The 121,896-nt window shown below is 39.5% G+C and overlaps 2 protein-coding genes, 1 non-coding gene and 1 pseudogene across 5 annotated transcripts; 2 read left to right on the top strand and 2 right to left on the bottom strand.

Annotated features, from left to right (window-relative positions):
- Positions 1-7,857: 7,857 nt before the first annotated feature.
- On the top strand, positions 7,858-57,468 carry LOC118821389 (ubiquitin carboxyl-terminal hydrolase 22-like). 3 transcript variants are annotated; one of them, XM_036589973.1, is made up of 13 exons: positions 7,858-8,264; positions 30,627-30,759; positions 36,109-36,222; positions 36,322-36,423; positions 38,683-38,849; positions 43,567-43,714; positions 43,972-44,077; positions 46,341-46,499; positions 48,183-48,309; positions 52,777-52,868; positions 53,668-53,730; positions 54,216-54,365; positions 56,842-57,468. In XM_036589973.1, exons 1-13 carry the CDS (start codon positions 8,145-8,147, stop codon positions 56,882-56,884), a joined length of 1,524 nt encoding a protein of 507 aa, XP_036445866.1. In that variant the 5' UTR covers positions 7,858-8,144; the 3' UTR covers positions 56,885-57,468. The 3 variants fall into 3 exon arrangements, with proteins under 3 accessions (XP_036445866.1, XP_036445868.1, XP_036445867.1); XM_036589974.1 differs by lacking the exon at positions 7,858-8,264 and adding an exon at positions 30,173-30,447; XM_036589975.1 differs by lacking the exons at positions 52,777-52,868; positions 53,668-53,730; positions 54,216-54,365; positions 56,842-57,468 and having other exon boundaries at positions 48,183-48,342.
- Positions 57,469-63,883: 6,415 nt separating this feature from the next.
- Positions 63,884-70,765, bottom strand: LOC118821523 (somatostatin receptor type 2-like). The gene is made up of 2 exons (XM_036590179.1): positions 70,594-70,765; positions 63,884-68,186 (listed from the first exon to the last, which is right to left on the bottom strand). The coding sequence occupies exon 2, from the start codon at positions 68,137-68,139 to the stop codon at positions 67,024-67,026; it is 1,116 nt and encodes a 371-aa protein (XP_036446072.1). The 5' UTR covers positions 68,140-68,186; positions 70,594-70,765; the 3' UTR covers positions 63,884-67,023.
- On the bottom strand, positions 70,697-75,220 carry LOC118821787 (annotated as a pseudogene).
- Positions 75,221-86,597: 11,377 nt separating this feature from the next.
- On the top strand, positions 86,598-86,716 carry LOC118821860. The gene has a single exon (XR_005008366.1). It is a non-coding gene; the product is annotated as a 5S ribosomal RNA (ribosomal RNA).
- Positions 86,717-121,896: the final 35,180 nt, after the last annotated feature.

Genomic DNA, 121,896 nt, shown 5'->3' with positions numbered 1-121,896 from the left:
GTAAGTGTAAGTATGGATGCCTTTGTAATATGTATATTGCAGAACGTATTTTAGGACATTTCTGCTTAGTTGGTAGTAATATATTAAGTACACTACAGAGTAAACATACCGAATGTGACATATACACCCACTGGCCAATTTATTACTTTGAATCTGCACTAATTGTCCATTTCATCAGGTCTACTTACCACATAGGTTGCATTTCAAAAGCTAGGGTGTGATCCAAGTGGGCTGACATTGAAGGCTGACAATTTTCCAGAGTGTCTTTCATGGTCTACTCTCACCCATAATCCTTTGCTCAGACATCTAAACCAAAGAAGGTTCATGACAGATGAAACAAACTACAGTAAAATATACAGCACAATTTTCAGTACACTATTTCTTTAGTTGTGTATCTGTTTAAGACTAAGGGTTTTAAAAGCGTTCAGTGAGGATAGCATTTGCAGGATAGTATTTCATTACAAACACGTTCATGTTTTGCTTGCCATGCTACGTCAGTCACATCAGTGTTTTTGATAGACTATTCTGTTTGTATTATGTAATACAAATCAGAGTCTGCCATTCATGCTTTATTGATGTCTTTATTATGTCAGCATCTACTGCTTCTCGAACATGCAGTCTGTAATCAGTTATCTCTCTTTCTCGCTCAGAACCAGCTCCAGGATCAGTGTGGCTTTAAACCGGTGCAGTCTACAGAAACTGCCCTTATAGCAGTGACTGAGAAGATCTTCTAAACTGTCATAGGTCACACTTGACCTTTCTGCAGCCTTAAATATGGTCAACTACAAGAATCTCCTCTCTGTCCTCACTAATTTTGAAATTACTACATCTGAATGAAAGTGGTTCGAGTCCTATTTTGAAGGGAGAGGATCAAAATCCTCTCCATGTAGGCTCTTTGCCGGAGTCCAACAAGGCTTGGTGCTGGGTCCTCTTCTCTTTTCACTTTACACTTGCTATATTGGTGATGTAATGGCTCCTTTCACCATTGTTTTGCTAATGACACCCAACTAATCCTTTTCTTCCCACCTTCTGACACTCAGCCACATCTCGGTGTGTCTGGATGACATTTCCTAATGGATGGTGGTTCACCACCTGAAGCTGAATACAGTTTGTCCCTGGGACTACAGGTTCTTACCATGATCTTGCCATATTATTTGAGAACTCCTTGGTCATTCCATCTGAAGATGCAAGAAGCCTTGGTGTGATTTAAGATCAGTTATCATCATCAGTTATCATTATCTCATTTTGCAAACATGACTCAGCCATGCAGGTTTTTCATCTACAGCATCTGGACAATTTGACTCTTTCTATTCAGGGTGCTTGTTCAGCCTCTTATCATTTTGCAACTCACTCCTGGCTGGTCTTCCTTTGCGGTTCATCAGGCCCTTGCTCGTGATCTAGAATGTAGCAGCATGGCTGCCTGCTGCTGTAGCTGCCTGCATCAGATTTAAAACCCTGATGCTTGCCTACAAAGCCAAGAATGAACCAGCCTCTCCCTACCTGATGACAATTGTCAAAGCTCAACACAGTCTACATGTCTACAGAGCAGGACACCACAGGATTACCAATACTGGACAGTTTAAGACTGAAAAATGTAGCCTGGTCTGATGAATCTCAAATTCTACTAAGGAACAAAGAGGGTATGGTCAGAATTTGGTGCCAAGAGCTTGAATCCATGGACTCATGTGAACCTGCCTTGTGTCAACAGTCCAGGCTGGTGGAGGTGGTGTAATGTGTGGGGAATGTGTGTTATCTTGGCTCACTTTGGGCCTGTTAATATCAATCAACCATCGCTTGAATGCCACACCCTTCTTGAGTTTTATTGCTGACCACATGCATCCCTTAGTGGCCATATTTTACTCATCAACAAATGGCTACTTCCAGCATGGTAATGCACCAGGTCACAGAGCAAAAATCATCTTCAACTGATTTCATGAGCATGACAACAAGTTCAGTGTTTTTCAGAGGCCTTTCCAGTCTCCGAATTTGAATCCAGTAGAACACCCTTGGGATGCAGTAGAGCTTTATAGCATGAAAGTCCACCTGAAAAATCTGATGCAATTTATTGTCACAATAGAAATGTTTCCAATATTTTGGGGAATCCATGCCATAAAGAACTGAGGCTGATTTGAGAGCAAATGGAGGCCCTACACAGTATTACTATAGTGTTCTTAATAAAGGGCTTAGTGAAAGTCACAAGGAGTATGGCTGTTTCAAAAAAGGATGCTTTTTAATTGATTTTTTAAAGTGTTCAGTTCTAGATTAATTATATTACCTCAAAAGTAAAATGGCAGTAAGATCCTAGCAAATGTGAACTGAAGTAGAGTTCTATGCAAATGTCAGAGACCACCCTTCATTTATTTAATTTAAGCTCAAACAGCCCATACAAGTTATTCAATTTTAGAGAGATATTTCTGAAGAAATTAGATGTAAAAGAATCCACCTGCATATGGAAAGAGAAAGTAAAAAACAGGAATTTCCAAAACTGGAGTTTTGAAAAAAAAGGGCCAAAAAAAAAAACAAAACAAAACAAAAAAAAAAACTGTCAACATTAGACAAACAGTACTTCAAGCTTTCATCTTTTAGGGAAAGAAGAAAATCAAGCTCCACATTTGCTTCAGGTATGAAAAACCTACAGGTGTTTTTGTCCATCCTTATCTGCTGAAAATAATGGAAGCTGTTATTAAGGTAAAGAGTGGACACACTAATACTAGGAAAAAAAGATATATTTAGTTGTTAATGCTTTGTACATATGCAAATATATGTTTTCTGATTTTAAAATTCAAGAAACATGATTCATTATACAACAGAAAGGTTCTGTAAAACTACCACTGTATGCGAAAGTTTGGACGCCCCTGGTCAAATGACGTTTTGTTGATTTTCTAAGAGAAAATAGGTTAACACATCCTCTACACAGAACACACTTCTGCACATTTAAATGCACAGTTACTGTTTACTTACTGGAAATGTGAAAATGTGTCCTGTGCAAAAGTTATGGCACCTTTCATATTTTATTTTTTATTTATTGTCTTATTTTAGTTTGTTCTCTATAGAGGATGTGCTATTTTGGATATTATTTTCACCTGACCAGGGGTGCCCAAACCCTCGCAAATAACAGTAGTTCTATAGAACCTTTAAGTTGTATAACGAACCATGTTTCTTGAATTTAAAAGAAACTATTTTGCCTTATTAACTTTCAACTAAAACAGCTTTTCCTTCTTTATTTGTATGAATACATTTATCTGCTAACCGATTCCATCAGAGGGTAAAAAAGAAAGTAGAGAGATAAAACTGGTGGATTAATTGGAGCACTGACCCCTTGAATTTTCATCAGCCTTGTACCACTCTGAGCATTTAGAATCTTACACTTCACTGAAAAAAGAAACAAATGTCTCCCTCTAGTGTTCACCTGGCAGTAACTGTTTTTTGAAAAAGGTAGCCTTAATATGTCATGTTTCTCTGCACATTTTGTCAGGTCCCTTTCACCCTGTTCCTTGATGATCAGGACCCCCACAGAGCAAATATTATTTGGGTGGTGGATCCAAATAATATGAACTATATGAACCATAGTCTGTAACTGTAGAACTGCAAAGTGCACATATGTGATAAGTGGAGCTGATAAAATGGACAATGAGTGTAGAAACAAGAAGGTGGGTTTAATGCTATGGCTGATCAGTGTATAATGTAATATGCTGTCATATTAGTCACATCACCTGTGTTTGTGTGTCTTTTTGTTTGGACATCTATTTATACCACAAGGGGGAAAATAAATAAAATAAAACAAAATAAAGTAAATAAGACAAAAAATGTCTCTTTAGGTTAACACGGCACCAATGAGAGGGGAATTGTTTTTATATTTTTAAAAGATGTCAAAGTCATTCAGAGTGGTTTGATGTAAACTGGTTCACTGTAGAGAAACTTAGCAATTTTCTTTACCGTGGTGGTGACAGAAATCAGGGTTTGAATTGTCAAATTTTATTTTTGAAACTATTTTATTTCTCTGCAAAGTAACTAGTGAACTATATGTGTCCTCTGAGTTTTTCTATGTTATATTGATGATGGTAAAAATGTTTTTTGGAGGTACTACTTTGCCTTACAACTCCATGCATGTACCTCTCCACCATAAATGTGTTTCCGAGGGGGATTTTACAGAAGTGATATGGACTTGATAGCTTTTCTGCCTATATTTTTAACCATCTTCATCTTTAGCCTCCTCTTTCACCCAAAAAAGGCAGAGTAAACTGCATGTTCACCACTGAGGAACATGCAGTATTTACAAACTCCCTAGTGTTAAATTCAGAGGCAGAATCAGTACAGTTGCTTTCTATAGCCATGGACAATGTAGAAAAAACTGTTATGGAACCTGTTGCATAGTCAAATCTATTTTAACATCCATGTCACTCTCAACTTTGTTCAGCAACAGTCTAGATTTGTCCAAGGAACCAGAGATTGGCTGCCTCTCTTTTGGTTAAGCAGCTAATTTCCAAAGTGCATCTTATCAGAAGAAACCATCACTGATGTACCAAGCCAAGAAGCCACAGTGTTGTTCCAAACAGGTGCTGCACTTGACAAGAACAGCACTCTTAAAAATAAAGGTACTTAAAGGGTTCTTTGGAGCAATGCCACAGAACAAAATCTTTCAAATCCAGACCATAAATCCAATTTTTGGTTCTGCCTTTTGTAATTATTAGTAGTTAAAGAAACTGTTGTAAGCGATTGCTATCTATGTCATACATTTCCATAATTACAAAATCTAGGATCAGAAAACTAGACTCAAGGTCTGGATTTGAAGGCCTTTGCCACAGAAGAATCACTTTTGGTTCCCCATGGAACCTTTAAATGTACAATCTCTTATCACTGAGAATAATTTAGGTGTTTTTCCCTGTAAAAATACAGAAACCTAGTTATTCAAAACATACGTATAACAGAAACCAATTGGATTTTACTAAGTATAGGAAAATGTGTGTCTAAATTATTGTCTGTGGTCAAGGATTGATTACTGACTGGGCCTTTTGGGCCAGTGCCCGGGGTCTCTAACTGCCAAAAGGCCTTGGAGGTCATGAGACCCATGGTGTCTCAAATGCCTAGGACAGTCCACTGCAGATGTAAACATTAGATGGATGAATAGCTTTTGAATATGTCAAAATGACTAAATCAATACAATAAATGTTTTTGTTTTTTTAACGCTTATCGACTCATGGGATCTTGTTATTGCCATTTAAATGGGTGCTACTTTTTAGCCCCCCATGTGTGTAAGACTACTTTTATTTATGTGTTATTAAAATTTTGGCTTGAAAGAAAAAGACAAAACAAGAAGAAGAAGGATAAGACAAATTGGATACAAAGGGCATCTAATACAGCACTAGCAGTTTATCTAACTTTAAATACTTATGTCTGAATATTTGGCTGTGCCAGGCCACCTAAACCTAGAGGTGGACAAAATGATGTTATTTTATCGTTATTGTTATAAAATTGTTATTGTGATGACCAGTATGCTTTTCTAAGCATATTGTGGATATCATCAGTACTTAAAGAACCTATATTGTACATTATTCTGATGTTGTATTTTTCCATTGAGATCTATTTTGGCGTGTGTTTATGAACCAAAAACAGTCTCAATTCAAACTGTCATCATAAAAATGAACTTAATTTCCAGATATAGACTGGGCCGTGAACGGTACATTTTGAAACTTTAACAATGTTTACACACTATGTCAAATTCTTATATTTCATAAAAGTCCATAACAATAACTAATTGGATTTAGTGCAGTACAGCATGTGAATAAGAATCATTGTGGCCAAGGTGAGTTTTTGATAGCAGTTTTTTTTTTAATATGACTTTTTTTATATATTAAAATATTGTGATACTTATTATGTATCATGTCTTAATACTTAAAATGTATTGTCACACAATATTTTTGTAATATCATTCATCCCCACCTAAACCTCTGTAAGACACATCATAGGAAAAATAAAGGGGAAAAAGGAAAATATAGAGATGTGTCCAGATGTGATTCAAACACCCAGGTATGTGAAATCTACCATGGTGGAGATTGTAGTAATATCTAGGCCCAAAGTTATTGGGGAACATGGCACACACAGGGCTAGATTTGATCCAGCTTGGTCTATTGATGTCAAGACAAGCAGGAATAGAATAAGAGCCATATGAGAGAAAGAGAACGTGATGATCATGAGATGATACGAGATGATGAGGTGTTCAGAGCTATAATTACTGGTGTGGTTCAGGCTATCACAGAATGATGGATCCAAAGGTTTCGAACTCAGGATATATAATAACGTAAGGGGGGCCCCATTACGAAGGACATTTTGGGCAGATAAAAATATTTTGTGCCAGTGGCTCTCAATCCAATCCTGCTGCACTGCACTCAATGTTTTCCTTGTCTGATACAACTGTTTCAGTCCTGAAAGGGCTTGATAATGAGCTGATGAAATAATGCAGGTCTGTTCGAGGAGAAAACATTATATCATACAGTAAGAATCCCAGAGGCCCGGGACTGAGAAACACTAGTTATAGTTAATTAAATAGTATAATAAATAGTATGGTATAATTAAAACTGGGCCAAAGGCAAAGCTTTGCAAAACCAATCAAAGGAGATCCAATTCAAGTGCTTTCATCCAGTGAGAAAACTGCCCTCCTCTGTGGGATGCAAATTATTTATTAAAAGAAGGAACTAGATTATTAACTGAACTTTAGATAAGGCTTGGTGGCTCACTTGCACTGATGTGGATTCTCTAATGTGTCTTTTGGGAAAAGAAAAAACAAAACAAAGTAAGACAAAACAAAAAAAAAAAATAATAAAAAATAGCACTGAACTACTGAAACTAGTAGAGGCTCGAATGTAGGGCTGGGTAATATGACAATATTGACTGTAATTGTGATTAATTACATCACAATGTTTCACAATATGCTTTTCTGAGCATACCGTGGATATCATCAGTAATTAAAAAAAAAACACTTCCTGAATTCATGTTTGATTGCGAAGAGAGCATAATTAGTGCAGTTTTTGTTGGATTGAATGTAGCTCATGTAAAATATTTAAAATAAAGCATTGTATTCATAGTTTTTGATAGCATTTGCTAAACATGGCACTACTTTTTAGTAGTTTTACTACTAAGTTTAACTGACCTAGTTTAGTTTTTTTCCAATGTATCAGATGCCAAATATATATATATATATATATATATATATATATATATATATTGTAACACATTGTATATTGTGATATGTACTTAAAGTATCGTGATATTACATTTGTGTTGCATATCGCCCACCTCTGCTTAAATGCTCATGAAGAATGAGTGTTTCTATAGTATGTTGTCTTACATGGGCTATGTAAATAAGGTGAAATTTAGACTGCCAGATTGGCTATTTTATAATGCAAAATTAACAATTAATTAATATTTAAATAATCCAATAATAATACAAAACAGCTTACAAAGTGCATGTTAATTCCACACTGTGGAATTATTACTATAATAATAATAATAATAATAATAATAATAATAAACCATTTATGGAAATATAAAAATGTCTGAGCCTGTTCCTGTTTCCTTTTTTTATGAATCTGTGATTTTGAGAGAGTAAAAAATCTCATCTGATTGGCGACATTTGACCGGTAAGGCTGCCCACTCGCTAGAAAAAGGCATTTCTCTCGACCAATCATGTTTCTACTGTAACTCGCATGGGCGTGGCATCAAAGGGAAATAGTATAGTCGCCAGTCAATCGCCTACGAAACCCATCTGTGTCAGCCAATCAGAAGGCGCGGTGGGCGGGCGCAGCAGAGCTCATGGTGTGCTCTTCAAATCCGTATTGCCGACCATAAAAAAAAATCTGTTGAGTGTAAGTGGAAGTACTGGAACTAGCAAATGTTAAGGCTAACGCGCGACAGGGACAGCCAGAAACGGGAGCGTGTATATACTAGCTAATGGAATAAAAGTACAGAAAACGAGGAGCACTTTGAGTAAGCAGATGCCCGGTTTTCGTCCTGGACCTCTGAGTAGTTGTTGCGTTTTCATTCCGAAACCACTCTGGACAGCTAGCGTGCTAGTTTTTGGCTAGTAATTCTTGTCGGACACGTTTCCTCACTTGAAACCACAAAAAACCCTGCATGTCGTTTCTGTCATGTGTCCGGCCGGGTGCTCCCATGTGAACGGTTTTAAAGTGGACAATTGGAAGCAAAACCTACGAGTCATATATCAATGCTTTGTGTGGAGCGGGACTGCTGAAACCAGGAGACGTAAGGTAAAAAAAAAGAAGAAGAAGAAACAAAGCACAGAATATGACATGGCTACGCTAGCTGAGTTAAAGTGAAATTGAATAATGTTAATTGAGCATAACCTTAACTGTGGTGCATAACTACGACGCCCCGCACAGAGTTGGAAGCACATCAGCCACACAAACCAGGTTACATGCAGTCAACTGTTAGCTAAGTTCTGTCTCGTCGCAGGCTCGGCTAGCTGTAGAGCTGTAGAGCCCCCCAAAACAGCCTCTGCATCCTTGGGAAACAGCGGCTCAGTGAACTGCAAGGGTGTGTGTATCTGGAGGGAGGGATGCTTGCATTGCATATCGCATAGCCAGCTGCTAGCATGCTAGCCTTCTCTGTGGTCCAGTCAGTGCGTGGAGAAAGCGATGCGATACGACATGTGCTGATGGTGTGCTGGTTAAAACACGTTGGGGATATCGCAGCAGTTCGCTTAAGGTGGTCCCATTTCACACAACTAGCGTCAGTTCTCTGTCAGGAGTTATTAATGGTCGAAGTTTTGTCCAGCTAACTGGGCGTGTTGAGGTAGACTGGAACAACACCCACTGCGTGGATGGATAGGAGACTTCATGTTGCTGGCTATAGCTAGCATGCAGCTCAGAGATCACTGTTGCTTTCCACGACGAGTTAACTAGTTCGCGTATTTGTAGAGGAGGATTGCAGGTTTAAACGTCTTTTGACTCCTCATGTTGCTCGCATGTGCATCTACTTGGCGCATTCATGTCCTCTCAGGTCCTTCCAGCATAGCGTCCATCAGGACACATCATATCAGTCCCTGTCACTCCCGTATCATTGCTTTGCTCTACAGGAGATGGAAATGCTTTGCTGTTAAATCGTGTACACTCTTTCTCTCTCCTTCTTCCATTGAGTATGAATGAGGACAGAGGCTGCACACGCTTTACTTTGTTCCACCATCTGGGCTCAGGCCACCCCACACCCCACCTCAGCAGTATGACACAATCGTGGTTAGCTGGCTCTCGCCCCTACCACTTCTTTAGAGGTCCCAAATGCTGCTTTGACATCTGTCAGGCAGTTTGAGTCCTTGTTCCAGTGTTTTAGACAACACTTGCCTTTGCTCTGCACCAGCACCCTGTTTCAGACTCCCCTCGGCCACTCTGGGTCAGCCAGCCATCACTTGTATTTCTCTGCATGTTCCTTTTTTGGAGAGTAGCTGCTGGGATGGTGATGCAGGACAACTAAAATGTAGTGCGCAGAGTATGTTTATGTCTCTATGATGACAACAGCCTGACTCTTGGAGAACACACATGCTGGCTTTGTCTGAGTTTGTTAAACCCGAGATTCAGCAAATGTTTGACACCGTGGAACACAAAAATAGGCCAATTTACAACCGACTGCACAGGTAATGTGAAATGACGAAGCCTACTTTCTCATTATCGTGCTGATAACAGTGGCAGACGTTGACTCATGAAAGAGAGAGCGTTTCGTCTGAACTTGCAAGGCCTCACAGTCCTGTGCCCTGTAATATGGCACTGCGGATTCTCAGCTCGGATATAATTGACAGCTAACACGCTTCACAAACACTCAGGAGTAGTTCTAAACCTAAGATGCTAATCATTTTGTGTATGCTTGCTTTTTAGTCCTTTCTCTGCACCAGAATAGGGGCCTGTTAACCACCTTAATCAGAAGAAGCCAGTGTGGTCTCATTGATGGCAATCGGGCCATGTGTGCTTTGGCACCAGCTAGCTAAATCCGAGGACACAGTGAGCTCCTCTCTGTCTGCTCGTATTGTGCTGCCCATTACAGGAATTGAGGTCCACATTCACATGGCCCTTCTGTTCCTGGGCCCTTGTTCTGCAAGTTCTGCCACGCTCGACCAAACGCGCATCATCGACTCCCACGTTGCCGCTGTGCAAACTAGCCAAAGTACTGAGGGCTGGGATGACGCGTCAGTCTTGGATGCGAGCTTTGTGTGCAGGCTTCTTTCTCTCCAAGGTCAGTGCTGTAAGGCTTCTCTGAAGTGAATGGGACTTGCTTTTGGCATTTGCAGCATACATGGCTGCTTGGCTTATTTGCTGTGCCTGTTGTTGTTAAGGTGAATTGAATGGCTCTTGATTATTTAATAACCCCCAGGCGGAGACCTCGCCAGAGATAATTTCCCATTTTCGGCATGTCATGTAAGGATGGGGTGAGTCACTGTTTAATGCTGCTGTCCACCACTCAGCTCCGAATGAGCTAGGTAGGCCACTTGGTGAAAGCTCACAAACTAGATATGTCTGCCCCCGAATAAACGGGGAATTTCCTTCACAATACCAGTGCACACGGTTTCAATAAACCTCCTAAGTGCGTGTATATGTATGTGTGTGTTTTAAGATACCAAGGAGGACAGGGTGTCCTGACATGACCCTTGTGTTTAGGAACACAAGACATTTGCAAACCATCGCCCTTGAATGGTGTGTGGTGTAATGACTTCAGTACAGTCCAGAGGAGGATGAGTTCAAAAAATGTTAAGCGTGTAGCTAGGTAGGGCTGAGTGATTTGGGAACACTATATAATTTAGATTTTTCTGACCACCATTGCAGTTTAAATTGTGATTAATGTTTTTGCCAAGAAGACCAGCAGTTCACTTTATCTGGCTTGAGGCTTTAACACTGAATGTAGTTTGCCAGGCTGCTAGTCATTTGTGTTTGTCTTGTCATGTACACAGTACATTGTTTCTGAGTGATGTAACTCAATTACAGGCAGTTCACAACCTCAAAGTGTTAATAGGTTAAATTAAGATTTAAAATTTGGAAACACATTGTTATAGGTTATAGTTAAAATTTCAGCTCTTGTGATTTGAAAATTGCACTTGAAGTTGAAATTTTGATCTAAAAATGATTAATTGTCCAGCACTATAGCTAGAGATGCAAATTTTGGTAAATGCTTTTGACTGTTGACCTTACTAAGTCGTGGCCACACGTTATTTTTATTTATTGGGGATGTCACCAGCAGGGCTCAGTATAGTTTTGGTTCTGGCATGTATTTGGCTGAGCCACATTCTGAGCTGTTGTAAAATACTTATATGGACACTTATGAGTGCACACATCAACCAAATGCTGTAAAAATGAAAATTCTTCCTTTTATGAACTGGGGGAAGTAGTACTGATAGGTGGGGACAAGCATGATCGTGTATATGGAGTAAAAGGCTTGAAACTGTATTAAACATACCCTATGCAAGAACCCTGTTATTTTTAAACCAAGGGGCTGACATCTATAGTATGTTCATGATTATATGACCACAAACTAAAAATGTTGAAAGGAACAGTGATTGGCTACTGAAAGTAGTTACTACTCCGTATTAGCCCCCGCATTAAACAATGAACATAAATGCTATGACTGAAGCTAGCTTTGCCTCTGTGTATCTCAGTAGCTTTTGAAAGTTGTTGCCATTCACCACATGGAAATCAAAAAAAATATATGAATAAATTAATGTTGTATAAATGATCATGTTCAGCTGAACTAGCTGAACACTAAATTTTATGGATTGTCCATTAATTTGGCTTTCATTTTATTTTTTTTTTACAATCAGGAGTGGTGATATGATAAGCATAGGAGATTCACCTGTTTCTCATGGCTCTAATTACACTTTTTAGATATGATTGGTCTTTTATTGACAGTCTGTGAATATCTTTCATATTGTTAAGTACACATCATGGTGCATGAAAATCCATATAAAACACACAGCACCCTGAGGACACCAGCTTTTTTAAAGCAGCCGTTTCCTGAGTAGGTAGGAAATTTAATTAGTCTGTTTAATGACACACATATTAGGGATGTATGATGATATCATATTGAGTCATATTGCTATCAGCAGATAATTGCAAAAAAATGCAATTGTTTTTGTTGTGCAGAGCTACTCTGCTGAAATGTCTGCCTTTATAACCCTATAATAGATGCACAGTTTCTAAATTTGGTAAATATGTATCGGCATCAGTAGACATACGTTCTCGTGTCTCCAAATAGTGGTATAAGATATGGTGGTAAGGGCCTTGCAAAAGACTGTACTTAATGCACAGATGGCAGTGATACGTCTGCTTTTTGTGCAGTAGCAATAACAGAATTTGGGCACCAGTAGTTCTGAGTGGCATTTGTTTTCCTTATCCTGCCTCATTTGGTATGGTTTCCAGTGATTGTAGATGATGGCTCTAATGGTGTATGGCTGTTATTCTGGTCTTCAGCTCTATTGCAGGTGTCTGTGCTGTGCCTCAGGGCTGCGATCCGGGATGCAGTTTGTTAAACAGCTGTTGGACACCTGTTGGAGACGATGGTTGATTTGCTGCAGATTTTGACTGGTTTTCTCAAATGGGAAATGGATTAAAGGGGCAGGATGAGCAGCAGCAGTCACTGTGACTGCATTGCCGCTCTCCGTGCAGGTGCATGCTTTGGCTGGCATACTAAAAAGGGGCACATATCCAGGAGGAGCAGAGGTTAACATTTCCTCTCGGAAATCATGAGTCTACCAGCAGATAGCCATGATTTGCAGGTGACAGGACTTGTTGCACCACAAAGCAGGAATCAGCCTTGCCTGTTGGCAAGGGGATTACATGTTCAAAGGTATGCTTTTTTAGCTGTCAAATCTCAGCTTAGGATTTGATTTGCTTTTTGTTTTTTTGTGTTAAAATGTCTTGGTTCTACAGAGATCTTATGACATACTCAGTCCTACCAGTACCTGCGCATTTTGCGAAGGAGAGCCGCATTGACTTCACTGTTCACTGCTACAACTCATCATTGAAAAAATACACCAAACGCACAGTATTTTATTTCTATTATAAAAATTATAGAAAAATGAGCCAGTCAGGATATCAATCTGGAATGATTGACAATTGCGTAGTCGATTTTAACTGTGATCTGGCAACCCTGGGTCCCCCTCCCCCCTCCTTCCATTAGCAGTCCTGTGGCCGATGCACTGCACTTTTTTTACCCTTACATCAAGTACTGCAGTTACTGCATTAGGGCTGCAACTAACAACTATTTTCGTAATTGATTAGTGGGCCCCTGTGACTACACTGATTAGCTGGGAACCAAAACCCGACAAATGTTAGTCTAACAAAGATGTTTCATTCAACAAATTAAAAATACAACGATTATTCTTTTTTTATGAAAATTATGTAAAACACCTACCCTATATTCTTATTCATATTTTCTGAAAACCCTAACCCTTGGTTTAAGGGCGCAGCAACAGGGAAACCTTTATTTTTGAAAAGTGCAGAAACAACCGTACAAGGCTAAGATGCACAAATACAACGCAACTGGCAACTAAAGCCTGCATTAGTTTGTTTGTGAGACAAATTCCCACGTGATTGAAAGACTGAGAGTTCTATCATCATAGTCATAATTGACATAGATAGGAGCCAGCAGCTCAAAAACAACCCTCTAAAAGCGCTAAAAGTTTAAATAAAGAATAATGACGCACGGTCAGTTAGGTTAATAGGTTAATATATATATATTGCGTAATTTATTATAATGGTACTAATCATAATTTAATGGAAAAAAAAAACATGCAGCGTCTCATTTGGCTGTTTGTGACAGTCATTTATATGCTAAGAGCATGTGTATTGACTAAAATGTGCATGTGTGTTGATGGAAACCTTCCTCTTGTGGCCTTGGAAAGTTTAGAAACTGTAGGAACAGGAGTAAATGTGTTCCAGGCTCTTTGTGATTGCACCCAGAGGTGGGTGTTCTCAGATTAACATTATCGTTGTGCCACTGAATAGACTCTCTGTGTCTGCTCAGTGAGGGCTATATTTTCTACCTTAGTGCACTGCTAAAAATCAATAGATAGAAGGGCCTTTTTATTCTGAATATTCTCTAAATATGGCCTCTACCTCCCAACCAAGAAATAATAATAATAATCATGTTAATAATACGTTTTGTGTTGATTTGTACTTGGTTTGACTCTGAAATGACCTTTCTTCGGTTTTTGCTTTCGTGTCTGTTATGTGGACTCAAAGCACTGCTCTTGTTTATTTGATCGTGCACTTGTGTGTTTATATGTGTCACCTTTGACGCCTGGAAGGTATCTTTGACCCCAGAGTCTAATAGCTTTGTTTACTGCTTTTGATTCTACTTTTGTTTCACCCATATTAGAGAAGAGAGGCCTATCAGAAGTGTGTGGCAGACAGCAAATATCATTGGGTATGCCACATGTTATTGTCCAAATCAAATGTAGTCTTGAGTAGGGATGTGCATTCTGACTAAACTGGTCAACTGTGGTGACCGAAAAAAAAAAAGCCAAATAATGGTACTTTGGCCAAACTTATTGTAGAACTGAGGCTAGGACTGGTGTTAAAAAGCAAATAAAATCAGTAGCTTAAAAATTTTGCGGCAAATAGATGAATACATTTGAAAACAATTTATTATGAAAAAATTGTTTTCTTCAGATGTGAGCTAAAATTACAACTTACTGTACAACGCTGGATGCTTATGAGGACTCATGATCTCCTCCTCAGGGGATGATATGGCAACATGTTAATTTGTCAGAGAAATATTTTCTGGATCTAGCTAATATCAACCAGACTAGTCTGTCATTTCCTTTACAGCGCATCTTTGGCAACATGCTTACACATAGGCACTAGGGCTGGGCGATAAAACGATAATGATAATTATCGCGATGTATCGCTCTATCGAGGAAAAGTTATGACATGTTCGATAAATGTTCGATATAATACACCATTCTCACACTCCCACGTTCTAGCGAAAGCCTTGGTGGCGTTTTCTCCTGCAAGGAAAGCGACACTACTCTGCTGTCCCCAGGAGAGGGCGCACTTCTGAGTTTTTCGACATGATTTAGAGAGGGAGGGGCGACAAGTAAAATGAGTCTTTAGCAACGGCTGAAACGCGGAGTTATACGTTCCCTGTTGGAGTGGAGCGACCGGCGATCTGCTCTCCTGTGACCGAGTGTGAGTGACGAGATAAGTGGCGTAACTGTATTGCCCTACGGTGAACTCACCTCTTTCCGTGCATCCTAACAACTTTAGCGGTGTTAAATCACGTCTGCAGCGCCGTGTTACAGCACCAGACCTTCATATTTTAGTATGAGTGCATTCTTGAGCAACGAAAGTGAAAGAAAGAAGTGGGTTAATGCGAGTTACAGCCCCGATTTAAACAAAAGTAAACTGAGGAAGCTGTGAGGCATTGGAGAGCGGGAGAGCGCTATCTTTCCAGGCTAGCTGTTTTTAGCAGCTGGCTAGCTTGAAGCAGCGCTCCGTCACTCGCACAATTGATGATACTGTAGATCAAACAAGACACAAAAGCACCACTTTCAGTTTAAACGTACCTAACAGGAGGACTCCGTTTGTCTGGTGTTAGATATACAGCAGTTCACCTCTCAAACTACTATGATAGTGTAGAGAAATCCAGTCGTCGCTAGCTGGTGTTTGAATACTGTGATGTCATTTGTAACGTAGCCGAGCGCTCGTCACCAGCTAAAAATAATCTGTTTTCTTTCTTAAATTATGACTATTACAAAAATAGCCATTCTTTTCCAGCTGTTAAAAACAGCTCACCACTTTCTTCACTCTCCCATGACAGATTTGTGAAATGTTTCACTGTTTGGCGAGTGTTTGCCATGTTCCGACCATAAAGGATAGTTTAAATCAGCAATTAACCACCCAGGAGCAAAAATCAGCCTTCAAACTTGAAAGAAATAGTGATTTGACATTTATCTCGATATGTTTCGATATCGAACGATATGAATTTTGTTTATTGTGATAACATTTTTGGCCATATCACCCAGCTCTATTAGGCACTTAAATTTCTAAGTAGCAAAGTGTAATATACATACTTGCATACAAATATAATAAAGCAAGGGTGAGATTGTATACCCTGTTAAAACATAAAAGTGCAGTTTTATGAAAATGGAGACACCACTGTATCATATCAAACCAAATTGTGAATTTTGTGAATTGTTGCACTCCTATAGGTCACAGTAGACTTGAGGTTATAACAACATCTGCCTGCTGGGATGAGCTTTTATCCCTTGGACCTTTGACCTCTCTAACCTTCACTTCTGTTGCCGTTAAACCTTCTGTCCTTTTCTTTCAGAGGTATGTGTTTGCCCTGTGCAACTGTTTGTACCAACTGAGCAGTGCCTGAGAGTTGGTCCCTTTAAAGCAGATGGAGGGAAAACATAGTCTTAGAACTCTGGACACTGTTAGCAAGACTTAAGACGGTATGCTAATTATTTAACCTAGTTCGGCTAGGATAATCATCTCTGAGCTGTCTGTCCCATTTGAAGGCCAGACACACTCTTCCTTCATTTAACACATGTTGATGATTTGTCACTGCAGCAGCAGGAAATGGTGTGCTGCATCATGCTGGATTAAGCTTATAGTCATAGTGGAGGTGAATGTGCAACAATTTGAGCCAGATTTAGGGGTTTGTTAGGGGTCTCCTAATGCCCTGATGTTGTTGGTATTGATAGTGATGATTGCAAGTATGAATATAATATATTTTGTTATACCATCCAGGAATAGTCAATGTTTGTAACTGAATGACTATTATTAAACTGCACGTTACTGTTTCAAGAGATGTCACAGAGTAGATGGTGGCATTTTTGGGAAGGGGGCCACTATTGACATACCTGTTTGTTTGCTGTTGTCAGAGAATAAGATGAAGTCATATTTTAACAGCAATGAATGCCTTTAAACCATTAAGAGGGGACACAGTTTCCCCACTTATCAGTTAATTGTGCTTGAATGGATCACAGTGCTTGAATGGATCACATCCAACAATTACGCACCCCCACCCCCAGGCATTAGCTACCTTTCCAGCTTTGTTTTCAGATAAATGCTTAAAGCTAGCTGTGATTAGGAGGAAGAAACGGTATAAACATAACCTGGCTAAACTACAAAACCATTTACAAAATTTCCTTTTCTGTTCATCCTTGTGATTTCACTGTTTCTTATGTGCTCTATAGAGCTCAGCATCCAGCATCTTCCAGTTACATCAGGCAAGAGCGCAACTACAGACTGTTTGCAGCAGATGCATGGTCCTCTGTATCTTCCCTGTTCATAATTTATATTCCTGAATGGTTGGGGAAAAAAGATGTGACTGGAATATTCATGAAGGTCATGGTTATTTATGTAGTGCACTTCCTCGTTTTTATTTATTATGGCTTAGTTTTACACAATATTTGATGAGTGCCAGTGAAGATGAAACAGACTTGCTGTTGGAAGCTTGTGTAAAGCCACAGCTCTGCTGATCAGAGGAGTGTGGAGGGTGTAGTGGTGGGGGATGGGAGCATTTTGGAGCTGCGCTCGAGAAGGTTCTGAGATGATCTAATAGGGTAAATGTCATCAAAATCTTTGCCAAAAATCACTCATTAGATGCTTTTATTTTTGCTGAATTCAGGGGATGAATGCATAGTCGTATCATTTGTCAAAATGTTTGTCTGAGCTTCACTGCCTTGGTGACCTTGTTTTATTTAGACTAATTTGATCAAGCAATGCTGAAGTGGTTAACAAATTGAAAACTGGACCATTTTAGCATGATATCAAGTATTTATGATGATGATTACCCAATTAACTGTTAAATGAAAAATACATAAATCTTTCGACCAATACTTCCGGTTCAAAAGTTAATTTCCAATAAAAAATTGAAATCTGAATGGGTTTTTCATTCAACTTGAGGGCAGTTTTTGAATTCTGTGCGTGAGGGTGCAAAAGAGTAACTTGTTCCAGTAGCCCTGCCTAATGACTGCACAGCTCTGGGGTTCCTGAAGTCGACTCTTGGAGAGCTGGAGCTGACTCCTTGAATTTTAATTAGCAGCAACTAGGATATTTAGCCACATGACACAGTGCTAAGGAAAGCTACAATATACATATTCATATGCAACTATGCATATGAACTTCAAGCTAGCCCAGGTCAGGCTGTATATCTTCGTTAGCTTGGGATAATAATATGTGGTAAATGGATGTAAGTAGACCATATTATGGCTGTATCTGTTACGTTAGGCTGCATTTTTTCACTCAGTAAACCCAAAAGTCTTGAATATATAAAACTCAGTGCTGTTTGCTGTTTTAATGGGTCGTGTCCATGATTTAAACTTGGTTAACAGTTGATCACCGACAAATAACAATTGGGTATCGGTCAAAAAAATAAGTATCCCTAATATCAAGCTAACCTGCAGAACTTGCTTTCATTCCTGTAGCTAGGTTAGCATTGTTTCCCTCAACTGTGTCTTTAATGCCTTTTTATTTTCTTAGCTTCACTCCACAGTATGTAATAACATGCCATCACCACAAGCCTTTTGTCTGTCTCTCTGAGTCTTTCACTTTGAGTCTGTCTTTTGTTTATATATTTTATGCCTTCTAACTCGATCAGAATGAGTTAGCCTTGGAGCTGACAGCATCCAGGACCGAGTGGCTGTGGTCCATCTCCTCCACCTCTCTTGGCCCAGGCCCAAGTTGGAGACTTGGCCCGCCCAGGCACGCCTTGACTCCCGGGGTTGAACGCGTCTGTCAGCGCGGCGGTGGCCGGGCGCTCCAGACCAGACAAAGACCACGGGGCCCTGAGCTTGGCCTGCTGCTCCTGCCTCTCCATCGCCTGCAGGGAGACGAGCTGGCCTTTGTCTGACAGCCAGACATGCCCGATGTGATCACAGGGCCTGGCTGGAGTGCACACACAGCTGTCGTAGCTATCTGGGCTAACGTGCATCTGTCGTCGCCTAGCATTGAACGTCTGGACATTTCCTGTGGAGACTGGGAGCAAGGAAATGGCACATCCTGCAGATGCCAATTGTGACGATGGCTGCTGGGCACATATGATGTTAGCCTATGTTTCTCTGGTTCAGAAACAAAGAATTTTGGGCTGACTGTTTGAGGCAGCCATGAACTCAAATTATAGTCTCAACCCTGAGGTAAGACCTTGCTTTAGGGGGTGAACTACATTAAATATGTATGGTTGAGGTTGACGGGACAAGCTTTTGCTTTTTTGGGTCACATGTTTTATGTTTTCTTGCTGGCTGCTGATAAGTCCTTATGTAGTTTTTCATTTGTTTTTGCATTGAACTAGGCCTTACTTGCTGTAATTCAACATTGTGTTTGTGTACATTGCCAAGCTAGAGCTGTCACAATGTGTAGAGCATGTCTTATGCACACTAGTCAGACATGAGTCCTAGCTCTGCATTAGTAGATTTTTGACCCAACAAAATAGTGATTTTGTGATGTATTTATTTTTTGCGCAAAACTATATTGTTTCTTGCACATCTTAATGTAAGTATTAAGGACACTTGAAAAAGGCTTGAAAAGGCTTGATAAGTGTACATCAAGGCCACTCCACATATGGCTGATGATTAGTCATCCCCTCTGTTTTTCCCCTTTGGCTTTTGTTGGTCTTCTTCCCTTGCACAGTTGCTCTTTGACTCAGGGTGAGTCCTACACAGTGATTGATGGTGACTGATTGATGGTGACTGACACATTTAAAAAGAGGTCTTTCAGGACTGCAGAGCAGCTTGTTACAGTATGACTTGGACTCATATCCTAGATGTTTCTCAGATTCAGTATTAGACCACAATACTGTGTGTATTTTAGGGTGTGTTCTTGCATGGTAGTTTTGGTTTGATTAAAATTAACTCTGGTCGGTTAGCGCAGTTCCTTAGAACTCTTGGTGCGGTTCCTTGGAACAAGTAAGAATGGTGCAGTTTGAGTCCTTGTGTACAACAGATAAGCGGGGCAAGATCCCCTGAGGAGGAGAGTCTAGATCCTTTTCAAAACAAACTCAAAGTGTTGTTTGTTTCAGAGATGGACCGAGCAGTGTTTTTGGGGCTGGTACCAATCGCCGATCGCGTTTCAGCACGATCAGCTGTTAACCAATATTTATTGAGGGTGGGCTTGACTATTGAGGCCTATTCACACAAGTAAAATTTTTTTGGACAAAAAATGGATGCGATTTTAGCTCAGTGTGACCTTCACACCAAGTCTGAAGCATTTTTCTGTCTAAACTTTTTTGGCTTTTAAGCTCTGCAGCTAAACAGCGCATACACTGAAACATCTCATTCTACAAAAAAGACAACACTGGAGTCCCACCACCTCTTACAAGAGCTACCTGGAACTGCATAATGAGTGATTCTGCCGGTGTTACTGTAGGTCAGTGGGGATTTCAAGGCTCTGCTGCTGCTAGTTGCTCCTTTCATTGAAAAGGAGCAAATGAACTCCAGTTAAATACAGTTACTGATTGCGTACTCACCGTTATTCACAGCCTTTCAGCTCTCGTCTGCCATATATTGTCTTTAACCTGCTCTTTTTTTTAGTTTGCTTGTTGTATAAGCTTTTGTGCTCTGCTACAAGAGTTCTGCTGCCATCCTGACGCAAACACAGACTGAAGAGTCATCTCCTTTCTGCAGATTTTCTTTAGGACCTGCAGCCATCAAATTTTTGACACTGTTTTGACGTGTGTTTTGTCATCTATTCATGAGCTGAAAATTTGTAATGAGAGTACAGAGATTTGGGTTTAAAACATGACTAAAGCATGTTCAAAGGCTTTATAAATTACATGATGTACACCTGACTGAACACCTCAATTATATGTAAGCGCCAAAAGTTTCACTGTTTTATCTAAGCAGCAACCCACTCAAGGTTGTGTGTTAGTGATTTTACTCCACTTTGTGTCTTAAGAAAATTGTGGAAATGGACACCCTTTAAAAACTTCATAAAACCCAAGAGCTCAGTTAAGCCAGAGTACAGCAGGATTCAGAAGGTGGTGTGTATCATCTCAGTTATTGTTGCCAAGTGTACATGATAGAATCTGCCCAATCTCCTATGACTTTTTGTCAAAATGACTTTTGTTTACATCTTTTGGTTGAAGTCAGCTATATCATTGTTAACACTAAGCAAACCAGAACTAAAATGCAGCAAAGTCTCATTTTCCACTGAAAACCGAACTACAATTAGCCCTTTTCCCGTCTTCTTTGCTTCTGCACCAGACCTTTGGTTTGTGATATTACATATTTTCATTTGGTCTAAGTGGTATCACCCTGCAACACCTAAAAGGGCACGAAATAATACACATTATTTGGTTTGTTGATTGCTCAGAACTATGACTGGGTTAGAAACATTGTTATGATCACATTAGAGCCAATAAAACAACCATTTTTAACTTTAACTAACCTATCGCTGCATAGAAGCCAGATCTATCCCTTATATATCTATTCTTAATATAATATTTTATCCCACCCCTACTTTGTATTAAAATAGAGATGCTTAGTGACTATGTATAGTTCATTTGTTGAGTGCAGACCCAAGTACAAGCGTTCACGCCTGTCAAATGGACCGAACTAAGGAAAAAAGATTGGTCTGCACTAAACAAGGCCGCTGTGACAGCATCCATAAAGCCGTCTGTAGTGTTTTTCTGCTCTAATTGATTTTCAGCCCTTTTCTGAGTTAGGTAAGTTGTACTGGATCATGATTTTAGGTTTGAGGAGTCTGAGAGGTCAGCCTTGAGCCAGACTTGGTTCCGATTGGTGCTTCAGTCTTCTTCTGAAAAAGTGTCTGATACACTCGCTAGCAGGCTTGTGTGGGAAGCAATGTTAATGTGACCACTGAGATGTTGGAAGCAGTAATGTGTGTACGTCTATTTCCATTGGTTTGAGAGACACTCCTGAGATTGCCTAAGAGACACACCTCACCACATTCTATTTTTGGTCCATGGTATAATGTAGATGTCCACCATGCACCATGAATTTCCCTAGTGTGCTTCAGTCTTTTGGTCCAGTGTTACTTTGTGACTTGTCAGGTTTGGCCTGGTTTTTGTTAGAAGAACCGTAGCCTTGAGTTTCCTGCCTGTGGTCATGGTCAACTGTTTTTTTCCCTCTCGAGTTTTATTGGATAAAACCAATGGTGCCTTTTCCCAGTCTTGCTCTGGTTTGTGTGCGAGTGTGTGGAGCTGAGTGCCTGTGCCAGAGCTGTGTGTATTCTGTTCCTCTGTGATGTGGAAAGGTCTGTAAAGCCCAGAGAGCCCCGTTGGCCGATACAGCTTTGCTGCAGCATTAGCCCAGCCACGCGGTCATAACTACTTTTTTTCAGCATGTAATTGATTACTTGCCTCGTCTCTCTACATTTTATTATGCATTTGTTGTCATTTGTTCTTTGACAAGCGTGAGCTAGATCTGTTAGATTATATGCAATATACCGTCGTCCATTTGACGAAAGTTTCGTGGCAGCGAAAAAAAAGAGTGCATGCTCAGCATGCATAGAAGTTCTACGTGTATTGCCTGAGAAACTGTTATTAACCTACAGCCTGAACAGCCTCTCAGATTTGCAGCAACATTCTCCAGTAACCTGTTTCAGCACAGCAAATACAATGAATATGTTCTTGTCAGAAACGTGTTAAGTTCACTGTATGCAACCAGGACAGCCAACTTTTGATTGGTTCGCATCTGAAATTGATGTAGAACGTTGATTTTTGTGGACTATGGGACTGTCTGCAAATTACGTTGCAAGTGGTGATGGTTGGGGGTTCAAGTACAGCACACAGCACACATACATAAATAAATGCCTCTATTTATAATAAAATAGAAAAATATATAGAAATAAAAATTTCTTGTGCACTGACCTTTTGACCTTGGCTTGGTAAGCAACACATTTTTTTACAGATAAATCAAAATGCCTGGAAAACTGTAAAAATTTTGATCATGTTTGCATAATTATTGTTTGAAATAATCAATTCTACAACAGGGGTAACTGCATTTTTAGTATTTATAATTTTATGTTAAATCTCTACGATGCTTAAAACAATTGGTTTCTGAATTTGTCACCCTTTTCACTGCTCACGAGTTTTTGTTTAAACTTTGATGGAACTTCAGCGTCAGTCAGTTAAGCGAGTGTTCATGTTTGTCAGGGAAAGATGTTCAGTGTGTGGAAGGCTGCAGTGCGGCTTTATCCTTTTAGCAAGAATGACCACAGTTAAGAAAAAAAAAATTGTAAAAAAATATTGTAAAGCAAGAGTGTTCTGAGGTCAGACAGTGTAGCAGGTGTTATGACATGGACTACACATTAAAAAATTATGAGGCACATGCTTTCCTTTTGTGCATCTCAAAGCCATGGACGATGCAGTTCCTGGCCTTTAAAACATTCACTTTCATGGCCGTCGTGGTAGATGCAGTCTGTCTCAGTTTCTCTATACTCAGTCGCCTCAAACCTATCTTGGTCTCTGTTTTTCTACTGTCTCTCTCTATATTTTCCCTACTTGTTTTTTTGCCGTGTACTCAACTGCGTAGGACTTTCATCCCGACACAAGCAGGGCATGTTTGTGCAGCTTGCAATGCGTGTAAATGGAGGGGTGGGAGGAGCGCAGAGTGCATGGACCTGTCAACGCTGTTCTGTGTGTCCTTAATCTTCTCACGAACACGTGTGAGCTTTAATTTAACAGCATTCATCTAAACTATGCTTGATGGGTGGTTTTAAGCACTGTGGTGGGGATTGACTTGCCTCCGACTCTGGCATGCAGAACCCACACAACGTGATGCTTAGTCACGCCCATGCCTACTCGTCAAATGGTGTATGTGTTAGGTTGCCCACAGTGTGACTGGCTGTAGTAAATTGGCAAGACAATAGAGTAACTACTGTTTATTTGTGGTTGATGTCCCCTATGTGTGTATGTTTACACTGTATGCACACACAAACACACGGATTCAGCGTATGAGCCACATGGAGTCCTCCAGGCTTGTATATCTATCGGATGATGCTGGCGGTGACTAACGCTTCAGCCACCATCACTGCATGTCTGTGTTCGAGTGAGCGCTAGGCCTGCATGCTCACTCAAGCGCTAGTGTGACTCACCGCTCGTGAACGCTTCTCTGCCCTCTCTCCTTCACTGCTAGCACGCTCGCGGCCACATGCCTGTCGCCGTGGATACGCTCCCTCACGGCCTCTCTGTGTGGTTGCTGGGCCACTGTGGACACGCTGGACACACCGATGCAGAAAATCCCCACACTGAAACTACTCTCATAGAAACATCTCTCTTTTCCTCCTTCGCTATGCAATGGTGTCCTTTTATAAATGTGTTGGCACAGTTCATACAAACCGAGCCTTGTAGAAGCTCAGCTCCACTAGTTCTCCCACTTAGAGCTTTATGCTATAGCACAGCTCATAAGGAATTGTTAAGGCTCACATCTTGCTGTCTTCACACCAAACCCTGTCCTATGTTAACAACATCGTAGCTCAGCGTTTCCCTTAGAAATTTTATCTTTAGGCAGGGTGGTAGACCCTTCAAGGCTACCAGAGTTGTCCTGTGTATGTGGCATCATCAAAAACATGCAGTAATGATTTAATATCGTTGTGCATTGTAATATATTAAAAAAATGTAAAAGAATAATGTTAATAGTTCATTAATCCAACACTGAATTCTGTTCAGACTGCCAAGTCTGTAACATAGCCCAAATCGGTCTGCTCTTGCTTTTTAGGGCTTGAATAATGCTATAGGAAGTTGACTGCTTATGTCAGCAAACATTCTGAAGAGGAGGCGCTGGTTTTACTCATCAATAAAATGGAAAAGATGAAACACCATGCTTGAGTTTCACATCTTTTTACTCCTTACTCACTATATTTAAATAAAACCACATAAACTAACATTTCAGTTTGCAGAAAACTTTTTTTCTTTAAAGAGATTAAAGCCTACAGTGAAAAGCTAGAGCGCTAGAGGCACAAACCAGCTCCTCTCAGTCATACACTGCTATATCATGCTACTGTATTAATGATTGGATCTGCGTTGCACTTGGAACATGAATTTAGTGCGTGTGCACATTTGAAAATAGATTGAGAATTTTACTTTGGTCAAAAAACGAGTGCATACCCAAATAATTACTACTTACACAATTTTGTGCCATGACTCATGGTAGCTGTGATAAGCTTCAACTGTTAGCTGTGAACAAACATATTTAACTGCTTGCACACATGTATGTTACCTATATGCATGTTCATATACCATGCATGTGGCTCTTTTATTGCCATGTTGCGGCTCCACAGCAGAATTACATTTTTAGATAAGAATAAAATAATCCTCCTTTGCAGTAAAATGAAGCTCTGCTGATCGTTTTAACACAGTTTTAACAATAAATGCTTAAATGCTGGAGTTAATTTAGAACTGCTAGGTCAACCTTTTACCCTGAAGTTCAGCACACAGACTGCTGGCCACCATAGCTACACAGACAATAATCTCGCCTAGCTAGTAGCTAACAGAACATCAAAGAGAGATTTTTAAACATTGATAATTTGGAGACGAATGGACTTATTTGCGTTTATAAGCAGCTGGTTTTCTGATAAGTTTAATCTGCAATGAGAAACTGTCAAACACTAAAAAGTCGTGAGGCTTAAGTGAGCTTTTCATTTGCCAGCTTACCATTCGAATTGCCCCGTTCCACCTCAAATGATGCAGCAGTTACAGTCTGGCGCCTCAGGCACCATTTAAGGTGGAACGGGAAAATTCAAACAAGAAGCTGACGAATGAGAAGCTCATTTCAGCCTCGTAAAAAAAGTCGAACGTTGAGAGACATTTTACAAGGAAATATTCTACTTCTAAATAATTACATTCCTGCTGGATGAGTCTGCATTTTTGTTTGTATTACATTTTTAGCCTATACTATTTACATATTTACATATTTACAGCCTAGATGGTAAAATTGACGTAAAATGTTGTGGCTGCCAATGTGGTTTGATTTTTCTTGAAAGAACAAAATGGCTCTTCTTAACATTTGGTTTGCCGATCCCTGGCATATACTAAAGAGAGAAACTATCCTCCTGTAAGACCATTCAGCGCAGTATCGATGAACAGGTGGGGTTACATCAGAGCACCAACTTGGTTGAGATACTAATGGCAAGTAAACAGGGAAATCATATTGTCATTATTTTACTGAGTGAAACTAATATTTATATGGTGATTCATCATTATTAGCTTTTTTGTGCCCATAAAAACCTAGTTATACCACTGGATTGATTCCTGACCTAATAGCGGAGATGTGCCGAACGGATGCACCAGGGAAAAGCTTAGAGGAGGGACTTGCAGGGGATGAAAATGGATTTTTCGCAGTTGTTACAGTGCATCGTGGCAATCATAGGGGAATGGTTAAGGTTGCAGCTGCGGCGTTGGCACGATCTTTCAGTGTTTTGGACTGCAGGCTTGGTGCATTGCAGGAGAGGCTGCATGGCGCTCCAGGCGAACTGATGGAGATGAGCTGACTGCAGCTTAAGCTCAGAAAGCTTGTCACCATGTAGGTCTTCTGAGACCTGAAGCTTCAGTTTTTTTTCTAAGGAAAGGCTTTTTGCTGTTCTTTAAACCTTGTCTTATGCCTTTTGCTGTGTCTTCTGCTTGATGTCTGTCAGGGTAGCTACCGAATGCTGCTGCTGTGGGTGTGAATCGCTCTCAAGCCGCAGCAGCAGCATCCCTGTGCAAAAGAGAGCGAGGGAGTAGAAGTCTCTGGCCCTGCCCATGTATTAACTGGTTGAGAGATGAACAGGCCACAGTGGCCTGAATGAAAACAGAGCTTAGTGTCTGAGCCTGTGAATGTGTACTTTACTGCAACCTCATCACTATTCTTCTCAGGGCAGCTTTGCCCTTTTAAACACATGCACTTATACACTCGGGCACATATTAGGATCTGTGCCAATCCTCCCACCTCATCATGTAGGACAGTAGTGGTGATGAAACTCCTACAAGTGAATACCAGTATGTTGTTTCATAGTATGGATTTTGCCAGAATGTGGACACAGCGATAAACCCCAAGGTGGTGAACCAAAAGCAGCCCCCCCTCAAAACAAGTTAAACATCAACATGAATCCACATGCGTTTCGGCCTAACTGTTCCCAATACGGACGTGTGGCCACAATTTGGATATGCATTCAGTCTAGGACCACATATGAAAGTGGCTCAGGTTGGTGTCCACACAGCTCTGAAACATCGGATTTTTGTCGTTAAGGCAGAAAATCAGATTTGTGCTACTTCAGCCTGCTAATATGAACATGGCCATAATATTACCGATACCGGCCAATACAGAACTCCAATCCAGTATTTATATTTTCATAGATAGGAGCTACACAGTGCACACTTTAAGTACATTAAAGTTAAAACCAATTCAATTTAGGTACAATATTCTAGGCTGCCAATTAAGTATGAACAAAAAAAGGAAATATAGCAAAGGAAAATAAATTATAGCCAGTCCTTGGTCTGTTAAAATATCCCCCTGGATTGAATCAGTACATCGCTATTAAACACTTACTTACTTGTTTAGAATTTTGCAGCAGATTATTACTTTGTGGCGTACAACAGACTTCTTTTTTCACGCTTGTGTTGCGCTCTGTTGTAAATGAAAAATGCCTCTAGCTGAAATCAAAACCAGAAATCTTGGTGCACCTGGCCAAAACTGCAAGAAAATTATTTATTTTTTTTTTGTTTGCTTTTGTTTGTTGTCTATTTGTGCTTAAATCTGCTTTCAAGTACTCACTTTGTACTGCGCATATTGAGCTCAATATTGTTTTTGGCCTTTTTCCTCTTTGGGCCAAAACACCCGAAAGTGCCGCTCGGCTAAAATGCTCGGCTAAAATGTTCTGGTGGCTAAAATTTCGGAGCATCCCTACATATAACGTTTCTTCACATAGTAGCGCAGAGCAGTATAACAAATGTGTAGCGATAATGATGATTATAATAGCATAGTGCATTGTTATCGCCAAAAATAAGTGCATACTCAAGTAAGTACTTACTTACTTAAGTACTAGCACTACAAGAACGAGGACCGTTTCAGGGGCTACTTCCTGTACGGTCACAGGAAGCCTTACTTCCTCTGCTGAACGATCTGTGCTGCTTCTTCCTCGGTTTCATGCTCTGCTCCCTGCTGGCTGGCCTCCTCACAGTTTTCTCTCTTTTCTGAAATAATGTGGCACTGTTCCTGTCTTTCTTGTCATTCTTTCACCTCTTCCCGTCTTCTCATCTGAGCACTTTACAGGATGCTTCAGTGAGGGAAATGTACACTATTTCTTAAATCCTTCTGGCTCTCTTTCACTCTGGCCTGTCTTTCTCCTTCCTCCCCCTTGTATTAGCTAGTGATTCATGGTGAGGCAAGCAGATCCTGACAAGCTTGCGTCTCTTGCTTGCTCTTATCTCTCAGTGTCTCTCTGTCATGCTTATGGAAAACTGAGATGGGGACTAGAGAGAAAGGAGAACGTGTTTATGAATTTTGTGTAGTATTTAATGTTGAATGTTTCTTCTCTAGTCTGGGTGCCAGTGACTAGCAGGGTGAAGACCGAGGACTATGAGATCTCTCTGATTTAACTAATAGACCACTGAAGTCATTATTTTGTAGTCGGCATCATGCTCATATTAGGGACTGTGGGTGTAAGAGAGGTTTCACTAGGACCAGAATTAATGGTGTTAATTACCATAAAGGGAATTTCATTGCTTTTGTATTCTGGTATTAACAAAACGGTTCTAAACACAATACGTTTTGTCCTATGTAACCTCCTATGCATTAGCCTAGTATTTTAGCATTAGAGCCATGTATACAAGTTCTGCATTTACTGGCTGAAATAGGCTCTCAACCAGTTCATTGCTATGAAGAATGCTCTGTTCAGTGGGACGTTAGACACTAGGCCCTAGTGCTCTTTTGCTTCATGTTGTTGAGGTTTTCATTGTTTACATTTTTTAGTTCGTTTTCTGTTTCTCTATTGAAAGAAGTATTTTGAATGGCTATTGTGGGCGCAGACCATCCGGGGGAAAAGGCAATTATTCAGTTCAGCTCTAAAAATAATACCAACTGATGTTTTATCCCAGTGTGTCTATAGCTATTATTCATACCAGCTTTACAAATGAAATTTTGGGTATTACAGTATTTTCAAAATTCCTGTACAGAGGGACCTTCTGTCTCTCTCTCTCTTTCCTCTTCCCTCTCTCTCTCTCTCGTCTCTTCCCCACCACCCCCCATCTGCTCCCTGTATGCACACATACATTTGACTGTGTCTCTGTCTCCCTAAGGAATGTGTTATACTATTCTGTGACCGTTATTTTTCTGGGATGGTGCTCTTTACAGCATCCACACCTCTCTCACATTTTTCCTCCTGACTGTCAAGTGAAAACTCTTGAATGTCAGTCGCTTATTGTCTCAGACCAGAGTGAGAGCTCTCTCTGAGTTCTGACCAAAAGCATGTAAAAAAAATCCCTAGTTTTCATGTTGCCTATTGCCCGGTGCCCCGGTCCCTGGCCACTGGCCACTAAAAATTAATAATAAAATGGTTTTTGTCACACACAGAACTTCGCAAGCTGTAACATTAACGTTAGCACCACCATGGCTTCAAGGACGGCAAGTGAAAAATTCTTTTCACAATTCTGAGCATTTCTTAGTAGCCTGCTGTGATGGCTGGGGTATTAGACTGTGGCTTCATTGCTAGTGCTGACAATAAAAAAAGAATCGGATAACGATGATGACTATGGAAAAAAAAGGATGAGGAAGTTCAGGGTCGAGTGGAAGATGGAGTTTGTGTGGCTGGAGTATTATTTTGAGAAGGATGCAATGTTGTGTAGAGCATCTTGTCAGCTTCCATGCCATCCAGATACCCCGAGTTCATTTCTAACGTGATTCAAAAGCACTGCCGCTTTCAACACGAGCTGTCATAGTGTAATGATCTTCAACAATTCCAGTAACAAACCCACAGTGCCAGCTAATCAAAGCCTGATGAAGATAGAGGTGAGTTAGCAGGATTGAATAGTGCTTCCAGAACTTCATTCTGGCTGACTATATTGTGGAAAAACAAGAATCCCTTCACATCGCTCCTGGCTTTGCCTGGTATAATGAAAAGTGGAAGTGATGGATTGGTAGCAACAAACAACTCCTGACTGGTTTTTGAGGCAGAAGCTTGCTTGTTTTAAAGGGGAATTCCATGTACATTTTAAAATTTCTGTATTATTAATTTGTTAAGATAGCAAAAAAGTCATTTAAAGTGGTTTAATGTGAAAAGCTCAGTTTTAGAGAAACTTGCAGAGTCGGAGTTTGTCACAGTGGTGGTCATGGAAACCTGACATCTGAAGAGCTTAATGCCTCTAAAAGCTACATCACAGCCAGTTATTATGCAAGATGGTTGTGAACATGATGCCTGATGCAGCATACTTGTATTAGTGTTGTAGACATCTTGACCCCCAGTTCCTATCACCACAATTGTAAAGAAATCGGTGTTCTTTACAATGTCGGTAAGTTTCTTTATAATGAACCATTTTACGTTGGACCACTCAGAATGACTGTTAACATCTCAGTCGTTTGAATAATAATAATAATAATAATAATAATAATAATAATAAACACCCTTGTGCTATTTTCTGTCCCCTCCCCTCAAACAACACACACACTTCGCACTTTCTCTCTACGCCAGGCCAAGTCGTGTATCTGTCATATGTGTGGTGCCCACCTGAACAGGCTCCACTCTTGCCTCTACTGCGTCTTCTTTGGCTGCTTCTCCAAGAAACACATCCACGAACACGCCAAAAACAAACGACACAACCTAGGTAAGACGCATATACACGTGTGGTCAGTGTATGTATGTGTGTTTATTTCTCATGATTATTTGGGAGAAGTGCTCTAATTTAAATTCCAAAGTCCCAAACACGAGCCTCATAAACATTGCTGCTTCACACGAAAAAACTGCATTCTTTCCCCAACAGAGATGCCTGGAGTGCTTGGCAAATTGCCAGAAAAAAATAGGATTATGTTTTCCTCGTTTCACACTTCTTCAGTGTTTACAAACTGCCAAAACTGTTTGACTTTCCCAGCTAGTTTAAACGTTTTAGCTAAAACGGTCACAACACTAATTTGCACACGGAGCCCAGAGACGACTGTGACGAGCCTTGTCTCAGGAGGCGAAACGGAAAGCCTCGCTCGGATTAGCTGTATCAGATTCGGCCCCATTCTCTTCCTATTGTGCCTGGCTCTCATCCCCTCGGCTCATGTGTGGAGACACATGCACACAGAGGCTGTGATTATCCTCACTGCACTAATCAGCATTGTGGGGCAACACACTGATCGTGGGCACACACTCTTGCCACTTCAGCTGCTGAGGGTGTGTGTGAATAGCTGGCTCACAGATCCTCAAAGACCAGCATGGTTCCCCCAGCACCCCCGCTCATTCAGGCAGAGATGCAGATAGTCAGGTTTAAATGTATTACAGGTTAAAAAAATCCATTTGTAAATTAGGATTTTTGATATGCAGATTAGCTACTCTTTTGTGATACATTCTCATATTGAATAACCGTGTGACTCTGTACTCTTCTCCATCAAAGGGGAGTGTAAAGCATATGCTTTACGATTTAATCAGTTTATTTTGTGTTTAGTCCAGAGAAGGAAGCATAGAAGGACTACTGCAGCCTGCTAAAGGCTACTGCACGCCAGACGAGAAGCTTAGATGCTAAAAAAGTGCAACTATAGGCTATTGCAGAGTTGGACAATTTATTGCTCTTGTCGACATTTTGGAGTCAGCTTGATGTCAACTTTACAGGAGAAGGAAAAAACCTTCTTTACTTTTAGTGTAAGTCAATGGAACCAGACTTTTTTCCAAGTCATTTTGGGACATTTCTTTTGGTCCATTCATTATAAAAATTACACACAATGTAAAGGACAACAGGCATTTTTAAATTCTGTCAAAAACTGAAAAACGCCAAAAATGGGGAGAGGTTTTGTCCCGACAGCAACGTTATGCTTTTCTGAGCACATCTTGGATATTGCCAACACTTAAAACTTATCCCAACTGTATGTTTTATTACAAAATGAGCATAATTGGTCCTAAAAGGGATTTAGTGTAGCACAGTATATAAAATGTTGAATTCAAATCAAAAGAGTATTTTATGTGTGGCTCTACTTTCTGTTCTGACTTATGTCAGAAAAACAAATCCTGACATCGTGTACAAAAACTCCTGGAGATATTATGATATTACATTTTTGCCATATCACCCTGTTCTAGGCTAAATTATGAAGCATTGCCAAAAAAGTGCTGAAAAACGGGAGGGCCAAGTTGATTTTACACTTGTTTTTGTAATCGGATTTTTGAATTTTTTAGAGAAACCATACTTATAATGACAAGCAATGAATATTATTATACTACCCCTTTTACCCTACACTCACACCCATCCTGTCCCATCCCACCCAACCACCACACACATACCCATACATATGCACACAGATATAGGATATCTAAAAGGACTGCAATCGGTGTGTAATTGTAAGAATATGAGGTGGAAGCCAGTGCTGAACATTATTTTTTATCAGCCCTGCAAACCGTAGTTTGTATGCTCTCTTTGCATTAGGAGAAAAAGACGCAGAGACTGGCTTAATGGGAAATCCATATCACTTAGTGAAGAGAAAATTCCTATTACCTTATTTCAAAAATTATGAAAGGTATGCATGAAAGTGTCTGAAGTATTATGTTCATTTTACACTTTACTAATGTAGATTTAATGCAGGGGAGAAAAATCAACATCATTTACTGAATTTATCAGGTTCTGTGCATAGGAGAATGGCGTCTTTTCCTCGATAGAGCGATACGACATGTTCGATAAATGTTTGATATAATACACCATTCTCACGCTCCCACGTTCTAGCGAAAGCCCTGGTGGCATTTTCTACTGCAAGGAAAGCGACACTACTCTGCTGTTGCCAGGAGAGGGCGCACTTCTGAGTTTTTCAACATGATTAGAGAGGGAGGGAGCCATGAGTAAAATGAGTCTTTAGCAACGGCTGAAACGCAGAGTTATACATTCCCTGTTTGAGTGGAGCGACCGGCGATCTGCTCTCCTGTGACCGAGTGTGAGTGACGAGGTCAGTGGTGTAACTATACTGTCCTACAGCGAACTCACCTCTTTCCTAACATCCTAACCAGCTTTAGCGGTGTTAAATCACAATCACAATCCTCACAACTACAGTCATATTTTAGTATGAGTGCATTCTTCTGGAGCAACGAAAGTGAAAGAAAGAAGTGGGTTCTTGTAAATTACAGCCCTGATTTAAACAAAAGTAAACTGAGGAAGCTGTGAGGCATTGGAGAGCAGGAGAGCGCTATCTTTCCAGGCTAGCTGTTTTTAGCAGCTGGCTAACTTGAAGCAGCGCTCCGTCACTCGCACAACATGGCGAATTGATGATACTGTAGATCAAACAAGACACAAAAGCACCGCTTTCAGTTTAAACATACCTAAAAAGAGGACTCCGTTTGTCTGGTGTTAGATATATTGTGGTTCACCCCTTAAACTACTACAATAGTATAGAGTATAGAGAAATCCAGTCGTCGCTAGCTGGTGTTTGAATACTGTGATGTCATTTGTAACGTAGCCGAGCGCTCGTCACCAGCTAAAAATAATCTGTTTTCTTTCTTAAATTATGACTATTACAAAAATAGCCATTCTTTTCCAGCTGTTAAAAACAGCTCACCAGACACTCTCTCCCACTCTCCCATGACAGATCTGTGAAATGTTCCACTGTTTGGCGAGTGTTTGTCATGTTCCGACCATAAAGAATAGTTTAAAACAGCAATTAACCACTCAGGAACAAAAATCAGCCTTCAAACTTGAAAAAAAATAATGATTTGACATTTATCGCGATATGTTTCGATATCAAACGATATGAATTTTGTTTATCGTGATAACATTTTTGGCCATATCGCCCAGCTCTACAGCAGTGTAAAAGTGAGATACGCTCTGAAAGTGTAGGGGTCCTCAAAAGCCAAAATACCAGTTCTCAAAAAAATGTCAAAAAGTCAACTTCCTGTCCTCCAGCTTCTGGTTGAAATTTTCCCATTCCACCTTAAGTGGTGCAGCAGATACATACTGGCACCTCAGGCGTAATAATAATAACTGCTGCACCATTTAAGGTGGAATGGGCAATTGGAACATGCAGCTGGCGGATAGGAAGCCAACTTCAGCCTCATGTTAAATTCACAGGTAGGATAGTTTGATATTCTAAATGTCCTTATCAGAATATGTTTCAAACATAAAGAATAAAAGAATAACTCAGATATGTTGATAGCCTAAATCCGCTTAGCAGGGGGGGAGTAGTAATGCTGAGCTGAGTCTGTACTGAATTAAAATATGGTAGCTAGCATAGCATAAATCACTAACTGCTAGGTAGCCTAAGTTTGAAGTGCTGTGATTTGTCCTGGGGGTAACTAATTTTATATTGCTTATGGTTGTTAATATTTTCAACTGTAGGGAAGATGACAAAAGCCGTTTTGCATCATTTCATTTTGAATCCTTCCATGTCATGTCTTCCTCAAAATTTTGGAAAGTAGTATCAATAAGAGTATTGATAAATATTGGTATCTATAAAATCGTAACAATACTCAGCCCTACTGAAGAATGAGAAAACCTTTAAATAAGAAGCAGCCTGACTGATTGCATTAGGCTGCATGCTTAGCTACGTACACTATATGCTTTACTGTATAATGCAGGTTTGGCTTTTGGTAAGCATTAGGAACATGGTATGGGCAAAGGGCTAATACAGTGCTAGCTGTCAGAATTTGCTCTGTCTCTGCTTTCTTAAATGGTGCTGACTTGATTACTCAGATTTTCAATGGACTAATCACACTCGACTCTGTCTTTCTGTTGGACGTTCTTTCATTCAGCTACATCTGCTATGACTGCATGTATACACGCATCACACACCCACCTGCTTCCTCCTCCACTTTCTTCTCTACTTTTGCATCAGGAGCCTGCGGGTCTATAAATAGGTTGTCACGGCAACTGTACATAGGTAGCAGAGCTGAATAGAGCTGGCAGTGGTAGGGGATCTGGGCGACCAGGTGGCCATAGCGACGGGCCAGTATTTTTAAACACTGCTTTACCAAAAGTCCTTTACACTCATTATCATTATCAGCAACAGAAATAAGAACACCAGGTTCTGATCTATGGGGAGATGGAAGCACTTGGACGAGAGCAATCGATAGCACTCAGCAGAGCAAATTGAAGTACAGTGAGAGGCAGATTAAGAAAATCCTGTGATTTAAGCAGCCAAAGTCAGAATTAGGGCCCAAGTGATATGTAAATTTTCTGCTTGATACTGATTTTACAGGACTAAAAAAATTCGTACTAACCGATACACTTTTATACTTTTTTTAATTTTGCACTCCAATAGTTTTATTTGAGCAATGCTTCACTGACAGATATGACCATCTGTTCTCAGTTTCCACACTTCCTAAACTCAAACACCTGAACCTCACGGTCTTCAATAATATAAATAATGTAGGTGCAGCTACCAAGATTTTTTTGTTTCCACCTGGTTTTGCAGTTTCACTATCTGTTAACTGTTATTCCCATGCTAAAGATTAGGTTTGGATACATTTGAAATGATAGGTTGCGTTTAAATTCATCAGTTCAGCCTATAAAATAACATCGTTAAATAAAGGGGTGCCTTGTTAATGTGCCATGACCTAAAGAATTGGTAGTTTTCTAGGATATTTTGGTCAATACCTGTAAAACTGTAGGTCATCACTAAATCAGTTAAGCCTTGAGCTGACAGGCTGTTTCTGTTTCTGATATATGTAGATGGCCTCTGTTCTGATTGGCTGCCTTGTACTGGGCCTCATTCAAATATGCTGGGCTGAAACAATCCTTGTAACTGGAATTGAACATGGATCAAGACTTTTTAAATATGGATCAGTTGCTTTTTAAATATGGATTATGGATCAAACTTCAGAGTGCTCATCTGGGATGAGATTTTAATGTCCGAGTGTGCATATTACCGGATTATGTGGTAAAGAGGAGCTCGTCTTAGCCCAGCTTTCTAGGATGCTAAATTTATATTCTATATATATGCTCTTGTTATTGTTCTGCCACAAAACAGTCAAGGTCTAATGATCCCTCCTCTCTGGTCCTCAGCTATAGACTTGTTATATGGTGGGATATATTGCTTTGCGTGCCAAGACTACATATACGACAAAGACATGGAGCAGATTGCCAAAGAAGAACAGAGAAAGGCCTGGAAACTGCAAGGTGGGCGTTCTGGGTTGGCACACTTGCAGTAATATTGAAATGTCTGTCTTTTTGTTGTCCTGATTGTTGTCCTGATCGCGTTTTGTTTCTCATTTCTAGGTGTGGGGGAGAAGTTTTCGACTTGGGAGCCCACTAAACGGGAGCTGGAGTTGCTACGGCACAATCCGAAACGCAGGAAAATCACTACAAACTGCACTATAGGTAACTAAGAGCCCACTTTCTCTACATTTGAGTTGAGCATTAATTAGGTTTTAGTAATCTGTTGCTGCACAGTTTGTGGTGTTCATCCTCTAGTCCTTCATCAGTGCTCACAGGATGCTGCCCACAGGATGGTTGGCTGGGTATTTTTGGTTGGTGGATACTCAGGCCAGCAGTGACATTGAGGTGTTTAAAAACTCCAGCTGCTGTGTCTGATCCACTCATACCAGCACAACACACAGTGCAGTGTTGAGAATGATCCACCACACAAATAGTACCTGCTCTGTGGTGGTCCTGTGGGGTCCTGTCCATTGAAGAACAGGGTGAAAAGGGGGTAACAAAGAATGCAGAAAAACAGATGCACTGCAGTCTGTAAATGTAGAACTACAAAGTGCGCCTGTATGGTAAGTGGAGCTGGTAAAATGGACAGAGTGTAGAAACAAGGAGGTGGTTTTAATGTTATGACTGATCAGTGTTTATCACATATCACAACCTGTAGCACTTTAGCTGTCATTAATCCACTGTTTCACTTTCAGACCCATTCAGATTGGTTCACATTTATTCATACTGTTTCAGCAGCTAGTTTGATTATCCTCTCCTGTGGGTCCTGAAGAAATCTGTGGTGATGTAATGCGTTCTGGGAAAAGTGACTGTGAGAAAGTGAGTGACACAAAGTGTGCTTCACAGTGAGTGGAAGCTACAGCCTATGCAGCAACATAACCACTTCCTGTCTATGGGAAAATTTCTGCCTTCTTCCTCTTCCTGTGTCATTGAGACCTTATCTGAGATTGTTTTTGGGGTTTCACTGGTCTAACTGTGTGTGTGTGTGTGCGTGTGTTCCCTGCCTTTGTACAGAAAATGTGGAAAAATAGTGAACAATGTCAGGGTGAAAAATGACAAAAGTCATTGTAAAACTACATGTTTTGCTTGTTTAAAAGACAGAAAATTAGGTTTAGGTTTAGCCTTAGAAAATTCATATTACGTATAGATCTGTACACTATAATGCAAAAAAACATCCTAAGCAAATTTATTAAAATGATTAATCTCACTAGTGTGTTTTTGCCAGTAAAAACTCTATTTAGTGTATAGAACAAACACAAATGAACATAAATCAGGTAAAAAAGGAACAAGAATTTCTTATTTATGAAAAAATAGTTTACAATGTAATTCAGTTAGAAGCACAAAGATTTGGTTCCAGATTTGGTTCTGTTTAAATTCATCACCCACACACAGGATTTACCCTGAAGCACTGATTAGCCAAAGCTGGTACTGGAAGTTAAATGTAATTTATAGTGAGAGGTTTGGAAGTGGTTAAACAAATGGCATACATAAAATGAATACTTATGACATTACTATTTGTTTCAAAAATAAGTTTTGTTAAGTGTCTTAAACTTTTGCATAGTACTGTATGAGTGTTTCTGCTGGTCCTTAAAGTACATTTGAAAGTTTTCATGAAGGTCATAAAATATCTGAAAATGTCTTAATTTTTTCCTAATAGAGGTATTAAAATTTAAAGATGTCCAATCCCAGTGTATGTTAACCGATTAAGTGTCAGCTAAAATAAGTCTGATCTAACTCAGGTCCTTTATTTTTGTTTTTGAGCTTTGTTTACTCCACTGTTGTAGAGGTGTTTCCACTGTTTTAAACAAGCCACTTTTCTTTTAAACACAAGTAAATTGAGAACGCGGTTATTCTAGTCTGTTTTCTGCTGTTCATTGTAAATGACATGCCACCAAAACAAGGTGCAAAATATGCTCCCACCATGTATTTCTGTTGTGAGTTGCTACTGGGTGAAAACGAAACTCACCCAAACGTTTTGCTTTATGGGTCACATCATGTTGCTTTTGCAACTCAATAATGAAGCACTGATCAGATTGGATGGTGGGGTTAGGGGAAGGAATCGAGACATCCCTGATTAAATTCTAAGTTAGATGCATATCGAATAGATAATTTTATATATTAAACTAATTCAGAATAAACAAAACCGCCAACCCAGCTGACAGCAGTCCTGTACTCAGAACCAGACCAATGATGAAGGGCTAAAACAGGGGTGGCAAACTGCGCTTCTGGGGGGCCAGCGTCCAGCACAGTTTGATGATTTTCCTTTGCTTAGCACACTAACTAAACCTGGCAATTAGCTGCGGAGTTGAATCAGGTGTATTTAAATAGGAAAAACACCAAACGGTGCTTGTGTATGACCTCACATACGAAACAAATTGCTTTTAAAAAAACAAAACAAAAAAAACTTTGTGTGTCCTTCAGGTTTACGGGGCTTGATCAACCTGGGCAACACATGCTTCATGAACTGCATCGTCCAGGCGCTCACGCACACACCGCTGCTGCGAGACTTCTTCCTGTCAGACCGACACAAATGCGAAATGCAATCCAACTCCTGTCTGGTGTGTGAGATGTCTCAGCTGTTTCAGGAGGTGAGCTGTGTGAAAGTGTGCGTGTGTGTGCACGTGTGGGTTGGTGGGTATTCAGGTTGTCATGGTGAGTGCTGGTGTCTGGGATTGAAGCGGTAGCTTACTCAGCTCTCCACCAGCTGGGAGCCAGAGACAGGAGGGAGAGAGAGAGCTATGAATTCAGGTCAGTTTGGTTGAACATTCAGAGCACTTGTAAAGAGTTAGAAGTGTTTAGCTGAAGAAATGTAGTTTACCAGCATCTGTGTGCATGCGTGTGTCTCATGTTCAGTGAGAGAGTGTGATTGCTCAACTTTGTCCTCTTTGCACCACACTGCCCCACCACACCCTGTCTGTGTTTTCCTTCTTTTTGACTCCTTGTTTCTCTCTTAAGTGTGTGTGTTGGTGTGTATGTGTGTGTGCAGGGGTGTGAAATCTGGGTCGCTGAGTCTCTGATATTTCATGCTTTACACCATTTTGGAGATGATGTTGAATGAAAGTGAGAGGTGTGTGTGTGTTTTCTCCCCCCTTCCCATTCACCTTTTGAGACTTTCGATTCTCTTTGTTTTGGAGTTAGCTTTGAATCCATCCACTGCTGGAGTGAGTTGTCGTTAAACGGTGTCTGTCACTTCTTTTCTGGCAAATCAGTGGCACAAAGAGCGTGTTCAAGAAACGAAACGTGAATTTAGATGAAAAACATGAATATGTCCCATTTGGAAATGAATAACCGCAAGTAAATGCATTGAATCTCCTGTATCAAGGAAGTCGAAAGAATACAGCATACCTGAACTTGCTTTGTCTGTTTGAGCCAAATAGTCTATGACATCTTAATAGTTAATGTGATTTCAATCTCTGAAAGGCACAAATTGTAAAGTAAACTACATTCCATGTGGGGCTCCGGTGACATTTGAAAAATTTCTAGATGCAGCTGAATTAAAAGCTATGAAGGTTGTCGTCTGGCCAACCCAGTGGACTGTGGACTGAACTGAACTCTTGAAGAAAGTTCTGAGTCAAAGCCATTTAATGCATGTAAAACCATGGTTGTATTTCAGCGACATGCACAGGGTGCGGGACATGGGGGTGCAGTTACATCATGCATCCACATTTCCTACAATAATAAAACGTTTTTAACAATTATTTGAGCGTAATGAAGACCCATGTGTGCTTGTTTTGCATGTAGCCGTGCATAGTTTAACATCGTATTTTCGTTACAGCGAGCTGTTGGCCGCTTTGGGGGCGTGTCGCTAAAATAAACGCAGGTTGAGGTGCAAAGAGCAAAAATCTATGCGGAGTTATAGGCCACTTCTGAGAGTTAAGGTGCATCAGTGGTTTGATGTGCCAGTTATTTGTGTAAATTGGTATCTCTCATCTCATTATAGCCTGTTAAGCCATGTTTTGTTTGATGTAAATTAGCAAAAGAAAAAAAAAATCAAATGGGGAAAAAAGGAGAATTAGAATACTTTATTTTGTTGGTTTCGGGTGGCCCCGATCATCGATTTTGCATGACTTCATTGCTCACGTCACTTATACTATGCCTAAAATTTCACAGCATCCCCAACTTAAAAGATCTTTGATCCAGTCACATGATTTGGGGTAAAAGGCTTGGCTAAAGGCAGAATAATTTCACATTTTTAATTGTAGTCACTGTTTCTGGTCTGAGTAGTGGTTGTTAAAGAAAAGAAAAGTCAGGTGTTTAAAAAAAAAATGAAGGAACAAAACTTCAGAACCAATGTGTCTCATCTTTATTGAGTTTCTTGCACTAGTCAAAACATGGAAACGTACTTCTAGCAGCAATGTGAAGCAGATCAATTTGAATTAACCTCCCAAGAGAATTTAGCTTTAAGGGTGAGGGCGAGAAATGCTTATTATAAAGACACCAAATGTGAAGCATAAATAAAAGAAAATCATAATAATAATATATATTTTTTTTTTAGTTAGATTGCTCAGTTGTTCCAAATACACACACAGACTTAATTTATGTGCTTAGGTCTTTACACATTCAAAACTGTGGAGTACAGAAGCAGATACAAAAAAGTCATACCTTTGTCCCAAACACTATGGAGGGCACTGTGTATGTGCTCTGTGGCCAGTGTTTGTTCTTCACATATGACATGGTACACTTGCGTTGATGACTTTACTAGGTCTGGGTGATGGACTGAAAGCAATGTGTCTACAGCCAGGGAACAGGATCAGAAAAGGATAATAAATAATAGTAAGTAATATGGGCACATAATGTTTTAATCACTTCTATTGTTAAAACTTTGAGTTATAATGGGGCCTTTAAAAGGCTACGTCAGAGTAAATCCCCCAGTCTTTGCTGGGTGTGATTTACTCTCTCAGTTAAAAAAAGTGTCCCAGTGGTTAGTTGAAAGTATATGAGAATGCCGCTGCACAATTTTAACCTTAGCTTTAGCTGGCTGTTGCCTTTGTGTGATACACACACACACACACACGCGCTCACACATACACACACTTTACCCCCCCCCACTCGTTGCTGTTGCTGTCATTGGGGTGTCCTCTCTTGTGAGGTGTTGATGTGATCAGTGGGGGTGCAGATCAGAGCCTCTGATTCTGATCTGAAGTCAGTGAGAGAAGCCTTTGATCACAGCCTTTCTCTTCTCCTCTCATCTCTTGTGGTCTGATCTGGAGTCAGTGAGCACAGTCTTTGATCTCGCTTTTTCTCTGTGTCTTTCTCTCTCTCTCTTCCTCTTTTGCTGCAATTTCCAGTCCTCGGAAACAATATGGGCTGAACTGTGGTCGCCTCCCTCTTTGGAAAACCAAAGAAAAGCGCATGTTCGTTTCTGGCGCGGTCCATGGCCATGCCGACGGTGACATCACCGTGGCAACCCTGTGACAGACAGGCAGTCCAGATGGCCAGCCTCCGTACTCTCTCTCTCACTCTCCTATTTCGCTCGCTCCACACATGTTTAGCGCCCTAAAGAGCTGCAAAGTGTGTGAACACTGACAGGAGCCAGAAAGAAAAAAAAAATAAGTAGCTGTCTGTCTTAACAGGGAAAACTGAGATGGGGACCAGGGAGGGAGAGGTGTAGGAGTTGTGTGTGGAATTTATTGTTGAATGTGGTGTTTCTTTAGTCTGGACTTTCGCCACTGGGGGTTAATGCCCACTCAGTTGTAATTTAGCGTTCTTATTTTATCTTGTGTAATAGTCTGCCTTTTAAACTGTATTCTCAACAATGATGTAGATTTCTGACATTTAAAATAGTTCCTATAGGCCTTGGTACTGTTTTCTGTTAGGCACATTTTCTGCTGACGCCATTGCAGCTTAAATTTTAATAGAGCTGATTGAGACCATACTGTGACTAAACTAATAACATTGTTGCCATAGTAAGCATGTCCATGTTTTTCCCCCTCATAAGAGTTAGTCTATGGTCTATGGTCTATAAAGTGCTATGGTATATAGCACTTTCCTGCAGCCTTGTAATTTAGGTTGTATTGAGTACGTTAACCAAGTTACCTCGATAACAGCCAGTGACGGTTATACCCATATGCCACAAATAAACACAGATAAGATTACATAAATACAGTGCCAAACATGCTAATTACCTCACCTGCTGATTAGTGAGTTGCAGTCTGAGTTTAGTCCAGTTTGTTGTCAAGGCAGATCAGACTGTAACGAGTTACAGCGGAAAAAAAGCGTGGCAAGAAAAGCTGGACTCTTGGGGTTGGCAGTCGGCCATTAGTCTAGCAAGAAGACTAGCCGGCTTTCCTTGCATACCCCCTTAGGCACCCCTCGCTGGGCCAGCTGCTTCAGGCGATGCTACGGTTTCGGGCTACAAGCCGAGAGGTTCCGCGCCTCCTCAGCTAATGCTGATAGCGTGAATGTAATATTTACCAAATTCCAACAGAGTCTACAGTTGTGGATGAGAGGGGGAGGGTGGGCTTAAGACACTGCATGCTGTTGCAGCAGGCAGATATCATACATGTACAAATGCTGTCTATATGGTGTCTATTTTAGAACAATCTCAGATCACAGTGTCGGGTTTCAAACAAAACAGCTTTGGTTCTCTGGAAGAACTGTCATTTCGTATCTCTCGTCTCAGGCAAAACGACCTCAGACAAAAAGGCATCAGGTTAAGCAGTCACAGGTAACATGGCCTCAGACAAAATGGTCTCAGACAGAGTTTGTGTGACGTTCTCGATTCCGTTCCTTCTTATTAATTACAGTTTTGTGGCCAAATGAAAGATATTACACTTTTACAAAACTTTTACTGAACTGTGCTAATATTATATTTTTTTATTCAACAAAGATTAAGCTTCAGCTACCATGGCATCACAAAATTACCAGGAGAAGAAGTTTTGCCCCTCATCTCCCTCACCCCTCCACATCCGAATTACATGCGAACCTCTCCCCTCTCCCCTCTCCCAGCCTGGTATAACTGCTTACTGCAGTTATTTTCCACAGGGTTAACCAGATAAGAAGACTCTGTTACTGACACGGGCCTCTTTGTTATGTTTATTAATGTTTCAATTTTGATATTTGGTTTGGCTGCAAGGAAGATGTAATGATATGATATGAAAACAGACAGTCCTGTTTCAGGACAAGGTGAGTATAATCTTTGTGTTTTTTTTTTTTGTTTGTTTGTTTGTTTTGTTTTTTTTTTGTTTTGTTTTTTGTTTATTTTTTTTGGCAAAGCTATTTAATCCTGCTCCCAGGCCTGCCTCTAGTATAAATGATATCTGATGAGTATCTCTCCTCTCTGTCTGTCTTTTTTTTTTTTCCCAGTTCTACTCGGGTCACCGCTCTCCTCACATCCCCTTCCGGCTGCTGCACCTGGTGTGGACACACGCACGCCACCTGGCAGGCTACGAGCAGCAGGATGCGCATGAGTTCCTTATCGCTGCCCTGGACGTCCTGCACCGGCACTGCAAAGGTGACACACAGACACATGTACAGTATAACACAGCAGCAGCTATCAATTTCATTGTCTTCCCAGGACAAACCATCTTACATAATGATAGCAGAGAGCACAGAGAGCATGCTAATGTTACGCACACAAACATACAAGCACTCAGCACTCTTTCTTCTCTGATCTCAAATTAAAGTGTGTATTAACTCAACAAGGTTAAAGCTCTCTCTCTCTCTCTCTCTCTCTCTCTCTCTCTCTCTCTCTCTCTCTCTCTCTTTCAGGTGATGACAACGGGAAGAAGGCCAACAATCCGAATCACTGTAACTGCATCATTGACCAAATCTTCACTGGCGGACTGCAGTCAGACGTGACTTGCCAAGTCTGCCAGTAAGGCCTGCTCTGTCCGTTTGTTTGTGCACATGCACACGTGTGGTCACTGTCATATCAAAACCTTGTTAAAACCTTGAATTTAATTAATTATTATTTTTTTAATTACACTATTTGAACTTGGCCAAAAATACTAATGACAAAATCGTATTATATTAACATACATAAACAACAAGAATGTTTGTCTCTTCGCCTAAAAACTAGGGGTGGGCAGCATGACCGTATGTATGTCATGTTAAAGGGCACATATCCTACATTTTTTTCAAAGTTTTTCCCCTGAGGTCTGCTTATTCTTTTAACTTGAGAGCTCAGACTATTTCAGAGATATAAGGTTTTGCTATGACAGCAATGATGTACACCGACCGGCCACTTCATTAAGTTCACCTCCTTGTCACTGTCCATTTAACCAGCTCCATTTACCATATAGATGCTCTTTGTAGCTCTACAATTACGGACTGTAGTCCATTTGTTTCTCTGCATACTTTATTATCAGCACTGCTGTGTCTGATCCACTTGTACCAGCGCAACACACACTAACACACCACCACAATGTCAGCGTCACTGCAGTGCTGAGAATGACCCACCACCCAAATAATACCTGCTCTGTGGTGGCCCTGTAGGGTTCCTGACTTTGAAGAACAGGGTAAAAGGGGGCTAAGTATGTAGAAAAACAGATGGACTGCAGTCTGTAATCATAGAACTACAAAGTGCTCCTATATGGTAAGTGGAGCTGATGAAATGGACGATGAGTGTAGATGCAAGGTAGTTGTACTTGATGAAGTTACTGCTCTGGTGTATCCATTTGCTATATTCCTCCATGTACAATCCTTTGTCTGTGAACCATATCATCTTGTTTTTACCCTACAAAAGCCAGTTTCTGTGTCTTTAAGCTCTAGCTGTTTTTGCTTCATGACGCTGGTGTGGAATGTTGTTGGTGTACAGAGGCAGGCAAGCTGTGAAGTTATACATGCTCCCTATAAGACAGAGTAAAGTGAAGTATCTGGCCTTTTTGCCTTTGAGGCTGTTGCCTCTAGCAGCCCCATTAGAAACCCGCCGCTTTGGCCTACCTGCAAAACACCCCCTCTTTCACTTCCACGCACACTCTCTCTCTCTGTCGTACATTTTTGGATCTTACTCATACTCTCTCTCATCTTTTCTTTGTGACTCATTCACTCGCTCTACTGCTTGTGCTGTGTCCTCCAGCACCCCCAGCTGGGTGTTCATTGAAATTGCACCATGACTCATCGCAGATTGTGATTGTCAAGAATAGAGAAAGTGCTTTTATGTTTTGTTTCATGATCAAGAGTGATTTGACATTTTAATAGAATACTGAGATGAAGAAATTTGTTTTTGTTCTAAGCTGTATCAAGCCAAAAAGGCTCCAGATGTCATTTCTGTCTTAAGTGTCAAATGCTTGTGTAGTATCTAGGCTAAATGTGTTGTAGATAAGACTTGTGGAAGTGCATGCATTCATATATGAAAAGATACACGCTAGCAGTTTGCTTATCTCAGAACACAGACACACATCAAGGAGAAGGTTTGGATGTGTTAGCACAGTTCAAACCTCATTGAACAGCACTGATTGTATAACACCTATTAGTGGTGTTAACGATTCATTCATTTTCTCAATGCATCATTTCTAATTCCTCCTGCTGCAGCTGTATGTGAACACTAATAATTTTACACATAGAAGGTAATGAAGTTAGCTAAAAGCGGTGCTGTTCAGTCGCACCAATCAGAGACTTTTTTGCTTTAAGTCCGTTTAACTTTCATCTTAACTCAAGCGAGTGACTGTTTTCGCTGATGCGAGGAGTGAAGCAGGAAACACTGCAAAGAGCCAAACGAAGCTTTGTTTTAAAAAACATGCGGCGCTGTAGACTGTACTAAACTTTAAGTCTAGAACAGAACAACTAAACGGAGTGCTGCGGTGCCCTAAACATCATCCTTTATACACAGAGGAGGCGCTGACTTACTACTATTGCCGTGAGAGATTTTTTTATATATATATATATATATATATATATATATATATATATATATAAAAACAAAGATGCAAAAATGTTCTTATGTTCTAAAATTTTAATGTAAGTTAATGAAACAATTTTAATCAAAGTCATTTTGGACCATGAAACTTTTGACACCATGTAAAAAGCAGTTGGCCTTTTCAAATAATGCAAAAATAAAGGAAAAAACAACAAAAATGGTGATTTGTTTTGACAGCGATGACATGCAGCTCTGAACCCTGCCTTTTTTCTTATTTCAGTGGCGTTTCCACGACGATAGACCCATTCTGGGACATCAGCCTGGACCTGCCTGGCTCGTCCACACCATTCTGGCCCCTGAGCCCAGGGGGTGACAGTGGTGTGGTCAATGGCGAGGGTCACTTGACCGGATCCACCACGCTCACAGACTGCCTGCGCAGGTATGCCCAGATAATCTGTCTTGGCCAGTCTGCCGTGACTGCTGTTCTAAAACAAGGGTTCTTAATCTTGGGGACACCACACTATGCACGTTTTTGTGCTTTGTCTCATCTAGCACACTGGATTCAACTCATTAGCTACCTCCTCAATTGGCTGGTCAGATGAGTAGAGTGGGGAAAACACAAAACAATGTGCAGAGCATTTTCTAGATACTCTGGGGGTTCACAGTGGATGTGGAAGAGAAAAGCATGGTGTAGAGCATGTAGTTTAACCTTTGGGTTGCACTGGATTTGTCCTGAGACGTAGTATCATATACAGCACATAAGATAACAAGCCAAAAGCACAGGAAATGAGCGGTAAGTACAAATGGTATATCTGTATTGATGGTATCAGTCTTGGGCCGCTATCAGCAGAAAATGCTGGATCAGATATTGGACAGTAAGAAAGAATGAATCCGATCCAATCCTGTAACAAATCTAGGTTTAAAATTGCACACATTCACATAAGATAAGCACACATAAGATCCTTGTTTAACAATAGGTAATATCTTATATTTCTCAAGTCATTTGTTTCATACTTGCACCCCATACACTTGTGTTTACATCTCAGAGCATCAACCACTGCTGGAGTTCAGTAAGTTTTACAGTTCTTCAGCTAACAGTTGCAGTGGTTGAGCTGTCAATATCTCAGCTTGATGAGAGCAACAGGTTGCGAAACCACGCTACTGATGCAGCTGACTGACAGAGGCACACCGCAGGTGGAGCTGGTAGCTATGCTAGCAGGCTGCTATGCTAAAGGGTAAACAAAGGCTAAAGGCTACCCTTGCCCCAAAAGACAAACGGTTCCTTCTGTGTGCCTTGCCAATATTCAGCTCTTTATACAGTGTAAAACACGTTATACATTACATAATCTAGTTAATTTGTGGCATACCAATGAAACTAATGCCTTAGGAAAAATTCCAACCGGTATATCACCCACTAGCATTGCCTTCATACAGAAAACCGACAGAATACTTTGTATGAAATAACACTTTGCTGAGAGCGTTTTCTTTCTGCTGTCTGTCATCCCACACTGTTGATGTGCTAAGTTTGGCGGTATGCATGCGTAACTCGGTAGCACGCATGTACATCAGTGATTACTTTGCAGTATCAGTATCCCCACCACTGATACAGATACTGCGTTTAAATGCTAGTATCAGTGCTGGTACTAATACAATCACGGTAACTTGAGTTTAATATAAAATCACTTTAGAAACTGTTAGTATGAAGCTGACATATTGCTGCCATTTGCTAAATGACTTTTAATTAAATGGATGTGTGGTCAGTTTTGGACAAAAACACCACCACCTGTTTTGGATGTTACAGAAATTTGGAAAAAGAAAGTGACCATATGTTGTATTTCCTGTTCAGCTTTTGTGACTTGATTCTCTGTGGACTCCACTTACACAGTGCTCAGGCAGATGTGTCTGTTTCATTAAGATGTTATTAACTATAATAGATTTACAGGACTCAAAGCCAACAGACAAATCCACAAACACGTTCACTGATAGGTGTCCTTCATAAAAAAGTAACTTTTTTTTATGCACATGCAAGCATAATACATTTAATTGAATGCATGACGTAGATGTATCTCTTATGTTTCATTTTTCTTTCTCTCTTCTCTCAATTTCTTGCCGTGTTCTGCAGATTCACTCGGCCTGAGCATCTAGGAAGCAGTGCCAAAATCAAATGTGGTGGTTGCCATAGCTACCAAGAGTCCACTAAACAACTGACAATGAAGAAGCTTCCCATAGTAGCATGTTTTCATCTGAAAGTAAGTTTATAATAATACAGGTCTCTTTTAAAGTGTGAAGCCACATATATCCATTTTGTATGCTTTCCAAAAATGTTTGGAAATTATAATTGTGAGACTGTGTGAAACCATTGGAATTATGTTTTTGGTTGAATGGCTTGTAAACTTTGATGTGATCGTCATCCGTGATATGAGCCATAATAACAAGTAGACATTTATTTTCAATTTAACACACACCTCAAGCTTTCTGTAGCGACATTTCTTTATTGAACAATTTGTTTAAACAATCACGGTTATTGGTGAAAAAAAAATGCAAACTCTGTTTCTGTAACAAGTCCAATATGGCTTTCATAAGAGATTCTAAAGGACCCCAGAAGAGAACACTGGACAAACTGTTCACAAAAAAAGTGTCTGAAGATTTCAGGCTCCATCAGTCCACACTCAGACAGATAGTTTGGAAGAAATTCAGCACCATTGCTCCTAGGCGTGGGCGCCCTGCACAGATCAGGGCTTGCCAAGTCGAAGTGATGAAGAACCCCAGGGTGACAGCTAAGGATCTGTGAGCATCTCTTACACTTGAGAGTCTCCTATAAGAAAAACACTGAACAAGAGTGGTGTTCATAGGAAGCTGACATGTGGAAAACCATTGCTCTTCAGTAAAAACCATGGCTGAAGTTTGTTAAAGATCACATGCATCTTCCACCATGCACCTGGAACAATGATGTGTAAACAGATTTGGCAAACATTGGTCAATGTGCAGAGTTATATTTGGCGAAAACATCCTGCATAACACTAAAAGTTCATCTCAACTGTGAAGCATGGTGGAGGGAGTATTACTCTAGTAATGTGGGGCTGCTTTGGATGGCTTGCTATCTTAAGGACTGTTGAGGTCTTTCAGCATGACTTCAATTCAAAATGGGAGTAAATCAACAACACTTTGTTTAGACAGAGCAAATTCCATATGTTATGGAAAAGTTTGAGTCTTGACTTTAATCTCATTATGTTGTGATTTGAAGGTGTACTAAAAATATGCATGAAGTGGAATATGGATACATGAATGACCCAGATTTGTGTTGAAGAATGGGCCAAAATTCTCCTTAATGATTAGTCAGAACTGATTTGCATTTACAGATTACATCTTATTGAGGCTATTGCCTATAAAAGTTTCACTAGTTGTAAATACACTAAGGTTAGCATTCTTACTCTGAGAAGCTTCATGAGTACTGGGCAAGATCACATTTTAACTCATCCATTGGTAGTATTTTTAAAAATGTGATTGATGATGATGAAAATGAAATTACAGTGGGTTCACAGATTTTTCTCATAACCACTTTCAATGAATCTTTAATTTCTCCTAATTAACTCTTAACAAATGATCATACTGATTTGCCCTGGTTGGAAGGCATTCATTTTAAATCAAGCCTTTTACATAATTTAGCATCAGTGCCCACAGGCTCATGTAGTGCTACCCCATATAAACTATTGATTCATTATCACACTTAAACAGTCTTCACCAATTTGAGGTTATAAGGTTATATAAAATGAGCAAATAAGTGTCTAGAACACGGGTGCCCAAAGTCTCGCCCCAGGGCCAAATGCGGCCCGTGGCCAATTTTTAATTGGCCCGTGGCTTCTGTTCTAGAGCGTGTTATAAGTGCCCTACCTGCCAGTACATTGCAGGTCTTTCTTTCACCTGATGGTGGCTGCAGTACCGCAGTATTATGAGGTAGTTACAGCACAATGAATTATGAGTAAATTATGAGTATCCACAGTGTTTACAGCCTAAAGTGCATAGTGAAATTAAAACAACAGGTTATGATATATTGCACAGTGTGTATTAACAGGAGAGGTGATAAAGTGTGTGGTTTAGCACAGTTCAGACAGCGTGAGATCATTACCGTCTCTGCAGTATGGAAACTCGTTGTGGAGCCTTATAGCAGTAGGTAAGAAAGATCTTACACACGCTCTTTAACACATCGCAGCTGTAACAGTCTGCCACTGAATGTGCTTCTCCAGTTTTTCCAGTGTAGCATTCAGGAGGTGTGAGGTGTAATTTGTTCAGGGCACTTTTGTTAATGCTGCTGCCCCAGCACACAACAGCATAGAATAAAGCGCTTGCTACAACAGACTGGTAGAATGTCCATAGGAGATTCATGCACACACTAAAACACCTCAGCCTGCTCGGAGGCAGCTTTGGCCTCTCTTGTACACAGCGTGAGTGTTACAATTCCAGTCCAGCTTGTTGTCCAAGTGCACACCCAGATACTTGTAGGTCCCCACCACCTCCATGTCTACTCCATCAGTGGTGATTGGTGGAAGGCAGGTTTGGACCTTCTACAGTCCAGCACCATCTCCTTAGTCTTACTGATGTTTAGCTGCAGCTGGTTCAGCTTACACCAGTCAACAAAGTCCTCCACCAGCTTCCTGTATTCCTCCTCCTGTCCATTCCTCATGCACCCCACAGTGGATCTAAGAATTTTTGCAGATGCTGCGACTGTGTTCTACCTGAAGTCAGAGGTGTACAGGTTGAACAGGAATGGAGCTAACACAGTCCCCTGGGGTGCCCCAACACTGCACGCAGGCTTGTCTGAGACACAGCCCTGCAGTCGCACATACTGAGGTCGTCCAGTCAGATAGTCCATTATCCATGAGATAATAGATTCATCCACCTGCGTCAGCTGTAGCTTTTCACCTAACAGCACCTCTAACCCCTCTAGCCACATGTGTTGGATGGATTGCCAGCAAAATGTGGGGTTTGATTAATTGCTCTATATTGTTGTATTTTTCAATTTTTAGAAAAAAAAAAACATTATTTAGAATAATTTGTGAATAATATTTCACAAATAACTCAGGTGTTTTGACATAGTCCAATCTGGCCATCTTTCTAATTGTCAATACTTAAAATCACGTGTGTAAAGCCAACTAAAACTGAGATTTTTTTTCCTTGAGTATGGAAATTTGAATGAAAAAAATTTTATTCTGCAAGCATACATGCTAAAAGTAGTGTAGCTGCCTAGCTAACAGATTAACAAATAGACAAACACCCCCATATTATGTTATAGTACCCAGTTTAAAGTTTTACTTTTATTGTTTTCGGAACTTGTCCCAGGGAATGTGCTTCATGATTCTTTTGTTTATTTATTTCAAGTCAGCTGATTAAATGCTCCTATTTCACATTCCGCTTCTTGATACAATATGATTGTGAAAGCTACCAGCTGTGGAAAGTAATTGCAGTCAGCTTGAATAATTGTGACTAGCAAATAATTGCAATCAGATGATTATATAATAATTGTGACAGGCTTAGATGGAATGCTTTTGTTTGGTAAAACTCCAGGAAATACTGATGCACAATTAGATTTCTCTAGTTTTCGCTAGTCGGGTCAAACCACTAGTATTACCATTTCACCCAGTTTGTTTTGAGTCGAGCCATTGGATTAGAATTTTTGAGTGTTGTAGGCCTGGGTATTGTTCAGAAATGTCACACCAATACCTTGGTTACTCATTTCAATAGCAATTTCTGAATGATACTGTTTTCAATATCTTCTTCATAATTACAAACTGAAAGTGGGTCTGACTTCAGTCTGAAATGAGTGTGAGGTACTAATGTTGGTAACGTGTTTGTAATGTAATTTAGGAAGCCAGTGAGTAGTCTAGACTTTGGAACAGGTGTGCTTATTGGCTCACTGATGCTGACTTCTTAGGTGTCAAAGTTAATGTTAAATGACATTGAACTTTTTTTTTTCGATGCTCTGTAGCAGGGCTGCCAGAACCACGGGGGCGAGTGGGCATTTGACCCACCACGTTTCAAAGTACTGGGGCAAAGACCCACCACGTTCTGACAGAGTTTAGGATGCTTAGGTCGTAAAGAAATTTAACTGCATGGAGCGCTGACCAATAGAAGGGAACAGAGAACGTGTCAAACTCATCAGAACCAATCAAAATCCCCATTTCAGATTGGAGGTGGGACATTTTCCAAACACTAAAGCCTTTGAGTTCATGAATTCAGTGAGAGGAGCTGCAGCTGCAGTGTGTCACTCAGCCAGCCCTGTTAAACAGATTTTGTCTCACCACTTCTGGAGGTGTGGCACCAACCCTGCTCTGTAGTATTAAAGCAATTGTCAGCCTGTAGTCATGTTAGAGTAGTAATGGAACATTACAAACTGAGATTGGATTGAATATATACCATGGCCATTTCACATTGGTGAATGCTGAGTTCCTAAGATTTATATCTCTGTGTCAGCTTGTTACTATGAGAAAGACGTTCCACATTCTGTACAACTTGGGCACACTTGCTGCTAAAGATGCTGCACAGAGCGGTTTATTTTTCACCCAAGCACTGTTAAATGACATAGAATTTTTGGTATTGTCAGTTGGTTAAGTAGCGTAACGGTATTACTTGAAAGAAAACCAATTGTTAGACATTTTTTCTGCCTGTTATTCACACTGTATCTCTCTCTCTCCCTCTCACCTGTTTATCTGCTGTACCAGCGCTTTGAGCATTCGGCCAAGTTGCGGAGAAAGATCACTACCTATGTGTCCTTCCCCTTAGAGCTGGACATGACTCCTTTCATGGCCTCCAGGTCAGCTGTCTTGCCACCCACATGGGCACACACACACTCGCTGGCATGCACACATACATGCTGGTGAGGACTTGACTGACTGAATTCATGTAACAAGACAACCTTAGAACTAACCCAAGAGAATAAATCCGTGTAAATTGTTCAAAACACCTCGCAGGACTTTTATTGGATATGTTTTTCAAGATATTTAAAATTTTGTTGGGGCAATCTGGTCCTCTCAGTTCACAGCTTCACAGATCTAAACACAAATTATTTTTATTAGTGCAAGAGATGCGCAGTGACTTCTGAATCATATCAATATCGGCAGCTAAAAAAATATCGACATCGGACACATTTCAAGCATGTTATTTATTATTTATCATACTGTTTAGGCGATGCTAAAATGTCAAAATTGTGTTTATTTTACTGCATTTGTAACCCTGTAATAAAAATGTAGAAATTGGGACTAAATCTGCCTGGATTAGCATTATGGAGAAATGTGACACTTGATATTGACTGTGTTGCTTCTGTCGGATGAGTAGTAAAAGTAGTAAAGTAGTAAAGTCTCCCCCAAAGTATTGTTGTTTATCAAGACTCTTTCAAATCCGTTGAAATTAGGAACACATTTCTGTTAAGATAAACCCAAAGCCATGCTGTTTGGATTTTCACTGTATGCTAATTTAATGCAGATTTAGATGTTTGGGTCTGCATTTGTGTTTAATGATGAAATGGTCATTAAAATAAAATATTACTGAAAAAATGGATTGGCCTGTGAAAGTTCTTACAGTGTATGCTTTATATATATTTTTCTTTCCCACAGTAAAGAGAGCAGAGTGAACGGCCAGTATCAGCAGTCAGTGGACGTCTTAAACAATGACAATAAGTAAGTACCGTCTCTCATGAAATTGCATTAGTTCTGTCCATCATTTAACTGGTACTTGTTCATGTACGTACAATTTGTGCTTGCAAACACTGGTGTATTTATGAGATACTATTGTGTTTTTTCCCTCCAAACTTACGGTAGAAAAAGTTGCTTCACCTTCTGCAGTACTGTAGCTGCTCTCGCTATGATTGTTTACAGCCAGATGGTGACAATGTAGTATGAGCTTTGTGAAATGGGTTTTTTACTAAAATGAAGTGATGGCATTTGTCCACTATAACAGTACAGTGCGTGGTGAATTTCGCAGTGTGCTGGAATACTGGCACGTCAGGCATATGTTTTGCCATAAAAACAGCCATTGAGTTCTAGCTTACTGTCGCCAATTTCTATTAATAACAGCTTTTTCTTTATTTACCTGCTAATAACTATTATTCAAAAATCATGCCCATCTCTCTCTCTCTCTCTCTCTCTCTCTCTCTCTCTCGCAGGTATTCCTTGTTTGCTGTGGTTAATCACCAGGGCACGCTGGAGAGCGGTCACTACACCAGTTTCATCCGCCAGCACAAGGACCAGTGGTTTAAATGTGACGACGCCATCATCACTAAGGCCAGCATTAAAGATGTGCTGGACAGTGAAGGGTGAGGCGAGATTTGTCAGTTCTGCGCTGAAAAATACAGCCTTACTAGTATTGCAGTTGCAGTAAAGATACACCGTATCTGCTAGGGGTGCGGGAAAAACTCGATTCTTAGATGCATCGCGATGCGGACGTGAACAATTCTGAATCGATTCATTCAACGTCAGAAATCGTTTTTCTAAATATTTAATTTATAACGTAATGTTGACGGAACGCAAAAGGCTGAACTGGAAGTGGGAAAGTGCAGCGCCCGGACAGTCTGTGGCGGCACATAACAAAAACACTACGAGATGAGCGAGAAATTCAACCGGCTCCCTGCATTAAAAGCCAGGTTAGGTCAGGAGTCACCACACAAATGATAAGAAGAGCCATTTTGCCTTTCAACGAAGTCAGACCACCTTGGGAGCCACAACATTTAATGCCCAGTATGTCTTAGTGTGTGCTAATGTCCTAGTATGGGCTAAAAATATAAACGAGAGCGCAGATTTACTTCGCTCTACTTTAAGCTTTAGCTTTAGCCGCTTTCCTCCCATCTCCGCCAGAAAACCTTTCTTCAAAACTAGAAGAGTTTCTTGTAAAATGTCTCAGCGTCCGGCTGTTTTACGAGGCTGAAGTCGCTTCTCATTCGCCAGTTTCTCGTTCTAATTTTCCCGTTCCACCTTAAATTCTGTCTTAGTCACCGAATGTAACTGCTGCACCATTTAAGGTGGAACGGGAAAATACGAAAGAGAAGCGAGTTCATTTTCGCAACTTTTTAGAGAAAGACAGTCTCTCAGCAGATTTAACCAACCGCGCTGCTTATAAATGCGAATAAGTCCTCCAAATGTTCGTCTTAATCTGTTTTTTCGTTCGCTACTGGCGAGGCCAGACTTCGGGGCTATGTGACCTGCTGTCTGCTGTCTGTTCTCAGTCGTTGAGAACCAGGCTTTCGCGCTATGCTGCACACTGTGGAGCCGAGATTCAGCGTCCAGTCTCGAAAATACCCCCCCCAATTGACTACACTGATGGTAACATCCGTACTTGGCACTTTGTGGATACAGGTTTCCTGAAGCACTTTTGCTTAATAAACTGGCTGTAGAAGGTTCCTCCTGCTTTGGTTAAGTGGACATAGTAATTTTGGCAGCTGTTTTGTACAATACTAGAATGGTTAATGTATAAGCTTATTGGTTAAGCATTTGAATGGCTAGTCATCATGGGTTTAATAATATAGTTTATAAATAAAGGGTTAGGCTTAACACTTACTGGCTGGAGCCCATCTACTGCTGCACAGTTTATCAGGCACCCTGTAAATCAAGGGTCTCACACTACCACATTTAGGCCACGTCCGAGCCACAAGGCAGACCATCATGTGTTTATAATACTTCCTTAAATCCGGCCTACAAACCATTAACTTTTTTGTATTTTTGCAGCTAAACATTTATATCTGACAGATAGATTAGCTTTGTCTTGTCAGATAGTAAGGCTGCATACCTAACATAAGCTGTCTGAAATCAGCATAGACTGAAGCTTACAATGTTAAAAGCAAATACTGAGCACTGCATACAAAATGCTGAACAGAAAAAAGCAAGGTGCACCATGGTGTTGTGTTGTGTTTTTGTTTTTTTTTTTTTGTTTTTCCTTTGAGGTTCACACTGCGGTGCTTTTTGAAGGCTGCACTGGGCTGCGCTTCCTCTGTTGCTAAGCAGCAGCTAGCAATAGCTAACTGGCTAGCTAAAAACTTGTGAATTATTGATAACAAAACAACGCAAAACTTAAAATGTCAGGTGCTGCACTGATATGACCCCAGCGGTGCTAGCAATCAGTCGTTTCAGTATACATGGGCAAAAAGTACTACTATTAACTTGAAGCGAGGTGCTGTTAGCAAAATCAAGCTAAACTAAGAAACTGTTTTATGAAAGTCATTTAGATCTGTTAAGGATTGCAATCACTAATCCCTCCTGCATTACAACTCTAAAGTCCCACTTTACCTTTGAATTGTATGACCGTTTCACCAAATGTTTCACCAAGCATTTTTACATGATGCTTCTGTTTTTCCACCGTTTTGTTCCACTTTACATTTACATTTACAGCATTTAGCAGACGCTCTTATCCAGAGCGACTTACAAAAACTGCTTTGTCTACCTAGAGAAAGTATCTTTGCTAGTTACAAATAGGCTAGAGTGAAAGCCAGTCCTGAGCTCAGATACTGCTTACACTTACTCAGATTTATACATTTTAAAAGTTTTTGACCTAAAAAAATGTATGTGTGCTGCGACACTTCAAACTTGTACAGCACCAGGGCTAAATGCTCAAAAATCGGACACTTTTTTGCCCCTCTATTTTTTCAACCACCTCCTGTTTCGGAGAAGACCAGCTGACTAGTCACCTCCAAGTAATTTGAGAAGGGGATCACCACTGATTATGACCATGGTCAGTGAAAGATGCTCTTTTATTGTATGTATATGTGTGTATATGTGATCCTTGTTTTTTCTCCCTTACAGATATTTGTTATTCTACCATAAGCAGTTCCTTGAATACGAGTAGCCTTATTCAGCGGTCTGCAGTCTGTGGAGTACAGTGTTCATCTAGAGAGATAAAGAGAGAGAGAGGGAGATCCCACCTGCAGCAGAGGACAAAATTAACACAAGCCTACCTGAAACTGTGACTACCCATCGCCTCCCTCTCACAAGGGGCCAATGAAGTAAAAGAGACAAAAAAAGAAAAAAAAAAATACATAAACGAATCATGCAACACATTCAAATCAGCACTGAGCTAACCGTTACTTGACACGAAAAATGCAGTGGAGGAAAGAGGAAGAACCGCACCGACCAGGACAGGACACTTGTCCTTCCTCTTTTTCCATGGATGGTAAAAGAGTGGAAGGTAAAATGAACAGATCTGTGAAAAGAGGAGAAGGAGGAGACAGAGAGCACATCTCAGCTTTGACTACAGTATTTTTGTTTTGTTTTTTTTTTTGTTTTTTTTTTCTGTTTTATTGTTCTCTCTTTTCTTTTACTCCATGGTGCTCTCATTCAAACTGACCAAGCATTAGAAGCCTGGTGGGGGTGGGGTGGGTTATCTGTATTGCATATGCATATCGAACTGAATGCAAAAAAAGAAAAAAAAAAGAAACAAAAAAAATGAGTAGTGCAACAAAGAAGGTGTTAAGTTTGCTTTCAATTTTCTTTTAAGAAATGATTATGAATATTGTTTGTGATATTCGTTATGAAATACTGTATGAATCTAGTATCTATTTTTTAAAAGAGGACTTCTCGTCAGGAGAGGCGGAGGATCCAGGTCTGAGGCGGCCTGTCTCCGTGACCCGGGTCAGCACTGCCATGGAAACTGAAAGCCTGGACATGCCCGTGAAAGGGGCGAGCTTTCGTTGTGTGTGGGGTGTTTTGGTAGTTTGTTTATTTTTGTATTTTGAGGGCAGGGGATGTGTCTTTTAGTTTACTGTCTCAGTGTCCGAACCCCACCCTCGCCATTTTTTAGATTGTGGATTTTGTTGGAGTGCAGTCGAGCTCGTCTCGTCGGTCTGCAGGGTTGTTGTTGTTTTTTTTTTGTTTTGTCTTTGTTTTGTTTTGTTTTGTTTTTTTTTTCCCCCTTTCATTTCTTGATTCGTATCTCCATTGTATTGTGGAAAAAAGTATTATGAAGCGGAAGTCAGCTCACTTGGCTCTTGAATTAGGAACAGAAACACCAGACCTGAAAGCCTCTGAGGCAGTATTTCAGCAGTACCAGTCTGTTGAGGGTTCATGGCTTCACCCCTGACAGCTGCTGCGGTGCGTTTTAATCCCTGCACCTGTGCGTCCACTAGGGGGCCAAACCTGTAGGCCTATGCAAGGCGTTAGAGGAAGAGTTCACCCTTTTTTTTTCAATTACATTTTTACAAACATCATTTCCTCTGGTTTACTTGTGATTGGTAAGGACCATGTTAGTTACTGCCTCAAGACGTTTTTCCCCCTCATATAAAATAAAGGTGCCAGAAGGGATTTCGGAGCAATGCCATAGAAGTTTAAATGGATGGTTCTCCAAAGGAATGCTTTTGTTGTTTTTTTATTGTTGGACCTTTATTATCTGAGTCAACAGGTTTTCTGTTCTGCTACTAAGTACAGGAATATGCATCAGTGTTCCTGCTCAGTTGCTCAGTGTTACCTGCTCAGAAAAACCTTGTTTTGCTAATTACTGTTAAACTGTAAATTGCTATGTTTAGTAGGTGTTTTTGAGCAGGGAAACACCGAACTGTCCTAAACCTAATCTTCTGCATATGCTTTAAAGAATCATCCATTGATAGGTTTGTAAGGGCAGTGGTTCTCAAACCTGCCTTCTTCAGGTAGTCTCCTTTTAGCTTAAAACCAACTCGCAAGACATACAGAGTAGGGATGAAAACAAAATATTAAAATACTAAAAATATTAATTTATTTTGTTTTCATGTGCAAAGGCTTTGGCTACAGGTTTATATACCACATACCAGACACATCAGAATGCAGTGTGCAGTGTTGCAAAAAAAACTCAGCATCTCTCTAGTACTGTACTATTTTAAACCTGGACTGCAAATTAGTTATAAATGTGGCATGAAATGTACTCAGTCTCTTTAAGATAAACAGGCAAATGCTGATTTGTTTTTAGCATCAACTTGCATTACTACCCTACCCACATTATATTTCACCTCTTACCTTTTAGCTGGAAAACAGTGTTCGCTCGCTGATACCAAACTTTGACATATTTACTAAACGGTATTGGAAGTTTTATTCCATTAAATCTGTATGAGTAGAGTATAAGATGAACTTGAGGTGCTTGTACGTTGCTGCTTTTTTGAGATGATATTTATGTGCCGTGGCCTATAGCTGCACTGTGTACTGTCCGCTACCTAAAGATCTCTGGCAGCATGGTGTGGAGCTTCTCGTCTGGTGTGCGGTAGCCTTTAGCCAGCTGCAGTAGTGTTTCTGTGCTTGAGTTGGGCTTTACACTGCCCCCTGCTGGGGTTTAGAGCTGAAATGTCACTGTTCTTCAGGACGACAGCATATAACTAATTGGCTTTCACTATTTAATTTCTTTAGAAGCTTTTAAGTGTTTGGAAAATTCTGACTAATCAAAAATGTGGAGTATCTTAGGGGCCCTGAGAACCACTGACTTATGGAACCAAAAGTGGTTCTTCCATGAAATTGCTCCAAAGCAACCTTTTAGCACCTTTATTTTAAAGACTGCATGTACAGACAAGGTAAACACCTTGTGAATCTTGAAAAGCTGGTGAACTTATCCTTTAATTTGACGTTGTCCTATAGGTACTCACTGTAACCCATTCTGATGGGAGCTGCATTCTTGACTATCCATGATGCTGTAGATCAGGGGTGACTAACGTCTGGTCTTGGAAGGTCAGAGTCCAGCACGTGTCCAGCACATTTTGATGATGTCTGTGCTTTAACACTTCCACTAAACCTGCTAATGAACTGACACGTCGAATCAGTAGTGTTTGAGCAGAGGAATCAGCAAACTGCTCCACTCTGTCCCTCCAAGAGCAGAATTGGGCCCCTGCTGTAGGTGGGTCCCATCATGCTGCTCTATTGAATCAGTATGCTGTTCCACATGGAGCTAAAGAGGAAAAAAAAAGAAACACACCAGGGTATTGTGTGTGCGTGCGTGGGTGTTTTTTTAAACATTGTTTAAATATCACTGACTCTATATATGTTTGACTGAAATGAATATTTCCATGTAGCCTATCGCTAATCTACGGTTGCAATTCTTCACACAGTAATGCCACATTGCTGCCAAAAAGACTTTCAAAGATACCTGAAAACATTAAAAAAAGAGCTGATTGTTAAAGGATTTGCAGTTCCCCTGGTCTGCTGCAGATATTTGTTTTTTCTTTTCTATGCCGGAGTTAATAGGGGTGAGTTATAAGTACGCCGGTCATGTGGAGGCTGTCAGGTGTGCTGAGGTGCCACCCACAGCCATTCAGGGACACTGCTGAAACGAGAGAGGAGAGGAGAAAAGGGCATCATCGTCTCTTTCAGTGATTAAAACTCAGAACAAAACTGGACTGTGGGCTCCTTCTGTGTCTTGTGTTGCTTCACTCTTTTGCACTCTTACATTTGCCACTTTAAGACACATTTGAGAGCTTGAACCATTTTGTTTATTGTGGGTTTTTTGTGAAATAATTTCTTATTTTAATAAGTAATTTACTCTGTTTTTTTCTCTAGCTCAGAGAAATTTTGATGGTTTAAGATTCCATTGTTTACCTGAAGTAATCAGTCAACTGCACTTTTAAAATATATTCCTTCTGATCATTCTGATTATTGGTCATTGCAGCAGGAGCTCTGGATACCAAACCCCAAATTTAGTGGCTGGATCACAACTCTCTCTCTCTACATTTGCTAGCTACACCTTTTAAAGCATTTGCTTAAAAGGAGGAAAGTATGAGGACAACATTAGTGAAGTTTTTTGTCCCTGGTCATATTACAGTGCAGTTCCACCGATTTTTTTAAAACGTCTGCATAATTAAATGTTTAAGGTGTAAATAAAGTCATTCAGAATGTTTTGAAATGAAATGCTCTGTTCTAGAGAATCTTACTGACTCAGAGTTGTTCACAGTGGCGGTGATGGGACCCAGACATCCGAAGAGTTTAATGCCTTTAAAAGCTCCATTGCAGAAAGCTAGTGCATGAAATGGTTCCAAATACATTACCTTATGCCTGAGACATTGTTTTACGATATTTTTCAGATGATATTTGGCCCTTAAATGTTTTATTTTTTCATTATCCATGGTGGAGAAGTACATGCAGGGTGTTTAAAAGCAAAATAGAAGAAAATGAAAACTTTCCTGTTTAAGCACAACTAATCATATAATTTAAAGGAAAACATTCTTGTTTTCCCATAATATTGTGACATAAATGGACCTTTTCCCACCTCTAAAACATCATGGCTTTTGAACACGTCACCATGCACCAGTGGGCGAGGAAAAATAAAAAAAATAATATGTATCACCAATCCCACCTACCATTGAGCCAAACTCCTCAGCTAGTTCAGAGACCCAGAGTCCAAATATGAATGATTTTTTTTCTTTCTCGACTGTTTTCTTTCATTTTACCTGATCTGGTTGCTATATGGACCCAAATGATGGTGACCCCTGACTACAAATGCAGCAAAATCAAGGAAGGCAGCCCCAAAAGCTAACATCACATTTCACTCGGGAATACTGTACATCACAGTGCGGAAGTGAAATGCATTCTAATTTTTGATTCACTTTGACTTAAAAATTTCTTAATACTTAAATCATTAATGTGTAAGCAGCCAGTATTGTTTACAGTGGTGGTGATAGGAACCAGACACCTGAAGTATTTAAATCCTTGAAAAGCTACATCACAAAGTAATTACACAAGATGGTTATGAATACACTGCCTGATGGCAGAGACACTGAGACATTTACAGTGGTTTTGAGATGAGATTTTTTTTTTAATACTGTATGTTCATGGTGGAGGGGTACAGCCCAGCAAAAACGCACGTGGCTGCCAATAGTGGGGCCCCAGTCATTTGTGGAAGCTAACCCCAAGCACTGATAGGAGGGCTTAATTTGGGCCACTAGCATGAGCCCCTGGTTTCACGACGAATTGGGGCCCCTTGCAGGCAGTCTATTTTAAGACCTCATTTTAGGGCCTTTTGTAGGCCACCGGTAACGGGCCCTAACATGGGGTCCCGCACATGGCTCTGCAGGATTTTTTTAGATTTAACAGTTTTACATCAACATTACACATAAAAACTAAATGGCTATATTAGTGTTGTAGACATTGTGACCCCTGGTTTCTATCACCACCACTGTAAATAAATCTGAGTATGTAAGTTTCTCTACAGTGAATCATTTCACATCAAAGCATCTGAATGCTTACTTCTCAACCACTGAATTATATAGACACTGGAATTCCTTTAAAAAACACTGGTCTAGTGCTAGTACATGATTCTCAATATTTTTGTGCAAATACTTTATTATAACTTTGTCTAATGACAGCTTGGGCCATCCACCACAATATGGACCTACATCCAGTTTTTTTTTTGTTTTGTTTTTTTACTTTCAGTTCAGTCTGGATAAAAAGGGCAAAAAAAAATGAAATTTAATAAAGTTCACCCTTAGGCTAAGAATTTTCTCATTTAACTGACTTGGTAATTGAAGTAATTGCGTCATGGAGCTTTTAAAATTGAATGTAATGACCATAACCATCACCATCAGGGGCTGGAACATACATTTCGATACGTAGCCAGCAGCAGTAAGCCTGGCTGATTGTCATGTCTATAACACTTCTATGTCCCTGACTAATTCTGTGCAGTTCATGTGTTTGTCCACATGGGGGCGCTTTCTTACCATCCCATGCCCAGTCTGCACCATGGAAAGCATTTTGACAGCTGTTCAGGATGCAGTATAGCATATGAGGAAAGATGCAATTGCAGTGCAGTTTAATGAACCAAGTTTTACTTCCAAGTAAAAGCATTGAACAAACATTAACATAAATGATGTAGAACACTCTACCAGCTTCAGTATTCAATACATCAATGCATCAGTGTATCAGTTTACAGTGGCATACAAAAGCAACGTGGTTCCTGGAAGGTAAAAGCTTTGGGAGGGCTACACAGAAAGCTTCTTGCAAGAGCACGCTGTAACAAATAGTGAGGAGAGTAAAAGATGTTGTTCCTCTTGGCACAAAGCTGTTTCACATAGCCTAACAAAAGGGCATTGTTTTGGACACAGACTCTGCCAGACAGGTTGAGCAGATCACTTGAGGTTCACATGGTATTCACAGCGAGAAGTTTCACTGAACATGAGAAAACACAGGAATCTCCAACACAGAAAGCAAAAGATGTGGTTGAATAGTAGAACAGCACTGTGTGCCAAGTTGTGCTCTGCTTTACTGAATAAGACCCTGGTTACAGTGGTCTGCACTTTTAATCAACTCTTAAAAATAAAGCTGCCGAAGAAAGGTTCTTTGGAGCAATACCCTAGAACAGTGGTGACCAGTCTTATCTGCAAAGGACTGGTGTGACTGTAGCTCTTCATTCCAGCAAAGCAGGAGTGATCAGGTGTGCCTGTTTGGGGTGAAAACATGCAGCAAAGACTGGACACCCCTGTCTAGAAGAACTACTTTTGGCTCCACAAATCTCTTTAAAGAACCATTTTTGTAAATGAGATGTGTGAGTGTAAAAAAAGGACCTCCACAGAATTAACCCTCTATTGTAAAACGTTGCCTCAGGGCAACAAACCCATTTTCCTCACTTTACAATAACATTATTCATATTTAAAGACAATGACAGGGTTAACAATTAAGGGGACAGTTTGAGTATGTCAACAAAAAGCATGTTCCTGGTCATACTATCTCTTAGTGGGCACTTTTAAACCTCTTTTTTAACATTCAGTATCATTTTTCTTTTGTTATGAGAATTTGCAGAAATATGTTTGTTGCCTAGAAGCAACAATTGTGCAACAGTGGAATGGATTTGACCACAAGTCACAAGCCAGGTCTCACCACTTCAGGGAACACGGCTCTATATCATTTCTTCTCATTGTCGCACAATGTTGCCTCAGGGCAACATACCCCAAAATGACCTCTGCACACATTATTTTTCAAAAAATGTTTTAATATTTAATAATCAGGTCCATTTTATGCCAGAAAAGTGAATCTAATATATATATTTTTAATTGCTCTCATAACATATGCAGTAGAGTGCTAAAACCTGCGATGGTGAAAACAATGGCTGTAATATCTACATTTGGTTTCTATTAATAAATATGATGGACAGCATCATGTTATTACAGCCTAATGCTATAAATATGTACAACTGGCAGTGCTTTTGCCGACTGAACCAGAGTTTCAGAGTCTTTACCTCAAGCAACAGTCATCAGGTGTCATTTGAACACATGTGATACAGCACTGAGGGGAACATACTTTAGACAGTGCAAAAGGCTTGCATGTATGACAAGCCGAGTTAGCTTTTACTTTGTTTCTTAACAGCATCAATCAAATTATAGAAGTGTTATTAATACCAGTAAACAAACTAAATTTAACATGCAAAATACTGAAAATACTCAATACTGAAGGTCAACATTTAAATTGTACTAATGGGAATTATATATGAGCATGTAAGAATTCCGTTCTGATTAGGAAAAATTCCTGGCCTTTTCTTAATCAAAGGAGCCATTTTTGTTTTTACAAGTAAAAATTACTTTATGCCTGACTGACTTTCTAATTATTAGATGTTCAAACTAAATTCTCACTAGAATTGTAAGAATTAAATTTTTACACGTAAGAACTCGATTTTCTCATTTAATAATTCATTTTTAACTAGAAAGATTTTCACTTGAGCATGTAATTATTAGAACTGCATCATCAAAATGTTATTGACATTGAGAAAAACAGGGCGGAGCTTGCCTTTTCAGTGAGTGGGTGCAATGATACATAAAATAGTAAATATAAGCAAAGTGATATTACAGTAAAAATTAAATAAAATTGTTTCTACATGTGTAAAAAGCGTATATTTACTCTGTGGAATACTTTGACAGTCAGTAACGTCCTGCAAAAGTGCATTTATCTGAATTTTTGCTAGGAGCAACAGGTTGTGTTTCTCCTGGCCCCTTTATTGAATTTTGGTCACTAATATTTGGTCAGGGTCCAATCACTGCAAATCTGCAACACTTTTGTCTGTGTGTATCAAGTTAAATGTTAGCTAGCTATGCTTAATAGCAAGCTATAGTTTATTTATCAGGATATGATTATGTGTCAGTCATAAAACATAAAACAATATTTTCCAAAATTTTTCAAATAATATTACTTTATTCTAAATGGCTGCATAGCTAGTCATGGGTTTGCAGCACCCATTGAAGCTTTGCTATATGGGAAAATATGCACAAGTTCTTAGTGAGTGAATTCATACATGCTAAAACAATTCCTATCAGTAGAGGTTCAATTTTGACGCGTCAGATTTCATTTACTTGTTTTCATACCATTTTCACTTATATCAAGAAATTGTAGATTAAAAGCAGCAACAGCTTCCCATAAGCAGCTTTTCACTCTATTTAAATAGAGCATCTTCACACACTTGCACGTCCAACAAGGGGAAAAGGCACACTGAACGACAAGCAAACCTTGCAAAGATAAATGTTATCACACCAATAACCTGCTATTCATTATTAACAGGGACCAACTTTCAGCACAGCAGGCATGGATTGTGAGGATGAGAGGAGTGAATGAAGCTGCAATCAGAAGGAACATGAGAACCCAGGAGGGTGCATGTTCTAGCCCTTCACAATTTGACATCTCCGTGAGGACTGAAGAGAGCTGCTGGAGAGACTCCTCCATACTCTGGTGCTCCGTCCTCTCATGGCTGCCCTCGAAAGGTATGTCACCATGCAAGTGTGTGTGTGTGTGTGTGTGTGTGTGTGTGTGTGTGTGTGTGTGTTCACATCACGAGGAAGGACACATCAGGGTCGAAATCTTTATCTTAGGAATTGTGGGAGGAGGTCTCTTCCCACAACATGTATCTCCTTCTTTCTCACTTTTGTTTTATATACAAGAATATGGCATAAGATGCTCTCTAACTGTAATTCTATTTACATCTCTGAAAGTCACTCATGGTGTCCATCATAAATGACCATTGCTGTGCTCATTCTTGTATTTTTTTAAATAAATTTCTTTCTGAAAAACATCCAGTTTTGTAAATAACCAAGAATGCTAAGGCCCGCTTAAAGAAGTTAATACACACAACAAGAACTAGACAATGTCATCTTCGAATACACGAGTCTATACAATCTAGCAGCAGTTTGGTTAGTGTTAAGCCAGCAGTTATGCCATCAAACACTCTAGGCAGGCTACATAAGGATAAGGGAGGAATAGTTCACTTGAACCAGGTCTAAGCAAATACCGTTCACTATTCTACATCACATTACGTGTGTAAATGAATCATTTCTTGAACCAGAAAGTGTAAAATACAAAACTGTACATTCTGTCTAAGTCACATAAATGTAGGCATTCAGTCCCATTCTGTAGACAATAAACATTCATAAGTGGTGCCACGCTTGGGGGCACCTTCATTTTTCAGAGGCGGCACTTAAAATAATAACAATTTGAGAGTTCTCAATCAGAAGAGTGGTAGTTCCTTCAGTCTTTCCCCTTGAGAGAAAAACAAATCCATCCATCAAAATGGATAGATGAGCTCTGCAAAGTTAATAGTCTTGGATTTGTGAGCGTTCTCCATACATGGGTCTCCTAGAGATCTGTTTTCCAGGAGCACTTTCTCAGCTACATGCAAACCTTGACTCCTTATGTAGTAGGGATTCTGTTCTGTTGTCAGCATGACCCTCATGGTCATTGTGATCTGGTACTTTTAGGTATGCAGGGCCATCAGAATTAAACTTTGTTTTAATATCTTAAAATATTTCAGGTGAGTTTTCCTCATTTTTGAAAAGGTTCAAGATGACCTAGCACTGCAAAAGGTTAAGTCATGTGGTTTGCATTTTTTAAATTGGAGAAACTGACCAACACGCTTACTGTGAATGCCTGTTGAGCACTCACCATCTGTTGGATTTATCTTTCCCCATGCTCAGTTTCTCTCTGAACTTCCTTGTCCATCTGTTTCTTGCACAAGTAAGTGCAGTATTCGTATGTGCACCTACAGGTTTAGGAGTGATTGGCTCCTCTCTCTCAGATGCTGGTCTGCAGGTCTCCATTCAGCAGCGTGCTCTGAGTCTCAGTGGGATCGTTCATCATCCGCGACTTGTCCTGCCTGCTGTCACTGCGCTCGATCTCATCCAGGCCACCTACCTTTTTGAGGCACAGAACGTTCTGGAAGCTCTTCTTGAAGTTCTCCGACAAGAAGGCATACAGGATGGGGTTGGCACAGCTGTTGGCGTATCCCAGGACCACCACAAAGGCGAAGGTGCTCCTCAAAATGGGCGTCGTGCTGATGGTGCCCGTCACCGATGTCACGTTGAAGACGTAAAACGGCAGCCAACAGAAGACGAACACGGCTACCACAATGGAGACCATGCGTGTCACCTTCCTCTCGGAGCGCTTCCTCTTCGAGGAGCCCACTCGTATCCCAGAAGATTTCACTTTGATGATGATGAGCAGGTAGCACAGGCAAATGACCATCAAGGGCAAGAAGAAGCCCAGAAAGAAGGTGTAGAACATGAAGGCTGTGTAGTAGGCCTCCTCCGGCTCAGGCCACACAATGGTACAAAAGCAACCGCCTGGCTTGGTAATCAAGCCACTGTAGATGACGATGGGCATGTTGACCAGCAGGGAGACTACCCACACTGCCAAGTTGATGGTCTTGGCCACCCGGGGTTTCCTCCATTTAGTAGACTTGATGGGATGCACCACAGCTAAGTAGCGGTCGATGCTCATCACCATCAGACAGAAGATGCTGGTGAACTGATTAAGAGAGTCAACGGTCATGACCACACGGCACAGCGCTGCACCAAAGGGCCAGTGGACCAGGGCTAGCTGGATGGCGATAAAGGGGAGGCTCAACATGAAAAGCACATCAGCCACAGCCAGGTTGAGGATGTAGATATTGGTCACCGTCTTCATCTTAGCATAACGCAAGATGACGTAGATGACCAGAGCATTGCCACTAAGCCCTACAGCGCAAACCACAAAGTAAATGAAGGTGATGACCACTGTGCTGGTCCTGGTGAAACTGTGGTCAGTCGCATTCCTAAGGCCCTCGTCCGAGTCATTGCCCACAATGAAGCTGTCATACATGAGGGGCTCGGACAGGTTGGGGGGCGAGGATGGAAATATCCAAGGATCCATGGTGCCGCTCTCTCAGATTTCTGACATTCTTGAATATGTCATGTCACCTGAATGGAAAAGAAAGGTCAGGGTGAGTGAACCATGTATAGAACCGGAACCACATACATCCAGTCCTGCCTGTCCTTGTCTATTACCAAACAAATATCATCCCACTGTTGACCATATGAACCACATTGACTCTGGTGCCTTGTGAAAGTGCATAGTGCCCTAGATATGGATTGATATGAGCTGACATTCATCTATCATTGCCTGCTTGCTGTTGATTGATGTTATTTTTGATTAAGCTGAGTAGAGTTTTTACCATTCTTCCCATGTTGGAAGGAAAATTAAATAACCTTCATAGCAGATAGTCAAGGTGTTGGTATATTAACTGTTCTCTTATGTAACCTGTTTTTCAGGGATTGCTCAGAGTTATAGAATATAATATGATATAAAATGATCTTCTGAGTAGAGTAAAATAAAACAATCATATACACTCTCAGGAATAAAGGTGTGAAACTGTCACTGGGGCAGTATCCCTCGTCATTGGGGTGGTACCTTTAAGGGTACATCTCAGTACCTTTAGTCAGGGAACATAATTGTACTATAATCCATTAAAATTATATTTTCTAAGTTGTATTGACTCCACACACCCCGTCTCGTCTCCAGGCTTTTTTAATTTGTTGCTCTGTTTTAAAACATTAGGTTATGAAAGGGTACAAATATGTACTTTTCACCTGGAAAAACTTATTTAGGATACACAGTTGGACCTTAAAACCACTGTTGTACCTTTGAGGGAACATTAACATTGTTTGTACCTTGGTGATCGAAAAATGTACCTGCACAGAACCTTTATTTCTAACAGTGTAGAGAAAAGATTACGACTTACAGGTCTACTGAGAGTGTCATCTAGCTACACTGATACACGGTTTCATCAGTGTAATGTATCAATTCCCAAAGATCAATTTTTCTGTCAATTTTTCTGTCAAATGCGGCCTGAGCAGTACAGCTGTTATACTGCACTGCATGCGGTTTGGCATATTAATTCCTACATTTAAACAAGCATTGGAAATGGCTCTGCTTGCAAGCCTGCTCTCAGTGCTCTGTCAGTGACCTGGGAAAGCCTTGCCCTTTGCTTTACAATATCCTCAGTTAGTCAAACAGAGTTGCGAAGCAAAGGTCTCCGGTGCCGTCACACCCGCTAACTTTTATTTATTAGGGGGAGTGTGTTTGCACTGAATTAATCCTGTTTATGTAATTGAAATGGGTATAGGACAAAATGCAGTTTTCCAAGCTGCAGCTCAACGAAATTGAAATGGCGTGTCTTTTTGTGCAGAGTAGGAGGGGCTCTGAGGCAGGCAGTAATGTCAAAATCAGGTGTTTTATTAGAATAGTTCATCACTGTCTCTAGAGGATGAAAGCTATTGGACTTCTACACTGAATTGTTTTGTTGAGGTGCCTGCTCAACGTCTGTTCTGTGCTCAAATGCTCAAATGAAAAGAATGTGCTTGCATTATTTAAGTATGCAGAGAGAAGTTTATCTCTTCTTACATTCTTTTATATATATATATACATTCTTTTATATATATATAAATATATATATATATATACCTTTCTATGACTTGTAATAATAGCAGAACCATTTATATATATATATATATATATATATATATATATATATATATATATATATATATATATAGTGAACAAGTTTTTCATCATAGTGAAAAACCACTTAACCATGCAAAGAATTTATGATCATTTAGGTATTTAAATGATTCTTTAGGCTGTCACAATTCTACATATAACCAATAACTGCCTTAACTAAAGAACACTTGACAAACCTTTTTTTGGTTGGGTACATATATATAAAGCATATAAAGCTCCACAATATCAGAGACAATTAAGTAACAAAAGGCGTTATTATAATAGAAGGGAAAGAGTAGGTAGCCTAGTCTAGACTATGTTATCTTGCAAACACTCTACAATAAGCTGGACACCTAGATAAGTTTACAGGTGATTCAAAGCTTTTTATAGTATTAAGGGATAAATGAATTACGTAGAGAAATCTCTGTAGAACACCTGAATTCACCACTCATTTCTGTGAAATGAAATTTATTAGACATGCAGGTTCAGGTGTCTTTCCAGGCACTTAATAAAAGTAAATCACTGAAGTGATTTCAGCTTTCTCCTGAAAAGCTGAACAAGTTCTTTTCCCTGTTCTGTCTAGAAATCAGTCTAATATACCTTTATAACAGTATCAGTTAGAGCTTTCCTCATTACTGAATTGATCAAAGTTTACGAACATAAGCTGTTAAGCTTTAACCATCTTTGGAATTATGAACTGAACTCAGTTCCAACCAACTGCCAATTAAATAAATGAAATAATTAAGATATTTTTCAGTGAAATTTCTATTACATACTAACTCTATGTTCCCAAAGTGTTAGTTTACATATAAGCATTTGGTTTCTTACCTTCACAGAGACCGCAGCAGAGCGATGGCGCAATCCATACCATTGTGGTGAAATTCTTTTGAGTGATATTTTGTTTCTCCTGCTCTGGTCAATCTGACTCGCATTACACATGGAGGATGAGTGCTGAATGCTCTGCGATGACACAGAGAATGAGGAGAGATCCGCAACGGCAATGAGGAGGGAGCGTGCAGAGAGAGAGAGAGAGAGAGAGAGAGAGAGAGAGAGAGAGAGAGAGACGCAGCAGCTCTGTTGCTCATGCTCTCAGCCTGTTCGCTCGTCTGCTGTAATGTGATTAGTGCAGCACGTGGAGGAAGTGATGCAGTGTTTTCATTCTCTTCATTCTTTTCTTCTTTTAAGCTTAAATTCAACTAATTAACAAACTCCAGGACAGTATAAATCTTCCAAAACAATACTTAAGTAAGAAAGTACAGTAACACAGGTACTGATTACTTATATGGACCATTCTACTGAATTAGTTTAAACTGAGATCCCACTAAAATAAAAATAAATAAATTAAAAACAATTAACTGTTCAGATCGTAGATATTTATAAAGATTGTGTTATGATCTTTTTAACCCAAGGCATTAATTGAAATAGTAATAAGCTAAGTATAATGAAAATCATTTATAGGGTACTTTCTATTGGGAGGTCTGTCCCAAAACCCCTAAATTTACACTTGGGAAAATAAAACTTATGTTTTTTGCAATTTTTTCAATGATGTTTCTAATCTTAGAAATCTTTTAGATTTCTTTTAAGGTGAAGTAGAAAGATTTAGGGTGAAGCTTTTTTTCAGTGGTCCTTTTAGATGAAACAAACACCTAACAGACTCTCAGTAACGTCAAAAACATATGAGGGTAAGGATTAGGTTTTGGGTTGAGGTTAAGGTTAGGGTCAGGATTAAGGCCAGGTTGACGGTTAGGATTAGGTTTTGGGTTAGGATTAGAGCCAGGATGAGGGTTACTTTTTGGGTAAGGTTGGTAAGGTTAAGTTTTGGGTAATGGAAGTAACATAATAACACATCTACTTAATGTAAGTAATGTATCAACAGAGCATCTACAAGATATTTACCTCAATGTATTCAGATGCTGCACTACTGCTACTTCACTGATATGTTGTTGTATATGTATATATACAAAATACAGCAGAGAACGCAAAAAGGAGAGGAGAGCAAAGAGTTTGTCGCTACACTCCCAAAGCTAACTTTGTTTTTTTAGCAGAGTGCTGCACAGGCTCAGAATGATATTAGTATAGCTTGCTCTAGTGTTGTCGTTACACATTACTTTACTTCTACTTTACTCTGTATACAATTATATCATTATATTGGCATTATATTTTGCTTGTTTCAAGCATTATTTCTTAAATGAAGTTATAAAAAAGTCTAGAAATAAGTTCAATAAATATATAATAACCCTATCACAATCTCAAAAGGAGATATTAGATATATCGACTAGATTTAAGATAATTTCACTTGCCAAGATATAGTTTTTTGCAACGTAGATGGTTGTGCCACTCAGGAGTCTCAGTTAATTTAAAAAAATAAAAAATTCCTTTCTAGAAACTCTCTCTCTCTCTCTCTCTCTCTCTCTCTCTCTCTCTCTCATTAAACTTGTACTAACAAATGACTTTTATATAAAAACAGATCCAACTTTCTTTGAATAGCCCCCAGTAGATACTCTAAAGATGTTAAAGTTATTAACCGGCTATCTGGTGAAACTCAGTTGATTCTCAGCAGTGTTAGGGTTGAGGTTAGGATTGGCACCAAGGTTAGGTTTAAGACTAGGGTGAGGGTTAGATTTAGGTTTTGGGTCGAGGTTAAAGTTAAGGTTAGGGTTTTGGCCAGTGTTGGCATGCCATTCACCGGCCAGTCCACATAGTCATATATGGAAAGTAAGCCGCAAAAAACAGCCTATTTTGAATTCATGATTTCAAAAACCAACATACTGACATATGTACGCCTGTTCAGCCTTAAATTAAACTGGGATAAAGAGAGGTTGGAAAATGGTCAGGTAAAAATGGACAATGACTGTCTTACATAAAATAACACAAATCTTATAAGTGGACTTCAGAGGGAAAAACAAGATACAAAACACATGCAGCATATGTTAACAATAACGTTTAAATATGTTTATGAAATAATAATAATAATAATAAGTAAAATCTTTGTGCTTCACAACTAAATGTCCCAATATCTGTGGCAGGGGGCAGAAGCACTTCTGTTAAATGCTCCGCAAGGGCATATTTCCCCACATGTTTGTGGTAATATTATTTGAGAAATGTTACCTGGGGTGTATTCCAGAAAGCGGGTTTAACAAACTCTAAACCTAAGCCGGAACTCAGAGTTGACTTATCTCGCCGTGTCATAGTCAAAGTTTCCGGTTCCACAACAGCTGGTAAGAGTTAGTTTAGTCAATTCTGAGTAGATTAAACCCAGCTGAAGCGCGTTCACTGTTACCCATAAATAGGCATTCGCAATGGAGTGGCGAAAAACCGATTCACTATGGACACCAATGATGGAAAAAAGAAAACATATTATTTCACACCCATAGAGCAGGAAATATTACTGACTGCATATGCAGAAAATGAATACATATTTAAATGTAAAAGTAATACTTCAGCAGCCGCAAAAGAAAGGGAGCTGGCATGGCAAAAAATTGCAGACCAAGTTAATGCATGAGTCATTATTAAATAATATTTAAATAAAACTATGAAACATAATTTAACATTTAGCAAATCAATATGGCAAAAATTATTTTAATGTCAGTTGTAATAGTTGTCTTGATTTTTACATTTTTTTTCTTTTTTCATTTACATAATATAGGTGTAATCCAACTGGGGTTAAACGCACATGGCAGCAAATAAAGATGAAATATAAAAACATAGTGCAATGTGGTATGACTTATGCCTAATGAGGGACCATCAACATCCATAGCTCAGCTTGGAACAGTATGATTAGTTTAATGTCTCACCAAATAGCTGAAATATTTAGAATGCAAAGATATTTATTTGACCATATTATGGTATTTTTCTCTCTTCCTTTCTGCTTCCAAGCTGCCTGTAAAGGATTTATACAAGATACACCACCAGAAGCAAATTGAGCAATGTGATCTTAAGATGGAGCACATAAAACTCCAAATAAAACAGACAAGCCTTGAAAAGGTGGGGGTAGTTGCTGTGAGTGTATAGATGTGAATGTTATTACTAAAGAATAAGGACAAGGAAATTAACTTGCCATTTTTTTTTTATTTTCAGGAAATAAAGAAATCATGAACATAAACTGTAGTCTTATTTATATAATTAAAGGGCAGATGGGTGAGAGAAATGATGAGGAAATAATTATTGGGAGAAATAGTGATTGCATATTGCATCTTGGACAATTCTACCATTTCTGTGGTCAGGTAGATTAAGACGTGGTTCCTCCTCAATATCTGCTTGGGGTATAGCAGGATGTTGCTCTCCTCTAATGGTGGCAATGTTGTGCAGTACCACACATGCCACTATAACGTCACATGCCATCTCTGGAGTGACCCTGAGCCCCCGCAGGCTCTGAAACCTGGCCTTGAGAATCCCGACTGTCATTTCAACCCTTGCTCTTGTTTTGGATAGGGGCAGGTTGTAGCGTGACTGTGGTCCAGGCTCAGGGTCAGGGTATGGTGTCATCACATATGGCATGCAGGGATACCCTCTGTCTGCAAGGAGGAGACCATCGTATTGTCCTGTAAGCACACAGGGGAAGCAGTGATTTAAACTGAAACAGTGTAACCATACACTGAATGTGAACCACAGCAAAATTTTCCCAGGCTTCCCTTGTTCAAATTTATTGTATAGTGCAGACTCACAAAAAATCCATGCATCATGCGCAGAGCCAGGCCATTTGGCTTCAAGATTTGTAATTATGTTTGTAGCATCACATATGAAAGATAACAGTAAGTTTATGTAACAAATGAAATGCTACACTTTTATTTAAATAAATTTAACAAAGTACATTTAAGATGGTCACTACCTGTATATAAATGCTGTGGAAGGATTTTCTGTTTACATAATCCCCTTCATTTTCTGCAGGTGCTTTAATTGGGATGTGGATTCCATCCATGCAGCCAATGACTCTTGGAAATCCTGAAATATTAAAAGATGCAGAGCTATTTCCGCTTCCCAATTATTTTATCCTTTTGTAATCTTTGTTAATAAATACAAACCTGCAATTCTGTGGAATTCCTCTTTGATGTTCATTATAGGCTTATGCCCAGGGAACACCACAAAACTGTACATCAAACGTTTTAATGCTAGGCATACTTTTCGGACGGACCGACACACAGTAGCCTTCCCTATGTGTTCAGCGTCTCCGACATTGTATAAAAAAGAACCATTTGCAAAAAAACGGAGAGCAATGCATAAAGTTCGCTAAGAAGTAAGTGCGGATCCACGATGTGTGATATTGGAAATGTATGGCTTTAGAATATTATTTAAGTATCTAATTGACTGTGAGGAAAAACGGTAACGTTCGCGGAGATACTCGTCGGGTAATGAAAGTATGTCCAATCTGGGTGTAATGACTCGTTCCTGACGAAGAGCTCGACGAATAATTTTTCGCTTCAATATCAACCGGATCCTCGAGGAAAGGACACGCCATGTTTGCTAGAGAAAAGTGCGTGTGAACCCGGGTTATGTTCAAGTTAACGTGCCAGCGAGCAGGTTTGCTTCAGAGTGTAAGTTGCTATAGTAACTGACACACGTTTTCTTTAATCTCGGTTTCTGGAACGGAAAATCTCGAGTTTTCGTGAATTCTGAGTTATTTACCCGGTTTTATCGCTTAACCCGCTTTCTGAAATACACCCCCGGTCTAAAATTGATCAGTTAAACGGCTACAGTATATTGGACTAAATGTACGTAGACGATACAAATTTTCTGCAGTGAAATGTTTCTCTTTGTTTCTGCCTTCACCTTCCCTCTGACCTGTGTGCCTTTAGTTAGCGCTCCCTTTTTGCCTCATAAATAATGCACAGTAATTAATAGCCCATTAATCATGAATACTATTAATACTCACAGACATATGGGTCGCTGACGTGTTAACACGTGGTAGGAAAATAATAATGAGATTCTATAATATTAGGAATATGCAAGAAAATAATGTAAATATGAGATATGGCGCATCGGACCAAGACCAACAGCATCTAAAGAAAGTGCTGAAAAGAATTTGACCACGTGTCAGTATGAGAATTCTCATACTGATACTCATTACACAGATATAATGTTGATAAAAGTGGCTATACTTATTATAGAACAGCAATGTATACAATGTACAGTACATGGTTATAATGTCCAGTATAAAGTATAATTATGACAGTATAGTACAGTCAGACAGTATAGACTGAAGTTACCTGCGATTGTTTTATAATGTAGTTGTTTTGTAAGTGCTTCAGAACTAAACCTTTTGGCTGGCACTTTTTTAAGTGGCACTTTAGCCAAGACATCAAATTCAGCCATCACTAAATTTCTTTTAAACATACCTACTTGCCTTAGCAGTGCAGCAGTGTCACTGGAAGGAGATTTTCCCAGTGTAAAGACCACAAAATCCTCCTTCAGATGATGTATTTTGAAGGTCGGAGGAACTTTTGGAAAACTACAAGCACTTTGAGGGTGGGCTGTATTTTTTTTTTTTTATGCTAAATTTTATGTTTGCTATTTAAAGTAATGGTTTTCTTATTGTTTTCTTGACGTGAAAAAAATGTATATATATTTATGTGATTATATATATATATATAATATATATACAGATATTTTTTTGTTTGTTTGTTTCAGAGGTTATTATTGCATATCATGTGAAACTGAATGCTGAGTGACGAGTAAAGTCAACATTTCACGAGACCTTTGTCCAACTGGTAATCATGAAATGCTCCCACACACACAAGCGCACACACACACACAAACACACACACACACACACACACACACACACACACACACACACACACAACTTGACCTTCTCAGACAAACTCAGCTAAGAGAGAGAGAGCGAGAGAATGAAAGAGAATGAGAGTTGCACAGCAAAACTTTCAAGGGCAGGTCATTTAGCAAACTGACAGATAGCACAGGAATGGTGCAAGCGTTAAATGACCTTTGTCCAGACGTTTCCAAATTACACAGAATGTGGGCATCAGCACCAAGTTGCCCTCTGCAGGACGACAGCGTCAGTATTTTATCAACAAAAAACGTCTGTACAAGGACACAAGCATGACTGTAATGAGTTCTTTGTAACTTCACAGGTTTAAAATACAGTCGAACTAAAAAAGTTTGAATACCCCTGGTGAAATTGCATGTTTTGATGATGTTCAATGTGAAGTGAAGGTAAGTTAACACGTCCTCTACAGAGAACTACGGAAGGTCCGGAGGGGAAGATTACAAAAAAAAGGTGAAAGTGTGTTGTTCTACTTCTCCCTCACAATTTTTCTTCACTACCAAGATATGGGTAACATATGAAGAAAAAATATAAAAATATGCCAGCTTTGACTGACAGTTAAAAAAAAAACATCTACTGATGGTCAAAGCTAGGAGAAAAACTTTTTTTGGAGGTTTTTGGTAGCTATAACTGTACAAGTTTGTATGTTTTTGGCTGTTTTTGATATGTTATGTAGGCAGAAAAAATCAAATACGGTGGAATCAGGAATGTACTTTGAATTTTTTTTTATTTAAGGCCTCTGTAGAGAACGCACTTCTGCACATTTTCATGCACAATTATTGTTTATTTGCTGAACTTAACATACAAAAAAATAAACCAATAGTTTCAACCCACACCAGTCCGCCTACAGGGCAAACAGGTCCACGGAAGACGGCACTGCTTTTCATACAGCACTGACCCACCTTGAACATCAGGGGATCTATGTGAAGATGTTTTTCATAGACTTCAGCTCTGCCTTTTATACACTGATCCCAGGCAGACTGGTCACTAAGTTCACTGACATAGGACTTTCCCTACCCATCAGCAATTGGATCAAGGACTTCCTGTGTAACTGCACCCAGACCATTAGACTTGGCCCCCACCTCTCCACCACCATCACAATCAGCACTGGTGCTCCACAGGGCTGCATGTTGAGCCTCTGCATGCCTTCTCTACAGCCTCTACACTCATGACTGTGCCCCCACCCATTCCACCAATGCTAGAATCAAATTTGCAGATGACACGACTGCGATTGGACTTATCTCTGGAGGAGACGAGACAACCTAAAGAGATGAAGTCTGAAGACTGGCTCTGTGGTGTTCAGAGAAGAATCTCGTCCTGAAGTCCTCAAAAACTCATCATAGATTTCAGAAAGAACTCTACAAAACCAGACTCGGTACACATCAACGTTAACTGTGCGGAAAGTGTACATGACTTCAGGTACCTGGGCACACACATTGCTGAAGATCTCTCCTGGGCCACCAACACCACGACATTAGATAAAAAGGCACAGCAGTGACTCTGAGAATCCTCAGGAAAAACAACCTGCAACAGAAGCTTCTGGTATCTAACTACCCCTGCTCCATTGAAAGTGTGCTAACATATTGCATCTCCACATGGTACACCAGCAGCTCAACAGCGGACAGGAGAGCCCTTCAGAGAGTCATCACCACAGTCCAGAAGATCATTGGCTGCTCACTGCCCTTCTTGGAGGAGGTTTTCAGGTCATGCTACCTCAGCTAACAAACTGAAAGACCCATCCCATCCTGGTCATCATCTGTTCCTCCTGTTACCCTCAGGCAGACGCTACAGGATTGCTGCCCAATTTTGTTGTATTCTGTGCAATGACAATAAAGTATCTTATCTTATCTTAGAAAATGACCAGGGGTGGTTCAAACTGTGGAATACAACTGTAATTAGTAGAAAAGTATAAAGTTGAAACTAGGTCAATAAAAATTAAGAAATTTTAGGTGTGTATAGAACGATAAACAGAGCCATAGAAGATTCTAAAATGACTGAGAAAATTGTATAATTTTTGTTCACAGAATTCTTGAACAAATCCAAAGTCTCTAAGTTATTATTGTGTATAAAGTAACATAATTCATCAATATGGCATAACATTTTGAATGGTAATGTATGTGTAAAAATTGTCTTAATTGTAGTGAGCTCTAATCGTTTACTATATTCCTGATTGATTTGACTTAGATTTACAGAAGTGACGTTAGAAAAACAAGGACACTTAGTGTCATTGATATGAAGCACTAAAAACTTTTTGAGTGTTAACAGCACCCCCTTGTGGAGAATCTTCAGCCTGTTAAACATGAGTGAGTGAGTGAGTGAGTGAGTGAGTGAGCCAGGTCCATGAGTTGTTTTACGTCTAAAATCCCAGTTCTTTCCCACTGTTCTGAATGCTCATTTAGTTTTGGGGTGATGTGTTGCAGGGGCGGCACGGTAAGAATGGCCTGGGTTCGATTCCCGTCCGGGGTCATTTCTGTGTGGAGTTTGCATGTTCTCCCCGTGTCTGCGTGGGTTTCCTCTGGGTACTCTGGTTTCCTCCCACAGTCCAAAGACATGCAGTCAGACCAATTGGACGTGCTGAATTGCTCCTAGGTGTGTGTGTGAATGTGTATGTCTGTCTGTCTGCCCTGCGATGGACTGGTGACCTGTCCAGGGTGTATCCTGCCTTCCGCCCAATGACAGCTGGGATAGGCTCCAGCACCCCACCGTGACCCAGAGGGATAAGCGGTTTAGATGATGAATGAATGATGTGTTGAAATCTTTACACCCTTAAAGCTACATTTTCTGTGGTTTTGGTACAACAGTGACAGGCTGAAACTGTGCAGGCCCTGATGACCACATGTATAGCAACGTGCGAATAAGGACGCTCATCCCACCTACAGATACAAATTGTTTATTCCGTTTGACAGTTTACAACAAATTTTCCATCTCTATCCTTTCCAGCTGTTATATATCACATTAGCTGGAGCTTTTTATGACCTTTCTTTAATGAGTTGTACCATGCACCCAATAGTGACAACATCTATTCAGTCCTTCATCATTTTAATGTAGATCACTCATACTGTGACCGTATTATGACTCACTTTTATTGTTTCACCATCTAATCATTTGCTCCATTGCAGTGAGTGATGGCTCATTTATCATGCCACGGACGTCCTGTATGAACTGGGTGCCAAGTGGACTTCAATAGAGAGTATGCCACTGTTTTTGGACTTTATCTGTAAACTAGATTTGATCCATAGCATAGACAATTGATCTATCTATGCTTCGCCCACCAATGCATTCCTAGCAAAAAATATTTTGTTGTGTAATTGAACTAATGCTAGAAGGGATGTACTGATATGTGAGATGTTGCCGATATCCGATATTTTTTATGTACATAAGATGTACTGCCAAAAATATAAGGACACCTCTCCTTATTATTGAGTTCAGGTGTTTCAGCCACATCCAATGCTAATTATTACCATAATATCAAGCGCATAGGCATGCAGCCTCCAGACAAACATTGGCAGCAGCAGAATGGATTGTATGGAAGAGCTCAGTGACACTAAATATGGCACTGTCATAAGAATGCCATCTACAAGTGAAATTTCTGCCCTGCTAGATCTTCCCTGGTCAACCGTAAGTGCTAGTATTATGAAATGGAAGTGTCTAGGAGCAACAACAAAAACAAAATGGTGAAGTGCATAAAGCACAAATATCACCTATCCTCTGTTGCGTTACTTTCTAGAGAGTTTTAAACTACCTCTGGAAGCTACAACAGCACAAAAACTGCAGCAGGTGCTTCATAAAATGGGTTTCCATGGCAAAGCAGCTGTACTCAAACCTAAGGTCACTATGTGCAATGACAAGCACTGGCTGGAGTGGTGTAAAACTCACCGCTGGACTCTAAAGCAATTGAAGCATGTTCTCTAGAGTGATGAATCGTGCTTCATCTGGCAGTCTGATGGACCAATCGGGATTTGGCGAATGCCAGGAGAACACTACCTAGCAGAGTGCGTAGTGCCAACAGTGAAGTCTGATGGAGGAGGGATAATGGTCTAGAGAGGCAACTCCATATAAATTATCATTGTTTCGGAAAGGGATGTCCAAAAAGCCCATACAGGCATAATTGTCAGGTGGCCATATACTTTTGGCCATGTACCAATACATATACTACATGCACATGGATTAGCATTACAGACAAATACAACATTTATGGGTAGGGTTATAAATGCAGTAAAATTGATAAAATGCAGAAAGCTTAGCACAGTAACCCAGCATCACCTAAATGTTCTGTCCTTTAAGAGTGCAATAAATACATCATCAAATAGTGATAGGAAATATTGGTCAAATCTAAACACTTGTCCATCTGCAGATACTGATATAATTTCAATGTCATTGTGCATCACTACACATTAGCATTGTGGCAAATTCATTGTTATTTCCAACCTCATTTCAGTTAGCTACAACAACGTAGTCCAGCTCGGCAGTGTGCTATTTCAAGCTGAAATGACTGTAGTGAATCTGCACTCAAACTTTTTTTATTTGAGTTTTGCAAGCGTTCAGTAAAACTTGTCCAGTCTTGCAACAGTTGCTATGAAACAAGACTTTTATGGGTGAAGCATGGATAGGGCAGAGAGCAGCCTACTCTAATTGCTGCTCGTTCTTACCATGCCCCCTAAGGAGAATCACTGACACCATCTTAAAGGCCATCCTATTACCTCATCAGCTCAAGTGAAGGGTGTTAGATTATGGAGTTAATTTTGTGCCAAAACTTTCAAATAAAATACTAAAATCCACAAGCAAAATATTGAGTATGAAATGTTCACAATATATTGCAAATGCAAGTTAAGAGAGTTAAATCAATTCATTTTTCAAAAAGATTACTACTCATTCTCCTTTTTCTGATATAAACTTATTACTTATTTTGCTTTGCTTTAATTTTTTTCTATTTGCTGATATATTTTTGCCTTTTTTGATTCTGGAGTCGCTCTTCTGCTTCTGAAAAAGTGTTCTTTTCCTTCTGACTTTTGGCATTTTTTAACCTCGGGTGGGTCTTAGAAGAGGGCGTTCACCTGCACTCTCTATTGTTCAACTGATTTGGAGTGACTGGCCTTCTGAACACGTAGCCACTCAGGGTGAACAGCCCTAACATGGTGGAACACTTTGCAGCGTTAAACTGGCATATCTGACATTATGAGAAATGTTTGTCATATTCTTTTTATATTACTAATGTAACACATGTTTGGGTCCTGTGTCGACCTGTATAAAATGATATAACTGTTATTTTGGGCATTGTTTATGAACAAACTAAGCTGTATCAACTGTAGAGATTGAAACTTTTCTTCAATTTGAAGCTATCTAGCCTAGCAGCTGGCCTAGCATCTGGAGATTCAATGATTTAATGACTCAGTACACCTGATCAGCTCATGAAGGGCTCGGTAATCAGTTAATGAGCTGGATCAGTTTTTAGGCAAGGAATAGCTGAAACCATGCAGAGCTGTAGGTCTCCAGAAGCAGATCTAATAAACAATGAGTTTAAATAGCTGCCTAGTTAGCGCTTTAGTGGACACTGCTAGGCTAGTTAGGGTTAGCAGCTGTGAGCCTGTAAGGTGGTACAGCTTTGTTCAACAGCTGTGTTTACCTAATATACTTCAATTTCCAACATATACATTTCATACAAGGTGACACAGGATCATAAGCATATGTTTCATTAATAAATATAAAATACATTGCTCATTATGGTGGACATGTCAGCACAATTCTTTAGCAGTTCTAGTACAACATGCTCCACCATCTTTGACACAGATCACGGTTCTCGAAGCGGACATGGCTACGTGCTCGGAAGGCCTATCATTCCAAACCAATTGACCAATAGACAGTGCAGGTGAGCGCCCTCTTCTAAGATCAGTCCCTGTGAAAATGTGCAAGTAAAAGCAAAAGAAAGAAATATGAGTAATACATTTAGATTTATATCAGAATGAGAGAAAATGAGTAGTAGATGTTTTGAAAAAAATAAGTTTGATTTAATGTATTTTGGAATATTGATTCTTATTATTTTGTTTGTGGATTTTATTACTTTATTTGAAACTTTTGGCACAAAATTAACTCTGTATTAGTGGAGCTCTTGGAGGAATCAAGTGAACATAAGTGTCAACTTTGGCAGCAGAACTTGCCCAGAAATCATTATGACTGATGCATTTCCCTTTTCAAACCTGAACATATTGGCAGACAAAGCTGTTGCAAGCCATATCAATAAACTACTTTAAAATGCTTAACACTTCAAACTATTCCATTTGCTGTTCAGATTTTAAGTTGCACTACTCTATCTGTTATATACGACTGCCAGAGGTGGAAAGTAATGAATCACATTTACTCTCATTTCAGCACTTACATTTTTCCTCATAATGCTATTTATAGAGTAGAATTAAATCATCCTTTACATACTTTACTTGAGTACTTTTACTTCTCTACTTTAATAATGTTACAGAGTAAAAATAATTGTTTTAGCTTATAAACCAATTAGCAGAAATGCTGATTAAGTTTAAAAGATTTAGTTCTGAAAACCAATCAAAACAGAGCAGCTCTCATAAACACTTCAGTTCTGATGAGTTCAGAGATGTCAACTGTCATCTTTATTTAAAACGATCCAAAGAAAATGGCATTATTACCAGCTGCCAAACACACCTACCAAAACCTGCTGAAATCTCATCTTTCCACAACTCAATTTTCACTCTGAGGAACCAGCCGTTAGCTGATTGGCTGTTTATTAAACTTAAAAGTGCTTTCATTGCTGGAGTATTCTCCATGATATGATATTGAAAAGTGGGCAGTACACAGAAGAAGCATAGACAACCCGGAGTTCGGGCCCACAAAGTAGCTTTATCCAGAATTGACCGAGCAGCCAGAGAACAATGCGCCGCGACGCTCTATACTTTTACTTGTACTTGCAGTAACAGTACTCTTTCTTAAGTAGGGGTTTTGTGTACCCTTTATAACCTGATGACTGCTCAAGTACCTTTATTACTTTTCTCTGCTAGCTTGTTAGCAAGCTAAAGGCTACACAGCTAGCAATAACAAAACAAGTCATTGTCCACTTGGCTTCACTGTTTCTCCTCAGGGTAATCCCAAATGCTTTCTTTAAGGCAGTTACATTTCTTTACAGGTGAAGTGTGTTAGATGAGCCTCCAGAGGGGCAAGGGATTGAGTGAAAAACTTCATCGGCAGAAATTCATTATCACTACAGTAACAATACTCTTACTTAAGAGGGCATTTTCAGTACTCTGATTGGCAGGCCCTGCTTTGACTAGCTGGCTAGAAAAAACAGCACAGCAAAACCAGCATTGGTTGTGTTTTGGTGCTGGTATACTGGTCAACCAGCATGACCATGCTGGGTAAAAGAGCACCAGACCAGCACTAGACTAGCATAACCCAGCTTAAGCCAGTTTAGACTAGCATGGAATTCAGGCTAGACTGTGCTGGTCTTTTCAACAGACAAATCAGATGTATTAGTCAGCAAGCTAAAGGCTCCAAAGCTAGCAACAACAAAAATGTAAAGGCACAGAATGCACCACAGCTCTACAGCAAACCTTACAGCCAGACAAAGCAATTATTCACAAAATGTATGTATGTTATTGTGGTGTGCCCCTGCCCCCCGGGCCCCGATGACGGTTGCGAGAGCGTGCCGGAAGGCGGGACCCGAGCGCCAAGCGGTGATGAACCCCGGTGAGGACAGCGGGGAGAGAGCTGTGAGTGGGTGGGGGACGAAGCGCAAAGCCCAAGCTCCGACGAGGGACGAGAGTGACGCGAGTGACGATGGGAGGAGGACGACTACAGTGTGGGCCACGAGAGGCACGAGGGCAGCGTCCTCCTTGTGTCTGGGGTAGCATAGGGCGTGCTACAGTTATGCTCACTTACTCTAAAAAGTTTGCATGGCTAACTGATTAGCTCACTGTGGCAAATCAAGCCAGGGGCAAGTGTGTTCCAACTTGTGTAAAGTAGTTGTGACACGTACACGAGTGGTGAGTCGAAGTTGGCAAGGGCATGTTTAAAACAGAATTCAAATAGTATTGAAAGAGTGAGTGCACTGTTACAATCCCCTCTACTTCCACTCCTTAAAAACTCCATCTCACTAAATCCTGGGATTAAAAACTCCAAAGTCAGAGAAACTTAAAATGTGGTTTAAAATGTTCCTGTCATTCCTTCTTTTCAGAGCCTTGAATTTAAAACACTTTAAAATGCCATTACTTTATTTACTTTCTGCATCATTTTATTTCAGATATAAAGTTTGTGTGCATATAAGATCTGTTGAAGCAGAAAGACAAAGAGAGAACGCTATGGTTGTGGAGATGCGTATCACACCGAACCTCTAAATGAAAGATGAAAATTGACAGCCAGAAAGTCAGAGAGAGAAAGAGAGAGAGATGCAAGTTGGGTTAGAGAGTGTACTTAGTGTCAGATGTGCTCTTCTAAATGGTAACCTCCAGTTGGCCCACAGGCAAGGAAAAATCCATAATGGCCTGGCTGGTGGTTAGATCAGCCCTTTATGGACTGTTATCTGTGTTCAAGCGGCTCGATAAACAAGATGTGTGCTGTGCAGCTAATGCACAGCCACAGCCTAAATGGCAGCTATCTGTAGTTTTAATATGATGACACTTTTAAGGCTTGCTGAAAATGGACCACTGGACGTTTCATTCTCTGCTCATGTGCTTTCAGGCAGGTGAAAAGATGATCATTAGTCTAACAGTATAGCAGTGTTGCCCAGTCCTGGTGTCTGAATCACATTGTAGTTTTTACTATGATGCTCTAAAAATATGATGGTGCCAAAAGGGTTCTTTGAGGTGATGCCATTGAAACATCACCTTAGTTTCCCTCAAAAACCTTAACAAATCCAGTGCTTTTCTGTCACTTACCACAGACAACAATTTAGACATTTTTCCCATATGTAGTAAAAGAACTAAAAACCTGTTGACTCAAAAAACTATTATAGCAGAGGCCAATGTGCAGTATGAGTCAGTGGGTTTGTTGTTCTTTCTTTTTTTTTCATTGTTCATTCTTTTTTTGCTGATCTGGGAAGTTAAGCAGGGTTGGGCCTGGTTATTATTTGGATGGGAGACCGACTGGGAATACCAGGAATACCAGCTTACAGGTATACCACTCAGAGAGTGTCTGATCTCATCTGATCTCGGGTTTGGTGTTCTTTTACTAACTACAGCAGCGGTCACCAATAGTGACAAGGGATAAAGTGAACATAAGTGTCAACTTTAGCTGCAGAACTTGCAAAGAAATAATTGTGATGTGAAGCATTTCCCTATGCAAACCCAAAAATAATGACTGGCAAAGCTGTGTATACGCCACAGGAATAAAATACTTTTAAATGCTTAGTTTTTCCTTTTCAATTCAATTCAATTTGCTGGGCTTTAGTTACAAACTGCTCCATCTGTTGAACATAAAACTTCATTACTCTGCTAACTTGCTATTTAGCAAGCTAAAGGCTACATAGCTAGCAGCAACACAAGGAAAGGCTCTACACCACAGCTGTCCACAAAAACAAAATCAGACAAAGCAGTTATTCACAAAATTAATGTATGTTGTCTTTAAATTCCTTTTTTTGATGCATTTCTGTCCATTAGTTAATAAAAACATATGAACAATGATTAAATGATAGATAATATCACTAACTTAGCGAGGGGGGGGGTGACAATGTTATTGAATGAAGTCAGAGGGCGTCAGTGGGCCAAATTCACAAAACGCAGTGCCAAATAAGTTGAAATAGCCTGGCGGTAACATGTTTGCTCATTCATAAATGAGGATTATTGGTGAGTTTTACTGCTTGCGCAATGTGAGGCGTGATTGTGCAGTTACCTAATTTAAATATGAGGCCATTCCTGACATGACAAAGACCCACAAAAAATAACACCTAAACCACTCTGCCGGTAATTATCCCGTAAGAAGCTGATGTGGGTTAAATTAGATTTTTTACAATACTTCCAAACGTGTTTTGTAAAATCAGTGTATGTGAGTTGGTGCAGAGTATAGCTGATTTTAACCAGGTGTGTTGGTCATGGGAAAGGTCTAAGGCCATACCACCCTGAGAATGCCCGATCTCATCTGATCTCGAAAGCTAAGCAGGGTTGGGCCTGGTTAGTACTTGGATGGGAGACCTCCTGGGAATACCAGGTGCTGTAAGCTCTTTCCAGGGGCAGTCATGGGCTGGAGGCTAGGGAACCAGCCTTGTGACCGGAAGGTTGCTGGTTTGATCCCCTGAAATTTCCCTGTGGTGGAACTAGTAAGGGTCACTTAAAGCACTAAAATGTGCAGTGTGCTGCTACTTGTGGACCAGGACAGGGAAACACTGGCCTAAAGCTATAGGATGACTAAAGTTCTGAAGCACAATGAAAGATTTTAAGTGTGCAGGGCTGATGAGATCAACAACTTTGTGATATGGCGGAAACATCAAGGTCTGAGTCAGAGGAGCTAAAGAGCAAAATGTGTGTTGAGACGATCAAAAAGCAGGACAGTCTCTAAGTTCTGTTTCATGTTGTTTGAACACATAGAGAGTCTATGGTTCATATACTTTATAGACTATACTTTCATAAACCACTTGTCCCACAAAGTGGCCTGGCTCTTAGCCAGAAAATCTGAAGCAGGTTCCAAAGTACCTGCATGGTCCCTGCCTAGGGTTCAACTTTGTATTCTCGCATAGCCTCAGTCCTTTCCCAGCTAAGACACTTCACTCTGAGTGCCAGATGGTTGTCTGTGTGGTGTCAAGACTCGGGCTGTCTTCTGGTTCCGCTCTGCGTTGTTGCTAATTAGACGATTTGCTGCTGGAGAATGGCCCGTGGAGCAGATTCCACTCAGCAGAGAGATTCCAGCAGAGAGTAAGCTAGATTTGGGATGTTGGCAAAGCTGGTTTGTAGTAGGATTGGTGTGCGGGTGGGGGATGGGGGGGCACATAAAGCTCTATTTGACATGTGAGTCATCAGATACATTTCAAATGGAAAATGGAAAGATTCTTACTAGACATGTTAAATGCCTTGCAGATGGCAATCTGCTCTGAAATTGAAGAGGTAGATTCTGGTTGCAGAGGTAAAGAACCAGATAGAGTGAGAAAGTAATGAAAGTAATGTTTCTCTCTCTCTTTCTGAAGAAATCATTCTTTTTCTAAAAAGGTACCATGACATCAAGTTCAAGAGAGATATTTTCTCATGTCTTTGGCTTGATGAAATCACCAAGGTTGACCTTTTCCCCTCATAACGCAAGCCCATCTTCCTCATTTCATGTTAAAGGCATGATATTGAAAAATGCATTGGACTGATATGACTCATTCTACTGAAATGGTTTAGAATTCTTAACACATTTTAACTTACTTGGACTTCAGACTAAAACATTTTGCTTAAAGTAAACCTACATTTTTATTCAGTTTGTTTTATTAAAATAAATGATTAAATGTTCCATATTGTCAGTAGCAAAACAATCACAACACTACCAAAACTTTACCAAATGTTTCAGTAATGACTGTTTTGCTAGTGATTTTAGCTAATTTTGATTAGCTTAAATAACTCATAAACATTGGCCAGTTCATGACTAATAAACACAGCTTTGAGCAGTTGTACAAATATAAAACCATAATATTTTTTTTTCATTAACATATAAAAAAATTTACTTAATTGCAGAAGGGATGCAGTCTCACTTCCTGCTCTAAAATGCAGGGGTGTGGCTAAAATAAGGCTCCACCTATGGATTAAAACTCTTTGTGTTTCGGTAGTGACATGAAAACAAGGGACAGTAAAGTTTTTACTTCATTGTCACAAACATTTCCCAATAAAAAATACCTTATAAATAATGCTTTTTTAAATATATTTAGCTTATTACTATCTCAGTTCACACTTTGGATTTGAATAGATCATAACACAATGCTAATATATGTTAAAATATATCTAAATGGGTCTAAATACTTGATTTTTTAGTTTTTTACTGTGTGACTGCAGTTTGAACTCAGTAAATGAGTTCAGTAGAATTCAGTAGAATAGCCCATATAGGCTGTAACATACATGCTTAAACAGTGAAGCAAGATGAGCATCTGCCTCCCCTACTTTCATTGGAATGGGCAAGCATACGCTACCGCTCCCCAACTTTATGTTTAAAAAAAATACTTTTTATTTTTATTTCAGTGTGCATAACTGTGTGAGCATGAGTTTACTTTCATCAGTTTTTTTCATCAGTTTACTTTCAGTAAAGAATGAGAGCAGTGAGAATTTATGTGTGACACAAGCAAAGCACTTACAGTCAATGGTAGCATTGAGATGTTGTCTTATCATTGTTCTCTATGCAGCAATGCACACTGTGACTGAACAGCGCTCCTCTAGTCTGTGCATCATGCTTCATGTTTTTAAACCATGTGCTTAAAGCCCTGTTCGAGCTGGATTAGTTTAACCTGGGGAGGTAATTTGTAATTTGAGTGATTACAGATGAGATCTATGATTATAATCCAATCTGTAATGTCCATAGTTTTTACTTTGTTGCTATGTGAGTCTATGAAGTAATAATTCTGGAGTGAAATACTTCTATAATTCAGAACTTGGAGCTCCCTCAGTAATAGTAGTCCTATTCGAATCAACATCACAGTTATGCAATAACAAAATAAGTGATAGAAAAATGGCGCCTGCATTTTTTCCTTTTTATTGACCTGAAGACAAGGCTAACAGCTAAAATGGATCTTGAACTCCTGAACCCCCCCCCCCAAACAAACTCCAGTGTCATGTTTGGTTTGGTTTTGCCAAATTATTTCCCATTTAGCGCACTGTTTATGTTTACCGTTTATGGTTTCACATACAAATCACATACAAATTACATTAGGAGAATCTCTCAGGTAGAACTAATCCAGCTTGAATAGGGCTGAATTTAGAGCTCCTTCTGAAATAGTAGTCCTTTTCAAATCAACCTAATGGTGATGCATAAATAAAACCTGGTTTGTTTTATGGCTGCCAGAGGATGAGGCTAATTACTAAAATGCTCTTGGTCCAGTTCTTTTATCCTCAAGTTCAAAACAAGGCTTATGTAATCTAAAACATTTTTGGCAATGGCCTAAGTAGAGGAAGAATAAAATAAAATAAGGAAGTTACCTCTCACAAGGCTGAGTGATATCTGTCCCCTTGGGTGACATATGTTAAGACCACTTTACTAGCCTAATACTATTCTATCTAGTATTAGTTATTACATTAGTTTTTGTTGTTTTTTTGTTTGGATCCATTTAAGTCTAATGTTAACATCTAGGTTAAGATGTGACACTGACCTAGAACAGCACCAATATGATAAGTGAACCTGCTAAAACTTGCTGGGGAAATGAACACAGTTTACTGTTGCTTCATAAAACACTGTTGTTCCCTTTGACTACCATGGCAACAGAGCAAGGGTGTTATAGGCTATCCTGTCTGTATGTGTGTCACAGTGCTTTGAGACTTTCAGCATAAAGAGGTCACACTGATCTCTTAATCTGACTCTTTTAACTTCCTGGAAAGTTGTTCCCTCTCTCACACAGCATAAAGCCAAAATATATAATCGGGAGCACGTCCTCAGATTATGGGATAGCATTGTTTACTTTGTGACCTCTGTGAAAGACCCAGAGGGACAGAGATTTAAAAGATGTTCCTCTTCTCTGGCGTTGTCTCCAGTAGGCATGATGTGCGATGTAAACCGGATTATTATTGTTGAGTAGCAGAGTAATTTTTCTCCCGGCTCACAATTAATCAAACTTCTAACTCCCAAACTTAATTACGGCAAATAGGTTTTAATCAGATGTAAATGTTACTGGGTAATTTTGCAGATTAAATCATTATTGCTTATAAAAAGTATATTTTCCCCCCTCAGACTGTGTGGCTTTCAGCATGTGTTGTCAAATATAATTAGAATCCAATCCATGTTAATTACATTTGCATAAATTTTAAGAAGTCAAAATCATTCATTGCTGATCCCATTTTTATTTTTATGGCCAAAAAAAGTTTTAAATTCTCTGTTTCCAGAGACCCCAGTTATAGTCAATAAACACAAGAAGTCACTGGATTGGATTTGCATTGCATGGTTTGCTTGTTTGGACCATTGTTATTATATACACATTCCAGTTTGGCTTGTGCTGTATGTTTAATATTTCAGTCTTCCAAGGTGTAATCTTAAAGTCCCAGTGATCTTAACTCCATCTTCTAAGTCACAGAGAAGTATCTCCAAAGCTTGAGGCTGCCACCACAATTCCTTTTACAGTGTTTAACATGCCAATTCCCTTGTGCTCGCCATTTCCCCCTGGGCGAGTCCCCAAAACCCATACAGAATATCAATACACCATGGAGGGAGAAGGAATTGAGCTACATTTGATGCTTTTCCCGTTCAACACCCAAAAATAAAATACTGAAAATACAAACTATAATGATTTACTATTACAGTCAGGTTCATTAATATTTGAATGTCAACAAAGTTATTGTTACTTTAGAATTTAGCACAGCATCTTGGAGTTAAATAATGGTACATTGGAAATTAAATAATGTCTATGTAGTCAAAGTGAGAACTTTCAGCTTTAATTTGCTTTTAATCAGCTTTAAATTGGGTAAATGATATAGGAAGCTATATACAGCTATTTTCATAAACAACCCCCCTCATTTTTAGGGGCTCAGAGTAATTGGACAATTAACATAATCATATATTAAATTATTATTTTTAATACGTGGTTGCAAATCCTTTGTAGTCAAATACTGCCTGAAGTCTGGAATCCATAGATATCACCAGACACTGGGTTTCTTCCCTCGTGATGCTCTGCCAGGCCTTTATTGCAGTTTTCCTCAGGTCCTGCTTGTTCTCAGGGCATTTTACACCTAGTTATGCCTTCAACAAGCGAAATGCTTGCTTGATTGGATAGAGGTCAGGTGACTGATTTGGCCATTAAACAACATTTCACTTCTTTGCCTTAAAAAATTCTCAGGTTGCAATTAACTGAATCTCTCTTGATTGTTGACTTTGACACAGATATGCCTACTTCATGGAGGCTGTTTTTGATCTGCCTAACTGCCGTGAAGGGTTTTTTTTTTTCACCAGCGAAAGAATTCTTCTGTCATCCCGCACAATTTTTTTTCAGTGGTCTTCCAGGCCTTTCGGTGTATCTGAGGAAATTTGAATAAGACGCTAAAATCAGCCTTGAGACACTGCTGTATCAACAGTGTGACACTAGTACTGGCCACATCTAGTGTTTTTGTTGTCTCTCTGATGGGTTTGTTTTGATTTTTCAGCCTAATAATGGGTTGCTTAGTAGAGTTAACAGCAAAAAATACCAAATGCAACTGCCACACTTGCAATGAACTTTTATCTGTTTCATGGCCAGGTGTGTAATAATACACACCTGGCCATGAAACATCTGAGCAACCAGCTGCCAAGTGACTTTTGAGCTCCTACAATGGGTGCATATGAAAGTGGCCATAATTCCTACACCATTCACCCAATTTGGATTTATGATGTGGGGGATGGATACACTCAAATCCTCAAATTAAAACTAAAAGTCTGCACAAATTCATGTTTTAATTTCAAGTTCAATATGACTTAGCTAGCTTGATGAGCTAAGGCTTTACCGCTAGCAACAACAAAAAAATGTAGGAAAATGCATCACCACACTCCTCTTTATTAACTTAAAGCTGAAGTCAAACAATTATTTGTACAGTTCTGTAAGTTATGCTCAAGCTTCTCAAAAACCTTTTGCATTACAAAGTTTAGCTAGCTAATTATCTCACTGAAGCTGGTGTAGCCAAGGGCAAGTATGGTGAGACAAGGTCAGCAAGAGCAAGTTAAAAACAGTATTGAGTCTGAGGGCTTGCTTCATTGTAGACATGCCAAAGACCATTTGGGAAAGTCTGTTCACTTAGTGGCCATCTTAGCAATGACCTCCGGCAGTTATTTTCAGTCGTACAAGACCAGGCTCCCTTTGGAGCACAGAAACTGATGGCCAGTCTATCATTTCAAAAACATATTTGAAATCTAACAAAAATGCATAAATGGTTAGTTGTGTTTAGTGTAATTAATGCACAGAAATGTCACTTGTCAGGTTGTTTGGGCTACTCTGTATTCACATTTCAACAAGGGGGGAGATTTTCATGCTTGTGCTTTTGCTAACAAGGTGATTGGCTGTTTTCATTGACTGGCAGCACTTAGCACTGCTGCCATGTTGATCTTTATGATCTCATTCATTTTTAAACAGTAAAATGTCTCCTCCTCCTTTTATAAAGCCCCTGTGGGTGTGAGGGATCTCAGTGTGATGTGCTGTTTAGGTTAGGTGGCAAACACAGTGTTTAGCATTGAGCCCAATTTTAGTCTCGTTAGACCAGAGAAGTCTCTCACATGCCTGCAATGAACAAATCTGCTTTCTTTGTGTGTGTGTGTGTGTATGTGTGTTATTGTTGCCTCATGCACAATGTCTACTATTTCTGTCATAGAATACTGAAAGTCCTTCAATTCTTGCCTAGTGACCTCTCATACTACAGCTCTTCTTGCCTAGAAACTCAGATTTGGAGGGTGGCCAGTTCTGGGCAGATTCACAGCTGTTCCTTAGTGATGAGGTGTATTTTCAGTGCCTTTATTCAATATATAACAGTATATTTTATTAAATCTTTGCCCTGATTGTTTCAAGAACTTTATCATCAGATCTGTTTGAAATGTCCCTTCATCTTTATGTCACCTTTTTGATTTAGCAAAATGTATTTTTTTCACTTTGACACTAAAGAGTAAGAGTATCAAGTTCCAGACCTCAATCATCATTCTACTTTAAGTTCATTTCTTCATAAACTGAAAACAAGACGTTGCGATGGATATCATAGATTTGATTTTCCACCTTTTAAAAACTGTGATTTTTACATTTTTATTACAGTTAACACATACTCTTTTTAGGGCTGGGACCAGAATCAATTTACTGATAATTATCGATAACAGGCATAAAATACAAGCAAGAAAGTAGAATTTATCTTTTCTTTTTTTTCCTTTTTACATTTTGTATATATGAGCATAGTACATGCTGATTCGCTACCCCAAATTTCAGTCCTGGCTTTATTTAATTTGCACACACTGCTGTGAGTTACCCTGTGAGTGTCACACAAGGAAAACTGCAAATGTTTTGTGCTTGATTGTCATTTAATGTTGCATGAGGTCTTTTCACACCAAGCAGATTTTTATGGATTTAACATGCAGAAACCTTCACATCAAGTGTGATGCACTTCACTTAACACTAAGAACGTGAGAAGAAGTGCAAGAGGAAGAAGAAGTGGATCAAGTGAGTAGTAACAGTGAGAAAGTTATCATAAAATTTTTAAGCCAGTGCAATTCAAGCCAACACACGAGCTGGAGCTCTGCAGCGGTGTGGGTGTTTGTGCATGGTGGAGCTCAGGCCTCTGCTTAAGCTCAAAGCTCTAATGTGTATGTTCTAAAAAATTCATGCGTGGTGCAAATGAAATGGTTTTATACCTGTAGTTTTAAAAAATTAAAAACCCAATATTTATCAGTGTCCCAGCTCCACATTTTCACTGCTTATTATCATTTTAGTAGCATTAATTGTAATAACCTTGATATCAACACTGTATAATGTAAAGCAATCCAAACAGGTGCATTCCTTTTTAATAGACACTGTATACGTTTCATGTAGTCATGTATTTCTCTGTGCTTTTATTTTGAATAAGGTTCTGCAGCCTCAGCTTTAGCTTAATGAAAACTACATTTACTTTTAACAAAGATCAGAAGTCTTAAGTTCCCCTAGAGATAAAACATGGATTTCTTCTGATTAATGACTTGATGACAGTTGGGGTAAAGGTGGGCCCCAGGTGCTCCATACTGGCTATTGTAATTCCTATATCGTTCCCAGTGATGTTTTAAATTTTCTCTTTCCTGCTCTAATAGTGGGATCGGACCACACAGGCAGAAGAGACTCATTTTAAAAGTGATGAAATGGTAAATGGTATCTAAAAGTGGAAGCAAAAATGTCACACTTTGTCTTTCCAACTTTATCTTGTGGCACTAAAAGGCCTGAAGCAGAGCGGTGTACTATTATCCACATGGCAGCTCGTCCTTGTTATAGTAGAAGTGATGTATTCCATTTCAATCCCTACCACTGCAGGACAATGCGGAACTGAGGAGTCATATTGGGTGCAGTGAAGAGAGTCTCTTGCCTGGATGATTTGAGGTAATGGGGAGTGTCTCACACTCTCCTCTTTGTCGATTGCTATTTTGTGGCTAGTCGTCTGTCGTAAGACACCGTTACTAGCAGACATTTTCAAATCACTGGGTACCTCTAACTGTTCCACATTCATGCACCAAAAGCACCATCAAGTCGGCAACCAAAATGTGGTCCATTAGTCTGTCGTTTTGGTGATTGCAGGGTTTGCTGTCCCAGGGAAATAAAGTGCAGATTCTTCAGTTGCATCATTAAGTGTATGTAGAACAAAGAGCCACTTTGCTGCACTATATTTTGTCTGGATGTAGTTCTTATTGCTCCTACTCATAAAGGATGTGTTTGGATGCCTGACTTCATTCACCGAGCAAGCGAATGACAATTTCTCTCTATCGAATGTGTATTTGCCCAGAGGCAAACAACTTTATCTAGAGCTGCAAGCAACAGACATTGGGGCCCAAGCACTATTAACAGGAGAGGAGCCTCGTAGCATGTGAGACAAAGATGGGAAGTCATAGTTTTTATTTGACCGTAACCTCGGAGCATAACATTTGAAGTACACTGGAGCACTCATGATTTGTCTGTTAGAGCTAGGCCAACAACATTTGACTTACTTGTGATCAGTTATGCTCTGAAATGAAACACTCTCTCTCTCTCTCTCTCTCTCTCTCTCTCTCTCTCTCTCTCTCTATATATATATATATATATATATATATATTTTTTTATTTGTGCTTTATATTTAACATAATCATACTAACAATGCTTTAAAGGCAATAATTGTCATGTTGCTGAGTTACTCTGTATTATTTATGTGATTTTGATAAAGAATTTCATTAAATCAGTTCCTGCTAAGCATTTAACATTTAAGTAATTACCATTTCTCATGTTCATTAACATTTAAGTCATTTAAGTATTAGATTTGGACACTTTCTTGTAGACTCCTTTACTTTTTTGCTTTGTCTGACCAAAATTTTTTGCCTTTTTTCTCTTTCAGCCAAAAAGAGCAGCACTTTCAGCTGAAATTTTGGTGCATCCCTGCTTATCACATCGATTAGATGTACCTACATTTTCTGCTGATTCATCTGATCAGGATTTCAAATGAAAAAACAACCTAGGACTAGTTTGCAAATGAAGGTCTACAGTAATTGGTTTTTCCTACACATGATCTATGCAAATTACATTGATGGCCAATTTGTCCATGATTGAACTATAATTTAACATCTTTTAGTTTCAAATTGATTAATTTGTCAGGTTTTGCATACTAGTTCTCTCTTTCCTACTGTGCATGTGTATCACTTTTTGACTTAATCAGCTGTTGTAAAATCTGTCCAAAAGCCTTTGCTGTGTAACAGGGTGATGGTGGCTATGTTTTTATGATTGCTGATACATGCACATTGGATCAACATAGCTTTGTGTTCAAACTTTTTCAGCGATTTAGGAGATATGGTTATTTTAAAGTTACAGCACACCATATCATCCCCCATGTACATAATTTTTACTCTGCTGCCAAAGACATGTTGCATAACCATGTGAAGTTTGGTGCCAAATGGACCAAGTGTTTGCTGTTTCAAGAGAGTCAAAATGCAACTCAAACAATAGATTTCCAGTAGCTTTGATGCTTGGACCTCTAAAATAACATCTGACACTGTTTTTTTTTTTTCTTGGGGGAAATCTAGGAACCAGCTGGCAGATGTAAGGTAGATTTTCCTATGAGTGTTGTTTTTCAGAATTTCTGTGTATTTTTTTTAAAGCTCAGTCACTTTAATACTGTAGTATTCTGCTATTTGTTAATATAATATGATGGTACGATCATTTTATAGCATCAAAAAGTCATTTCTTCCATTACACTCAAACACATTCATAAGCATCCTGAAACAGTTGTTAACATTAATGTTCTTCTTATATGTGCTTGCAATGGAAAAAGGTTTGAAATGCCTCCTGAAAATGTAATATTGAATTCCAATTGGCCAGATTAAACCATTTGCACAGATATACAGGATGAATTGAAAGTAGAGGTTCTTTAACTACCCAGTTGAACTCATCAGGAGCTTCTGCATTTTGTTTTATCATGTATCTTGTAAGCTACCCCCTGTACCCAGTCTGAGCTTACACTCTCAAAAATAATGGCAACCAGAAAGATTCTTTGGTGAGCCGCTTAGAAGAACCACTATTTGGTTCCCAAAGGACCCTTTTAGTGGATGATTCTTTGGCAAACTATTTTTGGAAATGAAATGCACAAATGTGAAGAACCTTTTTAAAGTTCCCAGAAGATTCTACACGAATTTTAAGTTATTGCTAGAGCTGCACGTCCAGGCCAAGATCTGTTTGGGAGTGTACTGATCAGTATTTGTGGAATTGAAAAGGCAAAGTCTGAGCTGCTAATCAATGATTATGCCATATTTGGAAATGTCTCTGTTGCTCTATCTGTGGAACTCAGTAACAGTAACAGTGTTTCCATTTGTTTACTAATAAGAAATATATGTATTTGGAGAAGACTAGAAAAATATACTTGGAAACTACATAGTTTTATGATCAGGACTACTGTACAACAGACTAGCTGTGGACATCTCAGTAAGTTCAACTGAAGCATTTTTGTTTTAAAATTGTATTTTTAAAGCTTTTTTTAATCTTGTCATCGAGGTCTGAATGTAGTGTGTCATACAGCAGTATCTTTGTGAAATGTACTTTTATTGTACTGTATTTTATTGTATTTGTCACTACAGCACAGGTCCAGACAAAGCAAGGACATTAATAAAGCAGAAGGCTGTGAAAGTAGGAGGCTGTGTTAGTGTTTCAGAGGAAAATCAACACAAGAGGGAAGGAGCTGAGCGGGGTGGGCGAATGTGTGCCGAGTCGTGACTAAAACACGTGACTGCAAAACTAACAATCATGGTAGAACTGCTGATTCTTTGCCTTGCAGTTAGTGATCATTTATTACCTCCACATTCTCTGCCCTTGCATCCATGCTTATGCAGTGATCTGTTCTTTGCCATAAAATGAGGCAGAAACAAGAAGACTTTCTGCCCACAGAACTCGGAGAAAGAACATGTTGACTCCTGCTCTGCTGTATCTGACCATGCCTGCTTACCAGGCCACGCAGGGGGCCTCGAACACACAGCAGAATTAATGAGCTATTACCAACTTCTATAGGGAATTAAATGTACCCATCACTGTAACAGGGCTTTGATTTTGACTTGTACTTCATCTAACACTGATTGCTAGAAGTCTTTTGCCTCCCAGAGGGACAATAGCTGATCAAGTAACCCTGCTGCTAGTGCTAGAATGGTGGTGAAGGATTGCCAGCAGCCACTTGTCTGTGGGCTTCTTCACTGCCAGTGTTAATGCAGTGTTGCTTTTGTTAGAGACTTGAGTTCTTTTTGATTTCCTATGTTTACTTTTGAAGGCCACCACTGCACAACCCAATAATGTAAAAATTTCCTAGTAATGGAATAACAGCCAGAAATGTAATAAGATTTTGCACTTAATGTGGTCAATAATGTAATAACTTGCACAATAATGCAATACCAGATCTTAACTGATAATGTAATATAATTTTTACTGATAGAGAAGAACAGAAGGTACTGTTAGCACTCTCATAGTGCTCTGGTCAAATTTGACTGATTTACTGTTTGTCTCCATCATAAATATGATTTCTATAGTCTGATTTCCACAACATTTTATTACTTTGTTCAGACAAGGACAGTTACAGTTGTAACCAGGAGTGTTAAGACACTGAAAGTAGAATTAATGCTTCTGACACTTTGTCTTGTTGATTTTCCTCTCATTCCAGGATGGGTTGATTTCTGTGTACATTACAAAAACATTGTAGGAGACTTTTTTTACCTGCTCTCATAAGTATTACATCATCCATTAAAAAAAAAAAAACTAATTTAAACAAAAAAATTTAAATTACACATGTAATACATGTCTAGTAATATAATAACTCATTACATTATTGTTAAAAGTATTGTTACATTATCAGTTATGACACTGTATTGCATTATTGGCTAAACTATTGAATTATCAGGTTTTTGACCAAGATAAGAACAAATTTATTTTATATTTTTCATATTATTACATTATTGGGAAATTTTTGTCTTTCGAGGTCATCAAGCAAGTCAACATGTATAAAAGTTTTAACTGTGCTTAAATGCTTTTTTTTTTGTGGCAGTTGTGCATGAGTTTTTGATATCAAGACAGTTGCTTTACATTTTACCTGGGCACATCTACCTTTGTGGAGAGGTGTGAATTGTTTTCACAGTCGGGTGGTCCAACTCCTCTCTTTCACTCTTCATTGCTCGCTAGCAGCTCAACACAGAGTCACAACACTTCCCACACACACAGAGCCAACAGTGTCATAACTGTATCTGCCTGATTACAAAGTTACAGAGAGAAATATGATAATATTATTTAAAAGTATCCAAGTTGATTTCCATTTAGCCAGTGGAATGGCCACTAGGGGGCCAACAGAAAGCGTCCTTCTTAATTTTCTTTCATTTTCCTTTCTTCTTTAAAAACAGGAGCAAGTAGACTATGTTAGAGTTCACAATCATTCCATTCACGGTTTGTGTTTATATATATATGGATACTGAGCTGTAAAAAACAACCTGTTTTGAAATAGAGATGTGCATTCTGGCTAATTTTGACATTTGAGTATCCATAAATGTTCATGAACAATGCTAAAAAAAAATCTGATTTTGGCTGAAATTAATATGGAGCTTAACTTTTTAGGTGACAGCACTGGTGTTGCACAAAAATTCAGAATCACACAGAGAAATACATTTCAAAACATTCAAAACAAGCAGAAGGAAGTCATTAGCTTTATTGTTGTTAGATAATTAAAATAACAGATTGCCTCAGGTGAGCTAATAAGCTAAAGCTTACATCTTAGTTGGTTAGAGAAGTATATTTTAACTGTTTCTGGACCGAACATCAGCCTAGTCTACTTAGCAATAAAAACCACTCTGTCTCTGCCTTCTCAGTCGCATCTCTAACAACGCATCCATGGTAAAATGCGAACATTGAAGCACTCACATTTTGAAGAAGCAAAGTATAACATAACATATCTACTCACAAATGCAAGCAAAAATTTTACTTGTTGATCTGTATATTTTCTCCATCATCCCATGATAAAACTCAACAAATATCCAAATAGTGATTTTGGATAAAAATACCTCAAATGGGTAACTGAGTACTCAAGTACCCTTGCACATCATGAAAAACAACATATTCAAATACATCAGAAAATAAATCATCTATAAATATTATCAGTAATAAAGAGAGGTTGGAAAATCGTCATGTTAAAATGAATTATGATTTGTTTTGGTGCATAAACCAGAAATATCATAAATGGGCCTCAGGAAGAAATACAAGGAAAATGTAGAATGTAGCTTTTTTTTAAATAATTCCCCCAGAGAACCACAAACCAATGCAATGTTGAACAACTGCTTATCAGTCTCTAAGTGAAAGCAAGTGATAGTAGGCTCTCAACCAGGACAAAGCTCTTGGCCAATTACATACCATGAGTGTAACTGATAACCAGAAAGCAATTAAAGAGGAGAATCATTGGAAAAGGTTTCATTTGATAGCTCATTATTTGTTTTTTATCAAGTGCTTCTCTCTATCCTTTCCCAAATTGAGAGCATTGATTATTTTTATGCCATGATAAATTGGCAATCAAGTCATCGATGGCCTTGAGGCAGCCAAACACGATTCCTCTATCAGCTTTTGGAGATGTGGCTTGTGCCTCTTGTGTTGACGCTTTAGGCTGCTCTTTTGTTTAATGACCAGTAAAAACAAATTAAACGCGATTCTATTTTTCTGTAGTGTTCAGAGAGATGTTTTTCATGAGTAGCGTAGTGCTGGGTGTTTTTTGCTTCTTGTTTATTCTGTTGAAGTACCTTGAGCGCTGTCAGGGTTGTGTTGGAAGAATGGATATGTAGCTAAAAGTCAACAGGATTCTGTAATTACCCTTTTGTTCAGCTTTGCTGAAGGAGACAGTGAACTAAAGAAGCCGTATGGCAAATCCAGATCTGATCATTTCAGATTGGTAACCAAGCCAACATTCTCTGTTATGGCCATACATGAGCTGCTCTGCTGGCTAAAGCATTGAGGTGTCAACATGGGGAACCTGCCCGTTGCCTCCTGTTTGGAGATAGATCACAGCTGCAGGGGATTATGTGGCTCTGTGATGTTGTTCAGACAGGTGCTCATGCTGGCTAATGTGTTTTCCTCATGGCCCTTTCTCGATCTGCGCCTACTCTTGTTATCACGTATCACAGTCTCATCTGGCTTAGGCTGGGATTAGCTTCAGTCTTCTAGAACATTCTCTGATTGTCCTCAGTGTGGGCCTCAAGGTGGTCTTCCTTCTATCTGCACTGTCATCAAGTACAAAAAATCCATTTCTTTTATCAGCTTAATCGGAACACTCTGATGTTTCCATCACATCATTTCGCATTTCTAATACGAATATAATCTTTTAGAATCTAAGGCCCAATCCCATTTCTTATTTTTACCCCTACCCCTTGTTTTCAAATGTCACCTTGCCCCTTGGAACTGAGTTATAACGGGTAGTGGTTGAAATCTTTCCCTATGAAATGAGACAAACTCTCAAATAAAGAAAAGCATTACTTCATTAACAGGCTACTAGCGCTGCTCTGTAGGCGATGCTGCCAGTCTGCAGTGACGGCAGAGGAGCAGTAAAGTTCAGCAACCTCACTGCTGGACTTTAGTTACATTTAGGACATCATATGCTTTCAAAAGGGGGGATGTGATAATTGTTTATTATCACCCACCCCTAATTCTTTAGTAAGATGAAGCTGAATTCAGCTATTTGCCAGCATTCTCATTCGAATTTTTCCTGTTCCACATTAAATGGAGCAGCAGTCACATTCTGGCACTTCAGGTGTCAGTATTGCTTGACTATTTTAGGTGGAATGGGAAATTTAGCTGACTAGCTATCGAGACGTTAGCATACTATTAGTGATTTTTAATGCTTGTTATGATGAAAAGGACCATAATACATTGAAATGACATTAAACTAAGACAATACAATGGTTATGGTAATTTTTCCAATGGAGAAAATATTTACATTTGTGGGTTTCTTTGGTCACTGGTGCAGCCATCTTGTTGTTTTTTTATTTTCTTGAAACACTCCGTTTGGAGTGTGCTTCTGAAAAACCTTAGTCTGGAGGACCATGTAGCCCTAGCACTTTGCCCTACCCCTCTATCTGAACAAAAATCGGGACACCCTTCCCCTAGGCGTGAAGGCGCAAAACAGATGGCTAAGGGCTAAGTGGTAGAGGCAAGGGGTGAAATGGAATTGGGCCTAAAAGTAAAGTCAAAGTTTGAGCATGGATGAGTGGGCTACAATGAGTCAGTTTTTATAATACATGATTTTACAGAAAACAAGTGTATATGTATTCTAGACAATAGTTGCTATATATAATTGGGGTTGTTGTGCATCCACAGGAATCAAAACATTGTGTTTAGCTCTGACAGCTTTAGAAGTCTGACCCATCAAAAAAACTGTTTGTCCTTTGGCACAGCTTGCCCCCAGGCAAGGGTAAATTGAGCACAAGCAGGGCAAACGTTGAGCCCACTAGCCTTATCACACTTAACTAACCAACCTACACAAAGAACAAAATAAAACAACTATGTTGATTCTCCACTCCACTTGGGTTTGTTATGTAATTTATAGGTATGATTAAAAAAGAACAAAGTAACTTGGCATCCTGCTCATTCTTACTCTGTCCAGTTCTCAGGAACAGCAATGCCATTTTTCTTTGCCAAACCAAATGCATGCTCCCTGTACTTCAAGACAGATGCATCTGGAATCAGTCCCGGAATACCTGTTAATTTGAATCCTTTACACAGTGATATCAACCCATCGGGAAAACACAAAATACTATTAGTGACTATCGGACACCAGCAGGACCCACCAGACTTTTAACGGCTATGATTTTTTCCGCAGGGATGTCAGTGTGGTTGGCAAGTTCACACTCTATCTTATCATCCATCTGATGAGCCTTTGCTAATCTGTTTCTCAGTGTATCGTATTAGTGTCATTCTGTCTATCTTTGCTTTTTTACGTTCTGTTTTACATTTGTGGTTTCATGGCATGATGGACGTTGGTCAATATCACTACAATACAACAAGCATGAATGTATTTTACCTAATTATATTTAAGTGAATATCGATTTCATTCTAATTGAGAAAAGTTGGCCCAAAACTAGTGCCACAATGTACCCCACAACCCCCATTTTGAGAAAACTGCTCCACACATGAACTCAGACTCACAGGTTCCAAGTTTATGACCATATGTTGAAGCTTATACTGCAGTGAAGCAGAACGTAAAAGTATTCCATGCAACATGCAAGACTGCTAACATCTTAACCTTTAGAATTTCACTTTGCATGAGAAAAATCACATTTGTTGCTCTGGTTAACTCACTTCTCTCTCTCTCTGTATCTATCTCAATCAGAATTCAAGTGAACTAAACTATTCAACCTGAATCTGCAATCGCATGGTTATTTCTGTGTATGGTTGCCTAAATACAAAGCGTGGCTCATTTGACTCACTGGCTCGATATACTCCATTCTTCCCTACTGTACAGAATGACAGGATCCCCAGTGGATCATCCTGAACATAGACCTTGAGAACAGTGGATATGTTCCCTGTTTAGTGAAACAGGTAGTGAGCTAGTTGTATGCTCTATCTAAAATACCTTGAATAGTTGGCCAGTGTCTGCCCCACTTTGCAATGTAACAGCTGTTTCACATCTCAATTGGTGCTTCAAACAGTATAGACTAGTGGTATAACAGTTCACTCACTTTCTCCGTACACTGTTCATAATTCCTCCCAGTGCAACAGCATCAGTTCATGCAAGTTCATTAAGACTTGGGCTCAGTTTTCTGAGCTGCTGAGCTAATGTTCGGTGCTTATATTGGTTGAACTGCAGCTGGTGATATGACTGGTGTGGAATTGCACAGAATTGTGTAGAATTGAGGTGTAACTGCTTTAGGAGGGTAGGACAGCTGGAGCACATTTCGTTGCAGTGCATGCTGGGGACTGTAGTGCAGCACATTGTGAAACGGGCTAATATTAATAGAAAATTAAAATACTTTGGCGGGCCTGATAGGATTGTGTCTGACACATGAGGCCTAAGGTAACATTACTAGCCCAGCTACTTATTATTTCACTTTGTAACTTCAGATTTAAAACAATGAGTTTGTGAAGTAATTGATGATATTAAACATTCTTCTCCTGTATGCGGTACAGGTTTAATGCTTTAATCATTGCTTAGCAACCGTTGTTGTCTGCCATTAATTCGGTCAAGCTTTTTGTTGGCACTGCACCTGCATTTTCCAGATCTAGTCATAAGAGGAGAGTTTAAAGGACATCTGATATTCCAACAGAGTAGTAATACATGAATAAAAAGAACATCAGGTTTGGTTTGGTCTGCCTGCGAGCCTCACCATCAGCTGAGGTTATGTTGGCTGTAAGATCTCTAAATCAAAGACACAGCATCTTTTGTGCTTTCTACCATTATTTTTTGCCCTGTTATGTCTTTCTGGACTTGCTTTGCCATGAATGTCTTGGGTTAAGTGGGGTCCGACCCAAAAGCCCTGCATATTGGCCTGCAAGATATTTGCAAACTGCCAACCTGTCACTGCAGATCATAAATAAACCAAAGAACAGCTATCCATTTTGGCCTTTATGTAATTTTACTCGACTTAGACAAGTGAGGGCCCCAAATGTGTGTGCTTTGTGGAGTTTTTAGCTAATAATAATACAGTGCTGATACTCTATGTTTAATGTGTCAAATCTAGTTGAATCATTCTTAATATACAAAAATATGGCCTATTTAAGCCAAGGTCATGGTCATCTCACTTATTTTGGCAGAAACCAATCACACCATCTTTATTATAATTACATAAGCAATTTCTTGGGAACCCATCATTAACTTCCTGCAAGATCAATGTGTTCACAAAACATTCTGAGACTGAAAACACATCTTTTCTTGTTGTAGTTTGGCTATCAATAAGATATGTGATATTTAAAGGATATTCAGTTGCAGTTGCATTATTAATTCATTAACAGTTCCAGCCAATTAGCTGACAAAATTTGTTAATAAACTTTGGAACAGCCATTGATTTCCTCTGAGGAGACGAAAGCACAGCACTTAATGGCAGATGAATCAGCACTAACAAAGGCACTGTTCTATTAGGAAGGGGTTTATTGCAGTGTTTTTGCAGATAACGCTGGACCACAACACAAATTCTGGAGAATCCACACTGGGTGCCTTGTTGTAGTGCATAATGCTGGCAAACTCTTTAAAATGTCAAGGTTATAGTCTCCTTTTAAGATGGACTGAGGCCTTGAGTGGAGTCGATGTGCCATTAGTGATATTGGGGAGAAGCCGTCTGTCCTTGTTGTGGTCTTTAAAGCCATATGTGGAGGAAGGTATAGGCTCAGACTCAGCATGAAAACTCTTTTTAAGTAAACATTTCCAACTCCAAAAGAGAGTGCTTTTGAGCAAATTCATGGCAGATGGAAATGTGTACTTAAAAAGAGTTCTCATGCTGTGAATACTCATATTGGAGCGTGCTGTGTACCTCATTGATTCTTCAATAATTAGAGGCCTATGAAAAAGATCAGGTAGCACTTTGACCCACAGTAACCTTAACCTGCAGAATCTGGATAGAAAGTGATCACTTTCTACGTAGGAGAATTTCTATCCGATGCAGGGTCTAATAGTCTTGTAGGCCTGGTCTGAAATCTGGTGTGCTTGTTACTTAAGAACCTCCAAGAACCTCCTGCTTTGACAAGAAAGGGCTAATTAACTGGCATTCAAACGTACAAATACTGTCTGTTGTGTTTGTGTAAAAAAAAATAGACCTGCAGAAAACAAAGTGGTGTGCATTGGAAAACACAGAAGGATAACATGCTAAGTGGCTAATAGGGCTGCATTGTAAAAAACAAGGTGAGACAGGAAGCATGTACGAGAGAGTTTTATTATTGGGACCCCCAGCTCAGAAGACAAGAAGTACACAAAGCGTAAAATAAACTTGAAATAGATAAACTGCACTTGGACCAATAACTAAACAACTAAACACACACTACAAACAGAGAGGTGTACATAAGAGAGATAATAAGTCCAGAAATAAACTGCAGGTGTGTTAAATGAGTGGGTGGAGTCTAAGAAGAGTTGGAAAGGAAAAACAAAAGCATTTGACCTAGCCAGAAGCCTTGCTTCCCTGTTCTTCAATAGTCAGGACCCCCACAGGACCCCCACAGAGCAGATATTATTTGGGTGGTAGGTCATTCTCAGCACTTCAGTGACACAGATGTGGTGGTGGTTGTGTGTTTGTGTGTTGCGCTGGTCTGAGTGGATCAGACGCAGCAGTGTCATGCAGTGTCACTACTGGACTAATAATAGTCCACAAAACAAAAATATCCAGCCAACAGCATACTGTGGGCAGCATCCTGTGACCACCGATGAAGGATTGGAGCATGACCAACACTGCAGCAGCACCATCAGTGTCAATGCAGCGCTGAGAATGATCCACCATCCAAATAATACCTGCTCTGTGGTGGTCCTGATTATTGAAGAACAGGGTGAAAGGGGGCTAACAAAGTATGCAGAGAAACAGATGGACTACAGTCTGTAATTGTAGAACTATAAAGTGCACCTATATGGGAAGTGAAGCTGATAATCAAGAGCTTAAACTTTCACATAGATCAAATATTCATGACTAAGTTTTAGCTGATTTTGGAGATGCAGATTAGTAAATAAGATCTCCTTTGCTCCTTACAGAGTGGCCAAATTTTTGTCCATTTGGAAAAGTGAAAGTAACATGAAGAGCTTCATTCAGAAGCTAGAACTTTCAGTGCTTCCACATATAACTTTGGTAAAGTTTGTAGCACAATTTGAGCTACATTTGAGCTGGTCTTGGAGATTCTGACTCTTTTGACGCTTGAGAAAAGTTCTAGTTGCTGGTACGCAGCAATTTGTCATCTTGGTTGTTTCTTGACAACACCAGAGATGACCATGACAGTGACTGTGATGACAGAGGGTTCACATTGCCGGCGAAAAGTCAAAAAACAAACAAAGGGCAAATAAAATAACACTCATCTGACAGTCATCTGAATAAGTCAGTGTGTAAAAGACTTTACAATGCAGTTTTGATGTATTTGATGTAAGTATGCAAATAGTGCTACTAGAATATCATTGTTTTTATTTTTCACAATGGTGAATAGTGCTTTTGTAATTTTGCTACTTCTTTTAAGATGAGGTTGGTTAAAAAGTTTTTACTTGCTGAACAGCCAGTCACACACACACACACGCTATTTTAATCATAATTTATTGCTTCTCATAGCATCATTGCAATAGTGTTTAATTTTATTCCTATATGTTGAAAATAAATATGAATTGTGCACTATTGTCAATCACTATTGTCAACTAAATCAGCAAAACATGCACTTTTACAAGAAGTGTTCAGACTTTTGCATATGACTTTATATTAGAAGATTCTTAGAAATTAAAAGTAGTTAAAGTAGTTTTCTTGAAGTTGTGCTGCATCTTCAACAATCAAAGGCCTTTATACAACAGACCTCTCATCATGAATCACTCTTAGTGGTCTTGTCAAACTTTTTAGTGCCTGCTTTTCACACCTGCATAGGGTCTCTTCATATTCCTGTTTTTAGTCAGTCTTGTTCAATTGAGACAATGAGAGCTCACCAAACTGGTCAAGTCGAGCTTGTCCACTCCATGCAGGTGAATCGGAACGCATTTGTTTCAGATTAAGCTGCAAGCAGAGCAGGCAGCCCACGATGAGTCATTCATCTCCTCCATTAGCCGCTTGCATCGCTTTCTGAAAACACCTCATAACAAAAGAATTGCTCTAATAAGTTTGCAGAGGGCGCTGTGTGTGTGTGTGTGTGTGTGTGTGTGTGTGTGTGTCTGAGGATAATTGGTGGCATCTGCCTGCAGTCTGGCATTGCTGAGCTGAGTGTAGCAGGAGCCTCAGCGGATGTATGTGTGTGAGTGTGTGTGTGTGTGTGTGGGTGGGTGGGTGTGGGTGTGTGTGTGTGTTCCACTTAACTCTGGAATTCCAGCAGTGTGTGTGCAGTGGAGGGGGTTTATATCAGAGCAGCTCTTCGCTCAGCAAACACTGCAATAACAGGCTTCAGCATGGTGGAACATCTCAGTCTAACAACATTACAGGACACCTTACCACCCATACCACAGCGCTCTCTTCCTCTCTCTCTTTTTGACTCTCTTTCCGTCACGCTCTCTCCCTCACTCTTTTCTTTCTTTTTTCTTTTCTGACCATCTCCTTCTCTTTCTCTCTCTTCCTCTTTTTCTCACTTCTCAATTCTCTCTTTCTCTCTCTCCTTCTGTCTCTCTCTGTCTTTCATTCTCTCTCTCTCTCTCTCTCTTTCTCTATTCTCCCTCCCCTTCTTTTTCTCCCTTCTTTCTCAATGCCAAAGCACTACAACAGTAGCCAAAGCCACAATAATAACATTAATGACTATAATTATAATAATACCATTCTTCTTATTATCATTATAATTATAATTGTACTAATTAACAAACTATTTGTTATTTTTAACGTAAATATGGTGTATATGGTGTTGGGGGTCAGTAGGTTGGGGGTATGAGTGTTATCCACTGTCTCTCAGGTGGTGGCATGTAGTTACATATTTAGCAGCGAAGAGCAAAGAATAACCCCCCCCCCTTCTCTTTTTTCTCTATTCTCTGCTCTCTCTCCTTTCTGTCTCAGTCTCCCTCTCTATTCTTCTCTATTCCTCTCTCTCTCTCTCTCTCTCTCTCCTTCTGTCTCAGTCTCCCTCTCTATTCTTCTCTATTCCTCTCTCTCTCTCTCTCTCTCTCTCTCCTTCTGTCTCAGTCTCCCTCTCTATTTCTCTCTATTCCTCTCTCTCTCTCTTTCTTTCTTCTTTATTTTCTGTCCATTTGCTCTTCTTTTTTCTCCTCTCTCTCTCATCCCCTCTTTCTTTCACTCTGTCTCTCTTTCTATCTCTTCCTCTCTTCTCTCTCTTCCTCCTTCTCTATCACTCTATGTCTCTCTCACATTTTCTCTCTCTTCTCTCTCATTCACTCTGTCTCTCTCTTCTCTCTCTTTCACGTACTTTCTCTCTCTCCTCCTTTCTCTCTCTCTCTCTCTCTCTCTCTCTCTCTCTCTCTCTCTTCTCCTTCTGTTTCAATCTTCCTCCCTTCTTTCATGCCCTTTTCTTTTTTTTTCTTTTCTGTTCATTTTCTCTTCTCTCCTTTCTCTCTAATTCTCTGTCTTTCTTTCACCCTGTCTCTCTCTATCTCTTCCTCTCTTCTCTCTGCCTTCTCCTTCTCTATCAGTCTATGTCTCTCTCTCTCTCTCTATTGCTCTCTTTCTCTCTCTCCCCCTCTCTCTTTTGGTGCTGATGTGCTCTCACTAAGGAAATGAAGGGATCAATCTCGTGTTTGTTTTAATGGCTGTGTCTGTACAATGCCACATTAAAGGTAACGAGGAAATCCATTTTATTATGTAAGCGTCTTTTTGACTTACAGCCTCGTTGACATGCAGAAAGCACTGTTTATTCGCTTGCGTTAGCAAGAGAGCGTGACCGAGGTGAGATTCAGCATGGGTGCATCTGTGAGTCAGTTATGCTGCTGAACATTTTGCTGAGTAGTAATGAGGTGCATGTGTCTCTCATGCTTGTTTTGTGATTTTTACACTGAATGGTGGCCAATTTTGTGTTTGTGTTTGTATGTGTGTGCTTCTTTGGCGTTATAGCGAACATGCAGAGAGAACACTCTTCTGGCCCACCTTATAATAATCTTTTGTTATTTTAAGTCCCCCTCATCTATTCCTGGGTCTCTTATCTATTCTCCTGCTTCATCCTTGTCTCTCTATGCTTCTTGTGTATGCCCCGACAATTATGCAAATGCGAGCTTGTTACAGCCGAAAATAATCAAAATGGAAATGAGACATTTGAATATGCATCTATTCTCAGACTGCAACTTAAATGCTGTGTCTGGACTTGGCAGACAGGCCAACCTTTGGCTGCTCATAGAGCTGCGTGGGAGGACTCCCTTCACAATCCATCACTCTGTCGCTCTAACAAATAGAAAGACGTCAGGTACGGGATATACCTGGCTCCTTTTTTTCTGAAGGTGAGATTTGAAGAGGTTATTATCACCCGATTACTTTGAGCCAGGATGGCAAAATTGCTCTTTAGTCTACACACAAAAGAAGAACGTTTCAGCCCATGAGGAACAGAACGCATTGGTAAATGTCATAATGCCATGCGATGCCGTTCTTATAACAGCATTTGTCTGGGGACTAAAGACACAAACTGATCCAGTTTTGCTTCTACAGTCATATAAGTCTTCAGCCTTGTAACTATACAGAGCCTTTTTTGTCATATTAGCTTAATAATGCAACACATGTTTCAAGAGGAGAAAGTTCTGAACTTCAGACAGGCCAGTCTACCAGCCATGCTGTTGTAATAAATGCAGAATCTAGCTTGTTGTTGTCATGTTCAAATTGATAAGCCTAGATGTGCCTAAAAAAGACGGCGTCTGAAAGGCAGCATATGTTACTCCAAAACGTGTTCAGCCTTACACCCCCATACCATGACAGACACTGGTATTTGAACTTTATGCAGGTAACAATGTGGATGATCCTTTGCTTCTTTGGCCTGGAATATACAACATCCATTATTTCCATAAATAGTCTGAAAGTTTGACTCATCAGACAATAACATTCTGCTGTGCATCAGTCCATTTCAGATGATCTTTAGCCCAGAGAACTCATCAGTGTTTCTGGACGCTGTAGACATAGGGCTTCCACTATGGATGGTACAGTCTTAACTGCACTGCAGTGATGGACAGTGCTTATTCCTGAGCTCATGTGCTGATATTCATCATAGAAACATGCCTGTTTTTAATGCAATGCTATCTGAGTGGTCAAATGTCATAGGCATTCATTTGTGGTCATCCACATTGTCCTTTACCCAAAGATATTCATCCAGATTCCCTGATGGAAGAAGAAAGTCTGAGGGGCATTATTTTTCCAACTGTTGGGTTTTTTGCTGATTCATTTTTGGCCAAATGGTGAGCCTCAATCCATCCTTGCTCATAAAGGACTCAACCTTTCCTGGATGCTCTTTTTATATACAAGCATGATTATATCAGCTGTTGAAGATGTTTTTTGAACATTTCACAATGTTCTCCCAATTTCTTGAAACATGTTGCAGGCATCAATTTCAGAATGAGTGTTTATTTACAAAAACAATAAAGCTGATAAGGTAAAACTTTACATATCTTGTCTTTATCCTATTTTCATTCAAATACAGCTCAAAGTAGATTTACAAATCACTGCTTTCTGTTTTTATTTGCATTTCATCTACTTTATTGGAATTGTTTTGCGTTAACATTAACCTCAAATCATTCAAAGTTTTACTTTGTAAAGAAGGAAAATGTTCAAGTCAAACAAAAGTCAGTGGTGCCAGAAAACATTTTACATGCCTCATTGACTTACAAATGAGTTCAGTCACTCTGTCAGATGATGAAAGGCTGGTGCTAATCACATGGTATCTTTAACAGTGTGAATTCTGTCAAAATGATATTGGCTGGTCCTGTGGTCTGCATATGCAGTGGCCTGTGGAAGCAATCTAATAAAAGGGATCATCTGTTATTGCAAAACCAAAACATACATAGAGAGAGAGAAAGACAAAATAATAACCCTTTGGGAATTTTCCACCCACAATTGCGACACTTCAGGCCATGGCGCAAACAGAGTGCTATCATTTATCCACATTTTGGAACAAAGAATTTCAGTTACAGCTTAATGTGCCAGGCTGTCTGTCTGTGCACCAGACATAGCTTTTGAACATATGGTAGCTTGAGCATTCTGAGACACTAGACTGCCATTAATAACCAAATGATTGTACACATCTGGGACATCTGTTCCCTTTCAAGTAAGAACCATGGAATCCTCTCTTAAAGATTACCCTTAGTCCCTAAATTAGCATTTTCAGTAATTTTACCACTGCATGCATATCATCACTGCAGCACAAAGACTTGCATCTCCTTTTTTGTTGTTTTTTACTTTTATGCAAATTTTATGATGAATATGATGAACAGAAATGACCCACAATTAATGTACTGTAAATAACGCAATGTTATACTATTGTTGGATTAACTTTTTCTTGTAAAGTTACCATTTTGGAGGTACAAGATTTTGTACCGACAGTTATGATATCTAAGTTGCAAAAGGAATCTGTACGCCAGCAAGAGATATGCTCGTCCTCTTATGGCATGTGTCCACTTGCAAGTTTGCCTGGCCACATCCTTCATTTCAATGGAGAGCTCTGCCACAGCACATGATGCATGATGGTTTGTGGTGCAGCGAAATCTGCCTTGCCACATGTTGAAAAGGTTCAGCAGATTTCAGCTTTATGCAAATAGATCTTTGAATGGATGCATATAATGATATTCTTGGCAACAGCTTGGGGTAGGCCCTTTCCTGTTTCAGCATGACAATACCTTCATAAACAAAGCAAGCTCCATGAAGAAATGGCCTGGCAAGTTTAGTGAGGAAGAACCTAACTGGCCTGCACAGAGCTTTAACCTCATCCAACACGACTGGGATGAACTGGAACATCAACTGTGATTCAGTCCATCATCGGTGCCTGACCTCACTAATGCATCCCACATTTCAAAATCTACCAGCAAAGATGGGTACAAATACTTTAATAATGCTCAGGTTTTGGAAGGAGATGTTCAACAAGCACAGATGGATTTCTGAGTGTCTGCATACTTTTGGCTATATAATGTACGTAGACAATTACTGACTGTAGCCTATCTGTTGTCGTGCAGATTTTCAGGCATTCTCTATCATGGCCTTTAATAAATTGATATCAATTTATCAGGCAGGATATTTACAGTACCATGTTGAGAGGCATCCATGACCCTAGGATGGCTAAAATATGGCCAAACTTTTGTGGACACTACGCACAGGGCCAAGCAGAGAATGCCGCCACTGGACTCTGGAGCGGTAGAAATGTGTTCTCTGCAGTGACAAATCATACTTCACTATCTGACAGTCTGATGGATGAATCTACGTTTGGCAGATGCCAGACGAATGCTACCTACTGGAATGCATGGTGCCAACAGTAAGGTTTGGTGGAGGAGGGATAATGGTCTGGAGCTGTTTTTCAGGGTTTGGGCATGACTCTTTAGTACCAGTGAAGGGTAATGTTAAGGCCACAGCATACGAAGACATTTTAGAGAATTATATATTTCCAACTTTGTGGAAAAAATTGGAGAAGCCCTGTCGTATTCCAGCCTAACTGTGCACAAAGCGACGGTCCATAAAGACATGGTTTGATGAGTGTGGTGTGCAGGAACTCCAATGGCCTGCACAGAGCCCTGACCTCAAAACCACTAAACACCTTTGGAAAGAATTGGAATGTCAATTGCGAGCCAGGCCTTTTTGTTCAACATCAAATGCTCACAAATGCTCTATTGACTGAATGGGCACAACTTCCCTAACACTCCAAAATCTTGTGGACAGCCTTCCCAGAAGGAGGCTGTTAAAGCAACCTTAAAGCAAAGGGCCAATTCCATATTAGTGTCCAAGATTTTGGGATATCCAACAAGCAGATATAGGTAAAATGGTCTGTCGTCCTCATACTTTTGGCCATATAGCGTATCTAGCCAAGAGCAGTTCTGTGGTCATAACTGATCACTACTGAAGAGTATGGATGGCTAATACCAACTGTGCATGGAAACAGATTAGCTGCAGTCTAACCATACACTACAAAGTTGGTAGTTGCTAGTAAAGTGGCCAGGGAGTGTTTTTGTGTGCATGCTTAAAAGCATGCTTGGATGTGTTTGAACATGTGCGTGTGCATTTGTGAGTGTGCCTAACAAGCCTTGCTTGTTTGCCTTCCATCTCTGTTGTGTGTCTTCTTTTGAAGCATGCCCCTATCATTGTGGACTTTTATGGGCTGCCATAGCTACCCAGACATGTGGACGAATAACACAGCTTACACTCCAGTGTGCATCTGCATGAAGGAGGGTCATTGAAAATGCTTATTGGTAGTACAAAATCTTCTCATTGCTTCCGTGTAGTCCTTTATGCTGGGAAAAGGAGTTGTCGAGGACTACAATGCCCATAATGAAGAGGAGGAATGCAGGGGTTTTGAGCGAGGAAAGAATAATGTTAATTTATGTACCAAGGCAACATGCGGGTGTTCTCTTTGCAGAGGCACTCTTTGTACAGGTCCTCTGAGGCAAGGCTGAAGACACATGTCACATCAGAGCAAAAACAGAAGACCATATTAGGAGCGAGCTGCTCAAAAAGCCTCTCACGGCCTTCGAAAGTTACTTGTTTTTTTGATTGGCTGCACACTGAAGCGCTTGTACAGAACTCCCATGTCTGCCAGACTGAGTATAGCACTTTATTTTGATGATCCACATTGTCTTTAAATTACATTCAACAAAATATTCATTAAAAGACACATAGCACAGAGAGGCAAAACGAGCTGTTCACTCGTCAGTCCATATGGTCCATAGATGGAAACTAAGCTGCAAAAACAGCTTACAAAAACAAAATGTAGAAATGTAGGAAAGTTAGTTAAAAAGAAGCATGTTAGGTCACCTCATTCCATGGCATGCGCAAACTTCTCCTGTTTGGCTGCAGAAAAATAGAAAAATAGTAGTAAAAACAACACTGACACCGTTTATCACTTACAAATGTGCCACTACTGCTGTGCCTGTTGATCCTTTAAAGGACATTATAAGCTACATAAAAAAGTAATTATAAGCTACACCAATGGCTTTTGACCAACAGTGGCACCAGGATTGCCATTTTGGCTGGTCAGTGACAAAAATAGGATTTCGACTGTCACATATTTTGCATATTTTTGCATATTTTTGCATATAGAGTTCATTTCTGTTTGGCGTTTTGGCTTATTTATACCATCCAATCATACCACTGCAACTGCTTGTGACATCCATTTAGTATTTACTTGTGCTTAAGAGCCTCTTTAACACACACGGTAGTTGTAAGATTCAGACCCCAACATTTACAAATTAAGCTCTGGTGATGTCACAAAACCCAACATATATTTACATATATCTGTCTATTGAGCCTGCAGCAGTTTAGCTCCATCAATTCACGTTGTCATTATAAGGAAGGCTTCATCCTGCTTTTTGAATAGGGCACACTACAGAGCAGCCAATCAGAACAGAGGTCATTTAATTTGTCAGTCTAAAAGGCACAGCAACAAAAATGGCCTGTTTAATTCTAAGGCTGACTTTACATAGTAAAACTTACATGCAACTTTAGTTGCTTGGGACTTTTATGAAACTAAATTTCACATAAGTTGCATAATGTAAAGCATCCTGCAACTCATTTGCAACTGGTATGAAACAGCTGCAACCATCTCAACTTCGTGCCAAAGCTAAGAGCTGTTTAAACAGCTGCTTGTGCCACTGTTTATTCTTTGTTAGAATTTACACACAAAGAGCAGATTTCTTTGGTATCCAAAAGATGAAAATGATCATAGAAGGGGAGACCAGAGATGCAGTAGTAGATGAATTTGCAGTGCTTCTAGCACAAGAAGAATGAGATATGACCACAATGGCTACTTAACCATTTATTTTCAAAGGCTTAACATGAACATAACATAATTAAAAAGTCATATAAAAACATTAGTTAAGAACTCATTAATGCAATTATCTAATCAGCTGATCATGTGGCAGAAGTGTAGGGCATAAAAGATATGGGTCAGCAGCTTCAAGTAATGTTCACATAAAGTATCAGAATGGGGAAAATATGATCTCAGTGATTGTGACAGTAGCATGATTGTTGGTGCTAAATGGGCTGGTTTGAATATTTCTAATACTGCTGATCTCCTGGGATTTTCATGCACTTGAAGTTTACTCAGAATAGAGCAATAAAGAAAAAAATATCCAGTGAGCAGCAGTTTTTGTGGAAACGCCTTGTTGATGAGAGACGTCAACAGAGAATGGTCAAACTGGTTCAAGCTGAGAGAAAGGTTATGGTAACTCAGATAACCACTCTGTACAATTGTGGTAAGCAGAAAAGCATTTCAGAATGCACGACACATCAAACCTTGAGTGGAAGACCATGTTGGGTTCCAATTCTGCCAGCCAAGAACAAAAAAGCCAAGGCAACAGTGCACATAGGCTCACCAAAAATGGACTGTTGAAGACTGGAAAAACTTAGTCTGGCCTGATGAATCTTGATTTCTCTTGAAGCACACAGATTGTAGCGTGAGAATTTGGTGACAACAGCATGAATCCATGGACCCAACCTGCTTTGTGTCAACAGTCCAGGCTGGTGGAGGTGGTGAAATTGTATGATGGATGTTTTCTTGGTGCACTTTAATACCAATTAATCATCGTTTGAATGGCACAGCTTTTTTAGGTATTGTTGCTGACCATATGCATTCCTTCATTTACCCATTTTGTAATGGCTACTTCCAGCATGATAATGCACTATATCCAAATCAAAAGTGGTCTTAAACTGGTTTCAAGAGTTCAGTGTACTTCAGTGGCCTTCAAAGTCACTGGATCTGAATCCAAAAGAGCACATTTGGGATGTGGTAGAATGGGAGGTTTGCAGCATGAAAGCGCACCTGAAAAATCATGTAATTGTGGACCAGCATCTTAAAAGAATGTTTCCTATATCTTGTGGAAACCATGCCATGAAGGATTAAGGCTGTTTTGCGAGCAAAGGGAGGCCGCACTCAGTATTAATACAGTGTTCCTAATAAATTGCTTGGTAAGTGTAGATAAATGGCTAAAATACAATATAAATGCTACAAATATGCAATATATGGATTTCCGGTGATAGATATGCATTAAAATAGAATATGACCCTTTGAATTCAACTTTTCCCAAACCCTAAACCTAACAGTCAGGTGACTGCTAATGCAGGACTTTCCAATGGGAAGCATCAGGACTGTTGTTTTAGTGAGATGACAGTTAAGCCATGAGGTTGTAAAGTGTTGTTCTCTCACATATTAGTGAGCTTGAAGCCGGAATGAATTTATCGCAGATGGGTTTGTTTTGTTGCCCTTGGATGTACACACTCATTCAAATACACATGCACTCACACAGAGCAAACCTTTTGTGCTCCTCATCTTGGAACAGAGTTAATAATTAGGTCTTGAGAGACTGGTTGTCACTGTATGTGTATGTGTGTGTGTGTGTGTTGGCTGTCAGATCTCATACAGCATTCTTCTGCTGCGTCAGCTTGACAGACCACCGGCTGTACTCACACAAACATGTAATGATGACTAGCGCTGAGAGGTTCTCTAGTCTCACTTGTCTTCAGTATAAAAGCCTCCTTACTGAACAGTACTGGTCAGAAGTTTAGACAAACCTACTCACAGAAGTTTTTTCTGTCATCCACATTTTAGACAAAGAGATAAGACATTAAAACTGTGAAATAAAATGTGAAATTAATTATTTTTGCCCAGATGTGAAAAGGGATTTATTAATGGGAATTTTTATCCAACAGTCTTGAAGTTTCCATTAAATTAGAAGTCCTGGTATTGTAAAAGAATGTCAGTAACACTTTACTGTAGGATACTTCTCATAAGGCTTTATGATCCCTACATAAGCTTGTCATGACAACTGACATAACCCCACATAAATGTTTATAAATGCTTATTTCTATAGATGTCATTCACTATAAAGGTTACATTTGCCAATATTGATCAAAGTAGGCTAAGTTAAATAAGCATTTATAAATATTTATATAGATTTAGTCAGTTGTCATGCCAAGCTTATGTAGGTGTCATGTAGCCTTATGAACACTACCCTACAATTACCAAAATGCCCTATAAAACTGACATAGCTTTTTTTTTGATTGGACTGTTTTGTTCTTATATTGACACCAAAGGGAAGTTTACACACTACTGTAAACATTAATCAGACAGAAATTACATTTCCATTAAGGAAACTTACTATTTAGTTTTTTACTTACTTGTAACTGTTTTTTCCCCCCAAACAATCTGAATCAAGTAAGTGCTCAGCCAACAATCACGTGCCCAGTAAATAACATATTACATTGTCTGTCTATCAGTACTCCTAAAACTAACCATCAGTGTTGTTGTGTGACACAAACACCAGTACAGACAAAATATACAGTGCAGCACTATGCTCATTTTGAGGTGTAGGTGACTCATACTCTATTTCCTTTTTCACAAAGTGTGTGAATGTGTGTTAGTATGTATGTATTGCAGCACTTAAATGAGAAAGGTTTAACAGCAAGCCCTTAGTCTTTTATAACCAACAAACTTTGGCCAATATTTCTCAAAGTATTAATGCTGATCTAGAACTAATTTTTGTATTTTATGTCCTCACTGAAGGGAGTGGAAGATTATCTTATGTATTTGAGTGATGAAAGTTTAACTTTTCTTGATCCTCCATAGTGGTTACTGTGTCAAGCTCCACATTTCATATAATATAATCATAGACTAGGGATGCCCAATGTCTTTCACTGGCTTATGCAGTGCTGACATCATAGTAGGCTGCAATAATCAATTCCTTGCATGACATGTCATTCCTTGAGAAAGGTGTGACATGGATTAAAGCTGGTTAAAGCTGGCTTATCCATCTTTTAATCTTCTTGCCAGTTGAGGCTATGTGAGTCCATTCAAGAACCTGCCTGAGAATGAAGGTTGCAAACAGCACTAGGATGCTCATTATGGATCTGCATGGATCTCATCTTTGTTTGTGTTTAGGTTCACTTCAACCATGCTGTGGAAAAACACCTTACATAACAAATGCCTTATTATGGACAGAACAGGTCTAAAGCCAGTTCAGTACATAGAAATAAATCTATGCACCAGTATTTTATCATCTACCTGCACTTCAGTGGTTTGTTTATTGTTCCTACCTAGTCAAGATACACCATTCAAAATGGGCAGTTAGGCCTGCGGAATATGTCTGGCTTTGTGCATGGAGAAGAAATAAATCAGACTCAGAGACACAGATGTTTTATTTCAGCTAAAAAATTGGCTTTACCTCTTCACATAACATACTGATGGATTCTAAGGATGATTACTTTTTTCCTGCATATGTCCTTGAGGTAGGCAACCAATGCACCTCAAAACCATGCAACTTTATTGTTTCGTAACGTTTGAAACTTACACTCCATATGTGCAATATTGTGAAAATGTCAGAGAGCAAGATTTTGTTAATCAGTTTCCAGTCAAAACACGTATTCAGTGCAAGTTATTCGTCCTTCAGTTTCAGGAAAAAAAAACAGGAAAAATGTATTCAACTAAAAATTTCACAAAAGCCTCTGACACATCTATCAGTGTTTAATTTGTCTACTCCTTTAATATGTTTAATTCATCCTTTCTGTCTTAAAACTCTCTGCCCTCTTAACAAAAGCTGGTCCCAAAAGAATCACTGACATTACATTTCCCTTCAAAGAGACTTTAACATTCACACAAGCAACAACCCAAATTCACCCTAACTGTCTTCTAAACTTCTTTCTTTCTCATGTGCATCAAAAAGACCTAAAGGGGATATTTCTGAGGAGTTTAGATTTAAGGTAATCCACTTGCACAAACAAAGAGAAAGTCAAATGGAAAGACGTGAAAGAACAAGTTTCTAAAACTAGAGTTCAGAAATTATTACAATGAATTTTATAAAAGTCCCTTAGAGATTTTTATTTGTTTATTTATTTTGTGAGCAAACTGAAAACAAGCTAAAAAGAAGCTGTAGTAAAGGCAAAAAGTGGACATATATATATATATATATATATATATATATATATATATATATATATATATATGTACATAGGATGGCCACAAACTAGAGGCCCTCATCACAATCTTTTAAATAGATCCCCTGCCTTTTTGCTGCTCTTAAAATTTCTATGACATTTTTTTTCATGATCAGAGGCATGTGTGTGTGTGTGTGTGTGTGTGTGTGTGTGTGTGTGTGTGTGTGTGTGTTTAGTGTAGTTATTTGAGCAGGCGTATCACTCCTGTAGGGCTGTGCTGTCAGTCACAGTAATGGTGTTTATCAGTAAACCCAAAATGAAGACACATCTAAGACAGGGAGCTGCACATTCTGCTGGAGTGCTGGTTTTGAGGTTCACTCTAAAAGCAGGGAACCAATAGGCATCATGCCTCCTGCCTGATTGAGGTTAGGCTCTCAATATGAACATGTTCTGCTGCACATTTTTTTAAAATCTCTGCAATCAGTTTAATCCATGCTAGGACAATCTGGTACAATCAAGCACAATCTGGGTACAGCCAGCATTATGTTGCTCAAAATGACTTTGCAAAAGATTTTCGCCTTTAAAAGGGTTGGATGTAAAATGGGCATGATCTTAGCTTAATCATGCTGTTCTGCTGCTTTGAACATATAAAACTGGACACAATTGTCCTGGTGCTGTCCCCAGTGAGATCTCAGAATTGCTGCCCTCCCTTAGATTTCAAAATATGGGTCAAAGAAGCAGCCTTGTGGGTCCTTCACAGCAGTTTATGCTCTTACGCTGCTGACTGGACACACAGAGCCAAATGGTTCTGCTCTGTCTTTAGCATTCTCTCATGCACTGTATCCAAATGCTCTGCACTACAGATTATATGTACAAGATTTAATAAACGGATTACGTAAAAGGGCCGTCATGCTATTGCAAGCTTGGTGGCACCTTTTTCCATTCCTTTATTATGCCATTATTGACACATAAAGAGCAATTAATATCAGTAGAACAATATTGAAACCACTCAAGTGGATGAAATGACATTTCATGCTTGACTCATAATAACATCACCTATTACGGCCTGCTGTAGGTTAATATAATGAGGTTCCCTGATGGGCATCGCTCCATACCATCCCATCACATCACTGTCTGGAGAAAAGGAGCCCCCAAAAAAATCCCTTGCAAACTATTTCCAAAATAGAGGCCGTATTTCTTGTATTTAAGTCTACTTGTGATGTTTGTGCAGGTTTAGGTGCCAAAAACATTAATTATCCCTTTTTCACACCTCTCTTTTCTTTCTAAAGCACAATTTGGATGGGATTAGTTTTACATGAGTAGGTGGGGAAATGCAACGATCAAGTTTCACAGTGATTTTTGTCCTGACTGAATCCGCCATGCCAGTAATTTTTTATGAACTATGGGCTTCAATGTCAGTAAAGATCGGGGTGGTTTTTACCTACTATAAAATAAACTTCAGGTTATATAAACGCTATGCAAATTGTCATGTTGATAAATATTCCATCATATCCTGTGGAAAAGGAGTTCTATGCTTCTTTTTTATTTCTTTAGTATGCAGGCACCCAGAGGAACATTTAGAGGCACAAATCATGCCGTTATGTGTTATCTTACCTCAAAGAAATGACTCCACTGAGTCATTGACACAAGTAAATGACAATTGATTACATGCAGCGATGTTCACTGTAAATTTCCATGCTAATAACAATGTTATTGACACACAGCATTAGCATTCACTTAAGTCAGCAAGGTATTTGCTTAGCTGAATAAAGCTACAGTTAAATAAATACTTGGACATGTTTTCTACTTGCAAGCAACTGAACGTATTGTGGATGGAACATTTACGTGTTGTGTCAATATTGCGTGATTTGAGAAGCCACTCCCATCTCTGTAATTTATGTTATATTTCTTATCCTGTGTGGATTGTTTATAATAATTACAGACATCCTGTGGTAAAAATATTTTACCTCACCATTTAAAACTAATCTTGTCCCAATAATACTTAAGATTAATGAATGTAAATCACCTTTGTTCTTATTGGCTGTTCTGTATGGTGTCTCATTCCAAAAACAGTGTGGGGTTGACCTGTTCCTTAATGGGTGGGGCTAAACTGCTGTTTATGCAAAGGCCCTTATTCATCAAATCTAACCATAAAAAGATAGCATGAAAATTTTACTGATAGTTTTGTCATTCATAGATTTTATTTTTGGCCTATCTATATGTCCAAATCTCTGGTAAGAATTTGAGCACTCTGAAATACAATGCTTGGTGGTTGATGATTTGTAGTTAACTGGCCAATAAGATTGTTTTGTACTACTGACAGCTCCCATACATACATAAATACAAGTCAAGTCAAGGTTCTCCAGTGGCGACAGTGGCAAGGAAAAACTCCCTAAGAGCAA

Source organism: Colossoma macropomum, unplaced genomic scaffold, assembly GCF_904425465.1.
Source record: "Colossoma macropomum unplaced genomic scaffold, Colossoma_macropomum, whole genome shotgun sequence".
Taxonomy (NCBI): domain Eukaryota; kingdom Metazoa; phylum Chordata; class Actinopteri; order Characiformes; family Serrasalmidae; genus Colossoma; species Colossoma macropomum.
Note: the sequence above shows the minus strand (reverse complement) of the source record. Positions and strands in the feature narration are given on the sequence as shown.

Coding starts and splice junctions, on each gene's coding strand:
- LOC118821523 (XM_036590179.1), bottom strand. CDS start 68,139: ATGGATCCTTGGATATTTCCATCCTCGCCCCCCAACCTGTCCGAGCCC.
- LOC118821389 (XM_036589973.1), top strand. CDS start 8,145: ATGTGTCCGGCCGGGTGCTCCCATGTGAACGGTTTTAAAGTGGACAAT. Junction 8,265..30,626: donor CTGAAACCAGGAGACGTAAG/GTAAAAAAAAAG, acceptor TCTCTACGCCAG/GCCAAGTCGTGTATCTGTCA. Junction 52,869..53,667: donor ACTCCTTTCATGGCCTCCAG/GTCAGCTGTCTT, acceptor TCTTTCCCACAG/TAAAGAGAGCAGAGTGAACG.